This window comes from Pseudophryne corroboree, chromosome 1 (genome assembly GCF_028390025.1).
Source record: "Pseudophryne corroboree isolate aPseCor3 chromosome 1, aPseCor3.hap2, whole genome shotgun sequence".
NCBI classification, from domain to species: Eukaryota; Metazoa; Chordata; class Amphibia; order Anura; family Myobatrachidae; genus Pseudophryne; species Pseudophryne corroboree.
Genome location: NC_086444.1, coordinates 948,278,172 through 948,422,350, shown reverse-complemented (window position 1 = coordinate 948,422,350; position 144,179 = coordinate 948,278,172). Strand labels below are relative to the sequence as shown.

Sequence of the window (144,179 nt, the reverse complement as noted above, 5' to 3'; positions counted from 1 at the left end):
AATACAGGGGGCGTGGTCAATAACGCCCCCTGTACATTAAAAGCGCCGCTTGAATGCTGAGCGGTGCGCGATGACGTCATCGCGCACCGCACAGCAAAAGGTCCTCTCCACGAAGGGAAACTAGATGCTATGCGTCTAGTTCCCTTCGTAGAGAGGACCTTTGCTGTGCGGTGCGCGATGACGTCATCGCGCACCGCTCAGCAAAGTTACTCTCCAGGAAGGGAAACTAAACGCATAGCGTCTAGTTCCCTTCAGGAGGCGGACGGGGACGGCAGCGGGCAGCGGAGGCGGACGGGGACACAGCGGGCAGCAGTGGCGGATCTTGCCACGGTGTGGCGCCCTCCGGATGGCGCCAGCGCCCTCCGGAAGGCGGCGCCCCGGGCAAAAGTCCTGCTTGCCCGTGGCAAGATCCGCCACTGAGAGCGACATTCTAAACTCTGGAACCTGAAGGACTTTGTGCGCAAGGACTTATTTGTGTATGTATGTATGTATGTATATATATATATATATATATATATATATAGTCCATGAGGCAACACTCCTATATGTAAATAAAAGCCCCGATGCCTTCCGATGGTGCCCGCCGGCCAGGAGCCCAAATATAGCAAGTGGTGTCGGCGGCACTCAGGTAATGAAAAGTATTTTCACTACCTGAGTTCCAACACTGCTTCCTATATATTTATATTTTACATATATATTTAAAATACGGAACCCCCCCCCCCAAGTAAATCCTGCGTTTGCCAGTGCTTCTGCAATGCTTACACTGCTTAATGCATTGTGCCACCCCTACCTTGTAAGGAATCAACTGACAGGCGTGGTGCATGGTTTCTTGGTACTATAGCATACTTGTTACACAAAGGGGGCGACCCGGCACCGGTCTGAAAATAGTTTTTGATTACAGAAAAACCAAATTTGGACAATTTTCAAGTAAAATCTTTAATATAATGTCCAGTTTGGGGGTGCGCCCAGAGCCAGTGACATATGCATAAACAAAAGGGAGAAAGAAGTAGGCTCTTGTGTGGGCGCACTCATTAATGGTAGTTAAATAACTAGAATGAATAACACTAGGTTGATTAGTCAGCAGATAAAACAAAATTTATTTGGAAATATTAAGAATATAATTGCCCCTGGTTGAGGAGATGTGAATGATCCCAGATAAAAATGTTCTGGTCCTGCCTCAGGAAATGAGATGGAGAGGGGTAGAGACACTGCAAGTCATAAACCCTTTCTCACCCGGCCAGTACAGATGATCTGTATTAATGAGATCAATTAAGTCAATTGATTTTAGATTCTGTCATAATCCTAATGAAGGAATAACAGCTGTTATGGCAATAAGTAATAATAGAAACAAATCAAAGGATATACCAGGGTAAAGAAAGAAAAGGATAGGAACAAATGGTGATGCTGCTGTTGGAGTCACATACCACACATCATATGCAATGATTGATGTTCTACAACACTGAGTATTCCCTGTGAGTCTCCACCTCAGGTACTAACTCAGCCCACACTGTTTCGCTTCCAAGATCGGACGAGATCGGGCATTAGCAGTGTGGTTTGATAGTAGAAGGATTTGGTCAGACGTCCAATGAGAGTGCACCTATATAGGGGGGGATAATTAGCTGGGTCTTATAGATATAGTGTGGATCTGCTTTTTGTGTTAGGCAGGAGACATCAAGTCCCACACCGGTGGTATTGTGTCCCTGGATCACAAATGAGAGTCCACGAAAAAGGAAGATATATAGATTTATGAAAAAAACGAAGATATATAGATTTATGAAAAAAAACCCTAAAAAGGATAATGGAGATCAATTAGGCTGTAGTTATTAGGAACGGGTGATAAAAATTACCCGTCCGTATAGATACAAATGGATAAAGAAACACGGATCAAAATTTTTTTTTATATATATGTGTACATTGGTACTGGTGTAAGGAACAGAAAATATGTCAAAGATAATTGTAGATACAAATAAATAGTACTGGTATATGCAATGAAATAATCACTAGTGACATGGGTGTCATTAGAAACACTTTGTGTGAATTGGAGCTGTTATAATCATTAGGATATAGGGAAATAGACATGAAATTCTCATATAACCCATGCAGCAATATGACAACAGGATCTGCAGGAGGAAAGTCAAAGAAGAATGCAGTATTTCTTTCCTATAAAATGCAGTTTTTAATCCTGATGCACTTCCTGAGCAAGCCCCACAGGGGTGAAACATGTTTTCCATTCCAATGGGTCCTGTTTTGTCCAACTGCAAGTGATTCACTCCTAGCCTCAGGTCAGATCATTCCATCCTGCCATTTTGGGCTAATTTTTGCCCAGCTGTCATAGAAATTGTATCTATATCCGTGCAGCTTCATTTATGCCTTTTTCCAGGCTTATGCATCTTAGTTTATTTCATCAGGATTAAAAACTGCATTTTATAGGAAAGAAATACTGCATTCTTCTTTGACTTTCCTCCTGCAGATCCTGTTGTCATATTGCTGCATGGGTTATATGAGAATTTCATGTCTATTTCCCTATATCCTAATGATTATAACAGCTCCAATTCACACAAAGTGTTTCTAATGACACCCATGTCACTAGTGATTATTTCATTGCATATACCAGTACTATTTATTTGTATCTACAATTATCTTTGACATATTTTCTGTTCCTTACACCAGTACCAATGTACACATATATATAAAAAAAAATTTTGATCCGTGTTTCTTTATCCATTTGTATCTATACGGACGGGTAATTTTTATCACCCGTTCCTAATAACTACAGCCTAATTGATCTCCATTATCCTTTTTAGGGTTTTTTTTCATAAATCTATATATCTTCGTTTTTTTCATAAATCTATATATCTTCCTTTTTCGTGGACTCTCATTTGTGATCCAGGGACACAATACCACCGGTGTGGGACTTGATGTCTCCTGCCTAACACAAAAAGCAGATCCACACTATATCTATAAGACCCAGCTAATTATCCCCCCCTATATAGGTGCACTCTCATTGGACGTCTGACCAAATCCTTCTACTATCAAACCACACTGCTAATGCCCGATCTCGTCCGATCTTGGAAGCGAAACAGTGTGGGCTGAGTTAGTACCTGAGGTGGAGACTCACAGGGAATACTCAGTGTTGTAGAACATCAATCATTGCATATGATGTGTGGTATGTGACTCCAACAGCAGCATCACCATTTGTTCCTATCCTTTTCTTTCTTTACCCTGGTATATCCTTTGATTTGTTTCTATTATTACTTATTGCCATAACAGCTGTTATTCCTTCATTAGGATTATGACAGAATCTAAAATCAATTGACTTAATTGATCTCATTAATACAGATCATCTGTACTGGCCGGGTGAGAAAGGGTTTATGACTTGCAGTGTCTCTACCCCTCTCCATCTCATTTCCTGAGGCAGGACCAGAACATTTTTATCTGGGATCATTCACATCTCCTCAACCAGGGGCAATTATATTCTTAATATTTCCAAATAAATTTTGTTTTATCTGCTGACTAATCAACCTAGTGTTATTCATTCTAGTTATTTAACTACCATTAATGAGTGCGCCCACACAAGAGCCTTCTTCTTTCTCCCTTTTGTTTATACTATAGCATACTTCCCAACTGTCCTGCATTCAGCAGGATAGTCCCTTTTTCCTAGGACTCTCTCGCTATCACATCCACAGGCTGCAGTGTCCCACAGTAGGGGAGGGGGGGGGGAGTTGGGGAGCACACACTGCTGCTCTACATAGCAGAGCAGTGGGTAAGCAGGTGGTAAATAAATGCCATGTGAATATGAGCTCGCCAAATCTTTACAGTGCACAGGGAGCCTCGGAAAGTGGCTAGGCATGCTCACACACTGATGGGAATAGAAGTGCCACAAAGCCCCACCCCTTTTCCCTAGGCATCACTCCCTTCCCAGTCACAGGGTCCCGCTATGCTGTCTACCAATGTTGGGATACCATAGATAAAACTTCAGCCTATTGCCCCCCTTCCCCCCAAGACCAATACTTTTGTAAAATAATAACTGTTATTTATAGTATTGTGTTATTGCATTGTCACTGTCTATCGCAGGCAGGGCCATCTTTTCGTATGGGCTCAATGGGCTCTTGCCCAAGGGCCCCAGGAGTAAAAGGGCCCTAGGCTGATAGCTGAGGGTCCCCTCTTTCCAGGGGTACCAGATTTTTGAAAATCGGCCCAGGGGAACTGGAGATATCCGACTTCAAAGCAGTGGTCCCCGTCCAAGCCTGTTAATTGTTCTTCCCAGCCAGGTATCTTGGGTTCTGGCTGACTTAGAGTTTTTCTGAGGGTATAATCCAAAAGCTGGGACTCTCCACTTTCAGTGGACACTGGCAGCTTGTCTCTACTATGCCCAGAACCAGAGATATCAGCCTTCAAGCCGCTGGTCCCTGCTCCAGCTCCAAACGCCTAATATGCAGTTTTATATATTTGTTGGTGGTTTGCTCTTGCTCCTGAAGTCTGATCCCCAGGTCCCCAGAACCTCCTGAAAGGTGGGACTCTAGTTATTTTTTATCTCATTAAAGCTAAGAAAACTATTTTCAGGAACTGGAGAAAAGCAAGCTGCCCTAACCCCCGGAAAATGATGAATATTAAGCCCACTCCACTATCCACCCCTCCCCTGTGTATTAAACACCCCCTACCACGCTGAAAGTCATGTACCAGGGCCCCTTCATTCAGCACAATGTCCCCTTCTACAGTTTAGTGTTCTCCTTCCCGCACCATTTGTGCAGTAAAGGAGTAATTAGCAGAAATTATTTCTCCAGGTCCTACATGCTGAGCGAAAAATAGAACCCCCATACCCCCCCGCGGAACATCAAAGATGCCGCTGATAGCACCCCCCACCCCTACTGCTGGTGGGTGGGTAGGGGCCCCAGTGCATTGCTGTGCCCAGGGGCCTACACTGCTGTTAAGACGGCTCTGATCGCAGGAGGAATACTTATTTAGCTCTGAAAGTGTAGTGCATTACCCTCAGTCTAATTGTTTGTGTTTTGTACATAGTATCAGTTAGTTTGTAATAGAGATGAGCGGGTTCGGTTGGCCTGGGACTGAACGCTACCGAACTCCACGTGTCAAACACGGTTCCGAGCCTGGCTCGGTTATTCCCGCCTGACTCGGAAAACCCGAACAGGGCAAAACGTCATCATCCCGCTGTCGGATTCTCGCGGGATTCGGATTCCATATAAAGAGCCACGCGTCGCCGCCATTTTCACTGCATTGTGGAGAGTACAGAGAGGATGTGGCTACGTTCTCTCAGTGTCAGTTCTCAGTATCAGTGCTCAGTATCAGTGCTCAGTAATACTAATACTAGTACAGTGTCTTGTGCTATATCTTGCTGCTGTAGGGTGCTGTGGTAGTAGTGTCCTGTGAATGCATCGGTTATCATCATTCCAGTCACAGTGATATCTGGGGGCAGCGACAATTCCACAGTGCTTTTGTGCTGATCACTAATACTAGTATAGTGTCTTGTGCTGCATCGTGCTGCTCAGTGTCAGTTCTCAGTTGTATCATCAGTGCTCAGTATCACTGCTCAGTAGTATCATCAATGCTCAGTATCACTGGTCAGTGCTCAGTGTCTTGTGCTGCATTGTGCTGCTCAGTGTCAGTTCTCAGTATCGCTGCTCAGTAATATAAGCAGTGCTCAGTATCACTGCTCAGTAGTATCATCAGTGCTCAGAATCACTAGTCAGTGCTCAGTGTCAGTTCTCAGTATCAATGCTCAGTAGTATCATCAGTGCTCAGTATCACTGGTCAGTGCTCAGTGTCTTGTGCTGCATCGTGCTGCTCAGTGTCAGTTCTCAGTAGTGTCAGTTCTCAGTATCACTGCTCAGTAGTATCATCAGTGCTCAGTATCACTGGTCAGTGTCATGTCAGAACAAAATGTTTTGGAGGTTGTGGAGGTGTCTTCCTCAGAGGAGTCTGTACCATGTACTCAGGATTGCCTTCTGTGGATTCATCCCATTAGGATGGAGACAGAATGGCTGGATAGCCTAAGAAATAAGATTCCTCAGAGTTCATTAGGGCATACTCTATAAAGTTGCTGGAAAAAAGCTATGAAGAATGCTCTAGATATGGATCAGTCCATTTCATCTAGGACCCCCTCAGCTCCTGATACACAGGTCTTGCAGGCCAAGGCGGACACCGATGCCAACACAGGGATCGACAAAGAAGTTAGAGGGGGGCACTATGATAGATTGGAATATAAAATTCAGCAATTTATCAGTGCCATTAAGGATGTGTTAGAAATCCCTATACAAATAGAGGAAAATTCTTGTATGCTAACTGCAAAATCATTAGTGATATTCCCGGTTTCGGAAGAGCTGAATACCCTATTTGAATGATCCTGGTTAAACCCAGAAGAGGTTTTTCATATCTCCAATAAAGTACTTAAGATATATCCCTTTCCTGAGGAGGATAGAAGGAGATGGGAGATTCCTCCCATATTGGACATTTCGGTGTCCAGGCCATCAGGGGTAATTACATTACCTGTACCAGACTCGGCCTCGTTAAAGGAGCCAACTGACCGCAAGATAGAGACAACTCTAAAATCCATTTACACGGCTACTGGAGCCGCCCTTATGCCCACTATTGCATGCACTTGGGTAGCTAGGGCTATGTTAAAATGGTCAGACAATTTACTAGAAGGCCTTGATACAATCCATAGGGATGATGTTGTCTTGATTCTAGGTCACATAAAGGATTCTGCTAAATTCATAGTGAAAGCCATGAGGGACATTGGGCTGATGAATTCTAGAGCATCCTCCATGGCAGTAGCGGCTCGCAGAGGTCTCTGGATCCGCCAATGGAACGCAGACGCCGAATCCAAGAGGTACCTCCCCTTCGCAGGTAAGACACCGCTTGGGGACACTCTGAATACAAAGGCTACTTCGGGTAAGTCAGCTTTGCTTCCTTCCGCAGCACCACCTGTGAGAAGACGTAACTCTGCTTCTCTGATGCAGTCCCCTTGGGCTGCCAGATCAAGAAAATTCAGGGACGGCCTACTTCTGCACAAGGCTAGGCCATAGAAAGAGCAGAAAGTCTGCACCCTCTACAGGTACACGGGTTCAGAAGTTGGATTCTACTCCCTTAGCGTCCTCAGCGTGACGCGGAAGGACTTCCATGTGGGGGTCCACTGGGGGGGGTGGATCTCATCTACATCACTACAGGGGAGCCTTAGTGATTATTATTATATCCCGGGTAATAAAAATTATTACCCAGGGTTACAAACTGGATTCAGGAGTTTCCCCCTAGCTGTTTGTTTAATCAGCTCTGCAAATTGTTAGGACAGTGGGTTTGTCCCTGTCATATATAAAAAAAAAAAATGTTTCCAGTTGTGGGAATACTGAAGCTGGATGGCTTGGTGGGACCAAATTTAAGCAAAAGATCTTATAATCTTTTTGTAAAGAAATTCAAGTCCAGATGGAGTCTATGTGATAGCAGTCCCCAAGGGAGAGGCTAGGGAACTCAGGATGTCTGTGGACATCAAAACTGCATACTGGCAGGCTCTGGTCTGGCCTCCATTTCTGGCATACAGACAGTTTTGTTGTATGGAACTGTTTCCACCAGTCCCAAATATGACTTGCTTCTTTTTTAGTTGGTTGATTAATTTCTTCTTTTTTTGTGGGGGCCCAAACAAACCAATCATTTCAGCCACAGTCGTGTGGCAGACCCTGTCGCTGAAATGATTGGTTTGTTAAAGTGTGCATGTCCTGTTTATACAACATCTTGCACCTCTTTTTATTTATTATTTGCATCATGTGCTGTATGGGGCATAGTTTTTTTAAAAGTGCCATCCTATCAGACACTGCAGTGCCACTCCTAGATGGGCCAGGTGTCGCTTAGCTTAGTCGTAGAGCTACCTCATTGCCCGTTTACTTCTTGGTACATATGGGACAGCTACTTCTTGGCATGATGCGCTGTTTGGGCATATGTCCAGTGGTACTGCCATTTGATATAATTCCTGTGATACTGGCTTGTAATTCTAGTGATTTTGTCATTTTCTTCCATTGATTTGGACCAATAAATAATACCATTAATTAGAACGAATAATTCCTGTGATATTGAGGTGTTTGTGTCACTTAGCTTAGCCATCCAGCAACCACAGTGCACTTCTTTTTCTCTTTTCTTTGCATCATGTGCTGTTTGGGGACTATTTTTTTAAAAGTGCCATCCTGTCTGACACTTCCGTATATGTCCAGTGGTACTGACATTTGATATAATTCCTGATATTACTGCCATTTAATTCCAGTGATTTTGTAATTTTCTTCCAATGATTTGGACCAATAATACCATTGATTAGAACAAATAATTCCTGTGATACTGGCTTTTAATTCTAGTGATTTTGTCATTTTTTTCAAGTGATTTGGACCAATAATTCCATTGATTATAACGAATAATTCCAGTGATATTGCCTTATAATTCACATGATATTGGAGTCTAATTCTAGATGGGCCAGGTGTTTGTGTCACTTAGCTTAGCCATCCAGCGACCGCCACCAGCGACCTTGGTGCACCTCTTTTTTTCTTTGCATCATGTGCTGTTTGGGCCAATTTTTTTAAGTGCCATCCTGTCTGACACTGCAGTGCCACTCCTAGATGTGCCAGGTGTTTCTGCCGGCCACTTGGGTCGCTTAACTTAGTCATCCAGCGACCTCGGTGCAAATTTTAGGAATAAAAATAATGTTGTGAGGTGTTCAGAATAGACTGAAAATGAGTGGAAATTATTGTTATTTAGGTTAATAATACTATAGGATCAAAATTACCCCCAAATTCTATGATTTTAGCTGATTTTGTGTTTTATTTCCAAAAATCACCTGAATCCAAAACACATCCGAATCCAAAACCCGGAAGGGTGGTTTTGCCAAAACACATCCGAATCCAAAACACGACCGCGGACCCGAATTCAAAACCAAAACACAAAACACGAAAAATGCCAACTGCACAACTCTAGTTTGTAATAAAGACCTGAACTGTTTTGTTTTTTTAGCTGGATCAACAGGTGGATCACTCAAAAATTAGATTACCATAAAATCTAGGCATATAATGTCATTACAGGGGCATGGGCAGCAGTTCAAAGAGCACTGGGCATGCCCTCATAAAGACAAAAATGGGAGGAGTGGCTTGCGTTAGCAGCATTCCTGCAAAGCTACACCCCCTTTTTCGGACAGGAATCCCGACCTGGCAACATGAGATGTTGGTGGTTGATGTGACTGAAAGCCACAGGATCACTGCATATGCTCACCTCTGAATAGCTTGTAGTTTTACCAAGACACCCCGGAACACTATTCTTATTTGCAAACACCAGATTGCCACTCAGTAAATCCACTCAGTCATAAGTGGAAATAAGGATGATGAGTTTTACTTTGAATCCCTAATATACGGGCCTTGATGCACATTCATGCAGAAGCCTGGGGAAGGCATGACGAAGTGATAGAGCGGTGATAGGTGCAAGGTGATAACGCACCAGCCAATCAGCTCGTAACTGTCAATTTACATATTGGAGCTGATTGGCTGGTGTGTTATCACCTTGCACTTATCACCGTTTTATCACTTCTTTCTGCCTTCTCCAGGCTTAATACATCTGCTCCTCAGTTTCCAAAAAATCACAAGAGCCATACATAAACATGGATACACTCTTCGTGTCCTTGTATGTGGTGCCATTATTCTGCACCAGGGTCAGACGCGCCTCTGGTGTACAGGGGAAACCCCCGGTAGGCCCCACTACCTGGGGCCCCATCACCTTCTAGGGATCAGGCTCAAGACTGTGCTCTTGAATTACATTGTGCTTATGTTACATTATAATGCACAGGAATATGGTATATTTCTACAGTGCATTGTTGTTAATAACCTGGTACATTATCCAGTATGCACAAGCCGTATTTACTGTATATATTTATCAAGGGGCCCAGACCATGCACTAATGGTGAGCTAAGCTTCTAAGCATGGTCCCCTACCACTGCATTTCCCCAGTGGGCTCTTCATGCCCCAGTCCGATACTGGATATTTCTATTATAGCATTGTATAAGTATTCTAATAGTGTAAGTAGTATTTATTGTTTTGGGGATTAGGTGTTTATGCCGGTATCCGGACTCCAGGTCAACAGCAAAAAGGTCGACAAACCTTAGGTCGACGCCAATTGGGCGACACACCTTAGGTCGACATGGACAAAAGGTCAGCAGGAACAAGGTCGACATGGAAAAAGGTTGACATGAGTTTTTCACAATTTTTTTCTTTCTTGGAACCTTTTCATACTTAACGATCCACGTGGACTACGATTGGAATGGTAAAGTGTGCCGAGCGAAGTGGTGGCGGAGCGAAGCCACCATGCCCGAAGGATGGCGAGCGAAGCGAGCCATGCGAGGGGACGTGGTGCACTAATTGGGGTTCCCGGTCACTCTACGAAGAAAACGACACCAAAAAAACATAAAAAACGTATGTCGACCTTTTTCCATGTCGACCTTGTTCCTGTCGATCTTTTGTCCATGTCGACCTTTTGTCCATGTCGACCTAAGGTGTGTCGACCAATTGGTGTTGACCTAAGGTGTGTCGACATTTTTGCTGTCGATCTCAGTCCCAGACCCGTTTATGCCTTGTGCAATAAATGCTTTAATAGCGAAATTGAGGGAAATTTAACTATACAAAGAAATGACCCATCTTCCATGCAAAAGGTGTATGAGCTGTATATATGGCAGTGCAGGAAAGGTGGGAAATATTAAAAAGTGTAATATAAAAGGCAACAGACCTTTGTATCAAGAGTGTTAGGAAAAATACAAGGAAAAGGAAGCGAAAGAAGTAGCAAATATTGTGAAAGCAAAAAAGATGGCTTTTAGGAACTATGGGGGTGATTCCGAGTTGTTCGCTCGCAAGTTGCTTTTAGCTGCTTTGCACATGCTAAGCCGCAGCCTACAGGAGTGAATCTTAGCTTATCAAAATTGCGAACGAAAGATTAGCAAAATTGCGAATAGACACTTCTTAGCAGTTTCTGAGTAGCTCCAGACTTACTCGGCATCTGCGATCAGTTCAGTCAGTTTAGTTCCTGGTTTGACGTCACAAACACACCCAGCGTTCGCTCCAGACACTCCTCCGTTTCTCCAGCCACTCCCAGAAATGGTAGCGTTTTTTCACACACCCATAAAACGGCCAGTTTCCGCCCAGAAACACCCACTTCCTGTCAATCACATTACGATCATCAGAACGAAGAAAAAACCTTGTAATGCCGTGAGTAAAATACCTAACTGCATAGCAAATTTACTTGGCCCAGTCGCAGTGTGAACATTGCGCATGCGCAAGTAGCGGAAAATCGCTGCGATGCGAAGAAAAATACAGAGCGAACAACTCGGAATGACCACCTATAAGCAGACACAAAATAATGAAGACAAAGATATATATCTTGTTAGACAGAAGGAGACTAAGAAGGTAATCAGATGTGCAAAGGCACAAGCAGAGTACAAAATGGCCCAGTCAGTCGGTAAAGGAGGTAAAACATTTTTTAAGTAAATAAGTGAAAGGAGAAAAACAAAAGGTGGAATAATAAAACTAAAGACAGAGACTGGGGGGTATATTTACTAAGGTCCCGATTTTGACCGAGATGCCGTTTTTTCTTCAAAGTGTCATCTCGGTCATTTACTAAACTCAAATCTCGGCAGTGATGAGGGCATTCGTATTTTTTTTGAAGTCCAACAAAAAAAATACGAATGAATACACCATCGGTCAAAACGCGGCTGTTTAAGTATGAATCTCGGTCATTTACTAAGAAGTGCAAAGCAACAAAAAAAAAACACTGCCGTGAAAAATTACAACTCGTAAAAAAGTGCTAAAAAAAAACAGACCAGCTTTTTTGAGCCGTGATTGGATAGGCATGCATGGATCCATGAGATCCGTGCATGTATATCAGTGGGAAGGGGTGGGAAAGTGTTAATTTTCGGGGGGAAAATTGCGTGGGGTCCCCCCTCCTAAGCATAACCAGCCTCGGGCTCTTTGAGCTGATCCTGGTTGCAGAAATATGGGGGGGAAAATGACAGGGGTTCCCCCATATTTAAGCAACCAGCATCGGGCTCTGCGCCTGGTCCTGGTTCCAAAAATACGGGGGGCAAAAAGAGTAGGGGTCCCCCGTATTTTTAAAACCAGCACCGGCTCCACTAGCTGGACAGATAATGCCACAGCCGGGGGTCACTTTTATACAGTGCCCTGCGGCCGTGGCATCAAATATCCAACTAGTCACCCCTGGCCGGGGTACCCTGGGGGAGTGGGGACCCCTTCAATCAAGGGGTCCCCCCCCCCCAGCCACCCAAGGGCCAGGGGTGAAGCCCGAGGCTGTCCCCCCCATCCAATGGGCTGCGGATGGGGGGCTGATAGCCTTTTTGTAAAAGTGACTGATATTGTTTTTAGTAGCAGTACTACAAGGCCAAGCAAGCCTCCCCCACATGCTGGTACTTGGAGAACCACAAGTACCAGCATGCGGCGGAAAAACGGGCCCGCTGGTACCTGTAGTACTACTACTAAAAAAATACCCAAAAAAAGACAAGACACACACACCTTGAAAGTAAAGTTTTATTACATCCATCCACACAAACATACATACATACTTACCTATGTCCCCACGCAGGTCGGTCCTCTTGTCCAGTAGAATCCATGGGGTACCTGTTGAATAAATTATACTCACCAGATCCAGGGTACCAGGCTCCTCGGAAAATCCATTTGTAATCCACGTACTTGATTAAAATTAAAAAACGGAGACCCGAGCCACGCACTGAAAGGGGACCCATGTTTTCACATGGGTCCCCTTTCCCCGAATGCCAGAAACCCACTCTGACTTCTGTCTAAGTGGGTTTCTTCAGCCAATCAGGGAGCGCCACGTTGTAGCACCCTCCTGATCGGCTGTGTGCTCCTGTACTGACTGACAGGCAGCACGCGGCAGTGTTACAATGTAGCGCCTATGCGCTCCATTGTAACCAATGGTGGGAACTTTCTGCTCAGCGGTGAGGTCACTTTCGGTCAACCGCTTAGCAGAAAGTTCCCTACGCTTTTTGTCCCCCGTATTTTTGGAACCAGGACCAGGCGCAGAGCCCGATGCTGGTTGCTTAAATATGGGGGAACCCCTGTCATTTTTTTCCCCATATTTCTGCAACCAGGATCGGCTCAAAGAGCCCGAGGCTGGTTATGCTTAGGAGGGGGGACCCCACGCAATTTTTTTTACAGTTTTACAGTGTTTATTTAAAAAAAAAAATGAACCCCAGCACGGATCACACAGATCCGGCCGAGATTCATTTTGTAAAAGTCGGCAGTGTTTTGCTAATCACTGCCGTAAAAAACGAAAAAAAAAACATGAATGACATCGACATCGGAACAAAAGAAAATGCAGAATACGACAGCTTAGTAAATTAGTCGTAATAAATTCAAAAAGTTGCAATTTTACACTTTCGATGTCATTCGTGATTGAACTTTGACCTTTTTCCGAAAATTACGATTGTTAGTAAATATACCCCTGGGAGTCTTCTTGAGGGAGACAATGTAATAGCAGATCATATTAATAATTATTTTTGCTCAGTATTCACTACTGAAAGAGAAGGGAAGGGGCCACAGTTATGTTGCAGGAATTTACAGGAAAATGAAACAAGTACATTTACAGAGGAGAAAGTCCTAACAGAACTCTCAAAGCTGAAAGTGGACAAATCTAAGGGGCCAGATGGGATACATCCAAGGATACTAAAAGAACTTAAAGAGGCGCTGGTAGCACCATTGACAGAATTATTCAACCAGTCATTATCTACAGGAGTAATTCCAGAGGACTGGAAAAGAGCGAACATAGTCCCACTGCACAAAAGTGGAAGCAAGGAAGAGGGAACCAACTAAAGACCAGTGAGTCTACATCAGTAGTAGGGAAATTGATGGAAACACTCTTAAAGGAAAGAGTTGTAGATTATCTCAAATCCAGCAAGTTACAGGATTCCAAACAGCATGGATTCACTGGGGGGAGATCATGTCAAACAAATCTTATTGACTGTTTGACTAAAGTGATGGTTAAAGATGGAGCCGTGGATATAGCTTATCTTGACGTTAGTACGGCTTTTGACACTGTTCCACATCGCAGATTGCTAAATAAACTTGAAAGTTTGGGATTGGATACGATTATTGAATGGATAAGATCTTGGTTGCAGGATAGAAAACAGAGAGTTGTGGTAAATGGAGAGCATTCACAGGAGGGAATTGTTACCTGTGTAGTACCTCAGGGACCAGTTCTTATTAATATCTTTATTGGTGACACTGCAAATGGCATTAAAGGGAAAGTATGCTTTTTGCAGATGACACAAAGGTATAACAGGGTAGACACACTAGGTGGGATAAAAACAGATGATTGCGGATCTAGATAGACTAGAGGAATGGTGTGGAAATTACAGTTTAATGCCAAAAAATGCAAAATCATGCACTTGGGTCTCAAAAATCCAAAGGCTAAATATAGTATTAATGGCACTATACTGGAAACTACTGAGGAGAAAAGGGATCTAGGAGTCACTATTAAGGTGACTTAAAGGCAGGTAAGCAATGTAACAAAGCAATAAGGAAGGCTAGTCAGGTGCTTGGCTGCATTGGGAGAGGAATCAGCAGCAGAAAGAAATAAGTAATAATGCCACTTTATAGGTAATTGGTACAGCATCATCTAGAATACTGTGTTCAATTCTGGAGGCCATATCTTCAAAAGGATATTAATACATTAGAGACGGTACAAAGAAGGGTCAACTAAAATGGTGCATGGCCTACATCACAAAACATACCCAGAAAGACTAAGAAATCTCAATATGTATAGTTTGGAGCAGAAAAGGGAAAGGGGGGGACATGATAGAAACTTCCAAATATATCAAGGGTTTTAACAAAGTCCAGGAGGAGAACATTCTCCAAAAGAAGAGAAGCAATAGGATACAAGGACATGCACTGAGACTGGAGGTTCAGGGGAAATTTGAGGGAAAATTACTTCACAGAAAGGGTGGTGGACAAGTGGAATAGCCTCCCATCAGAGGTGGTAGAGGCTAAGACAGTAGAGCAATTTAAACATGCATGGGCTAGACATAAGGATATCCTTACAAAGAAATAAGGATCAAATAAGGTTTGAGATAAAAAAAATATGGTTAAAAAAAAGGGGCAGACTAGATGGGCCAAGTGGTTCTTATCTGCTGTCAAATTCTAGATAGATAGATAGATAGATAGATAGATAGATAGATAGATAGATAGATAGATAGATAGATAGATAGATAGATAGATAGATTGTCACCGATATCCTTCACCAACATAGGTTAAAGGTTGGCTGGCTAAACTAATCAACAGAGCAGCGGCACAAACACACAGCAGTTATTTCTGTTTACAAATGTTTTGCAAATTAGTAATGTATTAGCAATAACTAATAAAACCAACTCACAAGTACTTTCAATTAGAGATGAGCGGGTTCGGTTCCTCGGGATCCGAACCCCCCCGAACTTCACCTATTTTACATGGTTCCGAGGCAGCCTTGGATCCTCCCACCTTGCTCGGTTAACCAGAACGCCCGAACGTCATCATCCCGCTGTCGGATTCTCGCGAGATTTGTATTCTATATAAGGAGCCACGCGTCGCCGCAATTTTTACTCATGCTTTGGAAATTGAACGGAGAGGACGTGGCTGCGTTCTCTCCCTGAAAAGCTCCGTAATCTGTGCTCAGTGTGCTGAAAATATCTGTGCTCAGTGTGCTGCAAATAATCTGTGCTCAGTGTGCTGAAAATATCTACATTTTTTGCCTGAAAACGCTACATATCTGTGCTCAGTGTGATGTGAATATCTGATCAGTGTGCTGCATTGTGGGGACTGGGGACTAGAGATGAGCGCCTGAAATTTTTCGGGTTTTGTGTTTTGGTTTTGGGTTCGGTTCCGCGGACGTGTTTTGGGTTCGACCGCGTTTTGGCAAAACCTCACCGAATTTTTTTTGTCGGATTCGGGTGTGTTTTGGATTCGGGTGGTTTTTTCAAAAAACCCTAAAAAACAGCTTAAAACATTGAATTTGGGGGTCATTTTGATCCCATAGTATTATTAACCTCAATAACCATAATTAACACTCATTTTCAGTCTATTCTGAACACCTTACACCTCACAATATTATTTTTAGTCCTAAAATTTGCACCGAGGTCGCTGGATGACTAAGCTCAGCGACCCTAGTGGCCGACACAAACACCTGGCCCATCTAGGAGTGGCACTGCAGTGTCACGCAGGATGTCCCTTCCAAAAAACCCTCCCCAAACAGCACATGACGCAAAGAAAAAAAGAGGCGCAATGAGGTAGCTGTGTGAGTAAGATTAGCGACCCTAGTGGCCGACACAAACACCGGGCCCATCTAGGAGTGGCACTGCAGTGTCACGCAGGATGTCCCTCCCAAAAAACCCTCCCCAAACAGCACATGACGCAAAGAAAAAAAGAGGCGCAATGAGGTAGCTGACTGTGTGAGAAAGATAAGCGACCCTAGTGGCCGACACAAACACCGGGCCCATCTAGGAGTGGCACTGCAGTGTCACGCAGGATGTCCCTTCCAAAAAACCCTCCCCAAACAGCACATGACGCAAAGAAAAATAAAAGAAAAAAGAGGTGCAAGATGGAATTGTCCTTGGGCCCTTCCCACCCACCCTTATGTTGTATAAACAAAACAGGACATGCACACTTTAACCAACCCATCATTTCAGTGACAGGGTCTGCCACACGACTGTGACTGAAATGACGGGTTGGTTTGGACCCCCACCAAAAAAGAAGCAATTAATCTCTCCTTGCACAAACTGGCTCTACAGAGGCAAGATGTCCACCTCATCATCATCCTCCGATATATCACCGTGTTGTACATCCCCCTCCTCACAGATTATCAATTCGTCCCCACTGGAATCCACCATGTCAGCTCCCTGTGTACTTTGTGGAGGCAATTGCTGCTGGTCAATGTCTCCGCGGAGGAATTGATTATAATTCATTTTAATGAACATCATCTTCTCCACATTTTCTGGATGTAACCTCGTACGCCGATTGCTGACAAGGTGAGCGGCGGCACTAAACACTCTTTCGGAGTACACACTTGTGGGAGGGCAACTTAGGTAGAATAAAGCCAGTTTGTGCAAGGGCCTCCAAATTGCCTCTTTTTCCTGCCAGTATAAGTACGGACTGTGTGACGTGCCTACTTGGATGCGGTCACTCATATAATCCTCCACCATTCTATCAATGGTGATAGAATCATATGCAGTGACAGTAGACGACATGTCCGTAATGGTTGTCAGGTCCTTCAGTCCGGACCAGATGTCAGCATCAGCAGTCGCTCCAGACTGCCCTGCATCACCGCCAGCGGGTGGGCTCGGAATTCTGAGCCTTTTCCTCGCACCCCCAGTTGCGGGAGAATGTGAAGGAGGAGATGTTGACAGGTCGCGTTCCGCTTGACTTGACAATTTTCTCACCAGCAGGTCTTTGAAACCCAGCAGACTTGTGTGCGCCGGAAAGAGAGATCCAAGGTAGGTTTTAAATCTAGGATCGAGCACGGTGGCCAAAATGTAGTGCTCTGATTTCAACAGATTGACCACCCGTGAATCCTTGTTAAGCGAATTAAGGGCTCCATCCACAAGTCCCACATGCCTAGCGGAATCGCTCTGTCTTAGCTCCTCCTTCAATGTCTCCAGCTTCTTCTGCAAAAGCCTGATGAGGGGAATGACCTGACTCAGGCTGGCAGTGTCTGAACTGACTTCACGTGTGGCAAGTTCAAAAGGTTGCAGAACCTTGCACAACGTTGAAATCATTCTCCACTGCGCTTGAGACAGGTGCATTCCACCTCCTATATCGTGGTCAGTTGTATAGGCTTGAATGGCCTTTTGCTGCTCCTCCAACCTCTGAAGCATATAGAGGGTTGAATTCCACCTCGTTACCACCTCCTGCTTCAGATGATGGCAGGGCAGGTTCAGGCGTTTTTGGTGGTGCTCCAGTCTTCTGTACGTGCTGCCTGTACGCCGAAAGTGTCCCGCAATTTTTCTGGCCACCGCCAGCATCTCTTGCACGCCCCTGTCGTTTTTTAAAAAATTCTGCACCACCAAATTCAAGGTATGTGCAAAACATGGGACGTGCTGGAATTTGCCCAGATGTAATGCACGCACAATATTGCTGGCGTTGTCCGATGCCACAAATCCACAGGAGAGTCCAATTGGGGTAAGCCATTCCGCAATGATCTTCCTCAGTTGCCGTAAGAGGTTTTCAGCTGTGTGCGTATTCTGGAAACCGGTGATACAAAGCGTAGCCTGCCTAGGAACGAGTTGGCGTTTGCGAGATGCTGCTACTGGTGCCGCCGCTGCTGTTCTTGCGGCGGGAGTCCATACATCTACCCAGTGGGCTGTCACAGTCATATAGTCCTGACCCTGCCCTGCTCCACTTGTCCACATGTCCGTGGTTAAGTGGACATTGGGTACAGCTGCATTTTTTAGGACACTGGTGACTCTTTTTCTGAGGTCTGTGTACATTTTCGGTATCGCAACCCTAGAGAAATGGAACCTAGATGGTATTTGGTACCGGGGACACAGTACCTCCAACAAGTCTCTAGTTGGCTCTGCAGTAATGATGGATACCGGAACCACGTTTCTCACCACCCAGGATGTCAAGGCCTCAGTTATCCGCTTTGCAGTAGGATGACTGCTGTGATATTTAATCTTCCTCGCAAATGACTGTTGGACAGTCAATTGCTTGGTGGAAGTAGTAAAAGTGGTCTTACGACTTCCCCTCTGGGATGACCATCGACTCCCAGCAGCAACAACAGCAGCGCCAGCAGCAGTAGGCGTTACACGCAAGGATGCATCGGAGGAATCCCAGGCAGGAGAGGAATCGTCAGAATTGCCAGTGACATGGCCTGCAGGACTATTGGCATTCCTGGGGAAGGAGGAAATTGACACTGAGGGAGTTGGTGGGGTGGTTTGCGTGAGCTTGGTTACAAGAGGAAGGGATTTACTGGTCAGTGGAGTGCTTCCGCTGTCACCCAAAGTTTTTGAACTTGTCACTGACTTATTATGAATGCGCTGCAGGTGACGTATAAGGGAGGATGTTCCGAGGTGGTTAACGTCCTTACCCCTACTTATTACAGCTTGACAAAGGGAACACACGGCTTGACACCTGTTGTCCGCATTTCTGGTGAAATACCTCCACACCGAAGAGCTGATTTTTTTGGTATTTTCACCTGGCATGTCAACGGCCATATTCCTCCCACGGACAACAGGTGTCTCCCCGGGTGCCTGACTTAAACAAACCACCTCACCATCAGAATCCTCCTGGTCAATTTCCTCCCCAGCGCCAGCAACACCCATATCCTCCGCATCCTGGTGGACTTCAACACTGACATCTTCAATCTCACTATCAGGAACTGGACTGCGGGTGCTCCTTCCAGCACTTGCAGGGGGCGTGCAAATGGTGGAAGGCGCATGCTCTTCACATCCAGTGTTGGGAAGGTCAGGCATCGCAACCGACACAATTGGACTCTCCTTGTGGATTTGGGATTTCGAAGAACGCACAGTTCTTTGCTGTGCTTTTGCCAGCTTGAGTCGTTTCATTTTTCTAGCGAGAGGCTGAGTGCTTCCATCCTCATGTGAAGCTGAACCACTAGCCATGAACATAGGCCAGGGCCTCAGCCGTTCCTTGCCACTCCGTGTGGTAAATGGCATATTGGCAAGTTTACGCTTCTCCTCCGACAATTTTATTTTAGGTTTTGGAGTCCTTTTTTTTCTGATATTTGGTGTTTTGGATTTGACATGCTCTGTACTATGACATTGGGCATCGGCCTTGGCAGACGACGTTGCTGGCATTTCATCGTCTCGGCCATGACTAGTGGCAGCAGCTTCAGCACGAGGTGGAAGTGGATCTTGATCTTTCCCTAATTTTGGAACCTCAACTTTTTTGTTCTCCATATTTTATAGGCAGAACTAAAAGGCACCTCAGGTAAACAATGGAGATGGATGGATTGGATACTAGTATACAATTATGGACGGACTGCCACGGTTAGGTGGTATAAAAAAACCACGGTTAGGTGGTATATATTGTAATACAATTATGGATGGACGGACTGCCTGCCGAGTGCCGACACAGAGGTAGCCACAGCCGTGAACTACCGCACTGTACACTGGTTGATAAAGAGATAGTAGTATACTCGTAACAACTAGTATGACTGACTATGACGGTATAAAGAATGAAAAAAAAACCACGGTTAGGTGGTATATATTATAATACAATTATGGATGGACGGACTGCCTGCCGACTGCCGACACAGAGGTAGCCACAGCCGTGAACTACCGCACTGTACACTGGTTGATAAAGAGATAGTAGTATACTCGTAACAACTAGTATGACTGACTATGACGGTATAAAGAATGAAAAAAAAACCACGGTTAGGTGGTATATATTATAATACAATTATGGATGGACGGACTGCCTGCCGACTGCCGACACAGAGGTAGCCACAGCCGTGAACTACCGCACTGTACACTGGTTGATAAAGAGATAGTAGTATACTCGTAACAACTAGTATGACACTATGACGGTATAAAGAATGAAAAAAAAAACCACGGTTAGGTGGTATATATTATAATACAATTATGGATGGACGGACTGCCTGCCGACTGCCGACACAGAGGTAGCCACAGCCGTGAACTACCGCACTGTACACTGGTTGATAAAGAGATAGTAGTATACTCGTAACAACTAGTATGACTGACTATGACGGTATAAAGAATGAAAAAAAAACCACGGTTAGGTGGTATATATTATAATACAATTATGGATGGACGGACTGCCTGCCGACTGCCGACACAGAGGTAGCCACAGCCGTGAACTACCGCACTGTACACTGGTTGATAAAGAGATAGTAGTATACTCGTAACAACTAGTATGACACTATGACGGTATAAAGAATGAAAAAAAAACCACGGTTAGGTGGTATATATTATAATAATACAATTATGGATGGACGGACTGCCTGCCGAGTTCCGACACAGAGGTAGCCACAGCCGTGAACTACCGCACTGTACACTGGTTGATAAAGAGATAGTAGTATACTCGTAACAACTAGTATGACTATGACGACGGTATAAAGAAAGAAAAAAAAATACCACGGTTAGGTGGTATATAATTATACAATTATGGATGGACGGACTGCCTGCCGAGTGCCGACTGCCGACACAGAGGTAGCCACAGCCGTGAACTACCGCACTGTACTGTGTCTGCTGCTAATATAGACTGGTTGATAAAGAGATAGTATACAACAATATACTACTATACTGGTGGTCAGGCACTGGTCACCACTAGTCACACTGGCAGTGGCACTCCTGCAGCAAAAGTGTGCACTGTTTAATTTTAAATTAATATAATATTATGTACTCCTGGCTCCTGCTATAACAACCTGCAGTGCTCCCCAGTCTCCCCCACAATTATTATAAGCTTTTATACATTGATGTGCAGCACACTGGGCTGAGCTGAGTGCACACAGACTGAGTCACACTGTGTGACTGCTGTGTATCGTTTTTTTCAGGCAGAGAACGGATATAGCAGAGAACGGATATATTAAATAAAAGTTAACTTAACAACAACTGCACTGGTCACTGTGGTAAACTCTGTCTGCACAATCTCTCTCTCTCTCTCTCTCTTCTAATCTATTCTAATGGAGAGGACGCCAGCCACGTCCTCTCCCTATCAATCTCAATGCACGTGTGAAAATGGCGGCGACGCGCGGCTCCTTATATAGAATCCGAGTCTCGCGAGAATCCGACAGCGTCATGATGACGTTCGGGCGCGCTCGGGTTAACCGAGCAAGGCGGGAAGATCCGAGTCGCTCGGACCCGTGAAAAAAAAAGTGAAGTTCGTGCGGGTTCGGATTCAAAGAAACCGAACCCGCTCATCTCTACTGGGGACCACTAGTATATAATAATATATACTTATCTATAGATTCTATACTGCTTGTCAGGACACATGGGTCACAGTTACACCGCTCTGTACTGATATATACAATAATATATATACTTTTCTATAGCTTCTATACTGCTTGTCAGGACACATGGGTCACAGTTACACCACTCTGTACTGATATATACAATAATATATATACTTTTCTATAGCTTCTATACTGCTTGTCAGGACACATGTGTCACAGTTACACTGCTCTGTACTAATATATACAATAATATATATACTTTTCTATAGCCTCTATACTGCTTGTCAGGACACATGGGTCACAGTTACAATGCTCTGTACTGATATATACAATAATATATATACTTTTCTTATTTACTATAGCTTCTATACTGCTTGTCAGGACACATGTGTCACAGTTACACCACTCTGTACCGATATATACAATAATATATATACTTTTCTATAGCTTCTAGTATTACAGTGCAGCATTTTGGTGACCAACAGTATACATATATAGTACAGTACAGTAGGCCATTGCTATTGATATATTACTTGCATATAATTCCACACATTAAAAAATGGAGAACAAAAATGTGGAGGGTAAAATAGGGAAAGATCAAGATCCACTTCCACCTCGTGCTGAAGCTGCTGCCACTAGTCATGGCCGAGATGATGAAATGCCATCAACGTCATCTGCCAAGGCCGATGCCCAATGTCATAGTAGAGAGCATGTAAAATCCAATAAACAAAAGTTCAGTAAAATGACCCAAAAATCTAAATTAAAAGCATCTGAGGAGAATCGTAAACTTGCCAATATCCCATTTACGACACGGAGTGGCAAGGAACGACGGAGGCCCTGGCCTATGTTCATGGCTAGTGGTTCAGCTTCACATGAGGATGGAAGCACTCATCCTCCCGCTAGAAAAATGAAAAGCCTTAAGCTAGCAAAAGCACAGCAAAGAACTGTGCATTCTTCTAAATCACAAATCCCCAAGGAGAATCCAACTGTGTTGGTTGTGATGCCTGACCATCCCAACACTGGACAGGAAGAGGTGGTGCCTTCCACCATTTGCACGCCCCCTGCAAGTGCTGGAAGGAGCACCCGCAGTCCAGTTCCTGATAGTTAAATTGAAGATGTCACTGTTGAAGTACACCAGGATGAGGCTATGGGTGTTGCTGGCACTGAGGAGGATATTGACAATGAGGATTCTGATGGTGAGGTGGTTTGTTTAAGTCAGGCACCCGGGGAGACACCTGTTGTCTGTGGGACAAATATGGCCATTGACATGCCTGGTCAAATTACAAAAAAAATCCCCTTTTAGGTGTGGAATTATTTCAACAGAAATGCGGACAACAGGTGTCAAGCCGTGTGTTGCCTTTGTCAAGCTGTAATAAGTAGGGGTAAGGATGTTAACCACCTAGGAACATCCTCCATTATAAGTCAACTAGAACGCATTCATCAGAAGTCATTGACAAGTTCAAAAACTTTGGGTGACAGCGGAAGCAGTCCACTGACAACTAAATCCCTTCCTCTTGAAACTAAGCTCCTGCAAACCACACCACCAACTCCCTCAGTGTCAATTTCATCCTTAGACAGGAAAGCCAATAGTCCTGCAGGCCATGTCACTGGCAAGTCTGACGAGTCCTCTCCTGCCTGGGATTCCTCCGATGCATCCTTGAGTGTAATGCCTACTGCTGCTGGTGCTGCTGTTGATGCTGGGAGTCGATCGTCATCCCAGAGGGGAAGTCGGAAGATCACTTGTACTACTTCCAGTAAGCAATTGACTGTCCAACAGTCCTTTGGAAGGAAGATGAAATATCACAGCAGTCATCCTGCTGCACAGCGGATAACTCAGGTCTTGGCAGCTGCTGTGGTGTTAAACGTGTGTCCGTTATCCACCGTTAATTCACAGGGAATTAGAGAATTGTTTGATGTACTGTGTCCCCGGTAACAAATACCATGTAGGTTCCATTTCTCTAGGCAGGCGATACCGAGAATGTACACAGACGTCAGAAAAAGAGTCACCAGTGTCCTAAAAAATGCAGTTGTACCCAATGTCCACTTAACCACGGACAAGTGGAGCAGGGCAGACTCAGGACTATATGACTGTGACAGCCCACTGGGTAGATGTATTGCCTTCCGCAGCAAGAACAGCAGCGGCAGCACCAGTAGCAGCATCTCGCAAACGCCAACTCGTTCCTAGGCAGGCAATGCTTTGTATCACTACTTTCCATAAGAGGTACACAACTGACAACCTCTTACGGAAACTGAGGAACATCATCGCAGAATAGCTTACCACAATTGGACTCTCCTGGGGATTTGTGACATTGGACAATGCCACCAATATTGTGCGTGCATTACATGTGGGCAAATTCTAGCACGTCCCATGTTTTGCACATACATTGAATTTGGTGGTGCAGAATTTTTTTAAAAATGACAGGGGCGTGCAAGAGATGCTGTCGGTGGCCCAAAGAATTGTGGGCCACTTTCGGCATTCAGCCACCGTGTGTCGAAGACTGGAGCACCAGCAAACACTCCTGAACCTGCCCCGCCATCAGCTGAAGCAAGAGGTGGTAACGAGGTGGAATTCAACCCTCTATATGCTTCAGAGGATGGAGGAGCAGCAAAAGGCCATTCAAGCCTATACATCTACCTACGATATAGGTAAAGGAGGGGGAATGCACCTGACTCAAGCGCAGTGGAGAATGATTACAACGTTGTGCAAGGTTCTGCAACCCTTTGAACTTGCCACACGTGAAGACAGTTCAGACACTGCCAGCCTGAGTCAGGTCATTCCCCTCATCTGGTTTTGCAGAAGAAGCTGGAGAGACTGAAGGAGGAGCTAAAACGGAGCGATTTCGCTAAGCATGTGGGACTTGTGGATGGAGCCCTTAATTCGCTTAACCAGGATTCACGGGTGGTCAATCTGTTGAAATCAGAGCACTACATTTTGGCCACCGTGCTTGATCCTAGGTTTAAAGCCTACGTTGTATCTCTTTTTCCAGCAGACACAAGTCTGCAGAGGTTCAAAGACCTGCTGGTGAGACACTTGTCAAGTCAAGCAGAACGTGACCCGCCAACAGCTCCTCCTTCTCATTCTCCTGCAACTGGGGCTGCGAGGAAAAGGCTAAGAATTCCGAGCACACCCTCTGGCGGTGATGCAGGGCAGTCTGGAGCGAGTGCTGACATCTGGTCCGGACTGAAGGACCTGCCAACGATTACTGACATGTCGTCTACTACCACTGCATATGATTCTGTCACCATTGAAAGAATGGTGGAGGATTATATGAGTGACAGCATCCAAGTAGGCACGTCAGACAGTCCGTACGTATACTGGCAGGAAAAAGAGGCAATTTGGAAGCCCTTGCACAAACTGGCTTTATTTTACCTAAGTTGCCCCCCCCCCCCCTCCAGTGTGTACTCCGAAAGACTGTTTAGTGCAGCCGGTCACCTTGTCAGCAATCGGAGAAGATGATGTTCATCAAAATGAATTATAATTAATTCTTCCGTGGAGACATTCACCAGCAATTGCCTCCAGAAAGTACACAGGGACCTGAGATGGTGGATTCCAGTGGGGAAGAATTAATAATCTGTGAGGAGGGGGATGTACACAGTGAAAGGGTTGAGGAATCTGATGATGAGGAGGAGGTGGACATCTTGCCTCTGTAGAGCCAGTTTGTGCAAGGAGAGATTGATTGCTTCTTTTTTGGAGGGGGCCCAAACCAACCAGTCATTTCAGCCACAGTCGCGTGGCAAACCCTGTCACTGAAATGATGGGTTTGTTAAAGTGTGCATGTCCTGTTTATACAACATAAGGACAATTCCATCTTGCACCTCTTTTTTTTATTTATTTATTTATCTCTGCATCATGTGATGTTTGGGGCTAATTTTTTGAAGTGCCATCCTCTCTAACACTGCAGTGCCACTCCTAGAAGGGCCAGGTGTTTGTGCCGGCCACTTGGGTCGCTTAGCTTAGTCATCCAGCGATCTCCGTGCAAATTTTAGGACTAAAAATAATATTGTGAGGTTTTCAGAATAGACTGGTAATGAGTGGAAATTATAGTTATTGAGGTTAATAATACTATGGGATCAAAATTACCCCAAAATTCTATGATTTAAGCTGTTTTTGAGGGGGTTTTGAAAAAGAAACACCCGAATCCAAAACACACCCGAAACCGACAAAACATTTTCAGGGAGGATTTGCCAAAACGCGTCCGAATTCAAAACACGGCTGCGGAACCAAATCCAAAACACAAAACCTTAAAAATGTACGGTGCACATCTCTACTTTCGATAGAAAACAATCCAACACAGAAATTAACTAAGAATCGTGTGCTGAATATCATTGCTCTAAAGTAGTAGTAGTTAAGAAACAGCAAAGAAAAATAGCCACAGCAGACTCCCTAAACAAGTGCGAGTCAGATACAGAGTGGGTCAGATACAGTGCATGTTACAGTGCAGGTCAGATACAGTGTAGGTTGAATACTCTACAGGTTACAGACAGTGCAGGAGGGATACAGTGTGGGCCGGATACAGTGTGGGTTGGATACAGTGTGGGTTGGATGCAGTGCAAGTTACAGACAGTATGGTTAAGATACAGTGTGAATCAGATACAGTGTGAGTTGGATACAGTTTGGTTTGAATACACCAATAGTGCACTTATTGTGACAGCAGGCAAGAGGGGGGATGGTAAATGCCCCCAGTGGTGTCTGTGAGGAGGCTGTATCTGCAATGTGGGGGGTGCTGGCAGTGTCCTCTGTGTGGGGGTGCAGGTGGTGTCATCAGAGCGGGTGTGCGGCATTGTCCTCTATGCAGAGGTGCTGGCAGTGTTGGCAGTGCAGGGGTGCTAGTGGTGTCCTCTGGCTGTGTCGGCAGTGGCTGAGGTCGGCAGAGATACTGGCTGTGTCGGCAGTGCGGGGGTGCTGGCAGTGACCTCTGTGCAGGGGTACCAGCTGTGTCGCCAGTGCATGGGTGTTGGCAGTGTCCTCTGTGCAGGGGTTCAACCGGTGTCAGCAGTGTGGGGGTTCAGGCGATGTCAGCAGTTTATGGGGGTTTCGGCTAGAGATGAGCGGGTTCGGTTCCTCGGAATCCGAACCCGCCCGAACTTCAGCTTTTTTTACACGGATCCGAGCGACTCGGATCTTCCCGCCTTGCTCGGTTAACCCGAGCGCGCCCGAACGTCATCATGACGCTGTCGGATTCTCGCGAGGCTCGGATTCTATCGCGAGACTCGGATTCTATATAAGGAGCCGCGCGTCGCCGCCATTTTCACACGTGCATTGAGATTCATAGGGAGAGGACGTGGCTGGCGTCCTCTCCATTTAGATTAGAAGAGAGAGAGTGAGATTGAGACAGAGACACTTGATTTACTGGAGTTTAGGAGTACTAGAGAGTGCAGAGTTTACTAGTGACTGACCACTGACCAGTGACCACCAGTGCAGTTTTATTTAATATAATCCGTTCTCTGCCTGAAAAAACGATACACAGTGACTCAGTCACATACCATATCTGTGCTCAGCCCAGTGTGCTGCATCATCTATGTATAATATCTGACTGTGCTCACACAGCTTAATTGTGGGGGAGACTGGGGAGCAGTTATAGGTTATAGCAGGAGCCAGGAGTACATATTATTAAAATTAAACAGTGCACACTTTTGCTGCAGGAGTGCCACTGCCAGTGTGACATACCAGTGACCTGACCACACTGACCACCAGTATAGTATACTATATTGTGATTGCCTGAAAAAGTTAAACACTCGTCGTGTGACTTGTGTGGTGTTTTTTTATTCTATAAAAAACTCATTCTGCTGACAGACAGTGTCCAGCAGGTCCGTCATTATATAATATATACCTGTCCGGCTGCAGTAGTGATATATATATATTTTTTATATCATTATTTATCATCCAGTCGCAGCAGACACAGTACGGTAGTTCACGGCTGTAGCTACCTCTGTGTCGGCACTCGGCAGTCCATCCATAATTGTATACCACCTACCCGTGGTTTTTTTTTTTTTTTCTTCTTTATACATACTACATCTCATTATCATCCAGTCTATATTAGCAGCAGACACAGTACAGTACGGTAGTCCACGGCTGTAGCTACCTCTGTGTCGGCACTCGGCAGTCCGTCCATAATTGTATACCACCTACCCGTGGTTTTTTTTTTTCTTCTTTATACATACTACATCTCATTATCATCCAGTCTATATTAGCAGCAGACACAGTACAGTACGGTAGTCCACGGCTGTAGCTACCTCTGTGTCGGCACTCGGCAGTCCATCCATAATTGTATACCACCTACCCGTGGGTTTTTTTTCCTTCTTTATACATACTACATCTCATTATCATCCAGTCTATATTAGCAGCAGACACAGTACAGTACGGTAGTCCACGGCTGTAGCTACCTCTGTGTCGGCACTCGGCAGTCCATCCATAATTGTATACCACCTACCCGTGGTTTTTTTTACCTTCTTTATACATACTACATCTCATTATCATCCAGTCTATATTAGCAGCAGACACAGTACAGTACGGTAGTCCACGGCTGTAGCTACCTCTGTGTCGGCACTCGGCAGTCCATCCATAATTGTATACCACCTACCCGTGGTTTTTTTTTTTTCCTTATACATACTACATCTCATTATCATCCAGTCTATATTAGCAGCAGACACAGTACAGTACGGTAGTCCACGGCTGTAGCTACCTCTGTGTCGGCACTCGGCAGTCCATCCATAATTGTATACCACCTACCCGTGGTTTTTTTTTTCTTCTTTATACATACTACATCTCATTATCATCCAGTCTATATTAGCAGCAGACACAGTACAGTACGGTAGTCCACGGCTGTAGCTACCTCTGTGTCGGCACTCGGCAGTCCATCCATAATTGTATACCACCTACCCGTGGTTTTTTTTTTCTTCTTTATACATACTACATCTCATTATCATCCAGTCTATATTAGCAGCAGACACAGTACAGTACGGTAGTCCACGGCTGTAGCTACCTCTGTGTCGGCACTCGGCAGTCCATCCATAATTGTATACCACCTACCCGTGGTTTTTTTTTCTTTCTTCTTTATACATACTACATCTCATTATCATCCAGTCTATATTAGCAGCAGACACAGTACAGTACGGTAGTCCACGGCTGTAGCTACCTCTGTGTCGGCACTCGGCAGTCCGTCCATAATTGTATACCACCTACCCGTGGTTTTTTTTTTCTTCTTTATACATACTACATCTCATTATCATCCAGTCTATATTAGCAGCAGACACAGTACAGTACGGTAGTCCACGGCTGTAGCTACCTCTGTGTCGGCACTCGGCAGTCCATCCATAATTGTATACCACCTACCCGTGGTTTTTTTTTTCTTCTTTATACATACTACATCTCATTATCATCCAGTCTATATTAGCAGCAGACACAGTACAGTACGGTAGTCCACGGCTGTAGCTACCTCTGTGTCGGCACTCAGCAGTCCATCCATAATTGTATACCACCTACCCGTGGGTTTTTTTTCTTTCTTCTTTATACATACTACATCTCATTATCATCCAGTCTATATTAGCAGCAGACACAGTACAGTACGGTAGTCCACGGCTGTAGCTACCTCTGTGTCGGCACTCGGCAGTCCATCCATAATTGTATACTAGTATCCATCCATCTCCATTGTTTACCATGAGTTGCCTTTTAGTTGTGCCTATTAAAATATCGAGAACAAAAATGTTGAGGTTCCAAAATTAGGGAAAGATCAAGATCCACTTCCACCTCGTGCTGAAGCTGCTGCCACTAGTCATGGCCGAGACGATGAAATGCCAGCAACGTCGTCTGCCAAGGCCGATGCCCAATGTCATAGTACAGAGCATGTCAAATCCAAAACACCAAATATCAGTAAAAAAAGGACTCCAAAACCTAAAATAAAATTGTCGGAGGAGAAGCGTAAACTTGCCAATATGCCATTTACCACACGGAGTGGCAAGGAACGGCTGAGGCCCTGGCGTATGTTCATGGCTAGTGGTTCAGCTTCACATGAGGATGGAAGCACTCAGCCTCTCGCTAGAAAAATGAAAAGACTCAAGCTGGAAAAAGCACAGCAAAGAACTGTGCGTTCTTCGAAATCCCAAATCCACAAGGAGAGTCCAATTGTGTCGGTTGCGATGCCTGACCTTCCCAACACTGGACGTGAAGAGCATGCGCCTTCCACCATTTGCACGCCCCCTGCAAGTGCTGGAAGGAGCACCCGCAGTCCAGTTCCTGATAGTCAGTCTGAAGATGTCAGTGTTGAAGTACACCAGGATGAGGAGGATATGGGTGTTGCTGGCGCTGGGGAGGAAATTGACCAGGAGGATTCTGATGGTGAGGTGGTTTGTTTAAGTCAGGCACCCGGGGAGACACCTGTTGTCCGTGGGAGGAATATGGCCGTTGACATGCCTGGTGAAAATACCAAAAAAATCAGCTCTTCGGTGTGGAAGTATTTCACCAGAAATGCAGACAACATTTGTCAAGCCGTGTGTTCCCTTTGTCAAGCTGTAATAAGTAGGGGTAAGGACGTTAACCACCTCGGAACATCCTCCCTTATACGTCACCTGCAGCGCATTCATAATAAGTCAGTGACAAGTTCAAAAACTTTGGCCGACAGCGGAAGCAGTCCACTGACCAGTAAATCCCTTCCTCTTGTAACCAAGCTCACGCAAACCACCCCACCAACTCCCTCAGTGTCAATTTCCTCCTTCCCCAGGAATGCCAATAGTCCTGCAGGCCATGTCACTGGCAATTCTGATGATTCCTCTCCTGCCTGGGATTCCTCCGATGCATCCTTGCGTGTAACGCCTACTGCTGCTGGCGCTGCTGTTGTTGCTGCTGGGAGTCGATGGTCATCCCAGAGGGGAAGTCGTAAGCCCACTTGTACTACTTCCAGTAAGTAATTGACTGTTCAACAGTCCTTTGCGAGGAAGATGAAATATCACAGCAGTCATCCTGCTGCAAAGCGGATAACTGAGGCCTTGACAACTATGTTGGTGTTAGACGTGCGTCCGGTATCCGCCGTTAGTTCACAGGGAACTAGACAATTTATTGAGGCAGTGTGCCCCCGTTACCAAATACCATCTAGGTTCCACTTCTCTAGGCAGGCGATACCGAGAATGTACACGGACGTCAGAAAAAGACTCACCAGTGTCCTAAAAAATGCAGTTGTACCCAATGTCCACTTAACCACGGACATGTGGACAAGTGGAGCAAGGCAGGGTCAGGACTATATGACTGTGACAGCCCACTGGGTAGATGTATGGACTCCCGCCGCAAGAACAGCAGCGGCGGCACCAGTAGCAGCATCTCGCAAACGCCAACTCTTTCCTAGGCAGGCTACGCTTTGTATCACCGCTTTCCAGAAAACGCACACAGCTGAAAACCTCTTACGGCAACTGAGGAAGATCATCGCGGAATGGCTTACCCCAATTGGACTCTCCTGTGGATTTGTGGCATCGGACAACGCCAGCAATATTGTGTGTGCATTAAATCTGGGCAAATTCCAGCACGTCCCATGTTTTGCACATACCTTGAATTTGGTGGTGCAGAATTTTTTAAAAAACGACAGGGGCGTGCAAGAGATGCTGTCGGTGGCCAGAAGAATTGCGGGACACTTTCGGCGTACAGGCACCACGTACAGAAGACTGGAGCACCACCAAAAACTACTGAACCTGCCCTGCCATCATCTGAAGCAAGAAGTGGTAACGAGGTGGAATTCAACCCTCTATATGCTTCAGAGGTTGGAGGAGCAGCAAAAGGCCATTCAAGCCTATACAATTGAGCACGATATAGGAGGTGGAATGCACCTGTCTCAAGCGCAGTGGAGAATGATTTCAACGTTGTGCAAGGTTCTGATGCCCTTTGAACTTGCCACACGTGAAGTCAGTTCAGACACTGCCAGCCTGAGTCAGGTCATTCCCCTCATCAGGCTTTTGCAGAAGAAGCTGGAGACATTGAAGGAGGAGCTAAGACAGAGCGATTCCGCTAGGCATGTGGGACTTGTGGATGGAGCCCTTAATTCGCTTAACAAGGATTCACGGGTGGTCAATCTGTTGAAATCAGAGCACTACATTTTGGCCACCGTGCTCGATCCTAGATTTAAAGCCTACCTTGGATCTCTCTTTCCGGCAGACACAAGTCTGCTGGGGTTGAAAGACCTGCTGGTGAGAAAATTGTCAAGTCAAGCGGAACGCGACCTGTCAACATCTCCTCCTTCACATTCTCCCGCAACTGGGGGTGCGAGGAAAAGGCTCAGAATTCCGAGCCCACCCGCTGGCGGTGATGCAGGGCAGTCTGGAGCGTCTGCTGATGCTGACATCTGGTCCGGACTGAAGGACCTGACAACGATTACGGACATGTCGTCTACTGTCACTGCATATGATTCTCTCAACATTGAAAGAATGGTGGAGGATTATATGAGTGACCGCATCCAAGTAGGCACGTCACACAGTCCGTACTTATACTGGCAGGAAAAAGAGGCAATTTGGAGGCCCTTGCACAAACTGGCTTTATTCTACCTAAGTTGCCCTCCCACAAGTGTGTACTCCGAAAGAGTGTTTAGTGCCGCCGCTCACCTTGTCAGCAATCGGCGTACGAGGTTACATCCAGAAAATGTGGAGAAGATGATGTTCATTAAAATGAATTATAATCAATTCCTCCACGGAGACATTGACCAGCAGCAATTGCCTCCACAAAGTACACAGGGAGCTGAGATGGTGGATTCCAGTGGGGACGAATTGATAATCTGTGAGGAGGGGGATGTACACGGTGATATATCGGAGGATGATGATGAGGTGGACATCTTGCCTCTGTAGAGCCAGTTTGTGCAAGGAGAGATTAATTGCTTCTTTTTTGGGGGGGGTCCAAACCAACCCGTCATATCAGTCACAGTCGTGTGGCAGACCCTGTCACTGAAATGATGGGTTGGTTAAAGTGTGCATGTCCTGTTTTGTTTATACAACATAAGGGTGGGTGGGAGGGCCCAAGGACAATTCCATCTTGCACCTCTTTTTTCTTTTATTTTTCTTTGCGTCATGTGCTGTTTGGGGAGGGTTTTTTGGAAGGGCCATCCTGCGTGACACTGCAGTGCCACTCCTAGATGGGCCCGGTGTTTGTGTCGGCCACTAGGGTCGCTTATCTTACTCACACAGTCAGCTACCTCATTGCGCCTCTTTTTTTCTTTGCGTCATGTGCTGTTTGGGGAGGGTTTTTTGGAAGGGACATCCTGCGTGACACTGCAGTGCCACTCCTAGATGGGCCCGGTGTTTGTGTCGGCCACTAGGGTCGCTTATCTTACTCACACAGTCAGCTACCTCATTGCGCCTCTTTTTTTCTTTGCGTCATGTGCTGTTTGGGGAGGGTTTTTTGGAAGGGACATCCTGCGTGACACTGCAGTGCCACTCCTAGATGGGCCCGGTGTTTGTGTCGGCCACTAGGGTCGCTTATCTTACTCACACAGCTACCTCATTGCGCCTCTTTTTTTCTTTGCGTCATGTGCTGTTTGGGGAGGGTTTTTTGGAAGGGACATCCTGCGTGACACTGCAGTGCCACTCCTAGATGGGCCCGGTGTTTGTGTCGGCCACTAGGGTCGCTTATCTTACTCACACAGTCAGCTACCTCATTGCGCCTCTTTTTTTCTTTGCGTCATGTGCTGTTTGGGGAGGGTTTTTTGGAAGGGACATCCTGCGTGACACTGCAGTGCCACTCCTAGATGGGCCCGGTGTTTGTGTCGGCCACTAGGGTCGCTTATCTTACTCACACAGCGACCTCGGTGCAAATTTTAGGACTAAAAATAATATTGTGAGGTGTGAGGTATTCAGAATAGACTGAAAATGAGTGGAAATTATGGTTTTTGAGGTTAATAATACTTTGGGATCAAAATGACCCCCAAATTCTATGATTTAAGCTGTTTTTTAGGGTTTTTTGAAAAAAACACCCGAATCCAAAACACACCCGAATCCGACAAAAAAAATTCGGTGAGGTTTTGCCAAAACGCGGTCGAACCCAAAACACGGCCGCGGAACCGAACCCAAAACCAAAACACAAAACCCGAAAAATTTCCGGCGCTCATCTCTAGTTTCGGCACGCTCATCTGTGCAGAGATGTTGTCTGTGCAGGGGTGCCCGCTGTATCCTCTATGCGGGGTGCCAGCTGTGTCGGCAGTGCCAGTGGTGTCGGCAGTGGGGGGTGTTGGTGGTGTACTCAGTACGGGGGGATGGCAGTGGCCAGTATCTTTAATGCTATGCCCATTGAACTCTATGGGCAAGTGCTAATTGGCTGAGAGCCATGACAGACGAGTCTCAGCCAATCAGCAGTCAGCCCATTGAATTCAATGGGACTGGCGCCCGAGTCAAACCTCAAGATCCTACAGCGGGAGCTCGAGGTTTTGCCTCAATTTGGGATCTGGAACAGGCAGGAAGATTCGAGCTATGGCTTGGATCCCCTATGTTTGGGTGGGGTGGAGTGGGGTGGTTGGGGCAGGGTGGGAGGTATGAGAGGAAGTTTAGATGGAGGGACGATGGGAGAGGAGGGAGCGGCTGTGTGGGAGGGAGTGTGGGATGGGAGGGAGAGTGGGATGGAGGTAGGAAGTGTGGTTGGGATGGAGTGTGATAGTAGGGAGGGAAAGATGGAGGGAAGGAGAGATGAAGGGAGGGGAGACATGGGAAGTGTAGGAGGTAATATGGGATGGGAGGGAAAGTGGGATGGAGGTAGGAAGTGTGGTTGGGAGGGAGTGTGATAGGTAGGGTGTGAGTGATTTTCAAGTGAGATATTCTCCTTACCAATTTCAGCTGCAGTACCTTTAGTAAACTTGAGCCATACTGTAGTGTGTCCTTATAGAAGACTAAGTCCCCGGAAGAAATGAAGATGACTTCTTTAATTTCCACTGTTCAAAATGCAAACAAAAAAGTAATTGCCCATCCAAAGTCTCTCTAAGCTCAGTGGGAAGCACCTTAAGAAATCTGGACTGCTCAATAGAGCAAACAAAGTGCAAATAAGTTACTGTTTAGAATAGCACAACTATCCCCCCCCCCCCCCCCTACTCCTTTACTTCCTTTCATCTTTGTAATGAAATTGTAAATAAAAGCCTCTAAGTTCTGCCAATAATCACAAAATCAGTAGGCAACCTCAAACGCTAAGTATCAGGCAGGAGGTCGGGGTGATCAGTAAATAATCAAGGACCATGTTACAGTTATAGTTATCAACAAGAACACAGAAGGGTAACAGCAAGTCTTATTTATTTTGGATGAGTTGTTACTGAGATGTTTGCACAGGCAATGCCAAAAAGCAGTTGATGCACTAATGTGCTCACATGCCTCCCTAAGCTGGATTTTTGCTCCTAATTACTTAGATAAAGGGGGTCATTCCGAGTTAATCGCTAGTGAAAAATGTTCACAGCGCAGCGATTAAGTGAAAAAGTGTCACTTCTGCGCATGCGTATGCGGCGCAGTGCGCACGCGCAATGTACTTTCACAACGGGCAATGTATTTTACACAAGGTCTAGCGACGCTTTTCAGTCGCAATATCAGCCGCAGAGTGATTGACAGGAAAGGGGCATTTCTGGGTGTCAACTGATCGTTTTCAGGGAGTGTTCGAAAAAACGCAGGCGTGCCAGGAAAAACGCAGGCGTGGCTGGCCGAACGCAGGGAGTGTTTGTGACGTCAAATCCGGAACTGAATGGTCTGAAGTCATCGCAAGTGCTGAGTAGGTCTGGAGCTACTCTAAAACTGCACAAAATAATTTTGGAGCCGCTCTGCAATCCTTTCGTTCGCACTTCTGCTATGCTAAAATACACTCCCAGAGGGCGGCGGCTTAGCGTTTGCATGACTGCTAAAAACTGCTAGCAAGCGATCAACTCGGAATGACCCCCAAAATTCAGGATCAACAGTGCCCCATGCTGTAGACATCTTTGTAAATTGAGTCCTAGTTCAGTACAGTGAAATGGGGTCCAAAGTATAGTGGTGAGAAAAATAATTTCTGAAAGTCTTGAACATCAGATGGCCCTCATCCTGGACAGTGATATTAGACAATGCAAAATAGGCCTGCAAATCACTACCCAGAAATCTGGAGTCATTGCAGGTAGCCTGTCTATTTGGTACTTAAAGTGTATTGCAGATAGGTGAGAACATATTGGAGATGTACACTATTAAACTATAATAAAATGACTTTCTCTGGAGACATCTGGCAATGATGCTGTGTGTGCAATGGGAATAAGATGAGATGCATTGCTATGTATATCACAGTGAAAGTATATGAAACATTGCCCACTTTAGGTGGACTTTATGCATCTTGGATGCTGAAAGCTAAAATGTAAAACATTCACTTCTACTTTTGATGAGATGATAATAATAAGTTTCATGATATATCAGATTACGTTAGGTAATAAACCACTTGACATAGCTAATTCTATATTTGGAGATTACTATCTCTTTTAGGAAACACCTGTTTTAAATAGTGACAACTGTTCATTCATATGTTTCTCTCACTGTATTTTTATTACTCTGATGGAGCCTACAAGTTGTTCTGGCAAATGACTGCAGCAGTGCAGACTGACACAGACTTACTGTACAATGGATATGAATGATCAAATGCATCTGGAATGCTGTTTCCACAGGAGCTTGCTTGGTAATCATTTGTTGTTACTTGTTACCAATACAAAATTGTACTGTTCCGATATAGATATATATATATATATATATATATATATATATATATATATATTGTAACACTGTAGGGGTGCAAGGCGCCTTTTCCTGGGGAATATGGCCGCACGCAGCAGCTGAGGAACAACACAAGTCCAGTTTCTGGTACAACTGACCCCGGCCAGTTTTATTGAAACAGAAAATAAAACAAACCCCAAAATAAAAATACCTTGCCTGTCCGGCACTAACTAAACATAAGATGTTCCTAACTGTCACTAAACAAAACACAGAGTTCTTCAGTACATACTGTATAGCTTACTTGCATCAGAAAGCGTGTCTCTCACACACAGATCCTGCAGCCTTCCCAGGCAGTCTGCCCATACTAATCAGGTTAGAAGCACTATATCACTCTTACACAGCTGAAACCCTGATTAGCCCTCTGTGAGGCCAAAGACCCGAACTGGGCCCAATGTCTAGAACTCGCCTTATCTCTCTCTCAGAGCCTTTACCCAGCTTTTACAGCAAACTGAAAAGGTTCAGACAAAACAAAAAGCATTTTTCCTAGAAGTTAACATTTTCTAAAACATGTAAGACAAGAACCTGGGACAAATATACCTGCCCTCAAACACTATCCCAGTGTTCTTGTCACATATCCCCCTCCCCTGTTTCGACCTAGGGGCCGGAACACTTGTAGCCCCCAAACAGAAGATGCGAGACAATGCATCTGCGTTGGCCAATTGTGTTCCCGGTCTATGTTCGACAGTAAACTTAAAGTCCTGCAACGCTAGAAACCATCTAGTTACACGAGCATTCTTGCCTCTATTTACATACATCCATTTTAAAGGGGCATGGTCTGTCACTAGTCTGAATTGTCTACCCAAGAGGTAATATCTCAAGGTATCTAGTGCCCACTTAATGGCCAAAGCCTCCTTTTCCACAATGGCATACCTTTTTTCATGCTCATTGAGTTTCCTACTCAAATAAATGATAGGGTGTTCGTCCCCATCTCTGGTTTGGGACAGCACAGCACCTATCCCTACCTCTGAGGCATCTGTCTGTACCACAAATTCTTTTGAAAAATCTGGTGTTATCAACACCGGTTGTGAACACAAAGCCACTTTTAACGCTTGGAACGCCTTTTCTGCATCAGGGTTCCATTTCACCACATTTGACTGCTTCCCTTTGGTAAGGTCTGACAACGGCACCGCTGTGGTCGCAAAATTAGGAATAAACCGTCTATAGTACCCAGTAATTCCCAAAAAAGCTCTTACCTGTTTTTTATTCACTGGACGAGGCCAGTTTTGAATAGCATCAACTTTATTCAATTGGGGCCTAATCAGACCTCTGCCTATGGTGAAGCCCAAGTATTTGACCTCCTCCATTGCGAGGCAGCACTTCTTTGGGTTAGCAGTTAACCCTGCCTCTCTGATTGAGTCCAGTACTGCTTGTACTTTAACCAAATGTGACCCCCAGTCTGTACTGTGAATTACCACATCATCCAAATAGGCAGCTGCATATTTTCTATGGGGCCTCAAAATTTTATCCATCGCCCGTTGAAAGGTTGCTGGAGCCCCATGCAACCCAAAGGGTAACATCTTATACTGGTACAGCCCCTCCGGAACCGAAAAGGCTGTTTTTTCTTTGGCGCTATCAGATAAAGGTATTTGCCAGTAACCTTTGGTCAGGTCCAATGTGGTGAGAAACCTGGCTGTTCCCAGCCTTTCTACAAGCTCATCCACACGGGGCATGGGGTATGCGTCAAACTTGGACACCTCATTTAACTTACGAAAGTCATTACAGAAGCGTATGCTACCGTCGGGCTTCGGGATGAGCACTATGGGACTGGACCACTCACTGTTAGACTCCTCTATGACTCCAAGTTCTAACATGGTTTTAACTTCCTTAGAAATAGCTTCTCGCTGAGCTTCAGGAATCCTATATGGCTTTAAATGAACCCTGACCCCTGGTTCTGTGACAATGTCATGTTTTATTATGGTCGTTCGGCCAGGCAGCTCTGAAAATACCTCCCTATTTTGGATGAGAAATTCTTTAACCTGATTGTTCTGATCAGCTGATAATGTCTCTGACACCTTCACTGCGGGAAGCAACCGGGGTGAAGACACCGAAGGGCAAGGCTCCGCTGACAGAGACAACCTATCTTTCCAGGGTTTGATTAAGTTAACATGGTAGATCTGTTCGGGTTTTCTCTTTCCCGGCTGGTATACTTTGTAATTAACCTCATTCACTTTTTCCCTAATCTCAAATGGACCCTGCCATTTAGCTAGGAATTTGCTTTCCACAGTGGGTACCAAAACAAGAACTCTATCTCCAGGAGCAAATTCCCGTATCTTGGCACTCCGGTTATAGACCCTCTGTTGAGCACTTTGGGCCTGTTCCATGTGCTCTCTGACAACAGGTACCACGGCTGCAATCCTATCCTGCATTTGTGTTACATGCTCAATAACGCTTCTATAAGGAGTGGGCTGTCCTTCCCACGTCTCTTTGGCAACATCCAACAGCCCTCTGGGGTGTCTACCATACAACAAATCAAATGGAGAAAACCCCGTAGAGGACTGAGGAACTTCTCTGATGGCCATTAACAAGTAGGGCAACAAACAATCCCAGTTTTTCCCATCTCTCTCAACAACCTTTTTTAACATACTTTTTAATGTTTTATTAAACCTTTCCACCAACCCGTCAGTTTGGGGATGGTAGATGGACGTCCTGAGGTGAGTGACCTTAAATAACTTGCACAATTCTTTCATGATCCTTGACATAAATGGAGTACCTTGGTCAGTCAAAATTTCTTTTGGTATTCCCACTCTACTAAATACCTGCACCAGCTCCCTAGCTATCGCCTTGGTTGTGATAGTGCGTAAAGGGACAGCCTCAGGATATCGAGTGGCATAGTCCATAATTACCAGGATATACTGATGGCCCCGAGCAGACTTTAACAAGGGCCCCACGAGATCCATGGCTATTCTGTCAAACGGGACCTCTATAATAGGCATGGGAACTAGTGGGCTCCTGAAATGGGGTCTAGGGGCATGATACTGGCATTCAGGACAGGAAGAACAATATTCAGACACTTCTTTATAAACCCCTGGCCAAAAGAACCTTTGTAAAACTCTTTCAGTGGTTTTTTCTGCCCCTAAATGTCCTGCGGTAACGTGACTATGAGCTAAATCTAGTACCGTTCTCCGATAAGGCTGGGGAACTACCAGCTGTTCCACCACATCCTCACCCCTTTTGACAATGTGGTACAAGAGCTCATTACAGATGGCCATGTGGGGATACGTAACCCTGTCACCTGGTACCACAGGTTCCCCATTAACAATCTTAACATTCTCTCTAGCCTTTATTAAGGTAGGATCCTTTAACTGTTCAGACGCAAACAGATCCTTCTTTACCTCCAGGTCAGGCACGCTTTCAGTTCTAACTACTATGTCTCTGTTCCCGGCAAGAGGGTCCTCACTGGACTCCCCATCTGTCACTTCCCCAGCCAAACTAGCAAAAGGCAAAGGGCCAGAAAGTTCCAAAGACCCACGTACATCCAAAAAATCACCGGTATTATCAACTGGCTTTTTACTTCTCACATCTGTTGATAACCGTGATTCCCACAGTTTCCAAAAATGAGGAAAATCCCTCCCTATTATGGCCTCATGCACCAAGGTAGGGACCAGTCCCACTTTAACCATTGCTGACCCACAACAAGTTTCTATATTCACCTCAGCAGTGGCATAATATTGGGTATCCCCATGTATGCAAGTTAGCCCAATAGGTATTTGCTGGACCTTTAAGGGGTTCACTAACCCAGCTTTCACGAGGGTAACTAAACTTCCTGAATCTAGCAAGGCCTCTACCCGGTTACCTTCTAAGAACACATCACACATTTGTTTTTCCAGCTCAGGTGAAGGTACCACAGTACAGGCTAACCTAGCAAAGAAAGACATTCTGCGACATTCAAAGGCAGCATCACATTGCATGGGTTCTTGCGTGACTGGGCAATTGGCAATAACATGACCTGGCATACCACACCTAAAACATTTAACCACACGATTACCAACCCATTTGGGCAGCATAGACCGTTCTAGCCCCATTGGCCTGTTTCCAGGGCCAGTGTTTACAGTCTCTCCAGCCTTGCGTTCTCTTAACCGCCCAGCAACGTTTTCCCACGGAACAGTCTTACCAGTCTTTACTGAAGGGCGCTGTCGAGGATCTATGGGTTGCTGGGTGGTCATCAGTAGTTCCTCTGCTGCCAAATACCTCTCTACCATGTCCACTAATTGGTCAGCAGTACCCGGGTTTCCATGGCTCACCCACTTGCGCAGGACCATGGGCAAAGATCTCAAGTAGCGGTCCATGACGACTCTTTCCACCATCTGGGGACCAGTTAATGTCTCTGGCTGCAGCCATTTTTTTGTTAGCTGAATAAGGTCGTGCATCTGGGAGCGCGGAGGCTTCTCCATGGCGTACAGCCAACGGTGCACCCGTTGCGCTCGTACTGACAGCGTGACTCCCAGGCGGGTCAGGATCTCAGTCTTTAGTTTATCATAGTCCCGAGCCTCAGCAGGGCTTAAATCAAAGTAAGCTTTTTGGGGCTCACCTGACAGGAAAGGTGCCAGCAGACTGGCCCACTGTGCTTTCGGCCAGTTCTCACGCTCGGCAGTCCTTTCAAACGTGGTCAGATAGGCCTCCACATCATCAGCCTCTGTCATTTTCTGCAGGAAGTGACTGGCCCGTATAGAACTAGAGCTGGTTGGAGCACTGACGGCCACATCTCCAACCCGAGCTGCAAGTCTCTGCACCACTTCTGCTAAGGCCTCTCTATCCTGACGCTGTAGTCTCCAATTTTCCTCCATTGCCACCTGCTGCTGTCGGTTGGCCTCCTGCTGAGCCGCTGTAGCTTGCAGCAAGGCTTTAAGCAGATCCTCCATGTCAACAGATTTTTCAGGCGGCTTTGCAGCTGCTTTCACCCAGGACATATATCAAACCCTCAGGGGTGAGTCTCAGTAACTTCACACTGGGCTGTATCTGCATAAACCACCGTTTTCTGCAGGCCTCACAAAGCTGCTGCTTTCACTTATGCGCAGAACGGCCTGCTCGCATTCTCCACCAAGTTGTAACACTGTAGGGGTGCAAGGCGCCTTTTCCTGGGGAATATGGCCGCACGCAGCAGCTGAGGAACAACACAAGTCCAGTTTCTGGTACAACTGACCCCGGCCAGTTTTATTGAAACAGAAAATAAAACAAACCCCAAAATAAAAATACCTTGCCTGTCCGGCACTAACTAAACATAAGATGTTCCTAACTGTCACTAAACAAAACACAGAGTTCTTCAGTACATACTGTATAGCTTACTTGCATCAGAAAGCGTGTCTCTCACACACAGATCCTGCAGCCTTCCCAGGCAGTCTGCCCATACTAATCAGGTTAGAAGCACTATATCACTCTTACACAGCTGAAACCCTGATTAGCCCTCTGTGAGGCCAAAGACCCGAACTGGGCCCAATGTCTAGAACTCGCCTTATCTCTCTCTCAGAGCCTTTACCCAGCTTTTACAGCAAACTGAAAAGGTTCAGACAAAACAAAAAGCATTTTTCCTAGAAGTTAACATTTTCTAAAACATGTAAGACAAGAACCTGGGACAAATATACCTGCCCTCAAACACTATCCCAGTGTTCTTGTCACAATATATATACGGCACATTCTTGTGCCTACATTCATATTAAAGGTTTTCTCTCTGTTGCTTTATTTAACACCTCCAGGAAATGTTAAAGTCAGGACGGCAGAACATTCTGTTCTATGGTTAGGTTATCTATGGCTCTTTCCAGTGTGATAATGTGGCGCATTAGTTTCAAGGCAGCAGTCCTAGTTGTAGTCAAATCGAGAACCGACTGGCCCAGTAACACTATAATTCCCTAGGAAAATCATGGCAATAAAAAAAATGTGTATACCCCCAGGGAAATCCAGCCTGTAAATGTAATCTTGTAGAAATACATGTCCCATCAAGCCATGGTAATCGTTGACAATGTGCCTGATTCATAGTTGTATGATATTGCATAGCCGCAGGGAAGCTAATCCTGCAGGAGTCAGCTGAAGAGAAAAGATTCCTCCTGACATCTTTTCAGATCCAAGTGCTGTGTCTGAAGAAACAGTATTGAATCACCATTGCCATCATAGATTGCGATGTTTCCAGCATCGGCCATCTTAGTAAGCTGACGCTTACTCAGACTGGCTGCTTCCTGCCTGCTTGCGAGGCCAGGAAATCGCAGATCCTGGCCTTGGCACTCCCATAAAAAAAGGGCTGTGTTGGGAACTCAGGCCAATCATGCACAACAGATCCTGCACGGGTGGTCTTCAGTATGCCGAATGTCGGGATCCCGGCGCACAGTATACCGGCGCCGGTATCCCGACACCCAGCATACCGACATATATTCTCCCTCGTGGGGGTCCACGACCCCCTTGGAGGGAGAATAAAATAGCGTGCCCTCAGCGTGGCGAGCACAGCGAGCCCGCAAGGGGTTCATTTGCGCACATCACTCTGTCGGTATGCCGGCGGTCGGGCTCCCGGCGCCGGTATGCTGGTTGCCGGGAACCCGGCCGCCGGCATACCATACTACACCCATCCTGCACATGCACAGACCCACAACAATTAGAATAGTGTGCTTTACAACATATATATCAGTTACAATCCATAGCCTGCACATACAAATCTGTGGTAACATGTCCACCCGCTATGTGGTGCAGAGAGGGGGGCGGGTACTATGTACCCGGTCCCTGGCTTCTGAATCCTCCCACCCACCTCCCCTCTTTCCTGAGTGCAGCAGTCTCCTCTGCCTGCAGGGGGGCAATCGCACTAATCGCACTCCCTTCCTAGATCTGGGTATGGGTCATTGGGTCGACCCAACTTAGGTCGACAGTCATTAGGTTGACCACTGAAGGTCGACATGGGTATTATGTCGACATGCATTAAGTTGCATGGTCATAGGTCGACGTGTACTAAGTTTACATGTCAAAAGGTCGACATGTGTTTTTGGACTGTTTTTGGTGTCGTTTTCTTCATAAAGTGACGGGGAACCCCAATTAGTGCACCATGTCCCCTTCGGGCAAGGTGCCTCGCTCTGCTACTGCTTCGCTCGGCACAAGTTACCGTTCCAATTGTAGTCCACGTGGATCATTAAGTATGGAAAAATAAAAAAAATGGGATTTAAAAAAAAAATATGTCTACCTTTTGACCTATCGACCAAATACATGTCGACCTAATGACCATGTCGACATAATGACCATGTTGACCTAATAAGTGTCTACCTTCAGTGGTCGACCTAATGACTGTCGACCTAAGCTGTGTCGACCTAACGACCACCATATCCCCTAGATCTGACCCTGGCTGAGGTACAAGAAAAGTAATTCCTATACTTATTTTTTATAGGAGGCGTGTCCACACACCTGTGTTTAGTCCACTCCTCTTCATTACCAGGGACCTGGTAAGTTCTCTACCGCCCTGCTGCTATTTAATGAGGTGATGTGTTACAGGAAGCCCTAGGAGTGCATGTGACCCTTCAAGCCTTCTCTTATGTCACTTCCTGCTTTGTTGTAATATTTGTTTGTTAATGTTATAATTCTTGTTCAGAATGCCTGCTGATGTGTTATTTGCGGGATGCAATCAGTATCCCGGCGGTTGAGCTCCTGATGGTCAGAATGCTGACAGGGGAATCCTGATGACCAGAATCCCAATGGATCCCGATGGTGAGTACTGGGGTTAGTGTTAAGCACTGGGGGAGGGTTAAGGTGTGGGAGTGGTGGGTTAGGTTTAGGCTGCAGGAGTGGTGGGTTATGGTCATGGTTAAGATTAGAGTTACAATCCTTCCTGGGATCTTATCGGGATTTTGAACGTTGGAATTACGATCCGATCCCGTTATTACAGATAAGTGTTTCTTTTTTTTATTTAATATATTGTCAAAATATCACAGAGAGTAAGGGTAATTTGTGGTCCTTTTCAAGGTTAAAAGACCACCCAATGTGTCCTCTGAAGTGTATCAAGTTGCCTATAATTTATAGAATATATATCCTTCTAATTATGGGCCTGATTCTGAGTTGCGAATAAAGCACCTTTGTAAAACCATGTTTATTTAGATTTGGGAGGGAAATGACCAAGTGAAATCTAAATTGCAGTGTGAAAATAAAGCTGCCCAGCAAAAATTGTATGTATTTTCACGGAATGTAGTTGACATCTCGGTGGTCAAAATAACAATGCTCACAATACAGGCAGCAGGATCCCAACGGGTTAAAATGACAACAACTTCACACGATAAGTATCCGAGATAGGGTTAGACTGCGGTAGGGGAGGGTTTGATTTAGACTGCAGGGGGGGAGTAAGGTTAGGCCGATAAAGGGTACGGTTAGGGTTAGGCTGCCGAATGGGATGGTTAGGGTTGGGCTGTGGGGAAGACGGTTAGGGCTAGGCTGAGGGGGTTGGTGGTTAGGGTTAATCTATGGCAGGAGTGGGTTAGGGTTAGGGTTGAGGTTAGCTTTAGAATACTTACAAAAATTGGCAGCATTTTCACCATTGGGATTTAGCTGCTGGCATCCTAACTGTCTGGATAATGACCATCTGTATGCCATACCTAACCCATTTTCACCCCTTCCAATGCAACATAATTTGTCCAGGTGCAGTTACTCACTATTTCTTACCTTATTCCCAACTTTCATAATGTCATTATTTATCATTATTTGCTGCAAATATCTTTTTAAACCATCAAAACAAATCTAAAAAAACAAACAATGGCGTATAGAAAATAATGACAAGATGATCTGAGAGAATTTTGGGGTATATTCAACTGAAGTCGGATCCATTCCAACATGCATTTGTGTGAATGGAGCCGACAAGGGCTATTCAATGGCCATCTCAATCCACCTTTAAAAAAAGTAAAATTGAGATGAGGGAGCTGAGCTTGGGGAGAGCAGTGGGGAGACGGGGGAGAGTCGCGGGGAGAAGGGAGTGAGCAGCGCTATAGTAGACCTCACTTGCTGGAGACCTCACTTGCTGGAGCTGGGTGGATGCTGCCGTGAGCGGTGGTTGTGACACATCCTCCTGCTACACTGCTGTAGTCACTGCTGTAGCGCTACTCTCCCCTGTCTCCCCGCTGCTCTCCTCTGTCTCCCTGCGGCTCTCCCCGTCTCCCCGCTGGTCTCCCCCCTCTCCTCCTCTCGCATCCCTCATCTCAATCCGACTTTCAGTCGGATTGAGATGGTCGGAAACGGGGCCAAATCAGACAGGTTTTGGCCCCGTTTCCGACCATCTCAATCCGACTGAAGCACGCGTCGGCAGCTATTCCGCTGATCCACATGCTTTCCGACAAGTCGAATTCCCCGACTTGTCAGATAAAAAGCCGGGCATTGAATAGGTCGGAACCCCTTCCGACCTGAAAAATCGAAAACTGCTGTCTTTCCAACATGACGGCAGTTTCGACTTCAGTTGAATATACCCCTTAGTGAGGAATCACATTTGACAGCAAGTGATAATGAAAATTACCACTTGGAATATAAAAAGAGCAATATATGTCCGAAAATTTGTATCACTAGGAAAATGTTATTGATTATTGACAAAATGGAATAAAGCTACAAATATAAAGGATAAACAGCTGAGCCCTTTGGTGTATATATCATAGGTGCAGGGAGTGCAGCTGCTATAGGGCCCAGAGCTGAGAGGGGCCCACCTTCCCTGTCACAGTTACATGTATTATACAGGCTGAGTATCTCTTATCCAAAATGCTTGGGACCAGAAGTATTTTGTATATCGGATTTTTCCGTATTTTGGAATAATTGCATACCAAAATGAGATATCATGGTGATGGGACTGAAGTCTAAGCACAGAATGCATTTATGTTACATATACACCTTATACACACAGCCTGAAGGTCATTTTTGCCAATATTTTTAATAACTTTGTGTATTAAACAAAGTGTGTGTACATTCACACAATTCATTTATGTTTCATATAACCTTATGCACACAGCCTAAAGGTCATTTAATACAATATTTTTAATAACTTTGTGTATTAAACAAAGTTTGTGTACATTGAGTCATCAACAAACAAAGGTTTCACTATCTCACTCTCAATCAAAAAACTCCGTATTTTGGAATATTCCGTATTTCGGAATATTTGGATATGGGATACTCAACCTGTATAAGTTTTTCACCATTGGGAGGTAAATAGGAGCCCATTCAAACTTTTGCCTAAGGGCCTACAAGATATCTAGTTGCGCCCCTGGACCTGCTCATTGTAATTTGGTATAAAATTAACTGGAGGGCATTATAATGTTACATAATGTGAGCTGGGGTACTGTAATGTGGCACAATATAAAGTTGAGGAATTATAGTGTGGCATAATATGAACTAGGGGGAACTGTAATGAGGCATAATATGAAGTGGAAGCACTATAGTGTGGTATAATATGAACAGGGGGTACTGTAATGTGGCATAATATGAAGTGGAAGCACTATAGTGTGGAATAATATGAACTGGGGATACTGTAATGTGGCATAATATGAAGTGGAAGCACTATAGTGTGGTATTATATGAACTGGGGGTACTGTAATGTGGCATAATATGAAGTGGAAGCACTATAGTGTGGTATAATATGAACTGGGGCTGCTGTAATGTTGCATAATATGAAGTGGAAGGACTATATATGGTATAATATGAATTGGGGCACTGTAATGTGGCATAATATGAAGTCCAGGCACTATAGTGTGTTATTATAATATGAACTGGGGTACTGTAATGCGGCATAATATGAAGTCCAGGCACTATAGTGTGTTATTATAATATGAACTGGGGTATTGTAATGTGGCATAATATGAAGTGGAGGCACTATATTGTGGTATAATATGAACTGGGGGTACTGTAATGTGGCATAATATGAAGTGGAAGCACTGTAGTGTGGTATAATATGAACTTGGGGTACTGTAATGTGAGGAAAAAAGAGGGTGGTGGGAACCGCACAAGATTTTTTTATATTTAAGCTGATAGTGTCCTCTGAAAGACTGAATTATTCCTGAATTGCTTCTAGATATAGCAACCATATGTGAATGGGATGTAAGTTCTTTTACATATACAGGATGCTTTCAGTGGTGCTCCCTAGAGTCAAAAAAGTAATCAACCAAAAAAGCCATACAAAGAAGTATAGACAAGTAGACTCTTTTTTGGGAGCACTCTAATTCAGAGGTGAAAAATGTAACATATCACTGGTAAAATCATATTTATTAGATATTAGTATATTATGAATTTTAAGGAGTATACATTTTTGGGTGATATAGCCTTGCGAACATATATATGTGAGTTATTCAACATAAGTGATCACAATATCACAATTTGTGAATTGTCGGTAATAAGTGGTCATTGTACCTGGATTAAACAATCATTGCACATTATTTCTCATTTGGAATATGACCATCATTTTTTCTGCATGTGTCCATTATGGATCATTTTGGTCGCAGAGAATTAAATCATCGGTCATATAAAAAACAGTACCTTGTGGTATTTGTCAATTGTGACCGTCTATTTGGAGCCAATTTTTTGCAGTACCAGGGTGTTCCGAGGTGGTCTCCAATCCTATTACCAACCCGGCCCTTCACTAATTAGCTACCAAGGTCAAAAAAAGGGGACCGGGCGTCTCTAGTGAGGTATGACCGCAATTATTGTGCTCACCTTTCTTGGTCACCTACGTGTTTGTTGTGTGATCACTATATGTCTATATTGATAAATGCTATAGGCACTCATAGGTCGCATGGAACCGAGTGCCTTGTAGTATACATTCTGGTGACAATCTATTTGGGAGCCAATTTTTTGCAGTACCAGGGTGTTCAGAGGTGGTCTCCCATCCTATTACTAACCCGGCCTTTCACTGCTTAGCTTCCAAGGTCAGAAGAGATTGGGCATCTCCAGTGAGGTATGACCGCAAATATTGAGCTCACCTTTTAGGTCACCTATACATATTGTATTGATGCCAATTGCGTATGAGAGTAAGTGCAAAATACTGACTTAGTCAATATGTGACAGGTCAGGCACAAATACCTGACCTAGTCAAAAATGTGACAAGTCAGGCAAAAAAATAATCAAGAAGAGAATATCTAATATTTCTCTTTCATTGACAGCTGAAGGATTTAACCAAAACCAATCTCTTCTGACCTTGGAAGCTAAGCAGTGAAAGGCCGGGTTAGTAATAGGATGGGAGACCACCTCTGAACACCCTGGTACTGCAAAAAATTGGCTCCCAAATAGATTGTCACCAGAACGTATACTACAAGGCACTCGGTGCCTATAGCATTTATCAATATAGACATATAGTGATCACACAACAAACACGTAGGTGACCAAGAAAGGTGAGCACAATAATTGCGGTCATGCCTCACTAGAGACACCCGGTCCCCTTTTTTTGACCTTGGTAGCTAATTAGTGAAGGGCCGGGTTGGTAATAGGATTGGAGACCACCTCGGAACACCCTGGTACTGCAAAAAATTGTCTCCAAATAGACGGTCACAATTGACAAATACCACAAGGTACTGTTTTTTATATGACCGATGATTTAATTCTCTGCGACCAAAATGATCCATAATGGACACATGCAGAAAAAATGATGGTCATATTCCAAATGAGAAATAATGTGCAATGATTGTTTAATCCAGGTACAATGACCACTTATTACCGGCAATTTGCAAATTGTGATATTGTGATCACTTATGTTGAATAACTCACATATACCGTATATGTTCGCAAGGCTATATCACCCAAAAATGTATACTCCTTAAAATTCATAATATACTAATATCTAATAAATATGATTTTACCAGTGATATGTTACATTTTTCACCTCTGAATTAGAGTGCTCCCAAAAAAGAGTCTACTTGTCTATACTTCTTTGTATGGCTTTTTTGGTACTGTAATGTGGCATAATATGAAGTGGAAGCACTATAGTGTGGTATAATATGAACTGGGGTACTGTAATGTGGCATAATATGAAGTGGAAGCACTATAGTGTGGTATAATATGAACTGGGGGCACTGTAATGTGGTATAATATGAACTGGGGGTACTGTAATGTGGCATAATATGAAGTGGAAGCACTATAGTGTGGTATAATATGAACTGGGGGCACTGTAATGTAGTATAATATGAACTGGGGGTACTGTAATGTGGCATAATATGAACTAAGGACACTATGTCATAATGTGAATTGGGGTACTGTGCGAGATATAGTGTACTGGCAGCCCTACAATGTGACATAATGTGAACTAGGGCACTACTATGGTTTATAAAATGAACTAGTGCAGTATTATGGGGCATAAAATGAACAACTTCTGTGGAGAGGTGTCTCTGTAGAAGCACTGGGACAGGGGCTCCTTTAAAATGTTGCTATGGGGCCCACAAAGTACTGGCTATGCCCATAGGTAAGCTCATATACAGAACTTTACATTGAATACTGTGTACAGCTCCCTTAAGTAATTCAAACAGACTGGACGTTAGTTTGTGGCTAGGCATAGTCAGCATGATATTAAGGTCTTCTATTTGTTCCGCAGGAAATGATTACAGTAATGAAGTCAATGATGCTTGAAATAATGTTCCACCTAATAATAAATAAGCACTAAATTGCCTTTGGTAAATACAATTATACCAGTAAATTGCTAAGGGCTTTCCCAGCAGTGAACTTTGTTGTAAAGGGTCAACTGCTATCATGGAGGAATGTATGTATGTATGTATGTATCATATATATAGCATGTAAATATATATATTATACAGTATATATTATATATATGCACACATACATACATACATTTATTTAAATATAGGGGGGGGGGCAGTGCCAGGGACGTGCAGTCAGGGGAGGCAGTGCCTCCCCTGTCATTAATGATTAAAATAATGTAAAGAAGATATTTATGACACATATTCTGTGTCATAACTATCTGCTTTAGCCTTTACATTATTTTTATCTTTTTTAAGTGCAAAAAAACTGTCTGTAATGGTGTTTCGGAGGCATTGCTGTCAGTGCCTCCCGCTATCAATGTGAAATGGCCGGAAGCGGGGGGGCGGGGCTAAGCTTTGGGCAGTGAAAGCCCATTACAAAAATCAGCAGAAGCAGGGCTTACTATAAGTGCCTCTGTGACAGGGGGCGTGCTTTCAGCTTAAATGAAAGCACACCCCTGTCACTACCACTGATCTCATTGGCCAGTCGCAAATTAAGGGGCTGGAGGAAGGGGGGACGAGCCACAAAGCGTGTAGTTTTTCATACACATCATCTACGTGTGCGGCCGCCTAATATCTCCCCGCCCTCCCATCCCCCGGTAATGAAGTCCGGCCAGAGGCAGAGGGGAGATAGGAGCCGCCACGGCGCCACCGCAATACCGTTTCCACTCGGCTGCACCCCCCACCCGGACGGCGCACGGACTCCTCGTCTGCCTGGTGTGAGGTAGCAAGAGCAGAGGAGAGCCGCTTTTGAATAGGAGGGAGAGATCGCGGCCAGGACAAGGAGCTACATATGAGGTGACCATCATGCTTTTCACTCGGCTACCCCCTCCCCATCTCCCCCACCCGGACGGCGCACGGACTCCTCGTCTGCCTGGTGTGAGGCAGCAATAGCAAAGGAGAGCCGCTTTTAAATAGGAGGGAGAGATTGCGGACGGGGTCGGGAGCTACAGGTGAGGTTACATTCCTGCTGAACTGCACGCTCCTTCCCAGCACTGCTCCCATCCTGCCCAACCCCCCCAACTCAGCACCGTTACTCCCATCCTGCCCCCCCCTATCCACACCACTACTCCCATCCTACCCCCCTGCTATACACCACTACTACCATCCTACCCCTCTGCTATGCACCACTACTCCCATACTGCTCCCCCTGCTATGCACCACTACTCCAATCCTGCTCCCCCTGCTATGCACCACTACTCCCATCCTGCTCCTCCTGCTATGCACCACTACTCCCATTCTACCCCCCTGCTCCACACCACTACTCCCATCCTACCCCCGATATGCACCACTACTCCCATCCTGCCCCCCTGCTATGCACCAATACTCCTATCCTGCTCCTCCTGCTATGCACCACTACTCCCATTCTACCCCCCTGCTCCACACCACTACTCCCATCCTGCCCCCCTGCTATGCACCAATACTCCTATCCTGTTCCCCCCCCCCTGCTCAGCTCCACTGCTCCCAGCCTGCCCCCCCCCCCCGCTCTGCACCCCTACTCCCATCCTGCACCCCCTGCTCCACACCACTACTCCCATCCTGCCCCCTGCTATGCACCACTACTCCCATCCTACCCTCCCTGCACTGCACCACTGCTCTCATTCTGCCGCCCTGCTCTGCACTACTACTCCTACTATCCTGCCCCCTTGCCCCACACTTCTCCTCCTATCTTACCTCCCTGAGCCACACTACTATTCCTCCTATCCTGCCCCTTTCTCTGCACTTCTCCTCCTCCTATCCTGCCCCATTGCTCCACACTACTCCTCCTGCTCAGCACTACTACTCCTCCTATCCTGCCTCTTTGTCCCACACTAATTTTCCTCCTATCTTACACCCCCTGCTCCACACTACATCAATCCTGCACCCCCTGCTCCATACCACTACTCCCATCCTGCCCCCTGCTATGCACCCCCATCCTGCCCGCTGCTCCACACTACTCCTCCACCTCAATGTACTGTGCGATGGGTCCTGATGACGTCACACAACGCGAATGGCCGCCCACCTGCCTGTGTTCTTCTGCTGGGCCCTCCAACTCCACTGATGAGGCTGAGAGACAGTGAAGGGCGGGCGACTGAGAGGCACAGACAGAAGGGTGGGAGGCTCAGAGGCACATAGTGAAGTGGGGAGAATGAGGGACAAAGTGAGGGGTATTGCGAGAGATTCAGGTGGGAGATGATGGTGTGGCTGAGAGACGACGCAGGGCGGAGATGATGGTGTGGCTGAGAGACGATGCAGGGCGGAGATGATGTTGTGGCTGAGAGATGCAGGGAAGGGGTAATGGTGTAGCTGATAGATGCAGAGGGAAGGAGGTGACACAAGTCTGGTTGAACCTCTGTTGTATGATGATCACGTTGGTTATATTCCTACACAAACAGGCATCTTCCGGATCATGTGATCTCCTACATGAATAGTGATTACCGACTGAAGATGTTGTCTGCCCAGGAAGGATACATTTCTTCAGAGGTTCCCCGTTATGAGAAGCCACGATATAGGTAAGGTGCATATTGAATAGAAAAGAATGCCAATAAGCGGTACTAGACACACCCAGTAGGCGTGCTAGACACACCCGATAGGTGTTGCTAGACATGCCCAGTAGGTAGGTGGTACTAGACACGCCTCTACAATGGTTCACCCCCTAATAAAATGTGCTGCGCACGCCTATGTGCGGCGGGGCTGCGGCGGGGGAGAGTGGAGGGTACTTTAGTTTGTAATGGGCTGAGCTCACCCATGCTTTATCATGGACCCAAGGCTCAGGGCTGTACTCCTTATGTTGTATTCCATACTGCTGGTAGAGTGGGACAGTAATGTGCTCTCCCTGGCGTCACCCTCTCACTGTCACCGACTGCTGTCACCCACAGCTAGCACCGACTGCCGGTACCCTCTCACTGTCACCCTCTCCCTAGTGTCACCCTCTCGACATCACCCACAGCTGGCACTGACTGCTGTCACCCTCTCCCCGTCAGCCTCAACTGGCCCCGACTGCTGTCACTCTCTCCCTGCCACCCTCTCCCTGTCATCACCCTCTCTCCGTTACCCACAGCTGGCACAGACTGCTCTACCCTCTCACTGTCACCCTCTACCTGGCGTCAACCTCTCCTTGTCACCCTCTCCTTGTCACCCTCTCCCCGTTGCCCACAACTGGCACCGACTGCTGTCACCCTCTACCTTGTGTCACCCTCTCTCCGTCACCCACAGCTCGCACCAACTGCAGTCACCCTCTCCCCCACTCCCTGGCATCAACCTCTCCCTGTGACCTACAGCTGGCACTGACTGCTGTCACCCTCTCCCTGTGACCCTCTTGCTGTCACCAGCTCCCTGGCATCATCCTCTCCCTGGCGTCACCCACTGCTGTCACCCTCTCCCTGTTACAAACTGCTGTCATCCTTTCCCTGGAGTCACCCACTGCTATCACCTCCTCACTGGCAACACCCTCTCCCTAGCATCACCCACTGCTTCTCCCTGGAATCGCCAACTACCTTTCTTTGTCTCCCACTGACCCAGGGACAGCGGTGGTAGCAGGCATTGGCTTGGGTGCGGTGGCGGGCATCGGCGGGACACAGCAAACATTATGGCTGCAGTGCCTCACCAGCCACTGAGCTCACAGCACGCCACTGCTCTTCACCACTCCCCACCCCCACCTTGCTCTTTTTCCCCTTATCACTCTCCTGCTTCTATGGGGTAAATTTACTAAAACTTCTAAAACAGAGAATTGGTGATGTTGTCCATAGCAACCAATCAGATGCTGTCTATCATTTTCTAAAAGGCAATAGAGAAATGTTAAACAGCTTCTGATTGGTTGCTATGGGCAACATCACCAATTCTCTGTTTTAGAAGCTTTAGTAAATTTACCCCTACCTGTAAGTGTCTCACTCCTCCTCCTCCTCTCTCTGTCTCATAAGGTTTATCTTACTTTAGTACTTCCCTGCAAATGAAATCACTTTATGGAGGACTCCTGATCCTCTGTTGCAGAGTGGAGGGGAGAATGTGTGTCTGCATGCCCAGGGCATGCATGTTCAAATAGAGCGGCCGCACAGGGCGCCACCTTTAATGGGCGCCGCGTGCTGGCGCCGCCATATTCGAAGCTGGACCCGGCCCTGTGCAGCATTGGCCCGGCCGTGACCTCTTGTGTGCGCTATGCGTGCTGCGCGGCGCCGGTGTCTAACGTCAGACGCCGCGCTTTGGAGGCCCCGCACCCGGACCTGCACCGGCACCCGCCCGCCCGCACCTGGAAGCGGAACTGCCCACGCCCACACTCGGACAGCAGTACTCCTCCCCCTCCCAGCGCTGCAGGTATTTTTTTTTTGGGGGGGGGCACATTTATGGATGGCACTGTGGGAGCATTTATCTGGCACTGTGGAGTCACATCTGCACTGTGGGGGCATTTATGTATCTGGCACTGTGGGGGCATTTATGTAACTGGCACTGTGGGGGCATTTATGGCATTGTGGGGGCATTTCTGTATCTGGCACTGCTGGGTAGCATGCCATGTGTAGCTGGCACGGCTGGGGTGCATATCATGTAGAGTTCCCGCTAGGCGTCTGTGGCTAAGCAATGAGTCTCAGTGCTCTGCCTGGCGCAAAGTGTCTAACGTGCTCTGCCTGGAGCAAAGTGTCTAGGAGGTTCTACCTGGTGCAGTGTTTATTAACTGCACTACTGTGTGGTGTAATGCGAATTGCCACTATTATGTGGCCACGCACATTTCCCACGAAGCAACGCCCCTAAATTTTTGCTGCGTGCCTTCGGCGCGCACTGTCCATGCTTTACCATGTAGGTAGATGAGCACCAAGCATTACAGTATGTACATCATTTTGCCCTCCTAACTTAAAAATGTGCCCTCCATGTGATCAGCACCCTGCCCTAAAAAGTGAACACTATCATGTGTAGCTGGCACTGCTGGGGGGGCATATTGTGTGTAGCTGGTACTGCTGGGGGGCATGTCATGTGTAGCTGACACTGATGGGGGGCACGTCATGTCTATCTGGCACTGCACATTATGTGTATCTGACACTATACTGGAGACATTGTGTGTAAGGAACCCTACTGTGGCTGCTAATTGTGTGCGTAGAGGGGGTGTTAAAATATATTTATTTATTTATAGTCTAATATTATGAAGTTATGAGATCACGCCCACTTTTCCAGAGGCCACGCCCACTTGTCCTGGTGCGCGCATGGGGGAGGGGGCGGTTTTACATGTTCTCGCACAGGGTACTAGTAAGCCTGGAGCCGGCCCTGTGCATGCCACCGGGGTGGGAGACAGAGTGGAGGGAGAGAACCCATGCTGGGGATAGGGTTGTAGCTAGAGATGAGCGCCGGAAATTTTTCGGGTTTTGTGTTTTGGTTTTGGGTTCGGTTCCGCGGCCGTGTTTTGGGTTCGACCGCGTTTTGGCAAAACCTCACCGAATTTTTTTTGTCGGATTCGGGTGTGTTTTGGATTCGGGTGTTTTTTTCAAAAAACCCTAAAAAACAGCTTAAATCATAGAATTTGGGGGTAATTTTGATCCCAAAGTATTATTAACCTCAAAAAACATAATTTACACTCATTTTCAGCCTATTCTGAACACATCACACCTCACAATATTATTTTTAGTCCTAAAATTTGCACCGAGGTCGCTGTGTGAGTAAGATAAGCGACCCTAGTGGCCGACACAAACACCGGGCCCATCTAGGAGTGGCACTGCAGTGTCACGCAGGATGTCCCTTCCAAAAAACCCTCCCCAAACAGCACATGACGCAAAGAAAAAAAGAGGCGCAATGAGGTAGCTGACTGTGTGAGAAAGATAAGCGACCCTAGTGGCCGACACAAACACCGGGCCCATCTAGGAGTGGCACTGCAGTGTCACGCAGGATGTCCCTTCCAAAAAACCCTCCCCAAACAGCACATGACGCAAAGAAAAAAAGAGGCGCAATGAGGTAGCTGTGTGAGAAAGATAAGCGACCCTAGTGGCCGACACAAACACCGGGCCCATCTAGGAGTGGCACTGCAGTGTCACGCAGGATGTCCCTTCCAAAAAACCCTCCCCAAACAGCACATGACGCAAAGAAAAAAAGAGGCGCAATGAGGTAGCTGTGTGAGTAAGATTAGCGACCCTAGTGGCCGACACAAACACCGGGCCCATCTAGGAGTGGCACTGCAGTGTCACGCAGGATGGCCCTTCCAAAAAACCCTCCCCAAACAGCACATGACGCAAAGAAAAAAAGAGGCGCAATGAGGTAGCTGACTGTGTGAGTAAGATTAGCGACCCTAGTGGCCGACACAAACACCGGGCACATCTAGGAGTGGCACTGCAGTGTCACGCAGGATGTCCCTTCCAAAAAACCCTCCCCAAACAGCACATGACGCAAAGAAAAAAAGAGGCGCAATGAGGTAGCTGTGTGAGTAAGATTAGCGACCCTAGTGGCCGACACAAACACCGGGCCCATCTAGGAGTGGCACTGCAGTGTCACGCAGGATGTCCCTTCCAAAAAACCCTCCCCAATCAGCACATGATGCAAAGAAAAAGAAAAGAAAAAAGAGGTGCAAGATGGAATTATCCTTGGGCCCTCCCACCCACCCTTATGTTGTATAAACAAAACAGGACATGCACACTTTAACCAACCCATCATTTCAGTGACAGGGTCTGCCACACGACTGTGACTGATATGACGGGTTGGTTTGGACCCCCCCCAAAAAAGAAGCAATTAATCTCTCCTTGCACAAACTGGCTCTACAGAGGCAAGATGTCCACCTCATCTTCACCCTCCGATATATCACCGTGTACATCCCCCTCCTCACAGATTATCAATTCGTCCCCACTGGAATCCACCATCTCAGCTCCCTGTGTACTTTGTGGAGGCAATTGCTGCTGGTCAATGTCTCCGCGGAGGAATTGATTATAATTCATTTTAATGAACATCATCTTCTCCACATTTTCTGGATGTAACCTCGTACGCCGATTGCTGACAAGGTGAGCGGCGGCACTAAACACTCTTTCGGAGTACACACTTGTGGGAGGGCAACTTAGGTAGAATAAAGCCAGTTTGTGCAAGGGCCTCCAAATTGCCTCTTTTTCCTGCCAGTATAAGTACGGACTGTGTGACGTGCCTACTTGGATGCGGTCACTCATATAATCCTCCACCATTCTATCAATGTTGAGAGAATCATATGCAGTGACAGTAGACGACATGTCCGTAATCGTTGTCAGGTCCTTCAGTCCGGACCAGATGTCAGCATCAGCAGTCGCTCCAGACTGCCCTGCATCACCGCCAGCGGGTGGGCTCGGAATTCTGAGCCTTTTCCTCGCACCCCCAGTTGCGGGAGAATGTGAAGGAGGAGATGTTGACAGGTCGCGTTCCGCTTGACTTGACAATTTTGTCACCAGCAGGTCTTTCAACCCCAGCAGACCTGTGTCTGCCGGAAAGAGAGATCCAAGGTAGGCTTTAAATCTAGGATCGAGCACGGTGGCCAAAATGTAGTGCTCTGATTTCAACAGATTGACCACCCGTGAATCCTTGTTAAGCGAATTAAGGGCTGCATCCACAAGTCCCACATGCCTAGCGGAATCGCTCCGTGTTAGCTCCTTCTTCAATGCCTCCAGCTTCTTCTGCAAAAGCCTGATGAGGGGAATGACCTGACTCAGGCTGGCAGTGTCTGAACTGACTTCACGTGTGGCAAGTTCAAAGGGCATCAGAACCTTGCACAACGTTGAAATCATTCTCCACTGCACTTGAGACAGGTGCATTCCATCTCCTATATCGTGCTCAATTGTATAGGCTTGAATGGCCTTTTGCTGCTCCTCCAACCTCTGAAGCATATAGAGGGTTGAATTCCACCTCGTTACCACTTCTTGCTTCAGATGATGGCAGGGCAGGTTCAGTAGTTTTTGGTGGTGCTCCAGTCTTCTGTACGTGGTGCCTGTACGCCGAAAGTGTCCCGCAATTTTTCTGGCCACCGACAGCATCTCTTGCACGCCCCTGTCGTTTTTTAAAAAATTCTGCACCACCAAATTCAAGGTATGTGCAAAACATGGGACGTGCTGGAATTTGCCCATATTTAATGCACACACAATATTGCTGGCGTTGTCCGATGCCACAAATCCACAGGAGAGTCCAATTGGGGTAAGCCATTCCGCGATGATCTTCCTCAGTTGCCGTAAGAGGTTTTCAGCTGTGTGCGTATTCTGGAAAGCGGTGATACAAAGCGTAGCCTGCCTAGGAAAGAGTTGGCGTTTGCGAGATGCTGCTACTGGTGCCGCCGCTGCTGTTCTTGCGGCGGGAGTCCATACATCTACCCAGTGGGCTGTCACAGTCATATAGTCCTGACCCTGCCCTGCTCCACTTGTCCACATGTCCGTGGTTAAGTGGACATTGGGTACAACTGCATTTTTTAGGACACTGGTGAGTCTTTTTCTGACGTCCGTGTACATTCTCGGTATCGCCTGCCTAGAGAAGTGGAACCTAGATGGTATTTGGTAACGGGGGCACACTGCCTCAATAAATTGTCTAGTTCCCTGTGAACTAACGGCGGATACCGGACGCACGTCTAACACCAACATAGTTGTCAAGGACTCAGTTATCCGCTTTGCAGTAGGATGACTGCTGTGATATTTCATCTTCCTCGCAAAGGACTGTTGAACAGTCAATTGCTTACTGGAAGTAGTACAAGTGGGCTTACGACTTCCCCTCTGGGATGACCATCGACTCCCAGCGGCAACAACAGCAGCGCCAGCAGCAGTAGGCGTTACACGCAAGGATGCATCGGAGGAATCCCAGGCAGGAGAGGACTCGTCAGACTTGCCAGTGACATGGCCTGCAGGACTATTGGCATTCCTGGGGAAGGAGGAAATTGACACTGAGGGAGTTGGTGGGGTGGTTTGCGTGAGCTTGGTTACAAGAGGAAGGGATTTACTGGTCAGTGGACTGCTTCCGCTGTCACCCAAAGTTTTTGAACTTGTCACTGACTTATTATGAATGCGCTGCAGGTGACGTATAAGGGAGGATGTTCCGAGGTGGTTAACGTCCTTACCCCTACTTATTACAGCTTGACAAAGGGAACACACGGCTTGACACCTGTTGTCCGCATTTCTGGTGAAATACCTCCACACCGAAGAGCTGATTTTTTTGGTATTTTCACCTGGCATGTCAACGGCCATATTCCTCCCACGGACAACAGGTATCTCCCCGGGTGCCTGACTTAAACAAACCACCTCACCATCAGAATCCTCCTGGTCAATTTCCTCCCCAGCGCCAGCAACACCCATATCCTCCTCATCCTGGTGTACTTCAACACTGACATCTTCAATCTGACTATCAGGAACTGGACTGCGGGTGCTCCTTCCAGCACTTGCAGGGGGCATGCAAATAGTGGAAGGCGCATGCTCTTCACGTCCAGTGTTGGGAAGGTCAGGCATCGCAAACGACACAATTGGACTCTCCTTGTGGATTTGGGATTTCAAAGAACGCACAGTTCTTTGCGGTGCTTTTGCCAGCTTGAGTCTTTTCAGTTTTCTAGCGAGAGGCTGAGTGCTTCCATCCTCATGTGAAGCTGAACCACTAGCCATGAACATAGGCCAGGGCCTCAGCCGTTCCTTGCCACTCCGTGTGGTAAATGGCATATTGGCAAGTTTACGCTTCTCCTCCGACAATTTTATTTTAGGTTTTGGAGTCCTTTTTTTTTCTGATATTTGGTGTTTTGGATTTGACATGCTCTGTACTATGACATTGGGCATCGGCCTTGGCAGACGACGTTGCTGGCATTTCATCGTCTCGGCCATGACTAGTGGCAGCAGCTTCAGCACGAGGTGGAAGTGGATCTTGATCTTTCCCTAATTTTGGAACCTCAACTTTTTTGTTCTCCATATTTTATAGGCAGAACTAAAAGGCACCTCAGGTAAACAATGGAGATGGATGGATTGGATACTAGTATACAATTATGGACGGACTGCCACGGTTAGGTGGTATAAAAAAACCACGGTTAGGTGGTATATATTATAATAATAATACAATTATGGATGGACGGACTGCCTGCCGACTGCCGACACAGAGGTAGCCACAGCCGTGAACTACCGCACTGTACACTGGTTGATAAAGAGATAGTAGTATACTCGTAACAACTAGTATGACACTATGACGACGGTATAAAGAATGAAAAAAAAACCACGGTTAGGTGGTATATATTATAATAATAATACAATTATGGATGGACGGACTGCCTGCCGACTGCCGACACAGAGGTAGCCACAGCCGTGAACTACCGCACTGTACACTGGTTGATAAAGAGATAGTAGTATACTCGTAACAACTAGTATGACACTATGACGACGGTATAAAGAATGAAAAAAAAACCACGGTTAGGTGGTATATATTATAATAATAATACAATTATGGATGGACGGACTGCCTGCCGACTGCCGACACAGAGGTAGCCACAGCCGTGAACTACCGCACTGTACACTGGTTGATAAAGAGATAGTAGTATACTCGTAACAACTAGTATGACACTATGACGGTATAAAGAATGAAAAAAAAACCACGGTTAGGTGGTATATATTATAATAATAATACAATTATGGATGGACGGACTGCCTGCCGACTGCCGACACAGAGGTAGCCACAGCCGTGAACTACCGCACTGTACACTGGTTGATAAAGAGATAGTAGTATACTCGTAACAACTAGTATGACACTATGACGACGGTATAAAGAAAGAAAAAAAAAAATACCACGGTTAGGTGGTATATATTGTAATACAATTATGGATGGACGGACTGCCTGCCGAGTTCCGACTGCCGACACAGAGGTAGCCACAGCCGTGAACTACCGCACTGTACTGTGTCTGCTGCTAATATAGACTGGTTGATAAAGAGATAGTATACAATACATACAACAATATACTACTATACTGGTGGTCAGGCACTGGTCACCACTAGTCACACTGGCAGTGGCACTCCTGCAGCAAAAGTGTGCACTGTTTAATTTTAAATTAATATAATATTATGTACTCCTGGGGGCTCCTGCTATAACAACCTGCAGTGCTCCCCAGTCTCCCCCACAATTATTATAAGCTTTGCCTTTTATACATTGATGTGCAGCACACTGGGCTGAGCTGAGTGCACACAGACTGAGTCACACTGTGTGACTGGCTGCTGCTGTGTATCGTTTTTTTTCAGGCAGAGAACGGATATAGCAGAGAACGGATATATTATATTAAAATAAATAAAAGTTAACTAACAACAACTGCACTGGTCACTGTGGTAAACTCTGTCTGACTCTGCACAATCTCTCTCTCTCTTCTAATCTAATTTCTAATGGAGAGGACGCCAGCCACGTCCTCTCCCTATCAATCTCAATGCACGTGTGAAAATGGCGGCGACGCGCGGCTCCTTATATAGAATCCGAGTCTCGCGAGAATCCGACAGCGTCATGATGACGTTCGGGCGCGCTCGGGTTAACCGAGCAAGGCGGGAGGATCCGAGTCTGCTCGGACCCGTGAAAAAAACATGAAGTTCGTGCGGGTTCGGTTTCAGAGAAACCGAACCCGCTCATCTCTAGAACTTGTAGCCAGGTAGCTCCATGCAGGGAGCATTTGTCTACCTTGCAGTATCTTCCTCCTCTGTGCACCCGGTGAAATAGACTGGCTGTTGCATTTTCAACCACTGACCAGCTTTATTGATCCAACACATTGTGGGTATTTGGGAGATGTCCTCATGGAGATATTTCAAAGAATATGTAATTGGGGTGTACTCTTGCACTTTGTTCATGCTATGTGTGGTGTGAATACTCATGCAAACATGATGACATCATTTGTCAGCAGGTGATTTTATTATAGAGAATAAGCCCCTGCATGGTCTGTTAATTGATAGCGTAAAGCTGTAGGCCAGTTTAAATTCCTGTCCAGATATCAGAAAAACACTGGCTCAAGAACAACTATTTTATCTTGGTGGCATTGACCAGCAGAAGCATAGAAATATTTTTTTCATGCTTAGATTGTAGGAATTTTGGGAAAGTGATATCAGGGGAAACATTTTATTATTTTGGGGTTACTACTTTAAACGGGATGCGGTCAACATCCCGCCGGACGGAATCCCAACATATTCTCCCTCCCTGGGTGTCCACGACACCCACATAGGGAGAATAAATTAGTGTGCGCAGCGAGTCCTCAAGGGGCTGCGTTCCGCTCCCCACCCCTGTCGGGATTGTGCTGGTCGGGATTTCGGTGCTGGTATTTCGACCGCCGGGATCCCGTCCAGCGGGATTTCATACTGATCCCCTTTAAACAGCACAAAATGACAGCGGGGGTGATATATCAAATCATCGAGAGAGATAAAGTGGACAATCAGCATCTGTCATAATATAGACTGTGCTAGGTAACTGACAGAAGCTGATAGGTTGCTATGGCAACTTCTCCACTTTGATACATCCCCCCTACAGTGTTTTATATGCCTTTACTCTCATGAGAATAAGCATCATAGGGTTGCTCACGCTAAGCCTACGCCTACTGGGAGTGTATCTTAGCATCTTAAAATTGCGAACGATGTATTCGCAATATTGCGATTACAAACTTCTTAGCAGTTTCAGAGTAGCTCCACACTTACTCGGCATCTGCGATCAGTTCAGTGCTTGTCGTTCCTGGTTTGACGTCATAAACACACCCAGCGTTCGCCCAGACACTCCCCCGTTTCTCCGGCCACTCCTGCGTTTTTTCCGGAAACGGTAGCGTTTATTCCCATACGCCCATAAAACGGCCTGTTTCCGCCCAGTAACACCCATTTCCTGTCAATCACACTACGATCGCCGGAGCGATGAAAAAGCCGTGAGTAAAAATACTATCTTCATAGCAAATTTACTTGGCGCAGTCGCAGTGCGGACATTGCGCATGCGCACTAAGCGGAAAATCGCTGCAATGCGATGAAATTTACCGAGCGAACGACTCGGAATGAGGGCCCATGTACACTGCAGGGGGGGCAGATATAACATTTGCAGAGAGTTAGATTTGGCTGGGATGTGTTCAAACTGAAATCTAAATTGCAGTGTAAAAATAAAGCAGCCAGTATTTACCCTGCACAGAAACAAAAAAGCCCACCCAAATCTAACTCTCTCTGTAAATGTTATATCTGCCCCCCTGCAGTGCACATGGTTTTGCCCAACTGCTAACAAATTTGCTGCTACGATCAGGTCTGAATTAACCCCCTAGAGCAGTGATTTTCAACCTTTTTTTACTCGCGGCACACCGAACAATATTTTAAAATTGCCAAGGCACACCATCAGTTCCCCACAGAAAAAAAGCAAAACACACACATTGGCCCTCACAGTAAAAAAAAAAAAAAAAATTCACACATTCATTGGCCTACACAGAAAAAACAATCACATTGCTCCCCACATAAATCATGTGGCCTACATAGATCATATTGCTTCACACATGAATTATTCACATTGTTCCCCCATAAATCCTTATTCTCCCCAAATAAATTCTATTGTAATCCTATTGTTCCCCACAGGAGAAATAAAATAACAAATTTTATCAGATGTCCTCTTCTCTGTCCCTCAGTGGCAGGGGTTGTTCATAGTGGAGTGCTGCGAAATACTGAGCAGCGGGTGGTCGGGCAGGTGTGGATGTAGGTGGGCAAGGAAAGCTGTTTATGCATGCGGGAACTGGAAGATGTGTATTCAGGCGGGTGGGCTGGCTGGGTGGTGAGAAGCGGCGGCCATGACCTATGATATCACATAGTTTTTAAGGCATAGGTCATGGCCAGAGCACGACTGATCCTCTAAGAAGAGCACGGGCCAACAGTTCAATCTGAAGGTACAGGAAGCTGCTCTGGCTCCGTGGCACACCTTGCAACTGGTCGCGGCACACTAGTGTGCCACGGCACACTGGTTGAAAAAGCCTGCCCTAGAGTACTGCAAAACAGCTGTTTGGTGTATCAACTGTAGATGGTTTCCCCTGCGTACAAGAAATCACACACCTAACTTCTACTGTTGGCAGCATTGAAGGTGCATAGGTATGTGATGGGATGACAATTCTGTAGATGTAAATTTTATATTAAAGTCTATTATTCTACCATGTTAGAACATTTCTGTTTTTCTCCATAAATACTGCTCAGTTTAATCAGTTATGGCATAAAAGATACATCAGAACATTAAGGTCTATTCGTCATCTAATGAAATTGTGGTCCACAATGTATGTGCAAGTGTAAAAAGCTACAACTTTTACTTGTTTGGACTTCATAGATCTTATCATACAGTATTTATGTGCATAATATCCTCAGCTACATTATAAAGTTGATTTATCAATGACCATTTCAAACTTAGAAATATTCTACAATGGACTGTAATAGGCAAACTTTCATATCACACAGAAATCCAAACCATCTTGGGAACGTCTTAGGAAGACAGTATCTTCTACAAAAATTGTTGGCAAGTAACTTCATTCTCTTCAGCCACAGAGATGGTCGTTTAGCTATCTGGCTAGAATAAAATATCTTATTTCATTGCTGCAGAAGATATGTACTGTGACTATCATTATCATCAATAGTTCCACTAAAGACAAAAATACAGTATTAATATCATTCTTTCAATGGTATTTCAAGATATCTGCATGTATGTTAGGGGTCTATTTACTAAGCTGTGGAGAGCGATAAAGAACAAACTGACTAGCTCCTAAGTTTTCAAACACAGGCTGTAACGGCAGTCAGGAGCCGATTGGCTGGTACTTTATCTTTGTCCATGTTATCTCTCTCCAAGGCTTAGTACATAGATCCCTTTGTTTTTTATTATGTCACTTCTGTTACGTTTTCTATTGTGTAAAGCTTTTTATTATAGAGCTTAAATAGTGCCTAGAAAAATTTCTACCAAAGTGCAACATGAATTTCCAATATATGACCTGATAGAGTCAAATCTATACTTTGAACCTAAGCTATATACTTATTAAAGACAATGTACGCAATAGGCGCACGAGGTGCCGTAATGGTACGCACTTAGCGTAGCAGACGCTGTACCGTGAGAGCGGGATACGAGCGGCGCTGACGCTCACTGAATTACACACAGAAAACCTTGTTATCAACACACTGTAAGGGTATGCTTATGCTGTGCACCTTATTACTGTAATATTACCACAATGTAACGCTGATTAACCCTTATCATATGAAAGCTGTTGGAGTGCTTAAGACGCTCAGAAACCCTATATTATAACTAGTAAAACACACACTCCTTGCTAAGGTTCCAACACCTTTACTAGATGATTTTAGTAAGTAAAAGGGAAAAGAAACAGTTACAGCTTATACACTACAGTCCTAACATTAATAACTAACAGAAATATCTAAACAGAAATATACACAATAACGAACGATTGCAAATACAAATAAACAGAAAGTGAATATATGGCAAACACTTATAGGTTAGCTAAGAGAACAATTGCATACATACAGAGTAACGAAATGGCCACAGAGAAAAACTTACACACGTGGGAATGAATCGCAGGCGCAATCTGGAAACCAGCTCCAAGTTAATTAATGATGAAAACCTTTGTAGAGAGAAGTGATTGAGCTGGCCCAGGCTGGCTGCCTTATATTTACAGCCTACATTCACAATACAATGGTCCCTACAATCTCATTGTTCATTGGACACAGGAATGTCTCTTTGCACTATAACAAAAGGTCATTGGTGGGTTCGTACGGGGGGGGGGGATGTGTCTCTCTCCAACTGCTCAGGTGGGAGGCATCCTCTGGATCCCCCCTGCATGTGTAATGAACTGCAAATACTGTAAATGTCCATAAACTACTTTTACATATAACTATACGCTGGAGCGACCGTTCTCTTCCTAACCAACACCGGAATGTGTCTAATAAAATACTCTTCAGTTAGGTACCAGACACCGCTGTTCAACCTTTGTCAGACCCTTTGTATCATGAAAAGAGGAATTCCCAAGTCCCTGAAACCGTTTAAACTAAACAAACTTACTGACATTGTTAAGGGGAATATTATCTATAAAACACGCTATGTGGGTTAATTATACTATAAACGAGTCGCCCGCTACAAGCCCATAAACTCTACCGTAAATACGCATGTCACGCGCGTAATCGCCGGAGCGAGTGTACGCAATTTGCGGACATGTGCACGCACGGCAGACTGCATGCACGAGCAGTGGGCGTGCGCATTGGGGTTAGTATATGGCAATGTGAATAACGATATTTTTCGACTTTGACAGACCCTTTAAAGTAGAGGATACCTAAAGATAGCCAGCTCCGGGCTGGTGCAAAACAATTTCATTTTGTACAGGAAAAATTGCAATGCAACACTCCGCATTGCAAGGAAACCCCCTAACAATATGTTCTCACCACCCCTTTATCTTCTTTCCATAAACTTCACTCCCCCCATCTGCGTATCCCCACTTCTCTGTAAATTCTTACATCTTGCTCAGAAAATCCCATTCACTTTGGTGGGAATTGGCCATTTTGCACATTGTGAATGACCTCCGTAAACTAAAAGTCTCCGGAATAACTGGAAAGATAAGGTTCTACATTGTTTAACATTGACTGACTTTCATTGGCTGACACATATTTTCTAGGAAACAATTAACTCAGCCTAAGGCAGAACTCCTTTGCAGGTAATAGCTGATTTTACAGTGGCTGAGTCTTCCCACCGCAAGAACACAGAGGAAATTAATTGAAGGGTTCACCAGGCAGATGTGATGTCCGTGTAAAGATAAACTGCAATTCCAGGTGGATTCCAGAAGTTGTTTTCAATTAAAAAGTGCATCTTCCGCATACTGTAGATCGTTCACAGCCTTTCTTATCTCTGTGTGAAGCTATTCCTTCTAAGTTACAGAAGGTACAGTAAATACACACACATCTGCTTTACAAGCTCTGTGCCATTATTATAACAGTGTTTTCTTTTCAATCTTGAAATTGCACACATCTTTTAATCATTAAGTTAAATATGCCTCCCAGCAACTATAAGATTTCCCAGAAACCAATAAGAAATGTTATCTGCCACTAAAGAGTAGACGATTCAATATTTACTCAGTTACCTAAAAAAAAGTTTGCTGTCATCCCCCCCCCCCCTCCCCCCCTCTGTACAGTATGCTGTGTGTTAGTAAATACAGAGGAGTGTATTCACAAAGTATACTGGATATGAAATGCAAAACGCCATTGTTGTTCCCCAGTGCCCCAAGATTACAGCCTTCTGCAATAAAAGGTGCATACTTATTCTCCAGACTGCACTAAACATGTATTCATGAGAGCGAAAAACCAGTACACTCGGTAGAAGAGAGCCTCATTCAGAGTTAAATCCTAATGCATTCTCAGTTGCGCATTTGGGCGTAGCTAATGCACAATATAGGCTAATGCTGTAGTCGCCTGGAAATGTATTGAGAAGCCCACAGATGGCATTGCAAATGCGTGCAGTTGCATACAAAGACGCAGAGCCAGTTGCAGATCCTTTGCTAATCAACCATCTAAGTTACCCTGCAGTTGTATAAAGTGACTATGGGAAGTGAGATGCTGGCGCCATATTTTCTGCATACGGGATCACAGTTGCATCCTCAGGACATGACCCAAAAATGGTGGTGACATGCCTACGTTTTTGCTTCCACTCCCCGTTACTCTCCCAAACAGTCCCTGACTATGAAACAATTTGCAAATAAATCGTCACTGCAAGCAACATTGCTTATATACCTTGGCGTGTGCACAGTGCAACTAAAACGTATGCACAGTTAGCCAATAATTAACGGATGGTGCGAAAAATCAGATCGCAACGGCGACCGCAAGAAGATCGACATGAAGCGGGCGTTTGCGGGTGGCAACTGACCGTTTCTAGGGAGTGTCCAGAAAAACGCAGGAGTGACCAGGCGTTTTGTGGGAGGATTCATGACGTCAGCTCCAGCCCCGATCATCGTAGCGGCTGAGTAAGTCCTGGGCTGTGCAGAGACTGCACAAACTGCTGTTTGTGCAGCTCTCCTGCACATGCAATCGCACACCTGCACAGCAAATTCCCCCTCCCCCTGTAGGCGGCAACTACCTGATCGCAGGGATGCAAAAAACACACCCTAGCGATCAGGTCTGAATTACCCCCTGTGTTGCATAATGTGTACTGGCAGCCCTAATGTGAACTAGGGAACTACTATGGTTCATAAAATAAACTAGGGTACTATTATGGGACATAACATTAAGGTGCTACCATGTTTCAGAAAATTAACTTGGGCACTATTATGACACATAGAATTAACAACTGCTGCAGAGAGTGTCTCACGCATTGGCTCTGGGGCCCCTTCAAAATGTTGCTATGGGGCCCACAAAGTTCTGGCTAAACCCCTAGTATCATGTTTAAGGTGGAAACACAGAATGCTATGTAAGCTGCAATGATACCAGGTCTGTGATCTGTTTCGACTACTGTAGTGTTTTAGTGCTAACTCAGCTCCATATTACCTGTACACCAACATTCTAGGTTCATGTGCACCATACAATCCTGGTTAAACTACTCCCCTTCCATATAATTCATTGCTTGTGTGAAAGTCCTGAATTTTGCTGGCAAAGGGGGGATACAGCATACAAGTTTATGGTTAGGGCTACGTGTGAGTGAACGCATAGTTGGATAGGTCAAGTCACAGCTCAGATGGAATCCTTAGTGTGGACTGGGCACATAATGTATGTGGCTCTGGCTTGCTAGCCTTCAAACCCATACTCTGTTTCTAAACTAGTAATATTGCCAATAGCATAGCAGCAGGTTGACAAGTGTATCAGCCCCATTCACCGCTAACACCAAATATTCTTTACTTACTGCCTGCTAATACAAAGAAGTTACTCATTTTGTAGTCTTCGGGGCAATGCAGAGCTGAATGCAAGTCCGTTTGCTAAGCATATCTTTTCATTTTTAGGACTGTACATGCTCCAGGACCAACAGCACTCTACATGCTCCAGGACCAACAGCACTCTAGTACTAACAATGCTGAATTCTACCTACTGTAGTTCAGTCACATTTCCAGTAATGACTGAGTGACTTCTGCAGAAACTGTTAATGTGAATGATGATTGGATGACTTTTGGACTGGAGGGGGGGGGGGGGGGGGGGGGAGGTACAGTGAACACGAGGGGAAGTGATTCTACAGTTCTGGCAAGTGGGGTAATTATTTTTTAAAAAAAAGGTTAGAATGCTGATCAGAAGTGGACATACACATGTGCAGGATAAAGAAAAACTAACCACAACCCACTCTCTCAAAAGCAAAAAAAATAGACATTCCACACAAAATACAATAACACTATTCCACTTCCGTGTAGATGTAGCATTTAGTTTTCATTGCAATGTCTTAAGTTGGATGCAGTTTCCTATGTGAACAATCAGACCATGGTGGAATTTAGAGAACTGTAAAACTTAAACTACAGATATAATCATGAGACATGGTTGAGTGAACTCGACAGGATGCAATTGTGCCAGTACTTGTGTTATTTGGTGCATTAAATTTGTGTTTCTTCTATTAGCCCTCCAAAAGCAAAGTAGTTGTAGCACAACCTGCATGTACTAACAGGATGCACACAATCTTTCAATCTTTTTATTTCATTATGTGAATGAATTCCATTTTTTTATGAAACTGTGACATATATTTCTATAAGCTGTTGAAACAAATTAAAATTGTTGTGTCTTCTTACCCCACAAGTATTTCTGGCATGTAGCATCACTGATATTCATGTAAAAACCTTTAGATAAGAGAAATAATGTATTCTATGATTTCTGCTCCACCTCTCTCATAGCTTACAGAAGCAAAGTGTTGTTATCAGCAGTGGTTCCTACTTACATTTATTAGGGGGGCTGCCTCTACCCCCATTCCTGAATAGAAGACAGCTCCGGTTCCCGTCACCTGTGCAATGGATCTGGCAGGTGCCAGGACCGGCGCACGCGCAGACGCCATGGTGTGACTGTACATGCGCAAACACCCAGCTTCTATGGACTGCATCAGCTGCAGCCCATAGAAGCCAGGTTGGCTGTGCTAAAGGCAGAGAGTGGCTTCCTATAGAAAGCCAGCTATCTGCTAATCACAGCTAATTTTAACAGTCCCGGAGGGGGGAACACCTCCCAATGGGACTGCCTTTTTGTGTCCAATAAAAAGTCACTGCCAGTTACAATGAAGCCAGTGCAGTCTTGGACTGCATCTGGCTCAATGACACTAAGGGCAGTGGCGGATTTTACCTAGGGGGCTGCAGTCAAATGTTCCAACTTATGTAATATAAACTGTTCTGTAGAGTGGTGATGTCAAAACCTACAGAGAGTAATGGTACTTGTGAAAAATCTCTCTATAAATGTAGAACAATTGTGGTCCACTAATTTACAGATGGTATATATTTTGTGCACATTTTCACTAGAGATGAGCGGGTTCGGTTCCTCGGAATCCGGACCCCCCCGAACTTCAGCCTTTTTACACGGGTCCGAGGCAGACTCGGATCTTCCCGCCTTGCTCGGTTAACCCGAGCGCGCACGAACGTCATCATCCCGCTGTCGGATTCTCGCGAGGCTCGTATTCTATCGCGAGACTCGGATTCTATATAAGGAGCCGCGCGTCGCCGCCATTTTCACACGTGCATTGAGATTGATAGGGAGAGGACGTGGCTGGCGTCCTCTCCGTTAGAATAGATAGAGACACTTGAGTTGATTTACTACTAACTTAGTAATTTTGGGGAGCATTAGGAGTACTCAGAGTGCAGAGTTTTGCTGATAGTTACTAGTGACCACCACCAGTTTTATTTATTATTTAATATAATCCGTTCTCTGCCTGAAAAAAAACGATACACCGTCACATACCATATCTGTGCTCAGCCTCAGTGTGCTGCATGATAATATCATCTATGTATATCTGACTGTGCTGAGTGCTCACTGCTCACACAGCTGAATTGTGGGGGAGACTGGGGGGCAGTTATAGCAGGAGTACAGTGCACACTTTTGCTGCCAGTGTGACTGACCAGTGACCACCAGTATATTGTCTGCCTGAAAAAGTTAAACACTCCTGTGGTGTTTTTTTTATTTATTCTATAAACGCATTCTGCTGACAGTGTCCAGCAGGTCCGTCATTCATTATATTATATAAATATTTACCTGCAGTAGTGTTATATTTTTTTTGTTCATCTCTATCATCTTTATCATCTCTATATTAGCAGATGCAGTACGGTAGTCCACGGCTGTGGCTACCTCTGTGTCGTCAGTGCTCGTCCATAATTGTATACCTACCTGTGGTGGGGTTTATTTTTCTATCTTCTTCATACTAGTAGTTTAGGAGTCTGCTGACAGTGTCCAGCAGGTCCGTCATTATATTATATATACCTGCAGTAGTGATATATATATATTTTTTATATCATTATCATCTCTATATTAGCAGACGCAGTACGGTAGTCCACGGCTGTAGCTACCTCTGTGTCGTCAGTGCTCGTCCATAATTGTATACCTACCTGTGGTGGGGTTTATTTTTCTATCTTCTTCATACTAGTAGTTTAGGAGTCTGCTGACAGTGTCCAGCAGGTCCGTCATTATATTATATATACCTGCAGTAGTGATATATATATATTTTTTATATCATTATCATCTCTATATTAGCAGACGCAGTACGGTAGTCCACGGCTGTAGCTACCTCTGTGTCGTCAGTGCTCGTCCATAATTGTATACCTACCTGTGGTGGGGTTTTTTTTTCTATCTTCTTCATACTAGTAGTTTAGGAGTCTGCTGACAGTATCCAGCAGGTTCGTCATTATATTATATATACCTGCAGTAGTGATATATATATATTTTTTATATCTTTATCATCTCTATACTAGCAGACGCAGTACGGTAGTCCATGGCTGTAGCTACCTCTGTGTCGTCAGTGCTCGTCCATAATTGTATACCTACCTGTGGTGGGGTTTTTTTTCTATCTTCTTCATACTAGTAGTTTAGGAGTCTGCTGACAGTGTCCAGCAGGTCCGTCATTATATTATATATACCTGCAGTAGTGATATATATATATATTTTTTATATCATTATCATCTCTATACTAGCAGACGCAGTACGGTAGTCCACGGCTGTAGCTACCTCTGTGTCGTCAGTGCTCGTCCATAATTGTATACCTACCTGTGGTGGGGTTTATTTTTCTATCTTCTTCATACTAGTAGTTTAGGAGTCTGCTGACAGTGTCCAGCAGGTCCGTCATTATATTATATATACCTGCAGTAGTGATATATATATATATTTTTTATATCATTATCATCTCTATACTAGCAGACGCAGTATGGTAGTCCACGGCTGTAGCTACCTCTGTGTCGTCAGTGCTCGTCCATAATTGTATACCTACCTGTGGTGGGGTTTATTTTTCTATCTTCTTCATACTAGTAGTTTAGGAGTCTGCTGACAGTGTCCAGCAGGTCCGTCATTATATTATATATACCTGCAGTAGTGATATATATATATTTTTTATATCATTATCATCTCTATACTAGCAGACGCAGTACGGTAGTCCACGGCTGTAGCTACCTCTGTGTCGTCAGTCACTCGTCATCCATAAGTATACTAGTATCCATCCATCTCCATTGTTTACCTGAGGTGCCTTTTAGTTGTGCCTATTAAAATATGGAGAACAAAAATGTTGAGGTTCCAAAAATAGGGAAAGATCAAGATCCACTTCCACCTCGTGCTGAAGCTGCTGCCACTAGTCATGGCCGAGACGATGAAATTCCATCAACGTCCTCTGCCAAGGCCGATGCCCAATGTCATAGTACAGAGCATGTAAAATCCAAAACACAAAATATCAGTAAAAAAAGGACTCAAAAATCTAAAATAAAATCTTCGTCGGAGAAGCGTAAACTTGCCAATATGCCATTTACCACACGGAGTGGCAAGGAACGGCTGAGGCCCTGGCCTATGTTCATGGCTAGTGGTTCAGCTTCACATGAGGATGGAAGCACTCAGCCTCTTGCTAGAAAAATGAAAAGACTTAAGCTGGCAAAAGCACAGCAAAGAACTGTGCGTTCTTCGAAATCACAAATCCACAAGGAGAGTCCAATTGTGTCGGTTGCGATGCCTGACCTTCCCAACACTGGACGTGAAGAGCATGCGCCTTCCACCATTTGCACGCCCCCTGCAAGTGCTGGAAGGAGCACCCGCAGTCCAGTTCCTGATAGTCAGATTGAAGATGTCAGTGTTGAAGTACACCAGGATGAGGAGGATATGGGTGTTGCTGGCGCTGGGGAGGAAATTGACAAGGAGGATTCTGATGGTGAGGTGGTTTGTTTAAGTCAGGCACCCGGGGAGACACCTGTTGTCTGTGGGAGGAATATGGCCATTGACATGCCTGGTGAAAATACCAAAAAAATCAGCTCTTCGGTGTGGAAGTATTTCAACAGAAATGCGGACAACAGGTGTCAAGCCGTGTGTTGCCTTTGTCAAGCTGTAATAAGTAGGGGTAAGGACGTTAACCACCTCGGAACATCCTCCCTTATACGTCACCTGCAGCGCATTCATCATAAGTCAGTGACAAGTTCAAAAACTTTGGGCGACAGCGGAAGCAGTCCACTGACCAGTAAATCCCTTCCTCTTGTAACCAAGCTCACGCAAACCACCCCACCAACTCCCTCAGTGTCAATTTCCTCCTTCCCCAGGAATGCCAATAGTCCTGCAGGCCATGTCACTGGCAATTCTGACGAGTCCTCTCCTGCCTGGGATTCCTCCGATGCATCCTTGCGTGTAACGCCTACTGCTGCTGGCGCTGCTGTTGTTGCTGCTGGGAGTCGATGGTCATCCCAGAGGGGAAGTCGTAAGACGACTTTTACTACTTCCACCAAGCAATTGACTGTCCAACAGTCCTTTGCGAGGAAGATGAAATATCACAGCAGTCATCCTGCTGCAAAGCGGATAACTGAGGCCTTGGCATCCTGGGCGGTGAGAAACGTGGTTCCGGTATCCATCATTACTGCAGAGCCAACTATAGACTTGTTTGAGGTACTGTGTCCCCGGTACCAAATACCATCTAGGTTCCATTTCTCTAGGCAGGCGATACCGAAAATGTACACAGACCTCAGAAAAAGACTCACCAGTGTCCTAAAAAATGCAGTTGTACCCAATGTCCACTTAACCACGGACATGTGGACAAGTGGAGCAGGGCAGACTCAGGACTATATGACTGTGACAGCCCACTGGGTAGATGTATTGACTCCCGCCGCAAGAACAGCAGCGGCGGCACCAGTAGCAGCATCTCGCAAACGCCAACTCTTTCCTAGGCAGGCTACACTTTGTATCACCGCTTCCAGAATACGCACACAGCTGAAAACCCCTTACGGCAACTGAGGAAGATCATCGCAGAATGGCTTACCCCAATTGGACTCTCCTGTGGATTTGTGGCATCGGACAACGCCAGCAATATTGTGTGTGCATTAAATCTGGGCAAATTCCAGCACGTCCCATGTTTTGCACATACCTTGAATTTGGTGGTGCAGAATTATTTAAAAAACGACAGGGGCGTGCAAGAGATGCTGTCGGTGGCCAGAAGAATTGCGGGACACTTTCGGCGTACAGGCACCACGTAGAGAAGACTGGAGCAACACCAAAAACGCCTGAACCTGCCCTGCCATCATCTGAAGCAAGAAGTGGTAACGAGGTGGAATTCAACCCTCTATATGCTTCAGAGGTTGGAGGAGCAGCAAAAGGCCATTCAAGTCTATACAACTGACCACGATATAGGAGGTGCAATGCACCTGTCTCATCTCAAGCGCAGTGGAGAATGATTTCAACGTTGTGCAAGGTTCTGCAACCTTTTGAACTTGCCACACGTGAAGTCAGTTCAGACACTGCCAGCCTGAGTCAGGTCATTCCCCTCATCAGGCTTTTGCAGAAGAAGCTGGAGACATTGAAGGAGGAGCTAACACTGAGCGATTCTGCTAGGCATGTGGGACTTGTGGATGGAGCCCTTAATTCGCTTAACAAGGATTCACGGGTGGTCAATCTGTTGAAATCAGAGCACTACATTTTGGCCACCGTGCTCGATCCTAGATTTAAAACCTACCTTGGATCTCTCTTTCCGGCAGACACAAGTCTGCAGGGGTTCAAAGAACTGCTGGTGAGAAAATTGTCAAATCAAGCGGAATGCGACCTGTCAACATCTCCTCCTTAACATTCTCCCGCAACTGGGGGTGCGAGGAAAAGGCTCAGAATTCCGAGCCCACCCGCTGGCGGTGATGCAGGACAGTCTGGAGCGACTGCTGATGCTGACATCTGGTCCGGACTGAAGGACCTGCCAACGATTACGGACATGTCGTCTACTGGCACTGCATATGATTCTCTCTCCATTGAAAGAATGGTGGAGGATTATATGAGTGACCGCATCCAAGTAGGCACGTCAGACAGTCCGTACGTATACTGGCAGGAAAAAGAGGCAATTTGGAGGCCCTTGCACAAACTGGCTTTATTCTACCTAAGTTGCCCTCCCACAAGTGTGTACTCCGAAAGAGTGTTTAGTGCCGCCGCTCACCTTGTCAGCAATCGGCGTACGAGGTTACTTCCAGAAAATGTGGAGAAGATGATGTTCATTAAAATGAATTATAATCAATTCCTCCATGGAGACATTCACCAGCAGCAATTGCCTCCACAAAGTACACAGGGAGCTGTGATGGTGGATTCCAGTGGGGACGAATTGATAATCTGTGAGGAGGGGGATGTACACAATGATGAATCGGAGGATGATGATGAGGTGGACATCTTGCCTCTGTAGAGCCAGTTTGTGCAAGGAGAGATTAATTGCTTCTTTTTTGGTGGGGGTCCAAACCAACCCGTCATTTCAGTCACAGTCGTGTGGCAGACCCTGTCACTGAAATGATGGGTTGGTTAAAGTGTGCATGTCCTGTTTATACAACATAAGGGTGGGTGGGAGGGCCCAAGGACAATTCCATCTTGCACCTCTTTTTTCTTTCATTTTTCTTTGCGTCATGTACTGTTTGGGGAGTGTTTTTTGGAAGGGCCATCCTGCGTGACACTGCAGTGCCACTCCTAGATGGGCCAGGTGTTTGTGTCGGCCACTTGGGTCGCTGAGCTTAGTCATCCAGCGACCTCGGTGCAAATTTTAGGACTAAAAATAATATTGTGAGGTGTTCAGAATAGACTGAAAATGAGTGGAAATTATGGTTATTGAGGTTAATAATACTTTGGGATCAAAATGACCCCCAAATTCTATGATTTAAGCTGTTTTTTAGGGTTTTTAAAAAAAAAAACACCCGAATTCAAAACACACCCGAATCCGACAAAAAAAATTCGGTGAGGTTTTGCCAAAACGCGTTCGAACCCAAAACACGGCCACGGAACCGAACCCAAAACCAAAACACAAAACCCGAAAAATTTCCGGTGCACATCTCTAATTTTCACACTACCACTGTAAAGGTTTAGTATGATAGAATGTGCAACCACCAGTGACAGTAAAAACTCCCAGATATGAGGTTAAACTCATAATGACAACTTGGTTTCAAACTAACATATGTGTATTTCAGGAATGAATATATTAGATGCCATCTCAGCATTTAATAACCTCTAAGAGAGCAGTTACCGTGTAGATAATGTATGTGTGGTCCAAAATCTCCCCACACAAACAGGATGCTACAAGTCACTTTGACTTCTGACATCTTCCTCATTAAACCCAGTAGCTTAAATGAGGGAAAATGTAGAAACACTTTCACAATTTCAAATACTGTATTTGTACAAAAAGTTGACCAGTTTTTTGTTCCAAGTGCACAGATTGAAAAAACTGTGAGACATGTAACACTAGTGTAACTTACCCAAACATAATTAAAATGTAAATAGATGTGTTGACATTGGTATTAATGAGTTCCATTGTAAGACACATTAAGGTACCTTTTACCTAGCAAACGCAACTCATTTAATGCCAGTGTTTATGAGGCCTGAAGGATGAGGGATAACATATGAAAGAGTGAATTAGTGTGTGTGCGTGTGTTTGTGTGTGTGAAAATGGGTCCAGTGGAGGAAGCTGTTTCCCCCCAGAAGGACTGGCACTCTCCAGCCAGATACACAGCTGAGGCTGGGTTGTTGTCCCAACTCCCAACCCATCAGGATGCAGTGGCCATATTAGATAGTTCTGAGGATGATGGCTTCTGCCCCTCACATACTGACCCATGACTTCAGGATCTGGAGGTTGTCATAGGGCACCACTGGGCACTCTGATCCGTTATATAGCAGTGAGTGCCCATAGTACATTTCTGACAGAGGTTCTGCAATGCAGGGGTCAACACTGTGTTGGGGTCCCGTTGGCATGCGGTTGCACAATTCATTCTGACTACTTCTCCAGTCTTGTCTCACTTTCATTATTTCCTTGCTTCCACACCAAATTTTTTGTATTTTGTATCTTGTCACTGCCTCCCTTGTTTTTAACCATGCTCTCCTTCCACATGCTATAGCTTTTTGCTCTACTACCTATTTATCCTCGTTATGATCACATGGGTGCTGGTCCATTCAGTTATTATGGTGCTTAGCATGTAGCTTTCCGGTTGCAGTGAGTTACTTAGGAAGTGAGTTGCACTGAGTTACTTATTACTTAGGAAGATTAGCCTTGATTTAATTTCAAAAGTTTATTGTTTGAATCTACTCTTCTTATCCCAAGGCTGATTTTTTCCATTCTGAATTCTGTTTCCTTGCGTGATTTGAGGAAATGCCTCATTATGCTGGTCGGCAGTTTCAGTTTCTTTTGGCCACATTTTGTGCTTCTTATGTTGCCAATATGTTCAAGTATTATTTGCATCAGTTCAAATTTATCTACTCTCCATGAACCTCCTGGAGACTCCCAGGCTCCCAAAAGGGTGGGTGGTCCTACTTCATCTTGCCCACTTCCAAGTGAAGTGGACAGGATTGAGAAAATAATGCCAGTATTTATCATCTGTTGGGATGGTGCTGGCCAATATTATGTGATTCTATCAGAATTGTATCATTTGGCCTCTCTCCATCTCTCTTCTTACATGTGCGAATCACTACATTTTGTTATGAGGGATACGGCCTAATTATGTTAATAGTCTGACCACACCCCCATCAAATTGTACCATCCATATGTATCAATCAAAATATGCCAAAAGTATGCCTCAGAATGAGTAACCCATTTTAGAATCTATGGTTTATGAACCAATAAGAGAGAAGATCAGAAGTAAAAATGGCTGAATTCGGTATTTATATTCACACTTAAACCATAGTCAACATAATTTCCATTTAGAAATGAACCAAGGATGGCACAATTGACTTATTTTATTGAGTTTTGCAAAGATTCTCAAAAGTAAACTTTTAAACTAGAGGAGCCATAAAAAAAGTGCTAATACTCTAGAGCGCCATGATTCAAGAAAGTTTGGGAACCATTGGTTCAAAGGCAAAATAAATCTCTTTTTCCCTTCAAACTATTTTCTGCTTAGAACTAATGACTATCTCACCAGAATCGCACACATGGGCATTTACGTTTGTCCATATCACTGCTGACGCCAGCTTTGTATGATTAAATACCCTGAAATGACAAGGGGCCTGATTCAGGTCCCAACACTAGTGTGGTGCATGTCACATAGTACCGATTATTGATATTTTGTACATGCAATGGTCCCATATACTGCACATGTGCAGTACAGGTTTGTGACATGTATTTGCATTACGGTACCAGACTGTGACTCGTTGACAGTCTGATGCTATTTCGGGGGGCGGTGGGTGCGGTGACTGCCTCCATTTCCTGAAACAGAGGTATGTCGTTGTGGGGGAGAGAGGAGGCCAGGATTTCCGTCAGAGGACAGTGATTTCCTGGCATCTACGGCAGCTGGCTTGTGGGCCCCATGGGTCACGCAGCTGAGAGATGGTCAGGGACGTCGACAGCTCTGCTGGGCCCCGTTAATGGGAGGGGGCGTGGACCCTCCTTACAAAATGTGAAAAAAATGAAGGGATGTGCATGCTTGAGTTGGTGGGCAGTGAGGAGCAGGTGTATTCGTCTAGCCACCGCACATAAGAGAGAGGCTGACTGCTGCCTCTCTCTAGCCCAGCACACAGCAGTGTCTGCTGTGCTAGGGGAGAGAGGCTGCTGAAGCAGATGCAGTCAGTCCTCTCTCCCTGCCTGCCCACTGTCTGCAACTGCACCGGGCTGGATAAAGAGTATCCCCCACTCTTGGCACCACTTCCAATTGTGTTGCAGATGATCCAATGGTGCATCCTAGGAAGTGTGATGCTTCCTGCTGCATTAACATATAAGTGCTATCGCTGCTGCTTCTATGTAAGCAGCAGTGATAGCAACTCCAACCACATCTGAATCAGGCCCAAAAACAGATTGTTTTAATTTTAAAATATAATCTGCGAATGCATTCATTCATTCTGACTCAATTTTTTTCTTAAATATTCCTTCCTAATAATACACAGTTTTACTGTAGCCTAGAATAATATATAGATGGAGGATATTGTTCACATTTCAGGTCAGGGGAACAAATGAGGGAAGCTTGTTTTAAAAATTGTTAATTTAAATAAAATAATTAAATATTTCACCATGAACTGCTCATTTTTGTAACTGTACATTACATAGGCTGCCATTTATCTATATCTATGTCAGCTCAGTGTCCAACACAGATACACAATGGTCAATCCAGAAAGGGTTAATCAGCAATGGCTGCTTCCAACTACGTCTGTATCATGATGGTATGATGCAGGAATGACATCCAACACTACAGACAGGTTAAAGCCTGCAGAAAGAATAATGATAACTGTCATTACTATAGCATTGGCCACTTATATCCTTTCTAGACATATTCCAGATGATTATTTTATCTGATTAGATAATAGATGCAAAAGGCTGATATATCAAGAACACAGTGATTTGGGAATTACTGTCTGCTCTTAATGCAAGGAGCAAATTGCAGTACAGTTTTAATGCCATGGTCTTCATAATCATGCAAGCAATCCAAAAATCTAAGTGTTTCTAAATTTCACAAGAGGAACTATATATTAAATTTAAGACGAGTTAAACATAATAAAACTGATATCAAAAAAACAATGCACCACAACAGAGAGAAATTATCATTGTCATTGTGCTATGCGGGTCATTCCGAGTTGATAGTAGCTGTGCTAAATTTAGCACAGCTACAATCATTCACACTGACATGCGGGGGGACGCCCAGCACAGGGCTATGCCTTTGCACTTCAAGAGTAGCTCCCGACCAGCGCAGCTTTAGCGTGCTGGCCGTGAGCTACTCGTCACTTCCCGGCCCACAGCGGCTGCATGTGACATCACACAGCTGCCGCGGTCTGCCCCCCCCAACTGTCCTGCCATGCCTGCGTTGGCCGGACCATGCCCCCTAAACGGCGGCTTGACGCCGCCGTCCAGCCCCCTCCTGCCCAGCGACCGCCTCTGCCTCAGAGGCGATCGCTAGGCAACAATGGCTGGCATGCACCGGCGCACTGCGGCGCCGGCGCATGCGCAGTTCTGACCTGATAGCTGCGAGAAACTGCAGCGAGTGATCAGGTCAGAATGACCCCCTATGTCATTAATTCTGTACACAAATAATACTTCATTTACAGACATCCATTTAAATGTCAAGATTCATTATTATATTATGTACAGTATAAGTATGTTAAGGGAAAAAGAAAAAACTTACCTCGAAGGCTCTACACTACATAGTCAAGCCCACACCTATCAAACAAGAACTACCTACTGTAATTCTCAGAGATACTAATATACAGTGCATCCGGAAAGTATTCACAGCACTTCACTTTTTCCACATTTTGTTATGTTACAGCCTTATTTAGATTTTTGCAAATTCATTAAAAATAAAAAAACTAAGAAATCACATGTACATAAGTATTCACAGCCTTTGCTCAATACTTTGTTGATGCACCTTTGGCAACAATTACAGCCTCAAGTCTTTTTGAATATGATGCCACAAGCTTGGCACACCTATCTTTGGCCTGTTTTACCCATTCCTCTTTGCAGCACCTCTCAAGCTCCATCAGGTTAGATGGGAAGCATCAGTGCACTGCCATTTTCAGATCTCTCCAGAGATGTTCAATCAGATTCAAGTTTGGGCTCTGGCTGGGCCACTCAAGGACATTTACAGAGTTGTCCTGAAGCCACTTCTTTGATATCTTGGCTGTGTGCTTAGGGTCATTGTCCTGCTGAAAGATGAACTGTCGCCCTAGTCTGAGGTCAAGAGCACTCTGGAGCAGGTTTTCATCCAGGATGTCTCTGTACCTTGCTGCATTCATCTTTTCCTCTATCCTGACTAGTCTCCCAGTTCCTGCTGCTGAAAAACATCCCTACAGCATGATGCTGCCACCACCATATTTCACTGTAGGGATGGTATTGGTCTGGTGATGAGCGGTGCCTGGTTTCCTCAAACATGACGCCTGCCATTTATGCCAAAAAGTTCAATCTTTGTCTCATCAGACTAGAGAATTTTGTTTCTAATGGACTGAGAGTCCTTTAGGTGCATTTTTGCAAACTCTAGGCGGGCTGCCATGTGCTTTTTACTAAGGAGTGTCTTCCGTCTGTCCACTCTACCATACAGGCCTGATTGGTGGATTGCTGCAGAAATGATGGTTGTCCTTCAGGAAGGTTCTCCTCTCTGCACAGAGGAATTCTGTAGTTCTGACAGAGTGACCATTGGGTTCTTGGTCACCTCCCTGACTAGGGCTCTTCTTCCCCGATCACTCAGTTTAGACGGCCGGCCAGCTCTAGGAATAGTCCTGGTGGTTCCGAACTTCTTCCATTTATGGATGAAGGAGGCCACTGTGCTCATTGAGACCTTCAAAGCAGCAAATATTTTCTGTACCCTTCCCCAGATCTACAGACAATTCCTTTGACTTCATGCTTGGTTTGTGCTCAGACATCTGGAGATTCCCAAGCCTTTTTGCACAAGTCGCTTAGTTCAAATGAGGACGGAAAAGTGACCTCGTGTCAGGGACAGGGAGTTCCTCAGTGATATGCAAAGCCTCTTTAATGGCCATAATCATGTAACGAATACCTTTTGGCACCTTTGGCTGTAATTTTGCATCCTCATAGTCGACACTAGAGTCAGTCTCTGTGTCGGTATCTGTGTCAGTGATCTGGGATATGGTGCGTTTTTGAGACCCCGAAGGTCCTGGTGCCACAGGGACAGGCATGGTCTGACTACCTGACTGATCCCTAGCTTCAGCCTTGTCTATTTGTTTATGCAGTAAATTTACATTTGCATTCAAGACATTCCACATATCCACCCAGTCCGGTGTCGGCGTTGCCGACGGCGACCTGACCATCATGCACTCCCCCTCCTCCTTAGGTGAGCCTTCCTCGTCAAACATGTCGACACACACGTACCGACACACTTCACACACACAGGGAATCTCTTTTCTGAAGACAGGTTCCCCCTGAGGCCCTTTGGAGAGACAGAGAGAGAGTATGCCAGCACACACCCCCAGCGCTATATGTCCCTGGAGAAAAACACAGAATGTTTACCCAGTAGCGCTGCTGTAGTGTATAAACGCCAATAATGTGCCCCCCCTCTACTTTAAAACCCCCTTTCACTGTGTGTCAAGCAGGGGAGAGTCCGGGGAGCTTCCTCTCAGCGGTGCTGTGTAGAGAAAATGGCGCTGGTGAGTGCTGAGGGTGAAGCCCCGCCCCCTCGGTGGTGGGCTTCTATCCCGCTCAAACTTGTTAAAAAATGGCGGCGGCTCTTTTATATACATGTACAGTGCCCACCTGTACATGTGTATACACTTTTGCCATAGGAGAGGTGTTTTATTGCTGCCCAGGGCGCCCCCCCTGCGCCCTGCACCCTTACAGTGACCGGAGTGTGTGAGGTGTAGCAGAGCAATGACGCACAGCTGCAGTGCTGTGCGTTACCTCTGTGAAGCACCGAAGGCTTCTGCCGCCTTAGACGTTTTCTGTCTTCGTTTCTTCTGGCTCTGTGAGGAGACCGGTGGCGCGGCTCTGGGGTGAACACCCAGGACGAACCTGTGTTCATTCCCTCTGGAGCTAATGGTGTCCAGTAGCCGAGGAATCAGAACCTAACATTTAAGTAGGTCTGCTCCTCTCTCCCCAGTCCCTCGATGCAGGGAGCCTGTTGCCAGCAGTGTTCCCTGAAAAAAAATCCTAACAAAAAAGCTTTCTAAGCAGGAAACTCAGGAGAGCTCCCGGCAGTGCACCCATTCTCCTCTGGGCACAGTCTAAAACTAAAACTGAGGTCTGGAGGAGGGGCATAGAGGGAGGAGCCAGTGCACACCCAGAATCCTAAAGTCTTTCTTAAAGTGCCATATCTCCTGCGGAGCCCGTCTATTCCCCATGGTCCTTACGGAGTCCCCAGCATCCTCTAGGACGTTAGAGAAACATGAAAGTAATTCATATACAGAAGGTATACAAAATAGGAGTGTATAAATCGGCACAATACACAATTGCCTTTTCACTACATATACCATCATTTTATTTATAGTTATTATTTTTGTATTACTAGTTTGTTACTAACTCTATAACGTTGGCACAGTACCAGTGTCTTCTCTGATTCCAGAGCTGGCACCATTGTTCCCAAGACTTCACAGGAAAAATGGCAGCAAGTAGATTGGTGGGTACAAGAACATTGAAGAACCTGTCCTTTGTGTGGGTTGTGCAAAGTAGGGGCCACCTTAATCCATGGAGCCATGTGCACCTCATACCACCCATTATATATATCTATGCAACTGAATACACTCTAATGGATTGCCTGTTCTTCCTTTCATTCTACACTTCCTGTCAGCAGAACATTTTAGTGTTGCAAATTAGAGATGAGCGCCTGAAATTTTTCGGGTTTTGGTTTTGGGTTCGGTTCCGCGGCCGTGTTTTGGGTTCGAACGCGTTTTGGCAAAACCTCACCGAATTATTTTTGTCGGATTCGGGTGTGTTTTGAATTCGGGTGTTTTTTTCCAAAAACACTAAAAAACAGCTTAAATCATAGAATTTGGGGGTCATTTTGATCCCAAAGTATTATTAACCTCAAAAACCATAATTTACACTCATTTTCAGTCTATTCTGAATACCTCACACCTCACAATATTATTTTTAGTCCTAAAATTTGCACCGAGGTCGCTGTGTGAGTAAGATAAGCGACCCTAGTGGCCGACACAAACACCGGGCCCATCTAGGAGTGGCACTGCAGTGTCACGCAGGATGTCCCTTCCAAAAAACCCTCCCCAAACAGCACATGACGCAAAGAAAAAAAGAGGCGCAATGAGGTAGCTGTGTGAGTAAGATTAGCGACCCTAGTGGCCGACACAAACACCGGGCCCATCTAGGATGGCACTGCAGTGTCACGCAGGATGGCCCTTCCAAAAAACCCTCCCCAAACAGCACATGACGCAAAGAAAAAAAGAGGCGCAATGAGGTAGCTGACTGTGTGAGTAAGATTAGCGACCCTAGTGGCCGACACAAACACCGGGCACATCTAGGAGTGGCACTGCAGTGTCACGCAGGATGTCCCTTCCAAAAAACCCTCCCCAAACAGCACATGACGCAAAGAAAAAAAGAGGCGCAATGAGGTAGCTGTGTGAGTAAGATTAGCGACCCTAGTGGCCGACACAAACACCGGGCCCATCTAGGAGTGGCACTGCAGTGTCACGCAGGATGTCCCTTCCAAAAAACCCTCCCCAATCAGCACATGATGCAAAGAAAAAGAAAAGAAAAAAGAGGTGCAAGATGGAATTATCCTTGGGCCCTCCCACCCACCCTTATGTTGTATAAACAAAACAGGACATGCACACTTTAACCAACCCATCATTTCAGTGACAGGGTCTGCCACACGACTGTGACTGATATGACGGGTTGGTTTGGACCCCCCCCCAAAAAAAGAAGCAATTAATCTCTCCTTGCACAAACTGGCTCTACAGAGGCAAGATGTCCACCTCATCTTCACCCTCCGATATATCACCGTGTACATCCCCCTCCTCACAGATTATCAATTCGTCCCCACTGGAATCCACCATCTCAGCTCCCTGTGTACTTTGTGGAGGCAATTGCTGCTGGTCAATGTCTCCGCGGAGGAATTGATTATAATTCATTTTAATGAACATCATCTTCTCCACATTTTCTGGATGTAACCTCGTACGCCGATTGCTGACAAGGTGAGCGGCGGCACTAAACACTCTTTCGGAGTACACACTTGTGGGAGGGCAACTTAGGTAGAATAAAGCCAGTTTGTGCAAGGGCCTCCAAATTGCCTCTTTTTCCTGCCAGTATAAGTACGGACTGTGTGACGTGCCTACTTGGATGCGGTCACTCATATAATCCTCCACCATTCTATCAATGTTGAGAGAATCATATGCAGTGACAGTAGACGACATGTCCGTAATCGTTGTCAGGTCCTTCAGTCCGGACCAGATGTCAGCATCAGCAGTCGCTCCAGACTGCCCTGCATCACCGCCAGCGGGTGGGCTCGGAATTCTGAGCCTTTTCCTCGCACCCCCAGTTGCGGGAGAATGTGAAGGAGGAGATGTTGACAGGTCGCGTTCCGCTTGACTTGACAATTTTGTCACCAGCAGGTCTTTCAACCCCAGCAGACCTGTGTCTGCCGGAAAGAGAGATCCAAGGTAGGCTTTAAATCTAGGATCGAGCACGGTGGCCAAAATGTAGTGCTCTGATTTCAACAGATTGACCACCCGTGAATCCTTGTTAAGCGAATTAAGGGCTGCATCCACAAGTCCCACATGCCTAGCGGAATCGCTCCGTGTTAGCTCCTTCTTCAATGCCTCCAGCTTCTTCTGCAAAAGCCTGATGAGGGGAATGACCTGACTCAGGCTGGCAGTGTCTGAACTGACTTCACGTGTGGCAAGTTCAAAGGGCATCAGAACCTTGCACAACGTTGAAATCATTCTCCACTGCACTTGAGACAGGTGCATTCCATCTCCTATATCGTGCTCAATTGTATAGGCTTGAATGGCCTTTTGCTGCTCCTCCAACCTCTGAAGCATATAGAGGGTTGAATTCCACCTCGTTACCACTTCTTGCTTCAGATGATGGCAGGGCAGGTTCAGTAGTTTTTGGTGGTGCTCCAGTCTTCTGTACGTGGTGCCTGTACGCCGAAAGTGTCCCGCAATTTTTCTGGCCACCGACAGCATCTCTTGCACGCCCCTGTCGTTTTTTAAAAAATTCTGCACCACCAAATTCAAGGTATGTGCAAAACATGGGACGTGCTGGAATTTGCCCATATTTAATGCACACACAATATTGCTGGCGTTGTCCGATGCCACAAATCCACAGGAGAGTCCAATTGGGGTAAGCCATTCCGCGATGATCTTCCTCAGTTGCCGTAAGAGGTTTTCAGCTGTGTGCGTATTCTGGAAAGCGGTGATACAAAGCGTAGCCTGCCTAGGAAAGAGTTGGCGTTTGCGAGATGCTGCTACTGGTGCCGCCGCTGCTGTTCTTGCGGCGGGAGTCCATACATCTACCCAGTGGGCTGTCACAGTCATATAGTCCTGACCCTGCCCTGCTCCACTTGTCCACATGTCCGTGGTTAAGTGGACATTGGGTACAACTGCATTTTTTAGGACACTGGTGAGTCTTTTTCTGACGTCCGTGTACATTCTCGGTATCGCCTGCCTAGAGAAGTGGAACCTAGATGGTATTTGGTAACGGGGGCACACTGCCTCAATAAATTGTCTAGTTCCCTGTGAACTAACGGCGGATACCGGACGCACGTCTAACACCAACATAGTTGTCAAGGACTCAGTTATCCGCTTTGCAGTAGGATGACTGCTGTGATATTTCATCTTCCTCGCAAAGGACTGTTGAACAGTCAATTGCTTACTGGAAGTAGTACAAGTGGGCTTACGACTTCCCCTCTGGGATGACCATCGACTCCCAGCGGCAACAACAGCAGCGCCAGCAGCAGTAGGCGTTACACGCAAGGATGCATCGGAGGAATCCCAGGCAGGAGAGGACTCGTCAGACTTGCCAGTGACATGGCCTGCAGGACTATTGGCATTCCTGGGGAAGGAGGAAATTGACACTGAGGGAGTTGGTGGGGTGGTTTGCGTGAGCTTGGTTACAAGAGGAAGGGATTTACTGGTCAGTGGACTGCTTCCGCTGTCACCCAAAGTTTTTGAACTTGTCACTGACTTATTATGAATGCGCTGCAGGTGACGTATAAGGGAGGATGTTCCGAGGTGGTTAACGTCCTTACCCCTACTTATTACAGCTTGACAAAGGGAACACACGGCTTGACACCTGTTGTCCGCATTTCTGGTGAAATACCTCCACACCGAAGAGCTGATTTTTTTGGTATTTTCACCTGGCATGTCAACGGCCATATTCCTCCCACGGACAACAGGTGTCTCCCCGGGTGCCTGACTTAAACAAACCACCTCACCATCAGAATCCTCCTGGTCAATTTCCTCCCCAGCGCCAGCAACACCCATATCCTCCTCATCCTGGTGTACTTCAACACTGACATCTTCAATCTGACTATCAGGAACTGGACTGCGGGTGCTCCTTCCAGCACTTGCAGGGGGCATGCAAATAGTGGAAGGCGCATGCTCTTCACGTCCAGTGTTGGGAAGGTCAGGCATCGCAAACGACACAATTGGACTCTCCTTGTGGATTTGGGATTTCAAAGAACGCACAGTTCTTTGCGGTGCTTTTGCCAGCTTGAGTCTTTTCAGTTTTCTAGCGAGAGGCTGAGTGCTTCCATCCTCATGTGAAGCTGAACCACTAGCCATGAACATAGGCCAGGGCCTCAGCCGTTCCTTGCCACTCCGTGTGGTAAATGGCATATTGGCAAGTTTACGCTTCTCCTCCGACAATTTTATTTTAGGTTTTGGAGTCCTTTTTTTTCTGATATTTGGTGTTTTGGATTTGACATGCTCTGTACTATGACATTGGGCATCGGCCTTGGCAGACGACGTTGCTGGCATTTCATCGTCTCGGCCATGACTAGTGGCAGCAGCTTCAGCACGAGGTGGAAGTGGATCTTGATCTTTCCCTAATTTTGGAACCTCAACTTTTTTGTTCTCCATATTTTATAGGCAGAACTAAAAGGCACCTCAGGTAAACAATGGAGATGGATGGATTGGATACTAGTATACAATTATGGACGGACTGCCACGGTTAGGTGGTATAAAAAAACCACGGTTAGGTGGTATATAATACAATTATGGATGGACGGACTGCCTGCCGAGTGCCGACACAGAGGTAGCCACAGCCGTGAACTACCGCACTGTACACTGGTTGATAAAGAGATAGTAGTATACTCGTAACAACTAGTATGACGACGGTATAAAGAATGAAAAAAAAACCACGGTTAGGTGGTATATATTATAATACAATTATGGTTGGACGGACTGCCTGCCGAGTGCCGACACAGAGGTAGCCACAGCCGTGAACTACCGCACTGTACACTGGTTGATAAAGAGATAGTAGTATACTCGTAACAACTAGTATGACTGACTATGACGGTATAAAGAATGAAAAAAAAACCACGGTTAGGTGGTATATATTATAATACAATTATGGATGGACGGACTGCCTGCCGACTGCCGACAGAGGTAGCCACAGCCGTGAACTACCGCACTGTACACTGGTTGATAAAGAGATAGTAGTATACTCGTAACAACTAGTATGACGACGGTATTAAGAATGAAAAAAAAACCACGGTTAGGTGGTATATATTATAATAATACAATTATGGATGGACGGACTGCCTGCCGAGTTCCGACACAGAGGTAGCCACAGCCGTGAACTACCGCACTGTACACTGGTTGATAAAGAGATAGTAGTATACTCGTAACAACTAGTATGACTGACTATGACGGTATAAAGAATGAAAAAAAAAACACGGTTAGGTGGTATATATTGTAATACAATTATGGATGGACGGACTGCCTGCCGAGTTCCGACACAGAGGTAGCCACAGCCGTGAACTACCGCACTGTACACTGGTTGATAAAGAGATAGTAGTATACTCGTAACAACTAGTATGACGACGGTATAAAGAATGAAAAAAAAACCACGGTTAGGTGGTATATATTATAATACAATTATGGATGGACGGACTGCCTGCCGACTGCCGACACAGAGGTAGCCACAGCCGTGAACTACCGCACTGTACACTGGTTGATAAAGAGATAGTAGTATACTCGTAACAACTAGTATGACACTATGACGGTATAAAGAATGAAAAAAAAACCACGGTTAGGTGGTATATATTATAATAATACAATTATGGATGGACGGACTGCCTGCCGAGTTCCGACACAGAGGTAGCCACAGCCGTGAACTACCGCACTGTACACTGGTTGATAAAGAGATAGTAGTATACTCGTAACAACTAGTATGACACTATGACGGTATAAAGAATGAAAAAAAAACCACGGTTAGGTGGTATATATTATAATACAATTATGGATGGACGGACTGCCTGCCGACTGCCGACACAGAGGTAGCCACAGCCGTGAACTACCGCACTGTACACTGGTTGATAAAGAGATAGTAGTATACTCGTAACAACTAGTATGACACTATGACGGTATAAAGAATGAAAAAAAAACCACGGTTAGGTGGTATATATTATAATACAATTATGGATGGACGGACTGCCTGCCGAGTGCCGACACAGAGGTAGCCACAGCCGTGAACTACCGCACTGTACACTGGTTGATAAAGAGATAGTAGTATACTCGTAACAACTAGTATGACTGACTATGACGGTATAAAGAATGAAAAAAAAACCACGGTTAGGTGGTATATATTATAATACAATTATGGATGGACGGACTGCCTGCCGACTGCCGACACAGAGGTAGCCACAGCCGTGAACTACCGCACTGTACACTGGTTGATAAAGAGATAGTAGTATACTCGTAACAACTAGTATGACACTATGACGGTATAAAGAATGAAAAAAAAACCACGGTTAGGTGGTATATATTATAATACAATTATGGATGGACGGACTGCCTGCCGACTGCCGACACAGAGGTAGCCACAGCCGTGAACTACCGCACTGTACACTGGTTGATAAAGAGATAGTAGTATACTCGTAACAACTAGTATGACTATGACGACGGTATAAAGAAAGAAAAAAAAATACCACGGTTAGGTGGTATATAATTATACAATTATGGATGGACGGACTGCCTGCCGAGTGCCGACTGCCGACACAGAGGTAGCCACAGCCGTGAACTACCGCACTGTACTGTGTCTGCTGCTAATATAGACTGGTTGATAAAGAGATAGTATACAACAATATACTACTATACTGGTGGTCAGGCACTGGTCACACTGGCAGTGGCACTCCTGCAGCAAAAGTGTGCACTGTTTAATTTTAAATTAATATAATATTATGTACTCCTGGCTCCTGCTATAACAACCTGCAGTGCTCCCCAGTCTCCCCCACAATTATTATAAGCTTTTATACATTGATGTGCAGCACACTGGGCTGAGCTGAGTGCACACAGACTGAGTCACACTGTGTGACTGCTGTGTATCGTTTTTTTCAGGCAGAGAACGGATATAGCAGAGAAAGGATATATTAAATAAAAGTTAACTTAACAACAACTGCACTGGTCACTGTGGTAAACTCTGTCTGCACAATCTCTCTCTCTCTCTTCTAATCTATTCTAATGGAGAGGACGCCAGCCACGTCCTCTCCCTATCAATCTCAATGCACGTGTGAAAATGGCGGCGACGCGCGGCTCCTTATATAGAATCCGAGTCTCGCGAGAATCCGACAGCGTCATGATGACGTTCGGGCGCGCTCGGGTTAACCGAGCAAGGCGGGAAGATCCGAGTCGCTCGGACCCGTGAAAAAAAAAAAGTGAAGTTCGTGCGGGTTCGGATTCAAAGAAACCGAACCCGCTCATCTCTATTGCAAATATTGAAGTAGTGGCTTGATGAAACAGCAGAGGTGTTTTTACACTGTATGTACATTTATAAGTATAGTTTTAAAAGTGTGTAATTGTATCACTTGGGTTGTTTCCAGAGGGAAAAAGAATGTCATTGTGAGACAGCATTCATTACACTGACATTCCACAGTCATGTAGGTCTTGGTCATGTGTGAGGCTAATATACACTCCTAGACAGAAAATGCCCTGCACAATTAGGCACAATCAAATACTGTAACAACACTGCTGTATAAATATTGCAGTATTACTGCTATATATCTTTAGGATTTCCTTCAGTACATCTGTTACTGAATAGTTGCTGTAACCGCCATAACATTGTACACAATAAAGAAACTATTTGAGCATTATTATTCAAGAAAGACAAAGGCAAATTTCTGTTGCGTGTGGCAAAAAAGGGGAATCATCCAATGTTTTAGATTCAATCAAAATATTTTTACACATGATGTCACATGGTTATTACAGCCATAAATGGGGTAAATCAGATTGCATGCAGTTGACATACTGTAAGTAGCAGCACTTTATTAAATGAAATATATGATTAAACTATATTATAGAAAAATATATTGTTCAGGAATATACCAATGAAATGTGTAGCTCAAACTATTTTTGTTTGTGTACTGTGGGCTTGTTAGAGAAGCAGCATGTATGCCTACAGGGCTTAGGTATCATGTATGATCCAAGAAGTCAGTGGTAACGTGCTTTAGTTTGTCTTGAAGCTGACCACATATGAGTATTCCTGTTTGGACCTCCCTCTGCTGTTTTACATCACCTTCTAAAGTTTATTTGAAATACACTGGTTGCGAATTTCTACTTCCAGCAATCAGGTTTGAAGATTTTGCAGACTATTGCATGCTGTGCACAATCGCAGGTCACTCCCTCACTTATACCCCTTTTACACCGCCAGCTTTGAACACGGGTTATTGCACATGAGCATGCATGACCTGTGTTGCTGTGCGGCGTAAAGGGGCACAGTTGGAAGAATCCGAGTCCAGTGACCCGGTATTCCAACTCTGGTAGCTTGCAGGGTTGAACACGGGTTCAACCCGACTCACTGTGCAGTGTATACGGGAAGCCAGGTCAATGCGACCCACTTCCTGTTCACTCTGTGTGGACGGGCAGTGCTTGAAGATCATGCGATCTTGAAGTTCTGTCACCGCTGACGTCACCAACCCGGCAATATGCCGGGTTGGAAACAGTGTTGACGGAGGGCCTGAGGTGAGTTGCAGCCGGGAAGCACCCATGTCGGGCTCCCGGGTTGCGACCCGTCTCATTCAGCCTATAATGAGTATCATTAAGCTGTGAGAAAGACACTAATTCCTATTTCCTAAGGCACCTGGTTTGATGCAAACTATTTGAAATTGCCAGTAATTAGTAGTCTAGAGGTGGACATATTAGTGTCATTTACTTAAGCTAGGTACACAGCTAAACAATTGTCTGACAGATCTTCCAATTCATGAGATATCTTAAGAGTGTAACATAAGACAGACCGCATCTTAATATCCATTTTTATGGGTGTCCTAATATTCATCACGTGATGGTACAATGTCAGACAAACCTGGAAGTGTATTCGCACCATCAATCATTCTGTCCAATACTTCTGCTGCTGCTCTCGCAGTCACAACCTTTTCAGCGGATGGTTTATAGAGATGATGATCACTGATGGATCTTGAACTTTCAATCGCAAAGTGTCATTGAAAGATGAATTGGATCTCAAGTAGAATTGTACTAGTTAAGTCATGCACTTCAAGCATTTATTTTAGCTGGCTTGTTCATATAGCGTATATACAATTTTCATTATACAATTACAATGTTTAACATGCTCAAAGCTCTTTTATTTAGTAATAAATAAATGTATGGTTTTTTTTATACAAATAGTAGTTCTAATAAGTTTTGCATATGAATCGACTGTGAACTCGCTAATCCAGTGGTTCCAAAACACGGTCCTCAAGGCACCCCAACAGTCCAGGTTTTATGGATATCCCTGTTTGTGCACAGATGGTATAATCAAACTGACTGAGGTACTAATTAAGTCACCTGTGCCTAAGCATGGATATCCTTAAAACCTGGACTGTTGGGGTGCCTTGAGTACTGCATCTGAGAATCCTTTACACAGTCTATTCCTGTAGCTAATAAATGTGACAAAAGACATTATAACTATATTTTACAATTTGAGATTACAGAATGAGTTAATATTTAATAAAACATTGATATTTTTTAATGAGAAGTTATGCAGTATTGTGCCAACTTAAGTCCATTATGGACTCTTACACAAAAATAAGAATTTACTCACCGGTAATTCTATTTCTCGTAGTCCGTAGTGGATGCTGGGAACTCCGTAAGGACCATGGGGAATAGCGGGCTCCGAAGGAGGCTGGGCACTCTAGAAAGATTTCAGACTACCTGGTGTGCACTGGCTCCTCCCACTATGACCCTCCTCCAAGCCTCAGTTAGGATACTGTGCCCGGACGAGCGTACACAATAAGGAAGGATTTTGAATCCCGGGTAAGACTCATACCAGCCACACCAATCACACCGTACAACTCGTGATATGAAACCCAGTTAACAGTATGAAACAACTGAGCCTCTCAACAGATGGCTCAACAATAACCCGATTTAGTTAACCATAACTATGTACAAGTATTGCAGATAAACCGCACTTGGGATGGGCGCCCAGCATCCACTACGGACTACGAGAAATAGAATTACCGGTGAGTAAATTCTTATTTTCTCTGACGTCCTAGTGGATGCTGGGAACTCCGTAAGGACCATGGGGATTATACCAAAGCTCCCAAACGGGCGGGAGAGCGCGGATGACTCTGCAACACCGAATGAGAGAACTCCAGGTCCTCCTCAGCCAGGGTATCAAATTTATAGAATTTTGCAAACGTGTTTGCCCCTGACCAAGTAGCAGCTCGGCAAAGTTGTAAAGCCGAGACCCCTCGGGCAGCCGCCCAAGATGAGCCCACCTTCCTTGTGGAATGGGCATTGACAGATTTTGGCTGTGGCAGGCCTGCCACAGAATGTGCAAGTTGAATTGTACTACAAATCCAACGAGCAATAGTCTGCTTAGAAGCAGGAGCACCCAGCTTGTTGGGTGCATATAGGATAAACAGCGAGTCAGATTTTCTGACTCCAGCCGTCCTGGAAACATATATTTTCAGGGCCCTGACCACGTCTAACAACTTGGAGTCCTCCAAGTCCCTAGTGGCCGCAGGCACCACAATAGGCTGGTTCAAATGAAACGCTGACACCACCTTAGGGAGAAACTGGGGACGAGTCCTCAATTCTGCCCTATCCATATGGAAAATCAGATAAGGGCTTTTATAAGACAAAGCCGCCAATTCTGATACTCGCCTGGCAGAAGCCAAGGCCAATAACATGACCACCTTCCACGTGAGATATTTCAGATCCACGGTTTTTAGTGGTTCAAACCAATGTGATTTTAAGAAACTCAACACCACGTTGAGATCCCAAGGTGCCACAGGAGGCACATATGGGGGCTGAATATGCAGCACTCCCTTTACAAATGTCTGAACTTCAGGTACTGAAGCTAGTTCTTTCTGAAAGAAAATCGATAGAGCCGAGATCTGTACCTTAATGGAACCCAGTTTTAGGCCCATATTCACTCCTGCTTGCAGGAAATGCAGAAATCGACCTAGTTGAAATTCCTCAGTTGGGGCCTTTTCGGCCTCACACCATGCAACATATTTCCGCCATATGCGGTGATAATGATTTGCTGTAACCTCTTTCCTGGCTTTAATAAGCGTAGGAATGACTTCCTCCGGAATGCCCTTTTCTTTCAGGTTCCAGCGTTCAACCGCCATGCCGTCAAACGCAGCCGCGGTAAGTCTTGGAACAGACAGGGCCCCTGCTGTAGCAGGTCTTGTCTTAGCGGCAGAGGCCACGGGTCCTCTGAGATCATCTCTTGAAGTTCCGGGTACCATGTTCTTCTTGGCCAATCCGGAACCACGAGAATTGTGTTTACTCCTCGCTTTCTTATTATTCTCAATACCTTTGGTATGAGAGGCAGCGGAGGGAACACATAAACTGACTGGTACACCCACGGTGTCACCAGAGCGTCCACAGCTATCGCTTGAGGGTCTCTTGACCTGGCGCAATACCTCTCTAGTTTTTTGTTTAGGCGGGACGCCATCATGTCCACCTGTGGACGATCCCACTGATGTACAATCATTTGGAAGACTTCTGGATGAAGTCCCCACTCTCCCGGGTGGAGGTCGTGTCTGCTGAGGAAGTCTGCTTCCCAGTTGTCCACTCCCGGAATGAACACTGCTGACAGTGCTAGTACATGATTTTCCGCCCATCGGAGAATTCTTGTGGCTTCTGTCATTGCCATCCTGCTTCTTGTGCCGCCCTGTCGATTCACATGGGCGACTGCCGTTCTGGCATGGAACCTGCCGAATGGAATTGCTTCGTAAGAAGCTACCATCTTTCCCAAGACCCGCGTGCAGTGATGCACCGATACCTGTTTTGGTTTCAGGAGGTCTCTGACTAGAGAAGACAACTCCCTGGCTTTCTCCTCCGGGAGAAACACTTTTTTCTGGACTGTGTCCAGAATCATCCCCAGGAACAGTAGACGTGTCGTCGGGACCAGCTGTGACTTTGGGATATTCAGAATCCAGCCGTGCTGGTTCAGCACTTCCTGAGATAGTGCTACTCCCACCAACAACTGTTCTTTGGACCGTGCCTTTATTAGGAGATCGTCCAAGTACGGGATAATTAAAACTCCCTTTCTTCGAAGGAGTATCATCATTTCCGCCATAACCTTGGTAAATACCCTTGGTGCCGTGGAGAGTCCAAACGGCAGCGTCTGGAATTGGTAATGGCAATCCTGTACCACAAATCTGAGGTACTCCTGGTGAGGATGCTAAATGGGGACATGCAGGTAAGCATCCTTGATGTCCAGGGAAACCAAGTAATCCCCCTCGTCCAGGCTTGCAATAACCGCCCTGAGCGATTCCATCTTGAACTTGAATTTTTTTATGTACATGTTCAAGGATTTCAAATTTAAAATGGGTCTCACCGAACCGTCCGGCTTCGGTACCACAAATAGTGTGGAATAGTAACCCCGGCCTTGTTGAAGTAGGGGTACCTTGATTATCACCTGCTGGGAATACAGCTTGTGAATTGCCGCTAGCACCGCCTCCCTGTCTGAGGGAGCAATCGGCAAGGCAGATTTTAGGAACCGGTGGGGTGGAGCCGCCTCGAATTCCAGCATGTATCCCTGAGATACTACTTGAAGGATCCAGGGATCCACCTGTGAGCGAGCCCACTGATCGCTGAAATTTCTGAGGCGGGCCCCCACCGTACCTGGCTCCACCTGTGGAGCCCCACCGTCATGCGGCGGACTTGGAAGAGGAAGCGGGGGAGGACTTTTGTTCCTGGGAACCTGCTGTCTGTTGCCGCCTTTTTCCCCTACCTCTGCCTCTAGACAGAAAAGACCCTCCTTTTCCACGCTTGCTTTTCTGGGTCCGAAAGGACTGAACCTGATAAAATGGCGCCTTCTTAGGCTGTGAGGGAACATGGGGTAAAAATGCTGACTTCCCAGACGTTGCTGTGGAAACTAGGTCGGAGAGACCATCCCCAAATAATTCCTCACCTTTATAAGGCAAAACTTCCATGTGCCTCTTGGAATCTGCATCTCCCGTCCACTGACGAGTCCATAAGCATCTCCTAGCAGAGATAGACAATGCACTTACTTTAGATGCCAGCCGGCAAATTTCCCTCTGTGCATCTCTCATATATAAGACTGAATCTTTTATATGGTCAATCGTTAGCAGAATAGTGTCTCTGTCTAGTGTGTCAATATTTTCTGACAGTTTTTCTGACCATGCAGTGGCAGCACTGCACATCCAAGCTGACGCAATAGCTGGTCTAAGTATAATGCCTGAGTGTGTGTATACAGACTTCAGGATTGCCTCCTGCTTTCTATCAGCAGGCTCCTTAAGGGCGGCCGTATCCTGAGAGGGTAGTGCCACCTTTTTTGACAAACGTGTGAGCGCTTTATCCACCCTAGGTGGTGTTTCCCAACGTGACCTATCCTCTGGCGGGAAAGGGAACGCCATTAGTACCTTCTTAGGAATTACAAATTTTTTATCAGGGAAAAGCCACGCTTCTTCACACACTTCATTTAGTTCATCTGATGGGGGAAAAACTACGGGTAGTTTTTTCTCTCCAAACATAATACCCTTTTTTGTGGTACCTGGATGTAAATCAGAAATGTTTAACACCTCTTTCATTGCCTCAATCATGCAGTGAATGGCCCTGACAGGCATTAGGTTTGACTCATCGTCGTCGACACTGTTATCAGTATCCGTGTCGACAGCCGGGTCTGCAAACTGAGGTAGCGGGTGTTTTAGAGCCCCTGATGACCCCTGAGGCACCTGGACAGGCACGAGCTGAGATCCCGGCTGTCCCACATTTGGCATGTCGTCAAATTTCTTATGTAAAGAATCTATACGTGCACTCATTTCTTTCCATAAGTTTATCCACTCGGGTGTCTGCCCCGCAGGGGGTGACGTCCCTTCAAAATGCATCTGCTCCGCCTCCACCTCATTATCCTCATCAAACATGTCGACACAGCCGTACCGACACACCCCACACACACACGGAATGCTCAACAGAGGACAGGACCCACAAAAAGCCCTTTGGGGGGGACAGAGTGAGAGTATGCCAGCACACACCAGAGCGCTATATATATATATATAGGGACTAACTGAGTTATGTCCCTAATAGCTGCTTTTCATATAATATATGTATATATACTGCCAAATTTAATGCCCCTCCCTCTCTTTTCCCTCTTACTGTTACTGTATATTGCAGGGAAGAGCCAGGGAGCTTCCTTCCAGCCGAGCTGTGAGGGAAAAATGGCGCCAGTGTGCTGAGGAGATAGGCTCCGCCCCTTTTTCGCGGCCTATTCTCCCGCTTTTTATGGAATTCTGGCAGGGGTATTTACCTCATATATAGCCTCTGGGGCTATATATTGAGGTATTTTAGCCAGCCAAGGTGTTATTATTGCTGCCTCAGGGCGCCCCCCCCCCCCCCCAGCGCCCTGCACCCTCAGTGACCGGAGTGTGAAATGTGAGAGGAGCAATGGCGCACAGCTGCAGTGCTGTGCGCTACCTTGGTGAAGACAGAGTCTTCATGCCGCCGATTTTCCGGACCATCTTCTTGCTTCTGGCTCTGTAAGGGGGACGGCGGCGCGGCTCCGGGACCGAACACCAAGGACTGGGCCTGCGGTCGATCCCTCTGGAGCTAATGGTGTCCAGTAGCCTAAGAAGCCCAATCCGGCTGCAAGCAGGCGAGTTCGCTTCTTCTCCCCTTAGTCCCTCGCTGCAGTGAGCCTGTTGCCAGCAGGTCTCACTGAAAATAAAAAACCTAAGTCTATTCTTTCTAAGAGCTCAGGAGAGCCCCTAGTGTGCATCCAACCTCGGCCGGGCACAAATTCTAACTGAGGCTTGGAGGAGGGTCATAGTGGGAGGAGCCAGTGCACACCAGGTAGTCTGAAATCTTTCTAGAGTGCCCAGCCTCCTTCGGAGCCCGCTATTCCCCATGGTCCTTACGGAGTTCCCAGCATCCACTAGGACGTCAGAGAAATAATGCCACAGAGGTTCATGCTGAACTCGGCATAGGGGAGAATGTTACCATAGATGCTCTCGTGTCTGATAGTTGCTTTAGGCCACACACTAAACTATAATCCAATTACAGAGATTGATTTGGAGAGAAACAAAATACATGATCAGTGATAGATGACGTAAATATTTTCAGCTAGATAGCCAACAATACCAAACACAATCATTTCAGCTGTCAAAACAATTGTCAACACAACCAAAACAAAGTATCTCTTGGCCAAAGGCTATTTACAAACTTTAAATAATTATTCTCTTGAATTCACATTCCAGAGCTCCTTTACATCTCTACCAATAAGTCTTATTGTAAAGGGCTTCAAAACTTAAACACATTACAAACTTAACTTAATAAGAAGTTTTTAGCATTTTGTTATCTACAAAGCTATTAACCACTTGCCTGGCATGGTCGCATCAGATGTGATCATGCCTGCAAGTGCCCTATCTGACCTGGTAGCACAGGATGTGACCAGTCAGTTAAACAGTGTTAGCAGTGGCAGGGAGGAAAACTTCCCTCCCATGCTGCTGTCAGAGGGACCGGAAGGACCCTCTGCCTTCCAGCACCCAGCGTTGCCGTGCTGCCAATCGTTGCTGATTGGTCAGCATGGCAAGATCCCCTAGCGGCTGCAGACAATAGCAGCCGCTGGTAAGTGTAAATCATCGCCACCAAGCCCCCCCAGACCTCCCCTGTGTACCGGGCAGCTAGCAGGGGCGGGGCCTCGGGAGAAGGGGCGAGGCATCACGCTACAATCCCTGTGACTTGATGTTTTGGAGGCGTGCCCAGCACTCCCCTAGCAGCTGGGCAGCCCTTTCGTCTCCTCCCCACACTGTTCAGAGCACGGCATCTATTCAGTGATCACCGGCTGCTTTGCAAAGCAGAGCTGTGCTGATCACTGGTTCTCCCAACTGTACCCCTGCCCGTGGGACACTGCAACCCACGGGAGGTACAGTGGGACAGTGTCCGAATAGCGGGCAGGGCCGGCTCTACCATTAGGCAGCTTTAGGCGGCTGCCTAGGGGCGCCGTCCTCTGGAGGGCGCCACTGAATTCATCTAACAAAAAACTGAAGGATATGAATGTGGCCTCCTCCTTTTACACTGCCCTGGCTGCTACTGCAGGTCTAATCAGGTGCAGCCGCTGCTATCAGGCTGTACCACATAGTGTCTCAGCGTTTCCTCTCTGCTGACGCATGTAACATCAAGTCATGTGAAGGCACATAGGGGCGGATGTAACTGTGGATCCGGGAGGGGGGTGCCCCATCAGTACGTCAGCTTCTCATAGCCCTGATGAACCTCCTCCAGGCCCCTGTATCCCGGCTCTCCAGCAGCAAGCAGCACCTGACTACATGTCGGTTCCCAGCAGCGTCGTTGTGATGCTGCTGCCGCCTGTAAGAGGAACCAATTACCAGGGAAAACAAGGAAACAAATTTTAGGTAAGTAACCCATGGGGGTTCTGCGGCGCCACAGACCTTACAGCCTGATGGGTGGTTTGCACTTGTAAACAGCACAATAGGGATAACACAGACACAGGGGCACAATACAGTACATGTGGAGGTAGGGGGGGGGGGGCAGTAATGAACTTACAGATGGGGGAATGGAACACAATAAGGAGCAAACAACTTGTTTGTGTATTGTATATATGTATGTATATACACATATAATTAAATATCCCCACCAGACTCCATATGCAGAATTGCAGATGCATATCTCGGCACTCAGTGTACTATACAATCCCAAACATGCCGGCTAGTGTGTATACATAGGCAGAAAGATTGGTCGCCACTCAAGGATTTGAAAGTGAAAGTTTACTGCGAACAAAGTCACAAAATGTAGTGACTTTGTTTACAATATACTTTTTCACCTTAAAAGTCCTTGAGTGTTGTCCCTTTTCTCTGTATGTGTATAATGATGCAATTCACCCCAGCCCACCTAATGGCCACCTGCATCTCCCCTCCGACAGGTGGTGATGGGTGTTTTTCAGGTTAGGGGGCGCCATGTTGAAGCTTTGCCTAGGGTGCAGAGAGACCTTGCACCGGCCCTGATAGCGGGACTAGCGGGACAGTTGGAAGGTATGCTATAGAACACAAAAATAGGCAAAGTAAGCAACTGTATTCAATTTTATGACATTGACATTCAGTAAAAAAAAAACCCCCACAAACAAACAGGTAATTGTTCTCTGTATGGGGCAGATTTATCAAATCTGTGACAGAGATTAGCTTCTGTCATTTTACAGGCAGCGTTGGAAAAAAATAATTAGGAGCTGATTGGTTAGTACTGTACCTCCCTCCACTGTATCTCTCTCCAAGATTTAATATACTTCTCCCTAAAAGGTTATACAGCAGCAGTTCCTACCTATGTTTTTCTTGAAAGTCTCATATGTTACCAATGTGTTTGTAGATATCTAATACAGAAATCCTCTGGTTTTAAGATGTTGATTAGAGCATTTTTGATATACTGTAAAGCTCTTTTTATTTTATGCCATACTAGTATTTTGGACATGTCATTCTCTGGATGGACATGGAAGGGAGGAGAATGAAAGGAGAAGGCAAGCATAGGTAAGGGTGTGTACACATGGTGAGTTCCTTGCTATGCCCAATTTTCACTTGCGATTTCCCTTGAACTCCCCAGAGCCCAGCCCCACCGATTTTGACTAACTTTTCTTGAGATATGGATTATGTGTGCTTACGATTTGGGCTTATGTGAGATTTTGGCTTATGTGAGATTTTGGCTTATGTGAGATGTCATTGACATGTGAGATGAACTAGATAGTACACCGATCTAGCAAGGATTGACTTGCCTGCACAGTCTGTCTTTTCATACGATCCTGACCTGGCGGGACCGCGCATCGGGATCGAATCGGGATCGCAAGGTGACTTTCACCTTGCGATCTGCACTAACTTTTCTTGCGATTTTGACTATATAGTCAAAATCGAAAGAAAATATCTCACCGTGTGTACACACCCTAATAGAGAGAGCTTCTGATCTTATTAGAATTAAAGCCTAGTCCCATAGTTAACTGACTACATACTATACATACCGGTTTATACATATTTCAATCTGAAGTGTCATTTTACCTATGTCCGTCCCCATTTCCGCAGCTGTCATTTAGTTAATGTGCCTCTGAACAGTGGTGTAGCTAAAAATTCCATTGGGGTTTTCATTTCTTTTATCTCAGGTGCAGCTGAAACAAATTCACTTTCTCAGTCATCTGTGCACCCGAGCATGATGTCTGAGCAAGAGACAAGATGGGTTCCGGAGATATTCTATCCTAATCCCAAGACTAAATCTGCTAAATGCTCTGCAGCTGTCAGACCACTGACTCAGGTGCCAGGTATCAATGAAACCAACATTTCTCAGTGGAGAAATTCTTTTTTCGAACTATGGAAAATAATACAAAACTTATGTATTATGAGTATCACTCAAATTGTATTTCTTTTCACTGACTGACTATCGCATTTATACAGAAGTATTGCTCTGAAAAATATACAGAAATGATGAATGTCACTGATGTATTAGCAAGTAGGGCAATCAGTAAGCAGGAGGACACAATACGGGACCTAATGTTAAAGAATATTTATGTATATAGTTTATTTTCCACTACATTGTAGATAAGAAACTGCAATATTCATTTTGGGAAAGTTTTATTACATTAATTTAGGATGGAAGGAAGTACAAAATATTAGTTTTTTTCGTAAAGCTAAATGTCTGTGGTTATGATTAGAGGGTGTAATAGTAATTAGTTGAATTTAAAATTAACTGAGAAAGTTTTCAACCGCTTGGGGTATTTATCTTTAGTACCAAATGATTAATATTCAGTGTTTTCCGTGGGAAGTTCATACAGACTTGAGTAAATTAATGTTTGAAGTTTCTCATTAAGTTTAAGGGGTTATAATAACACGGTATAAATGACCAGTGTTCTGTGTATTGTATATATTATTTTATATTATAGCACATCCTTTTAGAAATTTCATTACCTTGGAAATGATACCCTCAGGGTGGTTGTGCTTTAGGTAACCATTGATAATCAATGTACTGTGTGTATGTATGTGTTATGCACACCAGTGCCTGCAGGAAAGTACTGGTGTCAGGACTGTTATGCACTCCAGTGCCTGCAGGAATGTACTGGTGTTTGAACTGTTATGCAAAACAAATGGACTTACAGACAGACTGGGGAATATGACATAACGTACACAGAAGGTGATAGGTTAACAAAATACACACAAAGTGAACAGAGAAGCCCAGAGGCTAAGGAACTGGGTATCTCCCTTGTATTAGAACTGCTCAGATGGGAAAAGCAAGATGTTGTGTTTTAATACGTAGAGAACCCGAAATGCTGTTGCTAAGGGCAACAGCAAAACCCTAAAGGGTTACCAACGGGTGTGGCAGTAAACTCCTTGGTCAGAGATGGAATGATAGACACAAGGAGAGTCTCCACAATCCTAATTCTCACTTGCAGTGCACAGGTTCAGCTTACTGCCACTAAACTGACCCCTGACACCTAGCACAGTGAGACAGGATTAGACAGGCAAGTCTTAGAATACAGCCGCAAACTTGCTAAGTTCACAGAGTAGTAACAGAACCCCAGCAAGCTAAACGACTGACTCCAGTCTTACTGCTAGGTCTGGATTGGCAGAGTGTAATACCAAATCCCCAGGCCTATTTGCAGTAAGCAACAAACAAATACAAAGCTACACAGTACTGGCTAACTTTCAGAAACTGACTAACCAACAAAGATTCAGCAGCATCTGCTTACCCTGAGAAGAGGCCTTATAAAGCAGGTGCTGTCCACGCCCCACTCAGACCTCACAGACTGTGAGCACAAAAACCAGCACCGGATCCCCTGCCATGCACAGAGCCTATAACCACTGCACAGCAAAAGACCCGAACCGGAGTATCAGCTGCGCTCAGGTCACTCCGCTAGCACTTGTCTCCCGGTTGCCATGACGACGTGGCAGCACAGGGCAGGAGACCCTAACAGTATGTATGTATGTATGTATAAATATATATAGATAGATAGATAGATACACAGCACTGTGCAAAAGTTTTAGGCAGGTGTGGAAAAAATACTGCAAATTAAGAATGCTTTAAAAACATAGAGGTGTGAATAGTTTATTTTTTATTAATTAACAAAATGCAAAGTGAATGAACAGAAGAGAAATCTAAATTAAATCAATATTTGGTTTGATAACCCATTGCCTTTAAAACAGCATAAATTCTTCTAGGTATACTTGCACACAGTTTTGAAGGAACACGACAGAGAAGTTGTTCTAGACATCTTGTAGAACTAACCACAAATCTTCTGTGGATGTAGGTTTGCTCAAATCCTTCTGTCTCTTTATATAATCCCAGACAGACTTGATGATGTTGAGATCAGGACTCTGTGGGGGCCATATAATAACTACCAGGACTCCTTGTTCTTCTTTACGCTGAAGATAGTTCTTAATTACATTGGCTCTATATTTGGGGTTGTTGTCCTACTGCAGAAAAAATATTTTGTAGTGCAAGGGTAGAAAATATTATCCTGCAGAGTTTCGACTGAGCCGTTTTCTGCTCTTCCTGCAAGCAGGCATGGATAAGGGCCTAAGGTTGGGCTCCATCAAAGTTCAGATTTCGTCTCTATCTTCTTCCAGAAACAACTAGTGGTACTGCCGGAAGTACAGACATCCCTGAAAGGTGTTCTTCACATTCAGCCATCTTTTTGTCCCTCCCATGGCTCCGTGGGATCTTAATGTGGTTTTGACCTTTCTCCAGTCAGACTGGTTTGAACCCTTGCAAAGGGTGGACTTGAAATATCTAGCTTGGAAGACCGTCATGTTGCTGGCTTTGGCCTCTGCAAGATGTGTGTCAGAATTTGGGGCCTTATCCTGTAAGAGCCTGTATTTGATATTTCACGTGGATAGGGTGGAACTCAGGACTCGCCCGCAGTTTTTGCCGAAAGTGGTGTCGGCCTTTCACGTAAATCAGCCAATAGTGGTTACAGTGTTGGCTGACACATCAGTAGTTCCAAAGTCACTGGACGTTTTCAGGGCTTTGAAAATTGACGTCAAGAGGACGACTCGTCACAGGAAATCTGATTCGCTTTTTGTCCTTATGACGCTACCAAAATTGGTCATCCTTCTTCTAAGCAGTCAATTGCTTGTTGGCTCATGTTGACCATTCAACAAGCCCATTCTTCAGCAACATTGCCGCTGCCAAGTTCTATCCAGGCCCACTCCACAAGGTCTGTGGGTTCTTCCTGGGCGGCTGCCCAGGGCGTCTCGCCCTTACAGTTGTGCTGTGCAGCTACTTGGTCTGGTTTGAACACATTCATAAAGTTCTATAGGGTCGACACCTTGGCCAGAGATGGCCTTCAGTTTTGTCAGGCGGTTTTGCAGGTGTCTTAGCACTCTCCAACCCATTCTGGGAGCTTTGGGACTTTCCCATGGTACTAATGTCATCCCAGTATCCACTAGGACATTAGAGAAAATAGGAATTTAATACCTACCAGTAATTCCTTTTCTCGTAGTCTGTAGTTGATACTGGGCGCCAGCATCAGTTCTTCGTGTTCCTGCTTGCCTGGTTGTAAGTGTTCTTGGTTGGGTCTGCTGTTGCTATCTCTGTTCCATGTTTGGATAGTGTTGCTATCCTTGTTATAGTTAGCGTGGCTATCCTCTGTTCTGGTTAGCGCTGCTATCTTTTATTACTGGTGTGTGTTGGTTTGTCACCGCTTTCCTTGTATTTCCTTCTCTCATGGTATGTCCATCTCCTCAGGCACAGTTTTCGTAGAATGAGTCTGGTGGAGGGGTATAGAGAGTAGCAGCCAGCACACACTAATGATTTCTTAAAGTGCCAGGCTCCAATGGACCCGATCTATACCCCATGGTACTAATGTCATCCCAGTATCCACTACGGACTACGAGAAAAGGAATTACCGGTAGGTATTAATTTCCTATTATTTCTTATCTTATCTCCTGGAGCCTGCCCACACCAGTCAGTAGGCCCTCTCAGCCTCCCGTAAACCCTGCATCCATCTGCTTAACTAATGCAAGTAGGTGCAGCAATGACACGATTCAAGCTGAATCGTGTCATTGCAGCTTTGCCCCCCGCTCTACAATGCTTGATAATCTGGTCATTGTAGAGCATGGGGCGGGACCGTGATTGCATTTCCGCACCCCTTCTCTGCCCACATACATTAATGCCACACCTCCTGTTGTGCCGTCCTGGCTGCCCTCTCCCGGAGGGGGCAGCCAGAAGTCGACAAGTGTGGTGTGAACTCCCTATTACTGCGACCAAGTTGTGCATGACTATGTTTCTATGACAGAAATTAACCCTAGTGTGTAAGTGTGTGCATGTACATGTGTTTAGGGCAGACTAAATGGGCCAAGGGGTCTTTATCTGACACAGGGCCGGTGCAAGGTTTCGTGTCACCCTAGGCAAAACTTCAGCCTACGACACCCCCCCCCACACACACACACACACACACATACAAACAAACACGCGCACGCAGTGGGCATCTTTCAAGTACCCCTGCCACTTGCTTGCATGGAATACAGCAATATACTTTATTTTTTATTTTATTGCATTATTTTATTACCTAAATATAAACAAATGAGGGCAGTCAGGGAAACATATTTTTAATGTGTGTAAATTGTGTCCAATTCTATATCAGTCCCACTGGTCAATCCAATTGGTCAATCCAATTAGCTGTGATGATATCGCGGTAGCAAATCATTGCGGCATTGGCCGCACTCTACAGCGAACCGAACTCACTCAAAAGTGCGGGCAGTGAGCACTTTTGTATCTAAGTGCATAAGGCCATAGTATATATTTATTCATATAGAAGGGCACAGTATATGCTATTTATGTACATAAATTGTCATTTTCTTTTAATTACTCCAAGATGGCCGGTCAGTGAGTTTTACTAATATATATATATATATATATATATATATATACACACACACATACATATACACACACTGTAAAAGGGCACTCTGGGATAGTAGATAATGCCGGGGTGCCTTCCCTAAAAGGTAATGTAGAATGCAGGTATCCCCAGGTTATAAGGAAAAGGCGGCACTCCTGTTTTGTGTATAAAAATCCAAGCTGTGCTGTTTATTCACAACGTTTCAAGGCCTGCGGGTGCATAAATGTTATAAGTGAAAGGCTTACCTTATATAGGGAGACATTAGTATCTGCATGCATTGTCTCCTCCCACTGTGCTTCCAGGTGTTGGTGCACATGCGACATCACTATGCCGCCGACATCTGGAAGCACAGTGGAGGGGAGACAATGCACACAAATACTGATGTCTCCCTATTTAAGGTAAGCCTTTCACTTATAACATTTATGCACCAGCGGGCCTTGAAACGTTGGGAATAAACAGCACAGCTTGGATTTTAAAGCATAAGACAAGAGTGCCGCCTTTTCCTTTTAACCTGGGTATACCTGCATGATTATATTTATATATATATATATATATATAATATATATATATATATATATATATATATATACATACACACACAGCAGTAACAGCTGACCTTATACCACCGCAGCCCCCCCCCCTTCCCAATACATATGAGCGGCTGAAAACTCCCTTTTCCCATCCATCCATTCCCCCCCCCCCCCCCCACACACACACACACATTACTCAGAATTTGCAGCAAACCCCCTTTCCCTCCACACAGCAGTGGAAGTGGCCAGTGAATTCCCCGTACCTGTCAATACACATGAGCGCCCGGCGCTGGCACGCTCCTCCGTCCCCAGAGACACATTCAGCGGCATCGATTTTTCTCTCCTACCCCGTCCTACAACAAACACAGCAGCAGAGCAGCAGAAGAGAGCAGCGATAGGTGGACAGGCAGTGACACCCGGCGCCGCTCCCTCCATCTCACTCCGCGGTAGCAGCCATCAGTAAACCCTATAACCCCCGCAACACTGAACTCTCCCCACAAGCAGGGATCTAGTGACAGCGATGACTGTGAATGGTTAGACCCACAGCTGCCGCTGGCTAGCGTAATCTTTGAAAGGAGGATTCACTTTTCAGTATGACAGATGTAGTGGCGCCCTCCGGTGGCCGGCACCCTTAGGCAGCTGCCACAGGGCTAAAACACACTACCCGGCTTTTGCCAGCCGGGAAAAAGCCGGACGGCTTTTTCCCGTGCTGGCATTGTAGTTAACAGTGTGAGGGGTAGGGTCCCTTCACACTGCACGGCTGCCGGGTTGCAGCCGGGTCTCACCACTGGAAGGTCCGGCTGCCGGGCGGGCGCCGGGCCGTCTTTGCAGCCAGTGGACCGTGTGTGTGAAGGGGAGCTTTCACACACAACGTTTTTTTCTGAAGCAGTGTCTGATGCTGCGCATGCGCACAGCATCACACACGGCTCAAAGCCGTCCTGTGTGACAGACTCTGCCGGTTTCTCCCGGATGGCAAAAAGCCGGACAAAGTTTGTCCGGCTTTTTGCCATCCGGGAAAAACCGGAGTGTGTGTTACAGCCCTAAAGCTGCATAATGGTGGCGCCGGCCCTGATCTGACATCAAATTCTATGTTTCTATGACTCTGAATCAGTGAGCATTTGGGGGCGATCAGTGTGATCACCCCACATAAACACACACCCAGTGGTACTGAGAGGGGGGGGAGTGGGTAATAATTACTTTAATACATAAAAATATGCTCAGCGGCCATTTTGGAAGAGATTTTCAAAGCTTCTGCAGCGCCTGACACTGAACTCCGGAAAGGTAAGTATTAAAACATGGGTGCAATGTGGACCCCCTGTACCCAGGAGACCGTGTGCACCGTACACATTACACCCATTATAGAAACACCAATGATTAAGTTATAGAATAGATCTACAGAAATCTCCATAAATACCTTGCAGTTTTATAGACTTTATTAATGAAATAGTAACTGTTTGTTTCTTTTCTACAGTACCTTCCCCTCTCTTTTTGTTTTGCTTTTAGTTTTACATTTCTACGTATTTTTAGCACTCTACAATGCTAGTCATTTCACTCCCCAAGAACATGGAAATGTCTTCTCTATGCTTAAAACGTGGACTCGTTTTTCTGTTTTAGAAAGCCAACTGATTTCTATGAAAAAGACATGTATGTATGCTTGACGTGAAAGTGATTCCTAAGATATGTGTAAACAAAGCTACAATATTGTACCAGGCCTTCCTTATGTGTAGATGATTAATGGGCTTTGTTCATGAACTGTTTTACAATAATCAGCTTGTCAATAAAGAAGTTCAACTTCTTTTTAAAAGTCATGAACAGGAAGAGAAGACATATCTCCCAATAATACCAACAAGAGTTTTCATTGAGTATTTACTCTGCACAGCAAATACAGGATTGTTTACACATGGCTAGAATACCAGTGGCTTCTCGTAGTTGTCAACATGTGGAATAGTCTTAGGTGTAATGACACTTTTCATGAAGAAAAAAAAAGAATGAAGAAATTCTCTACACTCTTCTACCTATCTGACGTAATTTCAAAGACAATTTGGTAATGTTGTAGAAAGTCATGTGTTGCAGATGCTTTCCCCTTCCTTCAGAAATATTACACATAAGGGGCTAGATGTAATGGGATGTGATTTGGTCCAAAATGCGAGTTTAGTGCACGTTTTGACCATCTCGCAAATGTAACAGCCAGGATGTGAATGTGAATAAACTCACATTTTTTAGCCTTACTATAAACTTTCATTCAACACCTCGAATCCAGATGTTTTCCAATAGAAAAGAAAGGTCTCGGGCAATTTAATGCAATGCTCGCAGACAAAACCTAGGCGAGTTTGATGCTATAATTACTTTAAAAAAACACATTTAGACACAGCAGATCCCCATAATTAGCACTGACATCAACACAAAATAATAATTTATAACCTTTGTTGTGTGTATATTAAATAAAAACAAAAAACATTATTTGTCTGACATAAATTTTTACTGATATGTCAGTTTCTGCAGAAAGTATGCTAAATGTTTTGGTTTGTGTGTGGAATACACAATATTTCAACATTAGGTCAGTAACAAAAAATGTTCAATAACAAAATTCACAAAACATAATTAAAAAAATTACGCATTTTGGCCTGCATTATTACTGCATCTACCCTGGCCTTTTACTTTCCCACCATGAGTGCGTACGCTTTGGCGGGGGGGGGGTAGTTGGTGACATTCACACAGATGATGTTGGCCCACTACTAATTATGTTACTTGATGGTGGGTCAGATCTAACATTGACCAGGGCATGAGTTTGGGCCTGAATTGCTTGGGTCAGATTTTGTAGCTGGTCCGTTACACTTTGGTTAAGACTCTGTATTTGCATCTCTATATTATGGCCCACTCGCATACTGGTTCCCTGGGCTGCTCAAGCAATGATAGTTTGCTTCCTCATGTGGCGCATCATGCAGTCAATTTGTTCAGTTTGCCTCTGCATGAATTGCAACTGAGAGTTCCTAAAAGAGTCCAAGAACAGCGTAAATTCCTCCACAGATGGAGTGTGGTGTAGGTGTGGTTGGTCCTGCTGTTTTTTGTTGCTGTTGGGTCTCTGCTGTACATTACCCACATCTGGGAGGTCAAGGATGTCGATCGGTGTCAACACCAGGACTTGGTCAGCAGCTGCATCCAGTCCCCCTTAACCGGTGAACTGGATGGTCGTGTACGTGATGGCCCTACATCATAAACATTATAGGTAAGTAACGTAAGGTTTCTTAGAAAAATGACATATAAAAATATGTTACACAATAATCTTGGGTTATTTGGCCACATACATGTTTTGTTAATCAAAACCTATAAACTTTACTGTGTTAAGTAAGTGTATTACTTAATAACAGTAGGACTAAAAGACTTAGAAGTACACTGCCGTAAAAAAATAAACATTGGTAAAGACAATAAATGCAAAATGGAACAATCTGCAACATCAGTGGTGGATGCTCTGTGGCAATTGGGAATACACCCCTATATCATATTTAAACAGCACTGCAGCAACACATCTTCAGATGGTTTTGATGTTATATGAAGGGAAAACACACTTAAGTCTTAAATGTGTATTTGTTTTTTGCTTTGAGAGTAGGCCCATATATATCAAGCCTTGAAGAGTGATAAATTGCACAGTGATAAAGTACCAGCCAATCACTACCTGTCATTTTTCAAACACAGCCTGTAACATGGAAGTTAGGAGCTGATTGGCTGGTACTTTACACCGTGCTATTTATCACTCTCCAAGGTTTGATAAATGGGGCCTTAAAAATATCTTTTGGAATAATTTTTAAAAACACATATATGAGGCAACATCATATTGTTTAAATCGTATGTCGCAAATACTGCACAAAGCAAAATAGGGTAACAAATGGCGTGAGATTTTGGAGACCGCAAAAACACACATAGTAATTACAGTTATATTTTTATTTCTCCCTTTTTAGTTTTTAGCAGCAAGATCCTCTTGATGGTGTGCAGATCACTTTTTTGCCGGTGCCTTCCACCTGACTGCTGGAGCTGCATTGCTTTTAGAAAAAAATCTAAATAAATGTAAGGCACAATATAGAATGTATTGTCATCAATAATTAGTAGGCATCCATGTACTGCAGCACAACAGCTCCCAGAAAAAGATGAAAATGCAAAATTAACAGATTTGCATGACGTGTGTGTGGGTATGCTGAGATTTGTTGTTCAATAGAAGTTGCTAAACCATGTTGAAACACATAGAAAAAATAATGTTTAATTTTTAAATGTTAAGCATATAAATGGACCTGTTAATTGTTGGGTACTCACCATATGGTGCCTGAGTTGGTGGCCTCAAGGTGAACTCCAAGCAAGACTTCGGGGGGAATGACTTGCTTTAATTCTGTCGAAGTCGAAAATATTACATACACACCACATGCAAACACCAGAGTGGCCTCTGTGCGTGCGCGTTTTAGCCGTGCGTATGCATACACGCATGCTACGCAGAGGCGGAACTACCGCCAGTGCAACCAGTGCGTTGCACTGGGGCCCGCCTCTGTCCAGGGGCCCAAAGCATGTAATGAGTCAAACTGACTCATTACATGCCGCTGTGCGCTGCGGGCAACCACTGCCCGCAGCGCACAGCTGCCCAGAGAGGAAAGGAGAAGAGCAGCGGTACGGGGGAAGGAGGAGGAGGGAGGTGGAGGAGGGAGCCATAGCAGCGCTTTGTTACTGGTTGAGGCGCTGCTGCTGCTGCCCCTCTGCTTCACTATAGGCTGTCTTCCGAGAACAGCCTATAGTGAAGCAGAGGGGCAGCAGCAGCAGCGCCTCCACCAATAACACAGCGCTGCTGCGGCTCCCTCCACCTCCCTCCTCCTCCTTCTCTCCTGCCTGGGAATCGTGAGTGACCAGAAGCTGCACCGAGGAGCCTGAGCCAACGGAGAGGGTAAGTATAATTCTTCTTTCTTTCTTTCTTTCTTTCTTTCTTTCTTTCTTTCTTTCTTTCTTTCTTTCTTTCTTTCTTTCTTTCTTTCTTTCTTTCTTTCTTTCTTTCTTTCTTTCGCAATTTGTAAAAATGGGTAATCTGCCTGCCGCAATGTGTAAAAAGGGGGAATCTGCCTGCCGCAATGTGTAAAAATGGGGAATCTGCTTGCCGCAATGTGTAAAAATGGGGAATCTGCTTGCCGCAATGTGTAAAAAGGGGGAATCTGCCTGCCGTAATGTGTAAAAAGGGGGACGCTGTCTGCCGTAATGTGTAACAAGGGCACGCTGTCTGCCGTTATGTGTAAAAATGGCACGCTGTCTGCCGTTATGTGTAAAAGTGTACGCTGTCTGCCGCTATGTTTAACAAGGGCGCGCTATCTGCCGTTATGTGTAAAAAGTGTACGCTGTCTGCCGCTATGTGTAACAAGGGCACGCTGTCTGCCGTTATGTGTAAAAAGGGGATGCTGTCTGCCGTTATGTGTAAAAAGTGCACGCTGTCTGCCGTAATGTGTAAAAAGGGGGACGTCTGCCGTAATGTGTAAAAAGGGGACGCTGTCTGCCGTAATGTGTAAAAAGAGGAATCTGTCAGCTGTAAGGTGTAAAAGGGTCTCTACTTGGTGCGGCGTAATTTGAATAAGGGAGACTACTGTGCACCGTTTTATGAATTGGTATTATTTTGTGGCCACACCCCTTGTATTTTTGCGCGCACCTACGGTGTGCACTGCCCTTTGTTTTGCATGCAGGGGTGGGGCTCCGATGCCATTTCTTGCACACAGTGCTAAAATGTCTAGTTACGGCACTGTTGCTAGGTATCCATTTCTCTGGCCCTGAGCAGGTCCCCCTCACCAGATCCTCTCCAGGGGTGAGGGGGTGGACTTGGATGGGATGAAGGGGGGGGCCCAAAGCACTTTGTCGCACCTGGGCCCACCGCTCGCTAGTTCCGCCACTGATGCTACGTACACTGGTTCACGAGCCTTGCGTATTGGCACGTGGTATGAGTAAATACGGTAGCATACGCATTCGCACAGAAAAGCCACAAAGTCATATTCAATATTCTATTTATGTAGTGCATAATTTAAACACAGTCTCAACACACTTTTCCAGCAAGTTACATATACTCAAAAGATAGAACAACAGAGTTATTTAGGGTTACAGGATGTGAGGGGATGGAGCAAGGTTAGAACTTAATGTTTCGTATCCAGATTTGCAATATTTTGAGAGCCACATTCCGGTCGCTATTTGCAGTTTATGGCATGTTTCTGCGCATAGATATGCGCAGAATTGTAATATTCATAAACTACTGTAAATACTGTACTCTTGATATTCGGCGGGAACGCAGTGGCGAACACCTGCAAGTACACCTGGACCAAGCATCGCCCATTCATTTAAACCAACCTATGACCCCACATGTACTGTAAATGACCTGCCTCTTGACCTATGAAAGAAGAGCATACATCTCCCATTGTACTGTATTTGGACACATTGTATAAAGAGAGTCCTCCTGACCAGGCTCAGTCTATTCTCTGAAGGTCATCTTGCTAAGACTGACTGAGGCCTGGATCCGGGGGCGCTCGCAAACAAACTTATGTACTATTGGTTGTAGCTCTTCTCTGTAATATTGTTGTATCTTTTATCTGTATCTTTTGAATAAATACTGTTGATGCGTTGGACCACAACATTACATTTAACTCCTGGTGTCGCATTCCATTCTTGTTTGGGGATAAGGTGTATTCAGCCACACGTGTCACTGCATTGTGCGCAAAGCGTGTGTGCATGTATACGCAATGTGCATACATATCTTAGCGGTTATTTGCTTATGTTTAACGTCCGCAGCGGCCCGAACCACAGTGTGATACGGTATTGCTTTTCCTTGTAAATTAATCGAACTTTACAGTTGGGGGCTCTGTCCAGTTCACCTCATACTCACGGACTTGCAGGGCCTAACAGACTTTGGTCTAACAACAAAGGGTGGAGGACGCGTCTAAAGTAAAACAATTTCTGTTGTTGTGTTAAAACTACCTAATGTTGTTAAACCACGTCTGTCTTGTATAGTCGCAGAGGTGCTGGTGCGAACTGAGGGACAGAAAGGAAAAGCTATTTCTTTGTGTTACTTTTGGCGCGAAAACGTGCACAAGCATACAGATATTTTGTGTATATTCTCATATATTGCTGCCATAGGTTGTAGTAGTCATGCATAAAATCGGATAAGTTATTTGTTATACATTTATAGTATTTTGTTTAGTGGGTATTTGTAAAAGCATATACAAAACTTGGTCCTGGCCTAAAAGTTTGGGCAGCACTCAATGGAAGTTATCCACGTGGGTGACTTTCAGGGTGTGTAGGGAACAAAAGTGTGTTGTGTATTAATCGCAAAATATTTGCATTTCATAAGTGAAGCTCCGTTCCTGCCTAAAAGTTTAGGTAGCACATAGCGGAAGCTTTCCGGCAGGGGACTTCCGGTGCTCAAAGGGAACCTGGAAGCATTTATCTAACTGCTACAATACAAATACAGTGTGTTTATTGTATTACTAGAGTTGGATAAGAGAGTGTGGAAAGCTGCATGAAAAAGTACGCAGCAATACACACTTGCGTACGCAAGTATACACGTGTCATAGTACAATAGTATGTGGACGCGTATATAGCGACATACGGGTACACACGTGGATGCACAGGAGGCGGGAAACGTGAGTGCGTATTTACGCAAGCGGAAGTTAGCCGCATAATAGAAGTCAATTTTAAGGTGGGATAAAAGAATTATAGTTGAACATTAACAAGTAACTATCTGATTTTAGACAGATTACTGAAAAACTTATTATAAGTGTAGTACCTCTGGGGCAAGCTATCAATCAAAGGGAGTGATTTTATTTCTGTACAGAAAATCTAAAAGTGTGGGTTGTTGAAAAGTAAGTATGAGTGGATTGAACCCCGGAAAGCGGGATCTCGTCGGTGAGGCACTGAGTTAGCAGAGGCTCGGTGGCGTGAAGGTTAGCGACCTCACATATTAATTGGTATTGAGGCACGTAGTGTGTGTGTTTTTAAAGGTAAAACGTGTGGAGGAGCATGATTTTTGGTGTTACGCTCCGCCTGTGGAGCGCAGCTTGTAAATTCGACTCCCGTGATCGTAGGGCGTATAGATAACAAGTATTTATAAGCCGTGTGATTGGACCACACGTGTGTGTGTGATACGCGGTGCAACGTGATACCATTTGCGTAATTTCGCGCAATTGCGTCATCATACGCGCTGTGTTAGCATACACAGATGTGATTTGTGTAAAGTAAAGGAATTTTTCGCTGACTCTCACTCAAGAAATATTCCTGGTGGACATTCATTGGAAAGGGTGATCAATAAGGTGTTTCTCACCCAAGAAAATTCCAGTGGATAGAAACCAAAAAGATCAGGCTTTCAACCTCCACTGAAAAAGGTGGGGTATTGATTGATTGCTGTTAATACTTCATACTTCCAGTGCTGAGGTGTCTGGCAGGGATCCTCACTGGGTACGCAGGGCGATCACTACTGGAGTGGACTGTGGCACTGTCCAGCGGAGACGGAGTGGGTGAAAAGCGCTCGGAGGAACCGTCATCTCGCGTGGGTCATTTGGTGTTTGTGTTTAAAACTCCACAATGGGAGCCAAGTGGGCACGCGAGAGGCATTCAGGAGCCAGGGTTCAGGCTGAAAAGCAGAGGCCAAGAGGGTTCGCTCTGTATATTATGTATAGGAAGTATGGTCCTTACACGGAGACTTTTTGTGATGAATGGGTACGTATGACTGTTGAAGACAGGGCATCATTTCCTAGGGTTGGTAGTTTTGAACCAGAGGTACTGCAAAATGTTAGAAATAGAATATGTCTGATCAAATCCAAGAAACAAAGGATCAGACATAAAGACTGTTTAAACATATGGCAACAAGAAGGAGTAATGCAAAGGGAACTTGCTCGTGTAACTAGGCCCAAACCCGACAGGAATGTGAATGCAAGTGCACCACCACCGCCATATGTCGATGGAGAGAAGGCTGCTACAACCAATAGCATACCAGGAAATGATAGGGATGCACTTACAAATTGTATTAACCCTAACCCATGCAAATTGTACCCTGTCCTAAGTTCTTCCAAGGGTCATTGTTCAGAGGAGGATGATGAGCCCAGCCTGATCTCAGCCCTCTCTCAGGCAGCCACCATGCAGGAAACTCAGGTGGGCACAGCCCAACCAGTAAGAGCAGTGGTTGTGTCTTCCACTGGAGGGACGGGTGAGATCATAGCCACCGATAAGTATGGGACTGTTCATTATGCAGAGACAGTAGCTCCACGCACTGAGACAAACAGGAATTAAGTGGTTGGGTTAAACCCAGTCCGGGTAATAGCAGTTCCCAATGGAAGAACTGATAACCAGGGAGTAACCCCCATCAGGAATATTGCAATGTATTGCCTGCGGTCCAGGTCGGAACTGCGGTCAATCATTTCAGAATTCCCCGATCCCAGGAAAGATTTAGCCGATGCAAGTTTATTATGGATCTGGGTAAATACACTGGGATAAGAGATATAAGGAATGATGTAAACCACAGGGAGGTAGCTGTCTCTGTGTTAATGGATGGACTCAAAGAGGCATTGAAAGTCAGGGTACAGACTTTTTTGCCTAATTGGAGAGGGGTCACTGTAGATGCTCTGAGAGAGTCTGCTATTGAGCATGACAAAAATATCTTCAAACATAAAGAACAGCAGGGTGAAAGGTTGATGATGGTGAGTATACAGGCTCTGTAAGGCCAAAGTACACAACCTGTCCCCCAGGTGATTGAAGAACTGAGAAGGAGGGTAAGTAGGTGTTACACTTGTGGGAGAGAGGGACATTTCTCCAGGGACTGTACACATATACAAAACTACCCAACACTTAGACGGGACCAAAGGACATATAGAATGGATTTTGAGCCACATAGAGAGGAGACACATAGATTTCCCCCAAGGAGGGATGGCTGCCAACACACGTCGGGGAAACCAACAATACAGACAGCCTCTCAGCCCTGCAATTCCCCAGAAGCTGCTTAACACTTTTCAAGCTCCTTATGGGAACGGTATGGTTAACACATTTATGAAGTAAAGCCAGCCAGAATGAGATTCTGCTTACTACATGCAAATTTATCAGCTGTACTGTGTGAGTGGGACCATTGATTAATAAAATCACATTTTCATTCAAGCGGAATACACTGTGTTGTATTTTTCTGTTATTTTTTTAGCACATTGTTAAACGATTTGGAGCTGGAATCATTCTACTATATCAATTGTGTAAGCCATTTTTGACCACTCATTTCCTGATGTGTTAAGGTTGCGCCACCTGGTCTCACTAATTTTGGGTGTATAATACAGACAATAGGAAGGAGGTCATACCTGTATCTTACAGCCAGTGACATTGACTAATAGCCTCAGAGACGAACCTGAGGTCATGGTCAAGGTAGCTGGTACAAGACAACCTTTCCTCGTAGATATTGGGGTGGCCAGATCTGTATTAACCACTCCAACAAAAATAATGACCACAGGCAAAACTATTTCGGCAATGGGAGTAATGGGAAAAGTGCAACAGTATCCTTTGACTAGACCTACAGAAGTTATGATATGGCCCTTGCATACCAAACATTCATTCTTGTTGGCTGCGTCGGCCCCGACTAACCTACTAGGCAGAGACTTATTATGTAAAATGCGGTGTGTTATATATTGTACCCCTGAGGGTGTGTTTTTAGATATTCCTGAAAGCCATGCACAGGAAGTACAAGATATGTTAGACACACCTGAAAGGCTAATGTTGCACTCTACCGTTCTAGACACATGTCCATCACAGGTAGAGGAAATGATCTCACAAATACCGGGTTACCTATGGACCAAAGATGGACAGGACACTTGATTGATGGCAAATGTAGCCCCAGTAGTAGTGCAAATAAAAGATGGCAGGATAGCTCCAAAAATCCCCCAGTACCCTCTGAAACCAGAGGTGGAATTAGGAGTATACCCTGTCATAGAACGGCTACTATAGCAGGGCATCCTAGTCAGGACGTCCAGCACAGCCAATAGTCCCATCTACGTTATGAAAAAGAGTGGGGGGAGGGGTTACAGGCTAGTGCAGGATTTAAGGGTGATAAACAAAATAGTCGAGAACCAATTCTCCGTAGTGCCCAATCCAGCTGTCATTCTGATGCAGATTCCCTCTACCTCTAGTTACTTCACTGTGATTGACCTTTGCTCTACTTTCTTTTCCATTCCTCTTCACCCCGACAGCCAATACCTCTTTGCCTTCTCTTACAGAAGAGTACAGTACACCTGGACCCGTCTCTCTCAAGGTTTCATTGACAGCCCAAGTATTTTCTCCCAAGCCCTACATGACTGTTTACAATCCTTTCAGCCTGAGAATGGGTCGGTGATGATACAATATGTTGATGACTTGTTGTTATGCTGAGATTCATTTGAGTGGTCCCTGGCAGACACTAAACAGCTTCTGTTTCACCTCTCCCACACAGGATACAAGGTTTCTAAGGATAAATTACAGTTGTGTCGGACAAGGGTTAAATACTTGGGACACTGCTTGACACAAGGACTAAGACACCTGACCCCAGACAGGATACAGGCAATCCGTGACATGACTCTGCCACAAACCCAGCAACAAATTCGCACTTTTCTAGGAATGTGTGGGTATTGTCGGAATTGGATTCCAGGGTTCTCTATTCTGGCACTACCACTGCAAGAAATGGTCTCTTCAAGTAAACCAGAACAGGTTACTCATTCTGAGGAATCCGAACTGGTGTTTGAGAGACTAAAAGAGTGCTTGTCTCGAGCACCCGCGTTGGGGATGCCAGATTATGAGAAACCTTTTGAATTATATGGTACCGAAAGTGCTGGGTGCGCAGCAGGGGTCCTAACACAGAAACATGGTGATGCCAGCAGACCTGTAGCCTACTACAGTGCACAGCTGGACATTGTAGAACGGTCTCTCCCCACTTAACTACGAAGTGTTGGAGCTATAGCTTTGTTGGTAAGAGTGAAGACGTAGTGTTAGGGCATGACCTGACAATCCATACACCTCAAGCAGTATCAGCCTTGCTAAACTCCACCCAAACCAGACATGTCTCATCCGCTCAGTTTACAAAATGGGAACTATCACTGATGGACCCTGTAAACATCACCATAAACAGGTGTAGCACACTAAATCCTGCAATTTATTTGCTAAGTGTGCCTTGTCATGCACAAAGGGTGGAGGATGAGAATAATGGTGAAGGAGGATTTAGTACAGACACTGATATGCATGACTGTATGGAATACTTGAACCAGACTTTCACTGCGAGACCTGACATTAGTGACAACCCACTAGAAGACGTAGACTTTACCTTTTACACTGACGTTAGTTGTCATAGACAGACGTACTCAGGAGACCTGTGCACCGGATATGCAGTTGTAGATAACGAAGGTATTATAGAAGCTGAACCCCTTGGTCCACTTCACTCAGCACAAGTCGCTGAGCTGGTAGCACTGACCAGAGCATGTGAGTTGGCAAAGGGTAAGTCAGCTAATATATACATGGACTCTAGATATGCTTTTGGAGTAGTGCATGATTTCGAGGCCCTGTGGCACCTCAGAAATTTCATGACGGCAGCTGGCATGCCTGTGGTGCATGCGTCACACATCAAAAGGATTCTGACAGCCATACAGGAACCTGACAGAGTGGCTGTTATCAAGTGTTAAGCACACACTTACAACCAAGACCCAATTTCACTTGGTAACAGCCGGGTAGATGAAGCTGCTAAACAGGCAGCAAGCACCACCACCACTCAAAGTACCACCACACAACTTATGAAATTCAATACAATAAATACACAACAGTTAAGTGAAATGCAGGATTTGTGTTCCCTACAGGAGAAGGCGGTCTGGAAGGTGAAGGGATATGGTCAGGAGTCATCAGGACTCTGGAGAGATGGACAAGGTAAGCCAGTGGCCCCCAGGACATATCTCCCAAGCCTAGCTGAAGCGGCACATGGTCTGACCCACCTGGGCAAGGAAGGTATGTGCAAATTGGTAAGAGCTTACTGGAGTGCACCAAGGTTCTCTTCTCAGGCAAGCAAGAAAGCAATGACATGTCTTACTTGCTTGAGGAAGAATATTGGTAAGACAATACCGATGGAGCCATCCCATATCCCTCCTACAGACGGACCTTTCCAAGTAATACATATCGACTTCATACAGCTACCACTCTGTAGGAATTTGAAATATGTATTGATATGCACTGATGTCTTCTCGAACTGGGTAGAGGCATTTCCTGCCGCCACAAATACTGCTGTGTTTACCGTTAAGAAAATAGTGCAGGAATTTGTGTGTAGATATTGTATCACTAGGATTATTGAGAGCGATAGGGGTACCCATTTTGCAGGTGAAGTCTTTCAGGTTATGTGCAAACTTATGGGTATTAATAGTAAGCTACATACTCCCTACCGACCACAGGCCAGTGCAAAGGTGGAGAGAATGAACAGCACTATTAAGAACAAACTGAGCAAAGTGATAGCTAAAACTGGACTGTTGTGGCCAGAGGCACTGCCTCTAGTATTGTACAGCATCAGAACCACTCCCAGGTCACCGCTTAACCTATCACCATTTGAAATTCTTTTTGGGCGACAGCCCCATCTAATGATAGATCCCCAGGATGATCTGAAATGCAATAATGAAATGACTGTGCAATACTTGGTTAGGATGAGCCAGCAATTGAGAAACCAGCAAAGGAATTTGAAACTAATGATTCCTGACCTACCAAACAGTAATTGTCATGAAATTGAACCTGAGGACTATGTGATGATTCAAAATTTTCTATGCTCAGGTTGCCTCATAGACAGGTGGGAAGGACCGTATCACGTTTTGTTGACCAGCATGGCATCACTGAAGGTTGCCGAGAGAGAGACTTGGGTCCACTCGTCCCACTGCAAGAAGGTCGCTAACCCGGAGAAAGCTTATGAGAAAGAGAAAGGTGAAGAAAACCTGATATCACTGGAGAATCTGTTCCGCGAAAGCTGAAAGGCAGTACAGTCGAAACTGCACCTGAGTGTGGTGAAAAACAAAATCAAGTACTGTTATAATTTTTTTTTCTCCAAACACCCCCCCCCCCCCCCTTCATTTCCCACCCCCCCCCTTCCCCTCCTCGAAATGGACTCGCATCAAGAGACTGTGTTCCGGATTTTTTTCGTGACTCTATTTTTGATCAGGACAATTTGTTTTTTCGAGGGCCACCGAGAAGTCGAGCAAGGATCTGGAATGGGTTCTGATGGATAGGATGAATTTGTAGGACCCCAGGATCAGTCCATCACTTTTTTCAAAGCTGGTATAAGTAAGAGATCTGGTAGTCATGGAGCTCGGAGGCAATGTGAAGGGTTGTTGTCTGATGAATACTGTATATGTAAGTACTGCGATAACATAGTCGAAGATGAGTGCATCCAGAGATGTCAGTCAAACAATAATATCAATATTGATGGACATCCTTTGAGTGACTATCACTCATTAGTGTGTACGGTCTTAAACCAAATAGAATGCTGGGTGTGCTCACAGGTACCTCAAGGACAGAGTAAATCAGGATTAGTGCCATACCCATTAACAGTAAATGAGGTACTCGAATTGCATGGGTGGAGACCGGTGGACAGAAAATACAATATATCTTGACTCCCTAGCCTAAAGCTCCACCAGTACCACGTAGACAGATCACTACTGTGTTTCAACATAACCAATTTCCGGAAACCAGGAAATTGGGAAGTGACTTGAAACAATCAATGACCTTCTCACATAGAACTGACAAAGAACCCATCAACTCTGAACTTGGAACGTGGGATAGCCACAAGTGGGAGTGTCAGGAATCGGCGTTCAGCAGTGTCTCACTTACCAGCGCGCTGGTGTGCAGGCCTCCGGAGGTCATGGCCCCAGTCGCGGCTGTATGGATGCGCTGACCTCGAGCATCATCTTTAATGTCGCTAAGTACCCCTGATCCGTGTTTCGTGTGTGCTTTGCTGTGTGCCGGCGTCTAGCCTGTATGGACATTGCCATGACACCTGCAGTCAGCTGATCCGGACATCCAATCCAGCGCTGTGCTAGCACACAGAGTCCAGCAACCAATCACCGCAGAGCAAGGGGTATAAGTTCCAATCCGTGGCTCAATCACATTGCCTCGGACAATGAGTCACATTCGGTGTGTCAAGTTTCCTGGTTCCTGTGTTCCTGTTCTCAGTGGACTCCCCGTGGTTACTCTCATCTTCCAGTCTTCATTGTTCCTGCCTGCTTCAGACTTCAGCCACAGACTGTTACAGCTCATCTGCAGTAAGAGACTCTCCTCAGGTGTTTATTCATTGCCTAACCTGTGCACCTAATTACCAGCATTCTACTCTGTGCATTCAGCATTAACAAATCTTGCTGCATTAGGACTGTCTCCTGCCTGGGCCTTGCTTGGCCATAAGTACTAAAGTTATACAGAGACTGTGTGCATTTCCATTTATCCCGGAGTTCTGCTTGCTTCTGTTATTATTAGTGATGAGCGGGTTCGGTTCCTCGGGATCCGAACCCCCCCGAACTTCACCCATTTTACACGGTTCCAAGGCGGACTCGAATCTTCCCGCCTTGCTCGGTTAACCCGAGCACGCCCGAACGTCATCATCCCGCGGTCGGATTCTCGCGAGATTCGGATTCTATATAAGGAGCCACGCGTCACCGCCATTTTTCACTCGTGCATTGGAGATGATCGTGAGAGGACGTGGCTGGCATTCTCTCAGTTTCTGTGTTCAGTGTGTTGCAAATATCTGTGCTCAGTGTGCTGCAAATATCTGTGCTCAGTGTGCTGCAAATATCTACATTCTCTGCCTGAAAAACGCTCCATATCTGTGCTCAGTGTGCTGCAAATATCTGTGCTCAGTGTGCTAATTGCTTTATTGTGGGGACTGGGGACCACCAGTATTATATAGTAGGAGGACAGTGCAGAGTTTTGCTGACAAGTGACCACCAGTATTATACGTTCTCTTCCTGAAAAACGCTCCATATCTGTGCTGCATTGTAGTATATAGTAGGAGGACAGTGCAGAATTGTGCTAACCACCAGTATAAATATAGCAGTACGGTACAGTAGTCCACTGATCTACCTCTGTGTCCTCAAGTATACTATCCATCCATACCTGTGGTGCATTTAAGTTTTGCGCAGTAACTATATATATATAGTAGGAGGACAGTGCATAATTTTGCTGCCCACCAGTATATAATATATAGCAGTATGGTACAGTAGGCCACTGCTCTACCTACCTCTGTGTCGTCAAGTATACTATCCCATCCATACCTGTGGTGCATTTAATTTTTGCGCAGTATATATATAGTAGAAGGACAGTGCATAATTTTGCTGACCACCAGTATATAATGTATAACAGTATGGCACAGTAATCCACTGCTCTACCTACCTCTGTGTCGTCAAGTATACTATCCATCCATACCTGTGGTGCATTTATGTTTTTGTGCGCAGTATATATATATATATATATAGTAGGAGGACAGTGCATAATTTTGCTGACCACCAGTATATAATATATAGCAGTACGGTACAGTAGGCCACTGCTCTACCTACCTCTGTGTCATCAAGTATACTATCCATCCATACCTGTGGTGCATTTAAGTTTTTGTGCGCAGTATATATATAGTAGTAGGACAGTGCATAATTTTGCTGACCACCAGTATATAATATATAGCAGTACGGTACAGTAGTCCACTGCTCTACCTCTGTGTCGTCAAGTATACTACAAAAGTTCAGTAAAATGACCCAAAAATCAAAATTGAAAGCGTCTAATGAGAAGCGCAAACTTGCCAATATGCCATTTACGACACGGAGTGCCAAGGAACGGCTGAGGCCCTGGCCTATGTTCATGGCTAGTGGTTCAGATTCACATGAGAATGGAAGCACTCATCCTCTCGCTAGAAAACTGCAGTGCCACTCCTAGATGGGCCAGGTGTTTGTGTCGGCCACTTGGGTCGCTTAGCTTAGCCATCCAGCGACCTTGGTGCGCCTCTTTTTTTCTTTGCATCATGTGCTGTTTGGGGACTATTTTTTTAAATCTGTCATCCTGTCTGACACTGCAGTGCCTATCCTAGATGGGCCAGGTGTTTGTGTCGGCCACTTGGGTCGCTTAGCTTAGTCACACAGCTACCTCATTGCGCCTCTTTTTTTCTTTGCATCATGTGCTGTTTGGGGACAATTTTTTTAATCTACCATCCTGTCTGACACTGCAGTGCCACTCCTAGATGGGCCAGGTGTTTGTGTCGGCCACTTGGGTCGCTTAGCTTAGTCACACAGCTACCTCATTGCACCTCTTTTTTTCTTTGCATCATGTGCTGTTTGGGGACAATTTTTTTTAATCTGCCATCCTGTCTGACACTGCAGTGCCACTCCTAGATGGGCCAGGTGTTTGTGTCGGCCACTTGGGTCGCTTAGCTTAGTCACACAGCTACCTCATTGCGCCTCTTTTTTTCTTTGCATCATGTGCTGTTTGGGGACAATTTTTTTTAATCTGCCATCCTGTCTGACACTGCAGTGCCACTCCCATATGGGCCAGGTGTTTGTGTCGGCCACTTGGGTCGCTTAGCTTAGCCATCCAGCGACCTTGGTGCACCTCTTTTTTTCTTTGCATCATGTGCTGTTTGGGGACTATTTTTTGAAGTGCCATCCTGTCTGACACTGCAGTGCCACTCCTAGATGGGCAAGGTGTTTGTGTCGGCCACTTGGGTCGCTTAGCTTAGCCATCCAGCGATCTTGGTGCACCTCTTTTTTTCTTTTCATCATGTGCTGTTTGGGGACTATTTTTTAAATCTGCCATCCTGTCTGACACTGCAGTGCCACTCCTAGATGGGCCAGGTGTTTGTGTCGGCCACTTGGGTCGCTTAGCTTAGTCATCCAGCGACCTCGGTGCAAATTTAGGACTAAAAATAATATTGTCAAGTGTGAGGTGTTCAGAATAGACTGGAAATGAGTGGAAATTATGGTTATTGAGGTTAATAATACTATGGGATCAAAATGACCCCCAAATTCTATGATTTAAGCTGTTTTTGAGGGTTTTTTGTAAAAAAATACACCCGAATCCAAAACACAACCGAATCCGACAAAAAATTTTCAGGGAGGTTTTGCCAAAACGCGTCCGAATCCAAAACACGGCAGCGGAACCGAATCCAAAACACAAAACCCAAAAAATTTCCGGTGCACATCACTAGTTATTATCCACAAAACCGTTTGCATCCAGATTATCAAGTCATCTTTATTTTTCATCTGTGTTACCAGTGACTTTATATTTCTTCAAATCATTGCATTCAGTTATCAAGTTACCTTCAATCCTCATTTGTTTTGTCAGTGACTTTTGCATGATCATTACCTTGGATTCAGTTACTGTATTTCATTTCATTTCTGTTACTGCTGGTTTTACATCACCATCCACTGCTATACCATTGCTCTGAGATCTCTGTGTGAAATAAACATCAGCGCATATGTGCAGGACTTTTATTCAGCCTCCTCGTTTTGTACATCACACCAACACTGACCCACTAGTGCCCCCTCCGGGGACAGACAGAACCAGAGACCTGACAGGGAGGTATATCCGATACAAGTATACACGTGGGATCAAAATCATGTGGGCTGGAAAAGTGTCACAGGGATAGTTTGCGCCCATCATCCAGCCAGATACTTGTATCAAACAGATGGAAAAACTGGGGACAAGTTTTTTTTTGTAAGGATTATCTGTGACATGATACTGATGCATTTTGTCTCCTATGTTCTCCCAGATAACGCTTACTTCATATGTGGAAGGTAGGCGTACAAGTGGCTTACTCCGAGCTCTGCCAGTACGAACACATTTTTAAGAGACACCTGATAGACAGGAGAGAGCTCGCAGCCTTTAATTTGAATCATGAATCCACCGGGATTCAGATTTTGCTTGCATTAGATATCACCCATACTGCCAGAGGAATTATAAATTATAGGTATATCCATGCACTAGCGAACTTGATAGATAATATCACTGAGATGTATGACGACACCTTCAGGTACACGGGTAGGGAACTACAGGCCTACAAGAAGGAACTGGTCCTACACAGAATGGTCTTGAATTACGTCACTACCGTGACGGGTGGGTATTGTCTTACCTTGGCGACTCAATATGGTGTAAAGTGCTGCACGTATATTACGAATAGTACTGAGGACCCAACAGAGATCATTGATCAAAAGATGGACGAGATCTTGCAGTTGAAATGGGAGTTTCGAAGGAAACAAATTCTCACTTTAGCGGCTGTGGGTAATGAGTTGACTGGATGGGCCTCATGGTTGAACCCACTCAAGTGGTTCTCTGGGTTAGGAGAGTGGTCACAAGGTATGATTGCAAATGTGGGGAAGTTTCTCCTCTGTATTCTGGGTGTTGTCATAATTATCGGCCTGATATTTAATGTGTTCGGATTTTGACACGGCGAAAAAGGCATAATACAAATTTGATGAGTCTAAGGAGCAGGTGCGTTATAAATGCGCCAGATCTGGTATACGATCCGATGATAGAGACAGTGCTGTGATATGAATGTAAATGAATTTCATGGCCTGTTTCTTTCACCATCTTTTTGTCTTTTTCTCTCCTTCTACCCAGCAAAACTTCTACTGAATCCGGACATCAGTGTGCAAAGGCATAGGTACATGTATGTATGCAACGTTCGTTCAAATCAGACATCTTAGGCTATAGCACTGTCCCAGCATACTCTATAGGTTGAATGTCGTCCCACACCCAACCAGTGGTCCCTTGACCGCCAAGTGCATATAGAGGATGTCTCGTCCTCCTCCCTGTCTTCCCCAACCATAGTCAGTATCTGATTTGCAAAATAAGTACATACGTGTGTCTAGATCACCTGTTATGTGTTTTTAAATATTTTGTTAGTAATTTATGACAGTTATTGTTTACTGTCAAAGGATGGACTGTCGAAGTCGAAAATATTACATACACACCACATGCAAACACCAAACAGAGTGGCCTCTGTGCAGTAGCGGATCTTGCCACGGGCAAGCAGGACTTTTGCCCGGGGCGCCGCCTTCCGGAGGGCGCTGGCGCCATCCGGAGGGCGCCGCACCGTGGCAAGATCCGCCACTGCTGCCCGCTGTGTCCCCCGTCCGCCTCCGCTGCCGTCCCCGTCCGCCTCCTGTGAAGGGAACTAGACGCTATGCGTCTAGTTTCCCTTCGTGGAGAGTAACTTTGCTGAGCGGTGCGCGATGACGTCATCGCGCACCGCACAGCAAAGGTCCTCTCCACGAAGGGAACTAGACGCATAGCGTCTAGTTTCCCTTCGTGGAGAGGACCTTTTGCTGTGCGGTGCGCGATGACGTCATCGCGCACCGCTCAGCATTCAAGCGGCGCTAGCAATGTACAGGGGGCGTAACTGACCACGCCCCTTTTCCTGCCCGGGGCGCAGAGCGCCCTTGAACCGGCCCTGCCTCTGTGCGTGCGTGTTTTTTGCATACACGCATGCTACGTACACTGGTTCACGAGCCTTGCGTATTGGAGCATTGTATGAGTAAATATGGTAGCATACGCATTCACACAGAAAAGCCACAGTCATATTCAATATTCTATTTATATAGTGCATAATTTACACATAGTCTCCACACACTTTTCCAGCAAGTTACATATACTCAAAAGATAGAACAACAGAGTTATTCAGGGTTACAGGATGTGAGGGGATGGAGCAAGGTTAGAACGTAATGTTTCGTATCCTGATGTGCAATATTTTGAGAGCCACTTTCCGGTCGCTATTTGCAGTTTATCGCATGTTTCTGCGCATAGATATGCGCAGAATTGTAAAATTCATAAACTACTGTAAATACTGTACTCTTGATATTCGGCGGGAACGCAGTGGCGAACACCTGCAAGTACACCTGTACCAAGCATCGCCCATTCATTTAAACCAACCTATGACCCCACATGTACTGTAAATGACCTGCCCTTTGACCTATGAAAGAAGAGCTTACATTTCCCATTGTACTGTATTTGGACACATTGTATAAAGAGAATCCTCCTGACCAGGCTCAGTCTATTCTCTGAAGGTCATCTTGCTAAGACTGACTGAGGCCTGGATCAGGGAGCGCTCGCGAACAAACGTATGTACTATTGGTTGTAGCTCTTCTCTGTAATATTGTTGTATCTTTTATCTGTATCTTTTGAGTAAATACTGTTGATGCGTTGGACCACAACATTACATTTAACTACTGGTGTTGCATTCCATTCTTGTTTGGGGATAAGGTGTATTCAGCCACACGTGTCGCTGCATTGTGCGCATAGCATGTCAGTGTGTATACGCAACATGCATACATATCATATTTGCTTATGTTTAGCAGCCGCTGCGGCCCAAACCACCGTGTGATACGGTATTGCTTTTCCTTGTAAATTAATCAAACTTTACAATTCGGAAGTATAGTGGACTGAGATTTGTTGCCCACCACCAGTCCTGCGTGCCTGCTTGACCTCATCAGCCAGCATCAGCACACACTTCACAACGCTTTTTTACATGGCATCTTGGGTCAGATTTTGTAGCTGGCCCGTTACACTTTGGGGTGGGGGGGGGTGGAGGAGGGGGGCCACAGTGCAATCTCTGCAGCTGGGCAGCCCCGGCAATAAGGTCTTGGGGAAGGAAGGGGAGGCACGGCTGCATGCAGAGAAACTTCCGACAAAAAGGTGCCAGCGAAGGGGGTGCGGCTACAGCACAACCCTGATAATAAGGTGCTGGCGGGGGGAAGAGAGGCCATGGCTACAGTGTGACCCCAGACAATAAGTTGCAGCCGAAGAGACTCGCCAATAAGCTGCTTGCAGGTAAAAGGGGGGTGGCTCCAATGATCCATTCTCCAGCCGGGCAGCCAGAAGGGAGAATTATCTCTTCCTGATAAACTGACTTCGCTAAAAGTCCAGTTTTTTGGTAGTGATCATTTTGTGATGGGGCCATGATGAATCATGAAAAAATTGTGAGAAGATGCAATGAGAATTTAAAACTAAAAATTTTCATTGCACAATTTTTTTATGATGAATATTCCCCTAAGTGTTTTCATTATTTCAAAGACAGTGCATCTCATTTTATTTTTCATTCATTTTTTACTATTTTTAATTTTATTTGCAATTTTATCATTGTATATACCGGTATATATTCATTTGTTCATATCTTTATTAAATTTGTGAATATTGGGGGTCATTCCGAGTTGTTCGCTCGTTATTTTTTTGTCGCAACGGAGCGATTAGTCGCTAATGCGCATGCGCAATGTCCGCAGTGCGACTGCGCCAAGTAAATTTGCTATGCAGTTAGGTATTTTACTCGCGGCATTACGAGGTTTTTTCTTCGTTCTGGTGATCGTAATGTGATTGACAGGAAGTGGGTGTTTCTGGGCGGAAACAGGCCGTTTTATGGGTGTGTGCGAAAAAACGCTACCGTTTCTGGGAAAAACGCGGGAGTGGCTGGAGAAACGGAGGAGTGTCTGGCCGAACGCTGGGTGTGTTTGTGACGTCAACCCAGGAACGAAACTGACTGAACTGATCGCAGATGCCGAGTAATTGTGGAGCTACTCAGAAACTGCTAAGAAGTGTCTATTCGCAATTTTGCTAATCTTTCGTTCGCAATTTTGATAAGCTAAGATTCACTCCCAGTAGGCGGCGGCTTAGCGTGTGCAAAGCTGCTAAAAGCAGCTTGCGAGCGAACAACTCGGAATGAGGGCCATAATCATTTGCACTCCCATCTTTTTTTCTTGGATTTAGCAACCCTGTTTGGAAGGGGAGCAGCATTTGTGATTATTTATACATATATTGAGGAAGTGCCTGGCCCCTTGTATTTGTGGTGTAATATTAATGGGCAGACGTCTGTTTTCTCTACGCGTCTCCAGTCTGCTGCAGCAAACACTATCTCTCGCTGAACGTATCGCAGATTTGAAAACAGATTGTTGCTGTTCACTCACATGTAAAATCCAGGGGATTTACATTCCAACTTTAAATTCCTTATTAACTTATGTTTTTTCAAACATTATTTTGTTCTGTCATTTGCAAGTCTCAGTATAAATCAACCAAGTCAATATTTATAATATGTAATTACTGCAATCAGATTTTTATTTTAAACAGAATATACAGTAATCCATGTGTTCTTTTGTCAAAGGTAGACATATAGAAGAACATGCTGTATATAACATGTTACAACACTATCAGTATTACAGTTTGCTAATTAGTCACACATCTCTCCATTTCAAATCAGCCACAAGTATCCATGTGGAGAAGTACCACAAATGGGCATTTTTTTAGAATCCAACAAAGGCTTCTCAAAGGAAATCAGGGCACTGGATCATAAAAAATGTAACACACCCTGGCTTTTATCAACCTTTCAACAAACTGCACACATTTCACCATTCATGACCCTTAACTTAATTTCCCTAAATGTTAATGCCCCCAATTCTCCCCATAAGATTACAATAGTGCCGTAGGAAGGAACTTGTTTAGGTCTTCTCTAAGCTATCTTAGCTTCCTAAGAGATAAGTTACATTGGGTGGGGACTTCAACATGGTCTTAGAACCTTCTATCAATAGATCTAGCCATCCTAGGCTTTCATCCACCCAGTTCCACTCTAGAGAACATAAAAAAATCTCATAACATACTACAAACGCCGAAGAGAGCCAAGCGGGGTACGGTGAAGGGGGCGGGGGGGGGGGGGGTGGATGGCATATAAAGGGGGCATGACAATGCTGTTTACTATTAAAATATTGACATAATATAATTGCAGGGACATGACGCAGCCCCATGCGCTCCACATGGTGCAATTTTAAAACGGGGGGCATGCAGCCTGGGCCCGGGAAATTTGTACATGCCCCCCCCTCGGCGCCATTGTGTACTACTCCAAGAGAGTACTGTATCCCTCAGCTTGTGAAGTCTCACACTACTAAGCTCCACATGAGGTCGGGGCAAAAGTTCAACCTGGTCGCCTGGAGGCAAGTTGGAGTTTGGTGCCCCCCTTATATAAAAAAGGGAAAACAAATATGGTGTGTGTGTGTGTGTGTATATATATATATATATATATATATATATATATATATATATATATATATATATATATATATTAGAGATGAGCGGGTTCGGTTCCTCGGAATCCGAACCCCCCCGAACTTCAGCCTTTTTACACGGGTCCGAGGCAGACTCGGATCTTCCCGCCTTGCTCGGTTAACCCGAGCGCGCCCGAACGTCATCATCCCGCTGTTGGATTCTCGCGAGGCTCGGATTCTATCGCGAGACTCGGATTCTATATAAGGAGCCGCGCGTCGCCGCCATTTTCACACGTGCATTGAGATTGATAGGGAGAGGACGTGGCTGGCGTCCTCTCCGTTAGAATAGATAGAGACATTTGAGTTGATTTACTACTAACTTAGTAATTTTGGGGAGCATTAGGAGTACTCAGAGTGCAGAGTTTTGCTGATAGTTACTAGTGACCACCACCAGTTTTATTTATTATTTAATATAATCCGTTCTCTGCCTGAAAAAAAACGATACACAGTCACATACCATATCTGTGCTCAGCCTCAGTGTGCTGCATGATAATATCATCTATGTATATCTGACTGTGCTGAGTGCTCACTGCTCACACAGCTGAATTGTGGGGGAGACTGGGGTGCAGTTATAGCAGGAGTACAGTGCACACTTTTGCTGCCAGTGTGACTGACCAGTGACCACCAGTATATTGTCTGCCTGAAAAAGTTAAACACTCCTGTGGTGTTTTTTTTTTTTTTATTCTATAAACGCATTCTGCTGACAGTGTCCAGCAGGTCCGTCATTCATTATATTATATAAATATTTACCTGCAGTAGTGTTATATTTTTTTTGTTCATCTCTATCATCTTTATCATCTCTATATTAGCAGATGCAGTACGGTAGTCCACGGCTGTAGCTACCTCTGTGTCGTCAGTGCTCGTCCATAATTGTATACCTACCTGTGGTGGGTTTTTTTTTTCTATCTTCTTCATACTAGTAGTTTAGGAGTCTGCTGACAGTGTCCAGCAGGTCCGTCATTATATTATATATACCTGCAGTAGTGATATATATATATATTTTTTATATCATTATCATCTCTATACTAGCAGACGCAGTACGGTAGTCCACGGCTGTAGCTACCTCTGTGTCGTCAGTCACTCGTCATCCATAAGTATACTAGTATCCATCCATCTCCATTGTTTACCTGAGGTGCCTTTTAGTTGTGCCTATTAAAATATGGAGAACAAAAATGTTGAGGTTCCAAAAATAGGGAAAGATCAAGATCCACTTCCACCTCGTGCTGAAGCTGCTGCCACTAGTCATGGCCGAGACGATGAAATTCCATCAACGTCGTCTGCCAAGGCCGATGCAATGTCATAGTACAGAGCATGTAAAATCCAAAACACAAAATATCAGTAAAAAAAGGACTCAAAAATCTAAAATAAAATCGTCGGAGGAGAAGCGTAAACTTGCCAATATGCCATTTACCACACGGAGTGGCAAGGAACGGCTGAGGCCCTGGCCTATGTTCATGGCTAGTGGTTCAGCTTCACATGAGGATAGAAGAACTCAGCCTCTCGCTAGAAAAATGAAAAGACTTAAGCTGGCAAAAGCACAGCAAAGAACTGTGCGTTCTTCGAAATCACAAATCCACAAGGAGAGTCCAATTGTGTCGGTTGCGATGCCTGACCTTCCCAACACTGGACGTGAAGAGCATGCGCCTTCCACCATTTGCACGCCCCCTGCAAGTGCTGGAAGGAGCACCCGCAGTCCAATTCCTGATAGTCAGATTGGAGATGTCAGTGTTGAAGTACACCAGGATGATGAGGAGGATATGGGTGTTGCTGGCGCTGGGGAGGAAATTGACAAGGAGGATTCTGATGGTGAGGTGGTTTGTTTAAGTCAGGCACCCGGGGAGACACCTGTTGTCCGTGGGAGGAATATGGCCATTGACATGCCTGGTGAAAATACCAAAAAAAACAGCTCTTCGGTGTGGAAGTATTTCAACAGAAATGCGGACAACAGGTGTCAAGCCGTGTGTTGCCTTTGTCAAGCTGTAATAAGTAGGGGTAAGGACGTTAACCACCTCGGAACATCCTCCCTTATACGTCACCTGCAGCGCATTCATCATAAGTCAGTGACAAGTTCAAAAACTTTGAGCGACAGCGGAAGCAGTCCACTGACCAGTAAATCCCTTCCTCTTGTAACCAAGCTCACGCAAACCACCCCACCAACTCCCTCAGTGTCAATTTCCTCCTTCCCCAGGAATGCCAATAGTCCTGCAGGCCATGTCACTGGCAATTCTGACGAGTCCTCTCCTGCCTGGGATTCCTCCGATGCATCCTTGCGTGTAACGCCTACTGCTGCTGGCGCTGCTGTTGTTGCTGCTGGGAGTCGATGGTCATCCCAGAGGGGAAGTCGTAAGACCACTTTTACTACTTCCACCAAGCAATTGACTGTCCAACAGTCCTTTGCGAGGAAGATGAAATATCACAGCAGTCATCCTGCTGCAAAGCGGATAACTGAGGCCTTGGCATCCTGGGCGGTGAGAAACGTGGTTCCGGTATCCATCATTACTGCAGAGCCAACTATAGACTTGTTTGAGGTACTGTGTCCCCGGTACCAAATACCATCTAGGTTCCATTTCTCTAGGCAGGCGATACCGAAAATGTACACAGACATCAGAAAAAGACTCACCAGTGTCCTAAAAAATGCAGTTGTACCCAATGTCCACTTAACCACGGACATGTGGACAAGTGGAGCAGGGCAGACTCAGGACTATATGACTGTGACAGCCCACTGGGTAGATGTATTGACTCCCGCCGCAAGAACAGCAGCGGCGGCACCAGTAGCAGCATCTCGCAAACGCCAACTCTTTCCTAGGCAGGCTACGCTTTGTATCACCGCTTTCCAGAATACGCACACAGCTGAAAACCTCTTACGGCAACTGAGGAAGATCATCGCAGAATGGCTTACCCCAATTGGACTCTCCTGTGGATTTGTGGCATCGGACAATGCCAGCAATATTGTGTGTGCATTAAATCTGGGCAAATTCCAGCACGTCCCATGTTTTGCACATACCTTGAATTTGGTGGTGCAGAATTATTTAAAAAACGACAGGGGCGTGCAAGAGATGCTGTCGGTGGCCAGAAGAATTGCGGGACACTTTCGGCGTACAGGCACCACGTACAGAAGACTGGAGCAACACCAAAAACGCCTGAACCTGCCCTGCCATCATCTGAAGCAAGAAGTGGTAACGAGGTGGAATTCAACCCTCTATATGCTTCAGAGGTTGGAGGAGCAGCAAAAGGCCATTCAAGCCTATACAACTGACCACGATATAGGAGGTGGAATGCACCTGTCTCAAGCGCATTGGAGAATGATTTCAACGTTGTGCAAGGTTCTGCAACCTTTTGAACTTGCCACACGTGAAGTCAGTTCAGACACTGCCAGCCTGAGTCAGGTCATTCCCCTCATCAGGCTTTTGCAGAAGAAGCTGGAGACATTGAAGGAGGAGCTAACACTGAGCGATTCCGCTAGGCATGTGGGACTTGTGGATGGAGCCCTTAATTCGCTTAACAAGGATTCACGGGTGGTCAATCTGTTGAAATCAGAGCACTACATTTTGGCCACCGTGCTCGATCCTAGATTTAAAACCTACGTTGTATCTCTCTTTCCGGCAGACACAAGTCTGCAGGGGTTCAAAGAACTGCTGGTGAGAAAATTGTCAAGTCAAGCGGAACGCGACCTGTCAACATCTCCTCCTTCACATTCTCCCGCAACTGGGGGTGCGAGGAAAAGGCTCAGAATTCCGAGCCCACCCGCTGGCGGTGATGCAGGGCAGTCTGGAGCGACTGCTGATGCTGACATCTGGTCCGGACTGAAGGACCTGCCAACAATTACGGACATGTCGTCTACTGTCACTGCATATGATTCTCTCACCATTGAAAGAATGGTGGAGGATTATATGAGTGACCGCATCCAAGTAGGCACGTCAGTCCGTACGTATACTGGCAGGAAAAAGAGGCAATTTGGAGGCCCTTGCACAAACTGGCTTTATTCTACCTAAGTTGCCCTCCCACAAGTGTGTACTCCGAAAGAGTGTTTAGTGCCGCTGCTCACCTTGTCAGCAATCGGCGTGCGAGGTTACTTCCAGAAAATGTGGAGAAGATGATGTTCATTAAAATGAATTATAATCAATTCCTCCATGGAGACATTCACCAGCAGCAATTGCCACCACAAAGTACACAGGGAGCTGTGATGGTGGATTCCAGTTGGGACGAATTGATAATCTGTGAGGAGGGGGATGTACACGGTGATGAATCGGAGGATGATGATGAGGTGGACATCTTGCCTCTGTAGAGCCAGTTTGTGCAAGGAGAGATTAATTGCTTCTTTTTTGGTGGGGGTCCAAACCAACCCGTCATTTCAGTCACAGTCGTGTGGCAGACCCTGTCACTGAAATGATGGGTTGGTTAAAGTGTGCATGTCCTGTTTATACAACATAAGGGTGGGTGGGAGGGCCCAAGGACAATTCCATCTTGCACCTCTTTTTTCTTTCATTTTTCTTTGCGTCATGTGCTGTTTGGGGAGTGTTTTTTGGAAGGGCCATCCTGCGTGACACTGCAGTGACACTCCTAGATGGGCCAGGTGTTTGTGTCGGCCACTAGGGTCGCTTATCTTAGTCACACAGCTACCTCATTGCGCCTCTTTTTTTTCTTCTTTGCGTCATGTGCTGTTTGGGGGAGTATTTTTTGGAAGGGCCATCCTGCGTGACACTGCAGTGCCACTCCTAGATGGGCCAGGTGTTTGTGTCGGCCACTAGGGTCACTTATCTTAGTCACACAGCTACCTCATTGCGCCTCTTTTTTTTCTTCTTTGCGTCATGTGCTGTTTGGGGAGTATTTTTTGGAAGGGCCATCCGGCCTGACACTGCAGTGCCACTCCTAGATGGGCCAGGTGTTTGTGTCGGCCACTAGGGTCGCTTAGCTTACTCACACAGCTACCTCATTGCGCCTCTTTTTTTCTTTGCGTCATGTGCTGTTTGGGGAGTGTTTTTTGGAAGGGCCATCCTGCGTGACACTGCAGTGCCACTCCTAGATGGGCCAGGTGTTTGTGTCGGCCACTTGGGTCGCTGAGCTTAGTCACACAGCTACCTCATTGCGCCTCTTTTTTTCTTTGCGTCATGTGCTGTTTGGGGAGTGTTTTTTGGAAGGGCCATCCTGCGTGACACTGCAGTGCCACTCCTAGATGGGCCAGGTGTTTGTGTCGGCCACTTGGCTCGCTGAGCTTAGTCATCCAGCGACCTCGGTGCAAATTTTAGGACTAAAAATAATATTGTGAGGTGTGAGGTGTTCAGAATAGACTGAAAATGAGTGGAAATTATGGTTATTGAGGTTAATAATACTTTGGGATCAAAATGACCCCCAAATTCTATGATTTAAGCAGTTTTTTAGGGTTTTTTGAAAAAAACACCTGAATCCAAAACACACCCGAATCCGACAAAAAAAAATCGGTGAGGTTTTGCCAAAACGCGTTCGAACCCAAAACACGGCCACGGAACCGAACCCAAAACCAAAACACAAAACCCGAAAATTTTCCGGTGCACATCTCTAATATATATATATAGAGAGAGAGAGAGACAATTTCATGAGATTCAGTCGTCTTGCAGTATGCAGAATGACCATTCACTGACGGGCCCCATCTCACAGTCTAGCAGCAGTGGCAGGATCAATGTTGCTTCCTGCAGTGCAGGCTGAGTGGTGCCAGTTGGGAGTTTTCCTGTCCCCTATTGCAGGTGTTAACAGGGCTCGTGGGAGAGAACCCATTAACTCTGTTAGCAGTAGGTGCGCTGCAGAGCTCCGTTGGAAGAGCAGCTGTCACACTTGGATCTTGCTGTATACTACACAGGAGCTGCTGTACGTGCATTAGTCCACCATTAGTCAGCTTGAAGCGGCTGCCTGTGGGCGTCAGCCCCTGGAGGGAGCCAATGAATTCATCTAGCAAAAAAACTAGGATTTCACTGTATGCAGCCTCCTCTTTTTACACTGTGCTGACTACTGCTGCAAAACTAATCAGGTACGGCTGCCGCTATCAGGCTGTACCACATAGTGTCTCAGAGCTTCCTTCATGCTGATACATGTAACATCAAGTCAAATGAAGGCACATAGGAGGCGGAGGTAAATATGGCTGCCCTGGGGTGCCCCCACGCAGGCCCGCCATCAGGGAGCTGCTGCGGGCACAGCCGTCCCGAGCCCGGCCTCTCTGACAGAGAGGAGAGGGCCCGGGCCGCTCATGCCGCTGCCCGCCCGCCACCACCGTCCGCCCGCCGTCGTCCATCCACCTCCACTGCCTCTGCCTCTGTGTTCCCACTGTCCAGCGCAAGCAGGCTATTGAAAATGTCCCTCTTAAGATGGCCGCCGCCTCAGAGGAGACAGTTATTAAAGATACTAGAGGAGGCTCTAGTATCTTTAATAACTGTCTCCTCTGAGCCGGCAGCCATTTTGGGAGGGACATTTTCAATAGTTTTGCTAGAAGCAGGCTGCTGCGGTGGCAGGGAAGGGAGGAGGATCAGCAGAAACCCTGACAAAGGTTACAACTCCATTACAGGTACTAGGACAGTAATGTGTGAGTCATTGAATAATATGATGATGGGTCCATAGGAATTATTATTATTTATTTATTTATTTTTTATATATATTTATTTTAGATTTTTTTTAGGGGGGAGGACCAGCCTATTTGGCCAGTCCCGGGCCCCATAATTTCTGATGGCAGCCCTGCCCCCGTGGCCACTGCTCATTTCCCTGATGCACCTCCTGCAGGCGCCTGGATCCTGGCTCTCCAGTAGCAAGCAGCACCTGATTACATGCCGGCATCCAGCAGCATCGCTGTAATGCTGCTGCCGCCTGTAAGAGGAACCATGGGGGTAATTCAGAGTTGATCGCAGCAGCAAATTTATTAGCAGTTGGGCAAAGCCATGTGTACTGCAGGGGGGGGGGCAGATATAACATGTGCAGAGAAAGTGATATTTGGGTGGCGTGTGTTCAAACTGAAATCTAAATTGCAGTGTAAAAATAAAGCAGTCAGTATTTACCCTGCACAGAAACAAAATAACCCACCCAAATCTAACTCTCTCGGTAAATGTTATAACTGCCACACCTGCATTGGTTTTGCCCAACTGTTAGCAAATTTGCTGCTGCGATCAACTCAGAATTGCCCCCTATGTCAATTGCGAGGTAAAACAAGGAAATAACTTTTAGTTAAGTAACCCATGGGGGTTTCTACAGGACCTCAGACAGTACAGTTCTTGCAGCCCAATGGGTGGTTTGCACTTGTGAACAGCATAAAAGGGAAAACACAGGCACTTGGGCTCAATACAGTACATATGGAGGGGGGGGGGGCAGTAATATACTTACAGATGAGGGGATGGAACACAACAATAAGGATCACACACATATCTGTATGTATACACATATAATGAAATATCCCCATCAGACCCAATATGGTGTGTGTGTGTGTGTGTGTGTGTGTGTGTGTGTGTGTGTGTGTGTGTGTGTGTGTGTGTGTGTGTGTGTGTGTGTGTGTGTGTGTGTGTGTCATGCACTTTTGAATCTGGATTCTCGCTCGTGTTTTGGATCTGGATGGTTTTTGATAAAAACAGCTAAAATCACAGAATTTGGGGGTTATTTTGACCCTGCGGCATTATTAACCTCAATAACATTCATTTCCACTCATTTCCAGTCTATTCTGAACTCCTCACAATATTGTTTTTAGGCCAAATGGTTGCACCGAGGTCGCTGGATGACTAAGCTAAGCAACCCAAGTGGGCGGCACAAACACCTGGCCCATCTAGGGCCACTGCAGTGGCAGACAGGATGGCACTTTTAAAAACTAGGCCCTAAAGAGCACATAATGCAAAGAAGAAAAAGAGGTGCAATGAGGTAGCTGGATGACTTTGCTAAGCGACCCAAGTGGGTGGCACAAACACCTGACCCATCTAGGAGTGGCACTGCAGTGTCAGGCAGGATTGCACTTTTAAAAACTAGGCCGCAAAGAGCACATAATGCAAAGAAGTAAAAGAGGTGCAAGATGGAATTGTCCTTGGGGACATGCACACTTTAACAAACCAATCATTTCAGCGACAGGGTCTGCCACACGACTGTGGCTGAAATTACTGGTTTGTTTGGGCCCCCACAAAAAAGGAAGCAATTAATCCCCCCACCAAAAAAGAAGCAATTCATCTCTCCTTGCACAAACTGGCTCTACAGAGGCAAGATGTCATCCTCATCCTCCGATTCCTCACCACTTTCAGTGTGTACATCCTCCTCCTCACAGAGTATTAATTTGTCCCCACTGGAATCCACCATCACAGGTCCCTGTGTACTTTCTGGAGGCAATTGCTGATAAAGGTCCTCCTGGAGAAAATTATAATTCATTTTGATGAACATCATCTTCTCCACATTTTGTGGAAGTAACCTCCTACGCCGATCGCTGACAAGATTACTGGCTGCACTAAACACTCTTTCAGAGTACACACTGGAGGGGGTCAACTTAGGTAAAATAAAGCCAGTTTGTGCAAGGGCCTCCAAATTGCCTGACATGCCTACTTGTATGCTGTCACCCATATAATCTTCCACCATTCTTTCAATGGTGACAGCATCATATGCAGTGACAGTAGACATGTCAGTAATCATTGGCAGCTCCATCAGTCCGGACCAGATGTCAGCACATGCTCCTGACTGCCCTGCATCACTGCCAGCAGGTGAGCTCGGAAATTTTATCCTTTTCTTCGCAGCCCCAGTTGCGTGAGAAAATGAAGGAGGAGCTGTTGATGGGTTACGTTCCGCTTGAGTTGACAATTGTCTCACCAGCAGGTCTTTGAACATCTGCAGACTTGTGTCTGCCGGAAAGAGAGATACAACGTAGGCTTTAAACCTAGGATCGAGCACGGTGGCCAAAATTTAGTGCTCTGATTTCAACAGATTAACCACCCTTGAATCCTGGCAAAGCATATGAAGGGCTCCATCCACAAGTCCCACATACTTAGTGGAATCGCTCCATCTTAGCTCCTCCTTCAATTTCTCCAGCTGTTTCTGCAAAAGCCTGATGAGGGGAATCACCTGACTCAAGCTGGCAGTGTCTGAACTGACTTCACATGTGGCAAGTTCGAAGGGTTGAAGAAACTTGCACAACATGGAAATCATTCTCCACTCCGCTTGAGTCAGATGCATTCCCCTCCTTTGCCTATATAGTAGGTGGATGCATAGGCTTGAATGGCCTTTTGCTGCTCCTCCATCCTCTGAAGCATATAGAGTGTTGAATTCTACCTCGTTACCACCTCTTACTTCAGGTGATGGCAGGGCAGGTTCAGGAGTGTTTGCTGGCGCTCCAGTCTTCGGCACGCAGTGGCTGAATGTCAAAAATGGACCGCATTTTTTCGGGCCACCAACAGCATCTCCTGCACGCCCCTGTCATTTTTCAAGAAATTCTGTACCACCAAATTAATTGTATGTGCAAAACATGGGACGTGCTGGAATTTGCCCAGATGTAATGCACGCACAATATTGGTGGCGTTGTCCGATATCACAAATTCCCAGGAGAGTCTAATTAGGGTAAGCCATTGTGCGATGATTTCCCTCAGTTCCCATAAGAGGTTGTCAGTGGTGTGCCTCTTACGGAAACCTGTGATACACAGCGTAGCCTGCCTAGAAACGAGCTGGCGTTGGTGAAATGCTGCTACTGGTACCGCTGCTGTTGTTGCTGTGGGAGGCAATACATCTACCCAGTGGGATGTCACAATCATGTAGTCCTTAGTTTGCCCTGCTCCACTTGTCCACATGTCCATGGTTAAGTAGACACTGGGTCCAACCGCATTTTTCAGGACACTGAGGACACTTTTCTTAATGTCCCTGTACAGTCCGGGAATTGCTTTCCTGGTGAAGTGGAATCTAGATGAAATTTGTTACCGGGCACACACTACCTCCATCAATTGTCTAAATCACACTGCACTAATGGCGGATACCGGATGCATGTCTAACACCAACATAGCTGTCAAGGCCTCAGTTATCTGCATTGCAACAGGATGACTACTTTCATATTTCATCTTCCTCGCAAAGGACTATTGAACAGTCAATAGTTGAAGTAGTTGCTTAGTTGAAGTAGTACAAGTGTTCTTCCGACTTCCCCTCTGGGATGACGATCAACTCCCAGCAGCAACAACAGCAGTGACAGCGGCAGCAGCAGTAGGTGTACCGCTCAAGGATCCTCCGGAGGAATACCAGATAGGAGGGGACTCGTCAATCATGCCAGTGACATGGCTTGCAGGACTACTGATGTTCCTGACTGAGGAGGAAATTGACGTATAGGGAGTTGGTAATGTGGCTTGCAGGAGCTTGGGTACAAGAGGAATGTCACAACTGAGGGCCTGAGCTGACGGGAGGCAGCCTCAGTTGTAGGGGCTGAGATGTACCGGAACCTGGGAGGTTGTATCAGACCCCTGGACATGTAAGTAACATGAATAATAACTGCCCGAAGGCGTGACCACGACAACTTGGATAAAAGTCAATGATGTTTATTATGACAACTCCGCGACACAGCAGTAGTAAAAGAAAACATAAAAGTCAGCAAAGAATAAACACAGTTCCTGGGTACTACAGGGTGGCAGGAGCCACAGGGCACTGGTAGTGTGAGATAGTTCTTATAATCTTCTAGATGGAAAGTCCTTACCAGGCCCGACTGTAGCAATGGAGATAACCCAGGATTGTACCAGCTGGTGTTCCAGGAAAAGCTGGGTTGCTGAAGATAAAACGGCTGCTGTGGATACTGGCTGGAACCAGACTGTTGTTAGCACGGAGTGGATACTGGCTGGAACCAGTTAAATAATAAATGAAGGCTTGAGAGCGATGCAATATGAATGAAATGTAGAACTTGAGAGCGGAGAAATAATAATACCGGTGGAGAGTGGTAAAGTGTAGAAAGGACACCGGCCCTTTAAGAGAAGCTGTACTCTGCTGGAAGCTGCGCTGGAAGCAGGTAATGTTGTAGCTGGAAACAGATGAATCCACAATGGATTGGAGAGTCAGGCTACACCGCAGGTGGAATGCTGGTGCGGGTCTCTATGGTGGAAGTCTTGAGACAGGAGCTGGAACCTGGAAGACAATCACAGGAGAGAGACAAACAGGAACTAGGTTTGACAACCAAAGCACTGACGCCTTCCTTGCTCAGGCACAGTGTATTTATACCTGCAGCAAGGAAGGGATTGGCTAGGCAATTATGCAGATTATCAATACTGAGAACAGATTGGTGGAAATGATCAGCTGACAGAATCCAAGATGGCTGCGCCCATGCAGACACTTGGAGGGAAGTTTGGTTTGTAATCCATGTGGTAATGAAAACAGTAATGGCGGCGCCGGCCACCGGAGACAGGAGGCGCCAGGCTGACAGATGCACATCCAACCACGCGGACACAGCGGAGGCCGCGGCTGACGTAATCGCCACTCAGACACTCTGCATGCAGAAGTTCAGGGACGGCGGCGGAGGCCGCGGGAGACGCCATGCCAGGTGTAATATGGCGTTTACTGTGACAGCGTCCCAGAGTGACAGGAGAGGATACAGGAATGTACACATCAGGATAACAGATGGGATCCGGTCCTGGAGCGCTGAGCCAGCCTTAGGAGGCATCTGATGGGTAAGAAATGGCGTCCAGATACCCGGATCGTGACAGCACCCCCCCCTTTAGGAGTGGCCCCAGGACACTTCTTTGGCTTTTGAGGAAACTTGGAATGGAATCTCCGGACCAAGGCAGGAGCATGGACATCCGAAGCATTGGTCCATGAACGTTCCTCAGGACCATAACCCTTCCAGTCAATAAGATATTGTAGTTGACCGTAACGGTGACGTGAGTCCAGGATCTTGGCCACTTCATACTCAACGCCTCGTTGAGTTTGGACTTTCGGAGTTGGAGGAAGTGAGGAATGAAACCGATTCAAGATCAGCGGTTTCAACAGGGAAACATGGAATGTCCTGGGTATTTTTAAGAAGGGAGGCAACTGGAGTCTGTAAGCAACAGGATTGATGACTTGTTCAATCTTGAAAGGACCGATATAGCGAGGTGCAAACTTCATACTGGGAACTCTTAACCTCAAATTCTTCGTGGATAACCATACCCGATCACCCACCTTGAGAGCAGGAACTGCTCGACGCTTCTTATCCGCAAACTTCTTGTACCTGAACGATGCCTTGAGCAGAGCTGATCGTACGCTCTTCCAGATGTTGGCAAACTGATGCAAGGTGATATCCACTGCGGGAACAGAAGTTGCTGGTAGCGGTTGGAACTCGGGGACTTTAGGGTGGAATCCAAAGTTAGTGAAGAATGGTGTTGAAGCAGATGAAGAATGATACTGGTTGTTATGACAGAACTCGGCCCAGGGAAGTAATTGAACCCAGTCATCTTAAGAGGAGGACACATAGATGCGGAGGAAGGCCTCCAAGTCCTGATTCACCCTCTCGGTTTGACCATTGGTCTGAGGATGGTAAGCCGTGGAAAACTTTAGCTTGACTTGGAGGACTTGACATAAACTTCGCCAGAATTTGGCTGTGAATTGAACTCCTCGATCTGAGATAATTTCTTCAGGAAGACCGTGGAGTCGGAAGATCTCTTGTATGAATACTTGAGCCAACTTGGGAGCTGACGGAAGACCGGTGAGAGGAATGAAGTGTGCCATCTTGGTGAACCGGTCAACTACCACCCAGATGGTATTGAACTTGTTGCACATGGGTAAATCTGTAATAAAATCCATCGACAAATGGGTCCAAGGTCGACGGGGAACAGATAGTGGAACCAGTTGCCCCGCAGGCGACTGGCGGGATACCTTATGTTGAGCACACTTTGGGCAAGATGCAATAAACTCCAAGACGTCCTTTTTCAGAGTTGGCCACCAATAGG

General features: G+C 45.5%; 1 long non-coding RNA gene and 1 pseudogene across 2 annotated transcripts; one reads left to right on the top strand and one right to left on the bottom strand.

Annotated features, from left to right (window-relative positions):
• Positions 1-48,447: 48,447 nt before the first annotated feature.
• Positions 48,448-48,567, bottom strand: LOC134942531 (5S ribosomal RNA; annotated as a pseudogene).
• Positions 48,568-50,900: 2,333 nt separating this feature from the next.
• Positions 50,901-127,049, top strand: LOC134973873 (uncharacterized). Of its 2 annotated transcripts, none has more exons than XR_010190275.1 (3): positions 50,901-51,140; positions 52,718-52,834; positions 126,851-127,049. It is a non-coding gene; the product is annotated as an uncharacterized LOC134973873 (long non-coding RNA). The 2 variants fall into 2 exon arrangements; XR_010190276.1 differs by lacking the exon at positions 126,851-127,049 and adding an exon at positions 69,190-69,342.
• The last annotated feature ends 17,130 nt before the right edge of the window (positions 127,050-144,179 follow it).